Genomic DNA, 117,218 nt, shown 5'->3' with positions numbered 1-117,218 from the left:
TCCAGTGGCCTGTTTGATCAGCAGCATACCCACCATTTTGTCTTCTTTCTTGTTTCCTTTTTTGTTATATGTATGTGAATGTAATCAACCGCTGCTACTTATAGAGATAGGGACATATATTTGATGTAAGACACAAATCACTTCTTAACATGAACAACTGAATCATGTGATAGGGTGGTGTTGAGCACTCCCCGTTACAATGACAGTTTGGGTGGTATTCAAAACTCCTCCCCCTGACACAAGTTACACAACAACTTGAGCATTTATAGTTAATGGCCTCTATAAACAAATCGAGGGGCATAAAAACAATGGTGTTGGGTTGTTTATTACATACACATTTAAATTCAACAGGTCCAAAGAAAACAAAACACTTTCTATGGGTCCTACGTATGAAACAGATAGCCTACAACACCTGATGGCCATGCTGCCTGGACAGTGGTGACACAGCTGTCACTATAAGCAGCAGTCTCCCTGCTATAGACCCTTGGTGTCTGTTTTCTCTCATCAGGCAAAATGGCAGTTGAGTCCTTTGTTGGTGGTTATGTCATAGCTGTGAGCTGCAGCTTGTCTCCTCCCCTGCCATCTTTGCAGATTTCTGACAGGCCAACAGGAGGCGGTGATGTCAGCAAGGAGGAGGTGAAATAGGAAACCACAGCGTCCTGTTTGTGAGGGCCATGAAAGGGAAAGGCTATAGGGGCCCTGGAGCCGTGTGTATACTACTGGCTCCAGCCCTGCGAGTAGCTGAAGAAACCCAGCTGGTGCTTCGCTGCTTCCGAGCCCTGCTAATGTTCTCAGTATGCTTACACTAAGACACACAGTTGAAAGTGACAACCTGAGTTGCTACACATTATACATTTTGAATTTTGAGATGTAGGCTAGTCTGAACCAAGCTCATGCTCGTCACTCTGAACCCTACATACCCTGACCAGTATTTAAAGCACATTTAACAGCAACTGATTTCGTGTAAGAAAGAGCCCATGGCAGGCAAGCGGATAAATTGAGTGTAGAAACTACGTAATATAATGGTAATTTAATCATTTAAATACAGAGCCTCTAAATCTATTTACCAAATAAGCCAAAATGTTCCCAAACGCCTGGAGCATTATCTTTAGAACATAAGTTCTAGTTCCAGAAGGCTATGCAGTGGAAAGAACCACAGCAGACAGATAAGGCCTTGGAGTGATGTTAGCAAACAGTCATGGTGTAAACTAGTCATTCACACAGCCAAAGGGCACCTGGTTGGGTAGTTTATCTAGTACATGCGGACATCAAATAGACAACATTCAAATGCCATACTGTTGACAGAAAGGGCCAGGGAACAAAGCCACTAAAATCCCACAATGCTAAATTTGTCTTGCATCTCAAATTATGCAAAATGATGCTGCAAATACACCAAAACCATCTACAGAAGCTAATTTATTTACACAAACATTGGAAACTGTAACTAGAGAACTAAAAAAGCAGAGCCTTTTCTGACTTTTAATTAGCTTTTTGACTTATGTTTCTATGCTTCTGTTTTTATCATGCTTTGGTCTTGTTTTTTCCTGTAGCACTTTGAGATTTGTTTCGAATGTTAATGTATTATTATTAGAGCAATGTGCGAACAATACAATACAAAGTGACAGTGAAGAGACAAGAAGAAGTAAACAAGACCACGTGAGATTATGATTAAACACTTCAATTCATCTGCCCCCTGGTGGTTGAGACTGAAGACTGCAGTACTCTTTATTGGGACTTGTGTACAAAAACATTGCAATGACAATGCAATGTACTAACTTGATGAAGTGGTAGTATGGATCAAACAAACAAAAAAAGCAAACCAAAAAAGGTCCCTGCACTCGAATCATGAATTGTGATCATAGAAGAATAATATATTACTTCATCATTCAAAAAGAATGGTATTTAACAGAAAATCCTCATCATGTGAATCAGTTCCTTTGAGAGGCTTTAAGTTTTCTTCTAGCATCCTTGTGCTTTTTACGGTACTCCTGTGAAAACAAAGATATACATCAGCGCTTGACATACATTTGAATTTGGCAGTGGCCCCCCCATTACTGGCTCCAATGTTGTATCCACTGGCCTGGCTGGAAGATATACACACGTTTGTTCAACGTTTAAAAGACAAAGATGGCATTTTATAGAAATCAGATTTCAGATCAGCGGATTATCACAGAGTGAAGAGTGCTTTTACAACACACCGTAGGACTATTATTCATCATATGAATAATGTGATACAAGTAAAGTCAATAAGGCGCTAATCTTTGGTTAACTTTAACTGGTGATGGTGAGAACATCTAATTACTAACAGCTTAAAAAATATGAGCCATCTAGATGTTTCACTTAAGATTTCAACATTTTCACTCGCTTGTCTGCATACGCTGGCCTACATCGGCAAAGCTTGCAAAATACTTCTCCCTCCCTATGTGGGCACTGCTTCTCCTCCGTGCTCTCTGCTTGTCTGTGCAACATGACTGCCTATTCTCCCCAAACGATTCGTAGCCTAGTTGAGAATCTCTCAGAAATGTGATATATAAGCAGCTGTAAGATTCGTATGATTTTATACAAAAATATATATATGATATAATAGCCTATAACATTTGCACTGGCCCAAGTGGGCCATTGAAAAGAGTCATTGACTGCCCTGGAGGTGCGGATGACACAAGCGGGCCTGCGCTCATGTCAATCCCTGTACATAATTCAATTAACAAATTTAATTCAACATATTAACGTATTTAATTCACTCAATTAAATGTGTTACACCAAATAAGTAATTAATACATACTTTGTTTCATAACAACAGAACATAAGACATTCATAGATGGTCTGGAATATTTACCCCTATAAGAAACGTCCTCTTCTCCTCCCACTGCTCCCTGTGATCCTCAAGCTTAGAGGATCTGTAGAAGGTTCTGGGCCCCTCTGATAAGAAGGGAGAGAGCAGTAGGACAATCAGCAGTTACACACACTAATGCTACGTTCACACCGGGATCCAATGGGTTGCCGCGCGAATCCGCCACAGAAAGTTAAAAAAAATTTGCGAATGTCGCTGCACGGCGAATCCTGGCCGCCGCGCCCCCGGGTTCACCTGATTTGCGCCGCCGGTGCCGCCCGCCACCCAGTTCGCGCAAATTGTATTGACTTTCTATGTAAACTCACCGCACGGCCGGAAAAAATCGCGCCCGGTGTGAACACAGCATAACACAGACACAGGTCCCATCAGTATAGTGTTTTTTGTACTTCAGTAGCAGATGGGAAAGTAGGGGGATAGAGTTGAGATGGAGGCATAACAGGGCATTTGTTAAGTGTGAGAACTTCATCTCTGCCATGGAGTCAGTACGGTATATGCAGTATATATACAAGTCATCTTAGACCAGAATCAGCCTAGACCGGAGTCACCTTGGACCAGAATCAGCCTAGACTGGAGTCACCTTGGACCAGAATCAGCCTAGACCGAAGTCATCTTAAACCGGAGTCAACTTAAACCAGAATCTATCACACACTTAAACTGAGTCTATCACAACTACTGTACCTTTTAATCGCTCATCATCTTGGTGGAAGAAGAAAAATGCTTTCTTTGTCGGTACTGGTTGCCTACAGAGTAAAACCAAAGAAGTTCTAAGAGTCACAAATATAAATGCAGCACAGCTTCTTAGTAAAGTGTGTCAAATCTCCAGGCATTATTCTGCTTTAACTGCAGTTGCTGAAGATGACTGTTCTGTAATTCTGCAGAACACTGTTCTCTACTGTACTCTTCTTACTCCGTGGCCGTGGCAGCAGTGGTTTGGTCCTCGTCTTCTTCCTCGTCTTCGACCTCGTCCTCGGAGCTGCTGTCCTGGAAACGAGGGTCCGCCTGCCACGACGCCTTGGGCCCCTTCAGAGTCTCCAACTTGTACTCGCCTGTCAAGATACAGTACAATCATGTTAGGACCAACGCTAGCACAAAATTAACTAGCAACACCAGTCATGTGCTAAAGGTTTGAACGGAATAAATGAACCCTTTTCACATTATTATATTATTATTACCAATCAAACTGGTGTCATCTGCCTCTGCTTTGTCGTCAAAGAAGGAGAACTTGAACCCAGAGGATTCTTCTGTCTCGGCACTAAAGCTAGATGGAAGGAAAGGTGACGGGAGGTGCGTTTCTGCGTCTGCCGCCTGACTCTGCTTTTCTTCCTCCTCCTCTTCTTCCTTCTTCTCCTCTTTGTCCCAAGCAATTGCCTTCTCCTCGTCCACATTTTCCTTTGTGGTGCCAAACACAGCTTTCAGGTCTACCGCAACGTCATAGTAGATCTCCTTAGACACCTCGGGAAGCTTCTCCGCCTCCTCCCGCTTCTTACGTCTCGCCCTCTTACTGTAACAACCACAGGTAGAAGGATTAACCTCACTCACTCACTCACACACACAAAAAGTACACCAACACGAAATGTGACTTCGTTCCTTGCGTCTCTCCATGACTTACCTTTCCTTCTTGGGCTCCTCCTTTGTTTCGAAGGCTGCATGTTCCTCTCGAGTGGGATCATACTGCAAAGCTGAGATATCTCTGCAATACGAAACAAAAGCTTCATGAATTTAGTTTCAGATTTAGTTTCAGTGAAATCGCATTTCTGCGGCGACCTCACTTTTGACTTCAGAAGTTGTGCAAGGTGAATAGACAGGTGACATGACGGGTAATTTGTCGACCTGAACGTTTTGCCTTTGGTAGGTGCTTTGATGTTGTCGCTGGTCTGGGTGTTCACTTTGAGCAAGTTTTCTAAGATATCCAGACTCTTCTTCTTTTCCTCTTCTAGTTCACACTCCACTTCATTCTGCACGGGTTTATTAGCTGTGAACAAATTACATCAGATGTCAGAGGAACATTCATGAATATCACTGAAGTTCAGGATTGTTTCTCCATCTTTCTCAGGACTTACCTGGAACTTCTGATTCATCCTCACTCTCAAGGAATCTAGAATCCATGTGAAAGCGATCATCTGCTCCGAATCTTGACTGGAGTCGCATGAGCTGAATTAGACAGAACGTGGATTGTTTTTGTTAGAGAACATCACACCAGTGGTCACTTCTACCATTCTTATGACACAGGGTTTCAGATCTACTCACTTTCTGTCCGGATTTCCCTTCAAACTGGGGCTTGAGCTGGAATCTCTCACCGTCCTCTGCATCTTCATCCTCATCCTCGTCGTCCTCGCTGCTATCAAACAGTTTGCTGGCGTCTTGCTCTAAAGTATTCTAGCATCAGCGAAAGAACCCCACAATTTTATAGAAACCCTTGCTGTAACCCCACTGTGTTGACAAAAGGTCGGTATTATACTTATCAAATCAAACTTGAATTATATAGCTCCTTTCATGCAAAATTGCAATACCAAGGTGCAAAAAATACACAAACAATACAGTGAAAATAAGGCAATGATAATATAGGAAATAAGAGTCATGGTAGGACAGAAAGACCAGTGTAGCACAGTTGAAGAGTATATAAAAATAAAATGGATTAAGGGAATGCTAAGAAAAAACTTAGGTCTTAAGATTTCCTTATAAGGTGTTTACAGATTGTGATACCCTCAGCTCCTCTGACAGGCTGTTCCAGAGGCAAGGACTACAGACACTCAATTCTGCCTCCCTGCCTGTAGTTCTGGTGTCCTCACTCAGGGAACAGCTAACAGGCCAGTGCCAGAGGACCTGAGTGGTCTGGAGGGGGTATAAGATAAGATAAGATGAACTTTAATAATCCCCGGGAAGCATGTCTGACAAGTATTCAGGCGCTAGTCCCCTGACTGATTTAAACACCCATTAGAGGATCTTAAAAGGACAGGTGAGATGTGTGCCCTCGTTCTGGTCTTGGGTCAGTACGCATGCTGCATTCTGAATGATCTGTTGCTTATTCACAGCTTTCTGAAGTAGACCAGAAAGGAGAGCATTGCTGTAATCAAGCCTGCTCATCTGCCTTGGAGACAAACGCTTGCACTTCAGCCATATTTCTCAAGTGATAATTCACAGATTTAGTGAGATTCAAACTACTAATGAGAACACAGTTCTATAGACTGTACCTCTTCTTTGAAGGATGCTTTCCTGCCGGCAGATGGCTTCCTCTCATCATTACCGTCCTCGTCACAACACTGGCTGTCCTGAAACAGGCTCTTCTTGGGCGTTGAAACTTCGGAGACGCTCTGTCCTTCTCCATCATCACTCTCATCGTCAGAGCCAAAAACAATGTGGTTGCTCTTATTTGCCGTTGTTGGCGTACTCTTCAAGACAGAAAATAACACAAAGTGTAAGAAACAAGATTACAGTAAGGTAACATGGTTTTGTAACAAAATAAGGTGGTATTAATAACGGCAGTAATGTTGTAATTAAAGGGGCACTTCCCCAATTAGCATTACACTATCATTCCAAAATGTGCAGTGTGTTACAATTAATATGGTTTTCTTTCGCTCAGGTGTTTCCTGGGGCAATTTTTCTCACTTTCAAAAAAACAAAAAACTCTCAAAATGATGTCAAAAGACGTGTTTGACGTCAATTTGAGAGATTTGTTCCTTCCTGCTCAGAACTACAATTTCTAGTTTCACATTTTTCAATGCACGTCCACACCTAAAAAGTAACCACAGAAACAGAATCATACCAGAGCTAGAGCTCCTTGAATGAGTTTCTTCTGCTGCTCTGCCTCCTTCTGCCTCTGCTCCATAGCAGCCAGGCGTCTTTGGTTGTCCTGCAGCTGTGTCCCCGGGACACTGACCCTCTGTGGCCTCTTAGGCAGGTCAATTACCGCCAAGTCCTCTGGAGACACGTCCTCTTCTTCCTCACTGCTCTCTGACTCCTCATTGGTCGAGATACTGCCACTGCTGGAAGAGTCGGATTTTGGTAGCGATTCCTCTGTCTTTGACAGCTGCTTGGTCTTAACCCCATCAGAGTCCTTAGGAACAACTTTCTTATTGACATCGTTCTGTTCTCCACTACTTCCCAATACTAGCAAAGGGGAATTTACTGTTTTAGCATTTGCATCTAAAGCACTGTGGTTTAGCGCTACTCGGGTTTCGGGTTTCTTTTTTTTGGATACCACTTCAGTCTTGGCATCATCATCAAGTTGTCGCTTTAGACGGCCATCTTCTTCAGTATTTTGTAAAGTCCCAATTAGAGCCTTTGTTCCCTGAAAAGCAGGAAGAGGCACCGATGGCTTCTTCTTTTTCTTCTTCTTCTTCTTCCCAGTCTCCTCATCACCACTGTCCTCTTCCAATATGGCCGCTAGAATCTCTTCAGGTGTCGTCCCTTTTTTAGGTAGACTTGACTTGCACACATTAGTTTGCTGTAGTGGTATTGCTTCTAAGACTTGACTTGGTCCAGCTTGCGAGTCGGACCCATTGTCATCTTCCTCATGCGGGCTGTTCGAGGATTCTTTAGCAAGCTGCTCCAAATCTGCCAATGAAATCTCTAATCTGTGACAGTTGGTAAACATAGCTTCATAATCTGAATCTTCACTTTCCTCCTCCTCCTCCTCATTGTCGTTGTCACAATCAGACTCAGAGAGATGTGGCTTAAATTCGGAGGGAATTTTCTTACAAGGCTTTTTTACTTCAGTAGTGTCTTTTTCAGAACTTTTCACGACTATCTGAGAACTTTGCTTGCAGGCCTCTGGTTTTGGCTGCTCTGCACCCTTTGGTGTTTTACTGGAGGTGAGAATTTCATCAGTGTCTGCCGAGTCATACGCCGTTTCATCATCCTCTGAAGGTCTTACTGAATGGCGATGGTCAGACTTTGTTTTCGTCACCATGAAATCGTCTCCTACCACCTCCAGATTATCATTGTCGTCATCATCCACTGCTGCGGGATCCTTCGGACGCTGCTGTCGGACTAACATCCTTATTTCTTCATCAGAGTCAACCCCAGCGTCAAAAACACACACACCTGGGACCTGAGGCTTCGTAGGAGCCGGTGCCTGTTTTAGCCTAGTCGGTTTGTTTTCCCCACCATAGTTCTGACCCTTATCTAAGGACCCATTTGACTTCTTACATCCATCATTGATTGAAACATTGGACTGGGACTTTGCTGTCAATTTGCTTGATGAGTCCTTTCTAATCTTAGAGGAGTGCGTTTTCAGTGGCGGGAACTCCCCTCGTCTCTTCTTGCTGATGTCATCGTTTGCCTCCACTATCTCCCAGGTTAGCTGGGAAACCGGCGTGAGGCTCTGAACATCCGCTGAGTTCTCCAGCTTCTTGATGTTGTGGCTGTGCTTTGATGGATCATATTTCAGAATGTAGAATGGAGTCAAGGGTAAAATCAGAACTAACTCGAAGGTCTCATTCTACAATAAGCTAATAATTGTAAAACAAAAAAATACATATTTTAAAGACCTTAGTTCAGAGGGCTGTAAAAGGATATCTTGCTTTTGCCTTGACACTTAAGATGTAGGACTGGCAGAACCCGTCCAAATTTACTGACGACCCAATCCTACAGTACATTAAAGACAAAAGAACAGAGAAAACAGGGGAGTGAGACACCTCACCAGGCATGTACTACCACGTATTATGAAATTTAAAGACGATAAATACATCTTCTAAATAGCATGTCATCACAGTCATACTGTACTATACAGAATTGCAATATTGCTCTAGTACAGTGCATGTGATGCATGCACCAGAGATGAACAGACCTTGTGGCCAGGAACCTCAGTCCCAGGAACCGCTGCCTTCATATGGAAGTCCTGTACTCCCACACTCTTCAAGGATTCCACAAACTTCTCTTTCTCATCTTCTGGCAGAGGCTGCGTCTTCTCTGCAGCTTGTTGGCGCTCTTGGGCTAGCCTATGATATATATAAGATATATATCATTGTTCAGTTCTCACACACCATGACCAACACTTGCTCACAAGGTGGCAAGAGAAGTATTATAAAATAATGCATGCATTATTTGTTTATCACATGGCCAGTTACCATCATCAGCATAATAATCAGGTTTGTGTTTGGCTCATTATTTAAGTACCTGTGTAAAAAGCTTTCTTTGGCCACCTCAATCTGCAGCATCCCTCCTTTCCATTTTGACTTATTCAACACACTCATACCTGTCAATATAAAAGGCATCCACACAATCCGCGTTTCAATAAGGTTATAATGATATAGTTTTCTGTCTGATAACCTAACGTTTTTAACGTTATAGTCCCTTACATCTCTTATAATCAGCATCTGAGATGTTGATGTTGATATATCCAAATGTCTTGTATGGAACTCCTGAAGAAAAAGAGCAGAGGTGTAAGGATCAATTAAACAATTACAACTGAAGCCCCAAACATAACCTTTATGAACTGGTGAATAATCAAATCAATGACCTACCATCCTCGTCTTTTCTGGTCAAGAGTTCCACATCTTGCACATCACCAAATTTTCCAAATCTGTCTTTCAGGTCCTTCTCAGATATAGTGTGACTCAGACCACCGATGTACAAACGTTTCGTTGCCATCTTTCAGTTTGTTTGTTCCGTGAAAAGCATTTCACATCTGTAGGAGAGAAGACTACATAATTATATAGCCAGCACATGTCAGATAATGGCTAGGATCGGTGAGGAATACAAAGTGTATGTGAGATGACACACCAATTTATCAGAAAAAGTAATCGTTGTTGATCGTGGCACATATTTAACTCACATGTACCCAACTGGTGTAACGCGTTATAATGTCCTCTAAAGTATGTGACGCATACATGGTTCCGCGGATTATGTGTTCCGTTTTCGGGTTTGTATCTAAAAGCATACACTGTATCACATTTCAGTCAAAAAATGGATTGCACCATACCCAAGTGAAGTGGGTAGGCTATTGAGTCAACGAAAACAAATATTTTTACTCAATAAACGTTTCTGATTAAAAAAAAGCCTGCAGATATTGGGCAGAACCATTCAATGTCTTCGTGTAACAAAACATCTAGGCTACAATTTAAGCATTTAACAATAGTCCAGTGATTATAAAATATTAAGATAAAGTTTAGGTGTTTAACCTGTGCCAACGTTAATAAAATCAGTCGACTATATTCTTTCTAACAATTCTCAATGTATATTCTACTAGATATCATCATCCTTGGTAGAGTCTGAGGATCAGTGCGTTAGTTATGCAAAAGGCAAAATGTCCCCTCTAATCAATCTCAGTATTTTTTTTTATCTCAATCGAATTAAGATTGATACAGTCTGATATTTTGATTTCAGGTGAAAAAGAAAATAGGCGTAAACCACTCACAAATAAAAATGCCAACACCACTTGACATCCTACCACTATCGGTCATTCCAATACTAGCCTTTATGATTACAGGGAATCATAGGGAGTCAGTTCCCTGACATGCCAATACCCCCTAGTGGAGATCTTTGACAGACTGTTGAAGTTGAAGCACTGACAATGTCAATAGTTTTAGAAAAATTAATTACTGTTAAGTCATCTATCCTTGGTAGAGTCGGTAGGTGGCGGTATTGCACCTTAAATTGGTTCGCGACCCGTTATTAAATTGAGAGAAGAAGAAGAATCTGAAGAGCGCGAACAACTGTTTTGGATTCACATTTGTACGGAGGCGTGGAGTGGCCAGGTGAGAATTAATAACAGGAAGAAGTCATAGTCAGCTAATTTAATGAGAAACAATGATTATACTCTGTGCAATATGTCAGAAACGTTAAGAACTTTGATTAGGTAGCTGGTTTTTAACGTTACCGACCACAGCTTCAGATCTCAGCTCGTTTATTACAGTCCATTAACGTTGGCTGCCTAGTAGTAGTCAATAACTTTTACTAGTTAAAGTGTGTAACTATGGAAGCTTCATTATATTTTTCAGAATGAAGAAATCTATAGCACACGTGTTGGAGGCACAAATTAAGTCACTTAAGGAGGAGATATCCGTTCTGCAAGAGCAACACGAAAGGAATGAGCAGGAGATGTCTGTGCAGGCTGGAGGAGGTATTCAGAATGCCCTGTAAGTCCAGACCTATGGAGGTCATTGTCGAAAAGTTGATCTATGGTCACAGTAAGCTGCCAAAGAACACCCTACCCCTTGCTTTTTGTTTTAATGCTTTTAATTTGTCCTGCCTTTTGTTTTAAATGTCAATAATGTCTTGCTTTTTGTTTTAATGCTTTTAATGTCTCATGTAAAGCACCTTGAATTGCCCTGTGGCTGAAATGTGCTATATAAATAAACTTGCCTTGCCTTGCCTACACTAGCACTCTGTTTTTACGTGAACATCCACTGACATGACTGTTAGTACCTGGGCAATCATCTGTACATCTTCTGTACGGATTACTTACGTCATCACATCAGTCTCATTTGACCCCAAGTCATCAGTCTCATTGACCCCAAGTCAAATGAGACTGATGTGATGACGTAAGTTATCCGTCCCGAAGAATTTCTATAGGAGGCATCTTCTATCACCATCTCCTTAGGACAAACTTAATTCCCACCGTCCCGACCGCCTGGGTGCGGTGCTTACACAAGTCTGAAATGTAGGCTACTGTGCCTTTTGATTATTGAATTTATATACAATTATTTACAATGTGCAGGTTGGCCATGACTGGTCAGACGAAAGGGGGACAAGGTAAACACACAGCTGCCATTCTGAAGAGTGAAATAAAGGAGATGGAGGAGGACCTCAACAGACAAACCAAAATGAATGGCATTGCTCTGACAAATTGTTGTGTGAAGACGATGGAAAAAAGTAAGGGCACTTCCACTCTCTCAATGCATTGAAATATGCCTATATGTTCACCATGACATTTGGAAGATTTGTAATACATTATAGTTTTTGATTTGTCTAAAACAAAATGTTAATTACAGTGGTCCACTGTGATGAACACTATTTTGTTAAATTGTATTGACTTTTAAGGTGATACCAAAATAGTTCAACATCACAGCCTCACAGGCCAGTGCTCCATGCTGGCCTTCCAGATTGAGTTTGAGCTTACTGATGTTAAGGTGAGAACCTTGCTAATACCAGTCCTAATGTTATGACGCTAGTTACAAAACAGTTTATTACAGTCCTATTTTGACAGTATTGCATACAGTCATACATATAATAATACATATTAAACAATCATACTTTGGCTATTTAAATGTTTTTCTTAAGCTAAGAGTTTTGTACTCAGTAGTGTATTCATTTGTCTTCAACACAAGGGGGTGGTAGATAACTATATATTGCAGACAATATATGGGCATATTAGCAAACCCACAATAACAAAACAATCTTGATGTTGAGTCATGTTTCATATTGTTTGTGGTTTGTATAAGGTCAAGTGCACGAAGTAAAATGCAACAACAGAAACATTCTACATTGTTTTGATTTACAGATGTTTAAGGTCATGTCATATCCAGACTATTTCAAGATCAATACTAAACTAATATTGCTGTATTCCTTGATTCTAAATTGCAAATCTGTGATACAATGCATTTTGCAATACAATGCATGAGTGACAACAATACTGTTTATGTTGCTGACTCAAAAAAAAAAAAAAAACTCCTGCATCTTTTCTAGGAGGAAGGAACCTTTGTGAGGAGTGTCACCGACCTCAACATTGTGATGGATGACAGTGAGATCAAACAGTTAAGCACATTTGTCTCTAGGTAAGTCAAATGAAAGTTTAACAAACACAATTCCAGTCAAGCATTCCAGTTGATTCTAAATTCATCTGACATACCTAAATAAGTATAAAGGTAGGTAGGTTGGTAATACTTTATTGATCCCTGAGGGGAAGTTACTGAAGTGGATTATTATATTTATTATTGATTTGAGACACCTTAATATGCATTTAGGATTAGGATAAATTGATGGAATAAAACTGAATAATAAATAATGATTACTATTTGATAATATACTATGAGTGTGTCCGATAAATAGTAAATCTGCACTGCTAAAAGTGTCACAGTTTAAGTTGAGTTAAAGGACATGGCCAAGATTTTGGGAAATACGCTTGTTTTCCATCCTTCCTGGGGTAGACGAGCAGTATGAAGCATTTCCAACTCTGTGCGTGCAATATGGAGTGGCGAGACCTGGACCGATTAGCCTAGCTTAGCGGCATTCACTGGTACCAGGTTAGGCCGATTAGCCTACTTTCCAAATGTCACGAAATAACCCCCCAATACAACTCCAACACTATTCTGTTTAGAGGTTTTAATGTGTGTATTTACCACGTTGAGTGATCACAATTTTTAATTAAACATTTTTGTTTTCTAAGCAGAAATACAAATTTTTTTTTTAGAACCAGGCGTAGGGATTACACGCACCACTCTAAATGCGTAGCATTGTGACTAGCTAGGTATCGAGGTAAACAAACGTGCGTTCCAACGAGCGAGGTGGATATCATCAGCTCGCACATAGTTAGATGCTACAATAGACTAGCTCGTATCTAGATACACTGTCCATAACTTTAGAAATATGGTTCAGGTGGGGGGTTATTTCGTGACATTTGGAAAGTAGGCTAATCGGCCTAACCTGGTACCAGTGAATGCCGCTAAGCTAGGCTAATCGGTCCAGGTCTCGCCACTCCATATTGCACGCACAGAGTTGAAAATGCTTCATACTGCTTGTCTAACCCCAGGTATTTCGTATTTCCCAAAATCTTGGCCATGTCCTTTAAGAGTGAAATCTAGGGGACACTTAAAGAAGCAACATCCCCCTGCTGGATGAGGCATCTTCATCTTTGGCTGGACCAAATGTTGGCATTGCCTCACAACTCATTTGCCCAGTAGTGGAAAAGTAGCTATAGATTGAAGCCATATTCCTCAATTGATTTTCCTGTTTGAGTATTAAGTTCATGGGCAGATGTTTAGTCTGTGCTTTTCAACCTTTTACTCCAGTGAATATATCAATTTCAATCTGCATATTTCAACAGATCCCTGTCTTCCAACTTGGAGAATTATGAATTAAGTTTTCCTCCTTCAAGGGCCTGGTTTCACTGCTCTTAGGTCTTTTTATTTATCTACACACATGAGCGTATGTTCAACACATTTGAGTTTTATTGAGCCAATGTTTGACTTAACAGTAATTAATTTTTCTAAAACTATTGACATTGTCAGTGCTTCAACTTCAACAGTCTGTCAAAGATCTCCACTAGGGGGTATTGGCATGTCAGGGAACTGACTCCCTATGATTCCCTGGAATCATAAAGGCTTGTATTGGAATGACCGATAGTGGTAGGATGTCAAGTGGTGTTGGCATTTTTTATTTGTGAGTGGTTTATGCCTATTTTCTTTTTCACCTGAAATCAAAATATCAGACTGTATCAATCTTAATTCGATTGAGATAAAAAAAAATACTGAGATTGATTAGAGGGGACATTTTGCCTTGTGCATAACTAACGCACTGATCCTCAGACACACATCTGGATTGTATCGTCTGGTCTGAGATTCGGTTCTGGCACACAGGAGGCGGAAAAATACTGGAGATAATGATTCTCACACAAGTCTAGTAGTCTGTATATTTTTCATGTCTGGAGTTGAGGGCTTTTATAATCATTACATTCAAAGACCTCTTAATGGTGGAACATCTTATGTAAACTGCTTACTTTTGCAGTGTACCAACATAGATATGATGTTGTCAAGGAATGGACTGTGATCAATTGCTGGAGGAATGGTCACGAGCAGGTCAGATACACATTGCAAAGTCGCTACAGTATGTTGAGTTGCTTGGAGCCAAACTGGCTACTATAGGCTCAGATGCTTGATGTTTTAGTTGGTCTTCAACCAATATTGATAAAGCAAAGTCCTTGACCTAATTAGACATAACAGAGACTATCCACTGAAGATGCTTTCTTAGCCTAGGGCTGTAATTATATTGGGGGTTCAAGGCCCCGGTGGGGATGATTTTATGGGACTATACCCCAAACCTTCACATGTTCATCCTTTCACTCAGACCTTTACCCCTTGCCTTATAGGTCAGATCCTGTCCCAACCCCAACCCTTATTCTAACCCCAACCCACACTAGGGACTGGAAGAAGGACACCAAAATCAACCCACCGATCTCCACTGCACAAGTAGAGTAGATTCCCACCCACAAGATCGGAGTTCAAGGCCCCGTTGGGCATGGCTTTATGGGACTATACCCCAAACCTCCACATGTTCATCCTTTCACTTTAACCTTTACCCCTTGCCTTATAGATCAGATCTTGTCCCAACCGCAACCCTTATTGGTTCTCACCACTGCACAAGTAGAGTAGTGGTGAGAGCATTGGACTCCTACCCGGGAGACCTGGTGGGGATGACTTAATGGGACTTTACCCCAAACCTCCACATGTTCATCCTTTCGCTCTAATCTTTTTATCCCTTACCTTTGTCCAGAAACAGAAGTTGAACCAATTGTAGCAAAATAGCTAACGTTACAGAAATCATCAGTGTAACTGCTTTAGCCACTGACCGCTACCATTAATGTTATGGAAGCTACTACTAGTTGTTGTGAGCTCATGAGCTAACTGGCTATCCCGCTCTTCTTGTGCTGGATTAGCATTGGAAGCATTGGAACTGATGTGTCCAGGCGACAAGACCTATCTTAATTTATAAGACAGACAGCTATTTCAGTGGCATGACTAGCTTCTGTTCTACCAGTTGTGAACAGAAACAAGCCAACCACGCACATAAGCCAGGCTGGACCTGGCCTGGTTCTATAATGAGGCCCCAGGCCTATAATGCTTTGCCTCTCTCCTCAGTGTTCCACTACTTTCGAGGGACTTGCCATTTTTCCATCAGGGCTTCATGGCATCTCCTCTCACAGACTGGAGTCTCCACCACATCAGTGGAAAGTTCATATTGGTGCTCTACTGCCCTGGGCCCTTGTGAAAATGTGTGGAAAGTTTTTTTTTTTTTTTTTTTTAATGTCGCAGTCATATTTAACAAATGGCTGTACGTTTGTTGTAAAGAGATGGTGCGTAACAGGCTTTGGTCCTCTTCATTCAGTTCACTTCAGTTACAATCTGTAATGCCAGTATATTGTATTCCTAATAAAAAAAATTCCAGCACTTCATAAAATATGGCCAATTTTAACATTTGTGTTTATGGTGGGGTTTGGATTTATTTGTGACAGTGCACAGTTGAGTGATTTGGTGTTACTGTTGATAATCTGCTGTTGAGTGGCACAGGGGCCTTATCACAGAAAGTTCCTTAGTCTGAAATCATATCTTATCTCTGTTTAGGATGACAGTGGCACTTACAGCTGGTTTTGTGTTTATTGCAGAGCGGAGCACGAGAAGAACTTACTCCTTTTCTTCCGGACCCTCAGGATGTTCTCCGAGAGACTTGAAGACAGACGTAGAACATTCCAGCACTTTCAGGTAGGACCATAGGGGATGCCTAAGTGTCTAGATGGGAATCCATTTGGGACTGCAATGTGATATAGAAAATCCAACAGCAGGAGCAATATGGAAACCATTCTCCTGTTTACTTGGAGTATGTAGTGATGGTGATTGCCAAGCTGGCGTGAGTAAAGGAATAATATTAACCCACATTTTCCATACTTGCATGTGTGCTAAACATTAGATATTTGCTTCACTTGTTGTTTCTGCAATGTCATTTTGCAGAGTGTAATTCCTCTGTCTAACCTGCTCTCTATCTGGTGACCATTTATAGACTTCATATAACTTGTAATAGTAGAGGTACTAAGCAAAAAAGAGATATCAATGATCAGCTTTAATTAAAAAAAAGAAGATTTTATTAAAATATTCTTAAAACAGCCATGTTACATACCCATTTTTACTGTACAGTTGTTTTAGTCACACAAGTAATGACTTTACTAAATATGGTTGAAAGTCAGCCTAAGACTTACAAGAACGACACCTTATTTCTCCACAACAAAGCAAACAAGGCTGGAGGAATAACATTCACATTACTATATTTCATTGATACATTTGTCGTCCTTTGACTTTTACTTGAGTTTATAAGTTAGAACAGTTTAAATGAAGGCAATTCACAAAATGCAGAGGAAACCCAAAAGCTTGGCTTGACATTTTAGGCTGTAATTTCATATGCAGAAGCAACACTCAATGAAAGGGGTATTTACAAACGGTTCAGAATATCATTTTGTATTATGTGCAAGACCAGTCTAAATGGGCGGAATCAACAGTGTAAGGAGAAAGACAACTTCCTTTAAGTCACCAATGCACTGTACCGCCTGCTTACTTGAGACAACTCCATCTATGCCTTTCCTCAGGATACTATGAGAAATGCACTACTAAGAACCTGTTCACGCTGTATATTTTGTTATCCAAAGCGAATGGCTGCTCAATAATATCGTCCGATAGGCAGTGACTTGAGGCAGGTGAAGCTGTTTGGGTAGTTGGCCAGTAGGACTGGGTTGCCATCCATTCTCACTTCATTCAAGTTGGTTCTGAGGTAGTAGGTGTCATTTCCCTTGCAGAAGGTGTCAGTGCTAACTGTGGCAATCTTGTTGTTCTGCATAAGGAGATGGAGAAGTATCAAGGCATTAGGCTTAGTTATCTCATAAAACATTGTATTAAACGAGGCAGCATCACCTCAGAGTAGTCATTTGATATACAGTAACAGTACCCTGGGATTCACAGAGCTTTTGTTCATTTTGAACACTCAAACATGTGAACTGCCTATGTAACTACACTTCATCAAGGCTTTGATTAATACATATTAATAAATCAGAAATATAATATAATTAAATATGAGGTCTAACAGTCTGCCTAGTTGGGTTTTTAGATAGAAGCATGTTTGACTCACCTGCAGATGAAGGATTCGCACACTCTCTGGGATGTTTGGGACGGCCTCCAGGTTATTGTCACCAAGGAATAGATTGACCAGTTTGGTGAGTTTCTGTTTGGAAAAATAGAGTTTGTAACACAAGCGTAGTAATGGCAAAAGCTGATGATGAGAATGCTACTTTGTAGTAGGGATGTGCACAACGCATTTTTCATAGTCGATTAATCAGTGGACGGTATAAACGATTAATCGATTAATCATTTTTTTGGCCGATATTCGAAAGATTTGATTCCAACGTTCTGAATGAAAAAAGTAAAGACCACAATTCCATTCTGACGCTGTAATTTAGCCCCCATTCCAATCAATATAGCGCTACAGAACGGATGATGCACGACATTAGTTCAGTTCAATTTAAATATTTTTAAAGGACGTGTTTATTTAAATGAATGACCACAATTTGACCAAAATCGATTAGTGACCAAAATCGACTTTGACCATCATGAGCGATCAATCGATTAATTGGACCCACCCCTACTTTGTAGTAACGTATTACAGTTTTAGGACTGTGACACATGATAGCAGATGGTTTGGTGAATCCTTGAGGTAAAACATTTTTGCAGTCTCTTCAACCTTACCTTAAATGCATTTGCTTTGACGCCTTTGGTGCTCAGTTCATTCTGATTGGCATTGAAGGAGGTGAGTTTGACAGGGAGCATTGGGAGTTTGACCAGCCTGTTCTCAGCCAATGACAGCTCCTCAAGCATCGTCAGTTTTGAGAAGGCTCCATCTTCAATCTCAGATATCAGGTTTCCAGTTAAGTCGATTCTCCTCAAAGTGACTACAATAAGCACACATTTTCATGTGTTCACTTTTTGACATCAAGCAGACACAAGACATCATCTTTCTTGCACTGGCTTTGTGGTAAATCTTAAATTCAACACAGTGCCGCATAACTTCTGCATTATTTGTTTGCTATTAAGGCTTTTATCATGCATTGCCATAGATTCACAGATCCAATAATGTTTCTGCACCTCAACAAATTTAGCGTACCGCATTTTAATTTAAACGTCTAGAGCGAATATTTGCATAAACAAGCCAACATGAATCCATCTTCTTTTGTTGACTCACCAATGTCTGCAAAGTCTTTAGCGCTGATCTTTTTTATCTGGTTGTAGCGAGCATAGAGGTAGGCTGTCTCCTTGGGCAAGGTGGGCACTACTGTCATATCTGGAACAACCTCTTCACAGTACACTGAGCCAGTCAGACAGACGCACAGCAGGCAGGTGGGCAGCTCTGAAACGATATAAAACTGGTTAGAACTTCCCATGTTGGCTCTAGTTGTAGGCATGTTGCAAAATGTTTAAAATACTAATACGAATTGTAAAAAACTGCCCTACAGAAGTGTTTTGACTGCTGTCACAACCCTTTTTTTTTTTTTCTTTAAAAAAATAAAATAAATTACTAACACCTGGTTCAGGCCCAGGCTGACAGAAAACACACACAAGCACAGCTCAAATGCATGAGCTTCTAATTAGAGGTCTTGTCAGAGCAGCATGTGGCCATTAAAAAGGGGTGTTCTTCTGCCCCACATAGAAACTATAAATCAGCACTGCAGAGCCATATGGAGAGGCAGTGGGAGAGAAGGTAGAAAATTCATAGAAGGGAACCTTTCGCACAAAGGCAATTTTTCCAGTCCAACATGATATTGTGAGACATGATTACTGTTATGGTGATTCAGCAATCATTTGGGTTGAACATTCCAGTTGATTTGGTTGTCAGCAACGCTGTACTGAAGCCAAAAATTCCGGTCACTAAAGATGGCTGCTGTCCCTCCCACCGTAGAATGTTAATCTGAGTTGAAATGTTTGCTCTATTGGTTCAAATCTGGCAATTAGAGCAGAAGCTGTTGTACCACTAGCGTCCCCTTCAGCTGGGCTGAGGGCAGAATCGTCTGGGGCGTCGGCAGGCAGGAAAACCATGCTGGTGTCGTAGTCCCCTCTGGGTGTTATCTCTCTCTGGAAGGGAGTTAGCACTATTGAATGAGATTAAATTACATGACATGCTGACCTGACACAGCTCGGGTATCATTGTTAAACAGACTCGTGACAAACCAATTGACGTCCCTTGTGATTATAAAGTCACGTTTCACTAACAGACGAGTGTATTGTGAGGACGTCATCTACACATTCACCATTTGGGCCTTGTACACATTCTAGGATGGTTTGACAATATATGTTGCCTTTTTATGATGTTCTCCTGCTGTATTTGCTTCCTCCAGTATCACTGAGCTGCTCCCTATATTTGAGTAATCATTAGTACCCGATGTCTAGAATGAAACCAAGTCTTTGCTAATATTATAGAAAGTTGTTGAAAGCACTTGTCTGCTGTGTGGTAGCATACTGCTGTATTCTCTGTTACTGTGTTCTGTCGCCTGGCCTCATTTGAATGCAAAACTGTATGAGTCTATCACATTGGTTTGTTTTGACTTCTTTCAACAGCTTATTTTAACAGCTGCAGTATATAGACCTTGAAGAATGCTCTGGCTGCTCACCTCTGATCTATGTAGGATAGGCATCATCTTGTTTTGCATTGGTCTAGAGAGCCTTCCAGAGGGGTTAGAAGAATGTATATCTACTCTCCAGGTGTCTGGTGAATTATTTTCTCCAGCCCAGAGCCCTAATCTCTGACCCCCTGACGAGCACAGAGCTGCTGTTTGGACGGGAGTTCTCCAGGCTCAGTAACCTCCCTGGAGCTTAGTAGTGGTTCTGCTGACTAATCACTGAGTTTTGTGATGGAGTTTTCAGCCAACTGCTCCCAGTCAACCACCGGTGGAATAGATTTCCCAGGAATAACGGTAGTTTGCCTATGGAACACCAGGAACGGTACTACGTATAGTTGACTGATTCTTGATAAAACAGCAAGGAATATTAAAACTACCAATGAATATTTGAATATTATAACCACCAATCAATATTTTGTTAATGTAAAGTATACACTTAGTTTTTGATTTATATTCTGCACAAATAGCAAACAATTCATAATCCAGGTATCTGAAAAAGTATACATGTCAGGTAGGTTGTGTCTTTATGTAATGGATACATGAGACAAATCAGCTTACCCAAAATAAACCCAAAATATGTTTGTCAAAACACATCTATTTCTAATATAAAATACGAATTTGCTGTGCAAATAGTGAAAATGGCAAAGAGACAGTTTTACCTTAGGTCTTGATTCCAATTTCACTTCTTTGTAGAACCCCTGATTGGCAGTAACTGAGTCCTGACTGAGTAGTGGTTTCTGGTAAACTATTTTTCCCGATGAAGTGACAAGCCATGGTACGAATATAAAGGTGAAAAACAGCCCCCTCAATGTGGTCATCTTGTCAAAGTCACCGTGATGGGTTCACTGTTGTATTAAAGTGTAAGTCGGCAGTGCAGGCTGTAGAAGGACTATTTTCCCAGTGCCTGTGTGTAAAATGGGATCTGTCAAATCAGTATTTAAAGCCTGCTCTAGTTGCTTCCAGGGGATTCTTAAGCAAGAGTTTTTGGAACAGAGTTTAACCCTTTGTTAGCTACCCATTCAGGCAAACCCACCCTGCTACTGCTGCACATAGGGCAATCTCTGTGATGTGGAGGACAATATGCACTGTTAAAATGCTCTAATAGCAGAAAGCAATAAAAAGCTTCATCACTTTTACTCTGGTTACTCTGGAGCACTGGTTGATAACCACATTATGGTGGAATGTCTGTGGTCCAATTTGCCCACTTAGTTTTAACTTATTAGAACTCATTTAGCTTTAAGTAACTTGAAACCTGAATACAGCTGGGAGTCCCCCCCCTCTACAATATTTTGAATTAGCCTCCTTGTGTTAAATAAATACAATAAATGTGTTATTGAACTTGTGTTAAGTGAGCCACTTTCTTTAGCCCTTTGCAGAGTGTGCTCTCCTACTCTCTAAAGATAGTATTTTAGGAGAATAGTGGGACATTTTGGACACGTTAAGGAGATGTGAGCCAGTACAGTGTTTATTTCAGTAATTATGTAAGTAATTATTTCATATCCTTCTTTACCACAGCCTTTCTGTTGTGGAGATGACCATGTGAAAATGACCTTCAGATTTTCACTGATAGAATTCAAATTCAGCAGTGGCAATCACATGGATTACTACACTCAAATGATTGTTGTTCATTATTTTGCCCATTCACAATAAGCTCAATCTTTGAGTAAAACGGGATGAGTCAAATAGATTATACTCTGATTCACATCATAATACTCAATGCGCCAAAAGACCTAATAAACATGACGTCACACCACATACGGTAATGTTTGTCCCTTATTTTGATGCTTCCCCATGAAATTGTGCCCCCCCTACAATTGGAACATGTGCCCCCTCTGCCATGGAACATTTCAGGGTTCCATGTTGAGGATTTTTAAAGAACATGACCTCTCTTAATTGACATTTAAACCTATATATTCAGCATCAGTATCTCACTGTAGTTACACCTATAACTTTAGCTTTTTCTTAAGATTATCTATGACTCTTCAGCTAATGTTTGGTTGGAATATGTCGATAATAGGGTAATAATTTTAAACTGGCCATGAACTATAATGAAATCTATAAATCTTCATGTAGTTTTGACATGTTTGCCCGAGGAATATCTTATAGTAACAAGTGTTCTAGTGAAAGGCTTTTGAAGTGGATGCTGGATTTATTTATTTTGAAGTGTGGATGAAAACTACAGTAGCAAATTAAGTCCGGGCCTTTAGCCAGGCCGCATACGTGGTCATATTTCTTCACTATACAAGGCCTCCCAAATAGATGGTATACTAGAAATGCAATTACTTAAATAGATGTCGTACTAGGCATGTAATTACATAAAGAATAAGCACTGTTGCACTGAAGCAAACAGCTATCATTAAGTATATGTTTTGCACACTTAATGTATACAACCTACAGTATGCAGTGGACAACCCTGAAGGTTTTTCTACCCAGAAAGCAGCCACTGGGCTAGTGCCCCTCTACCCCTCCCAGAGGCATGGACACAAGACTAGTGCCCCTCTACCCCTCCCAGAGACATGGACACTGGGCTAGTGCCCTTCTACCCCTCCCAGAGACATGGACACTGGGCTAGTGCCCCTCTACCCCTCCCAGAGACATGGACACTGGGCTAGTGCCCTTCTACCCCTCCCAGAGACATGGACACTGGGCTAGTGCCCCTCTACCCCTCCCAGAGGCATGGACACAAGACTAGTGCCCTTCTACCCCTCCCAGAGACATGGACACTGGGCTAGTGCCCCTCTACCCCTCCCAGAGACATGGACACTGGGCTAGTGCCCGTCCTTTTTACCCCCCAGAGGAAAGAACACTGGACTTAATTTCTGTATATAGTTTTGTAACGTATGTCTTCTGTTATTGTCTGCAATGGCTGATTGAAAAAAATACACAAGTACACAAGTATGTTCAGTGGTGTTCAAACATGACCACCTCTAATAAAAAACTATCAGTTACACCACCAAAAAGCTTACTCTTCAATGGTGCAAGTGTGCTGTATTTATACTGAGAAGTGAGTTTAACCATTTCAACTCGGTTACACCAACAAAATGCATTAATGGGCGGAGCCTGTGCTCTCTGAGCACCCTTTCTAGTTTTGGTCACTATAATTTTTGATGTGGAATTTTCATACTGTTTCATCTCTATGTCTACGTCTCTAGATATCTGTTCTTTGTAAGAGGAGTTATGTGTTTTTATTTTCCCAAGATATAGTCAAATAAAAGAGAAAGACAAAAGACAGAACACCCTCCGCGTAAACAAAAATTATTTGAAACAGAGTAGAAAGCAAAACATTCTAAATAGAGAACATGTGACTGTCTTCTCCGTTGCACCTCAAGACAAGAGGGAAACGGGCCCCAGAAATAAACATTCAATGAATGGAAACAAGTGGACTGAAACTGGGTAAGTACTATTACAGGTGTGTTAGCAATTATGAGGACCTGTAAAAATTTACAATGCTGGGAAACTTGCCAACAACTGGAAAATGTTTTTACTGTCCTAATATTTTGTTGTACAATTTCTCTGTCAGGGTGGTATTTAACTGCATGACAAAGCTGGGAAAATATAGTGTCTTAAACCAAACCATATTGTCAAGAGAGACCGCATAAGTGAAAGATTGGAGCATAATCATTTACAGATTTGAAATGCACAGGGAGTTTAGGTATATCAAGATTAAGTTGATATGAGCAATTCCGGAAAGGAACTTTCCGAAAGCTCTGGTTGAGATGGTTTTCCAGAGCAGCACTGCCAAGATGCCGAATGAATTCATGTCCTCTCACCCTCCTCCAACACTTATAAGTCCTGTTATTGTCGTCTTATATCTTTATATCCCTGCACAAGGCTTGTCCACCACAGCTTGTGCTACACTGCCTGCATAAGAGCAGGTGAATGCAGGACAAGAGGGAAATATAGCACAGTCATTTTATGTAGCTCTCAAGGCTGGCCTTACAAGCCTCTATTTTTCTTTAGATGTAAACATGATTATTCTCCTTCAAAGGAAAGTAAACATTAAACTGAGGTGGGTTGGTTTATTTTCATTACGGTGCTGTCATTTATTTGCATAGAACTCAGTTTAAGTTGTGAGAACACATAAGAACCTTTTAAGAACCTTATGTGTTTATCCATGACAACAGACTAAACCATTCCAAATGTCAGCATTTTTTTTTCTCCCTTCCAAGTTGTATTTGACTACAGAAGAGGTCCTGGCATGAGAGAACCCACCTGGCCATGTACAGCTGTGGTGTTCGAAAAGCTGGCTTGAGATCGTCTTTGGCTCTTATTCGATATTGGAAAAATAAATGCCAGTGGCTTAGAGATTTATTTAGCATGCAGCTTTGGTTAACAAAAACAGACCGAATCATAACCATTTAACATTCAGCCATTTGTAATTAAATTAATTTGCTATGTTTGTAAAAATTCTTCATAGATAGATAGTGGGTACTTTATTTATCACAAGGTCGATAGGAATAGTAATATGATTGCTGTAATGAATGTATCAAACATAGTTTTAGTGGATGTATTTTTGCACGCTTTTATTTGTGTCAGACAAAACCGTACAGCAGTAGAGGTATTATACAGTAATTTTGTTTTTGTGTAGTGCTTTTACTGAGCATTTTTCCACATGCATAGCTTGGTTCAATTCTGGCTTATAGCCTTGGAATTTGGTCTCCAAGGATTTGAAGAAGATTTGATTGGTAAAACAGAAGAGGTTTAGCTTTCACAAGGATCCATTCCCCATAAACATGGCAGCGTTGAAGAGAAACTGCACGGCGAGTGCAAACCTTTTGAATATACCAGAGCTGATGGTGCAGCAGGGCTTTGTGATTGCCCTCTTATCTGGCCTGGACTGTTTTGATTCATAGTGATCCACACAGAGCAGTGTCACAGACCCCATATTTGAGTTATGCCTTCAGATGTAGGTTGTATTAATATATGCTGTCTGCAATAGGCCTCAGACGTGATGTAAAGACTGGTACCCCATGGACAGCTGCTCCACAGATGCTGGTGTACATCGGAAGGCATGGATTTGAATTTGCTGTTGCTCTCCATGAGGGCTCCTAATGCTATACAGACACGTTTCCACCTTGTGTTTGTTATGTTGCTGTTAAATTAATCTAGAGATGTGACATGTCTCCTCCTGTTGCCTTGATATTCTGTCTGTTGCCTTGATATTCTGCCTACAGGCTTTTTCAAAAATGTATCTAATTGCATGGACTCTGATTTACTCCAAACACATCTCTTCTTTCAGGTGTGTTCCCACAAACCCTGAAAACTGCAGTCGTCAAGCCACTCTTAAAAAAGAATAATCTAGACACCTCACAAATGAACAATTATAGGCCAATATCAAACCTCCCGTTAAGTAAATCATTGAAGAAGCTGTTTTTCAACAGCTGAACAACTTCCTGACACCACAGCACCGAGACTGCTCTTGTTAAGGTCCTCAATGGCATCCGAATGACATCCATTTAAACACAGACAATGGCAGAATTTCAGTCTTAGTATTACTGGATCTCAGCACTGCATTCGACACGGTTGACCACAACATATTACTAGGCTGACTGGAAAACTGGCTGGGAATTTCTGGCACAGTGCTAGACTGGCTTGAATCCTACTTGAAATTCCCCAAGGCTCCATTCTGGGGCCTCTTCTGTTCAACATTTACATGCTCCCACTATCTCAAATTATGGAAAACAACAAAATATGCTACCATAGCTATGCAGACGACACACAAATTTATATCACCATATCACCAGGGGACTATAATCCCATACAAGTGCTGATTAAGTGCATTGAACAAATCAACGATTGGATGTGCCAGAACTTTCTTCAACTAAACAAAAATAAAACTGAAGTAATTGTCTTTGGAGCCAAAGAAGAATGATTAAAAGTCAGCGCTCAGCTCTAATCAGTAATGCTAAAAACCACAAACGAAGCCAGAAATCTTGGTGCAGTCATGGACTCAGGCCTGAATGTCAACAGTCACATTAAGACGATTATAAAGTCGGCCTACTATCACCTGAAGAATATATCAAGGATTAAAGGATTTATGTCTCAGCAGGATCTGGAAAAACTTGTCCATGCGTTTATCTTTAGTAGACTCAGTGTGTTTACAGGTCTCTCTAAAAAAATCGATCAGACATCTGCAGCTGATTCAGAACACTGCTGCTCGAGTCCTCACTAAGACCAAGAAAGTGGATCAAATCACTCCAGTTCTGAGGTCCTTACACTGGCTTCCTGTCTGTCAAAGAATTGACTTTAAAGGGCACCTATATGCCCTTTATATGCTGTTTTTACCTAACTAAATTATATTATTATAAACTATATTTGAAATGAGAGATTAATATATGATTTGTATGCACTTTATTGACAACAAACTTGTTAATCTATATGAAAAGTAGATAAACAGTGATTTGGGAATCTTAATGGGGGAATTTCCCCTATAAACAGGTTATTTTTTCATGCTTAATGTTACCTTTATCATAAGGTGAAAATTTGAAAAATTGAAATGTAAAACTGCAAACTCTTTATTTCTCATGACCTAGTTAGCCCAGGCTTAGGCAAAGCTAAGCCTAGCCATCGCTCTGCTTAGCTATGTATAACATTACTGTATTTTCATCAACTCAGCAATATCGGTTTCCCATCGTGGTTTGTCTTTCCTTTCCCATTTTGTTTTTTAATTCACATGAAGCAATGTTTAGGTTATGCTTGTTGTTGTTGTTGTTTAAAATCAGCTCTTAGACCAAGACAGCATATGGACAGTGTTAATATTTGAATGTATTCCATAGCTCAGTGGTATTGTGGGATGATTCTAACTCAATGTTGGCCCACTGGCTGTTGGCATCTATGTCCAAGCATCTTTGGCATAGCTCTGGGCCCAGTAAAGTGTAGCTATGAAGCTACCAGTAGCAGTGAGCATTGAGAGACAGTTGCTATAAAGTGGGTCAGAAGTGTAAGGATTTGGGAATGTTGGTTATAGAAGGATTTGTCAAGGGATTTGAAGGAGGCATTGAACCAGAACTCTTGTCACATTCGACAAAGGCTGTGCTTGACTGTTCACTTGATCTCAAACTGCAGGAATAGGGACTCTTGAGAATATAATGGAAATATTCATATTAGACTAATGGTGATATGTAGACTATGTGTAGGCTATATCAGAGTTAGCTAAGTCTGAGTAACTTGATCACTAATCTGAGGTTAGTCTACATTATTTTCTACTTTTGCCTAAAACTACAATTTAGGCTATATTCTTGTCTGTGGTCAGTAGATCTAGTTTTCAGCTGTCTGTGAGAATGTTAATATAGTTTATGTATGTTTTAGTATGATAGTGTGGTTGGCCATATTTTCCCTTCTTAAACTGTGATGAGTTGACCATAGTCATCTCTTAATAATCTTAAATAAGGTTTTTATCCAGCTTTTTAACCGCATTTTCATTAGAATGTTCAGTCGAATATTTAGGCAAATCTCTCGATCTATTCGCTGTCTCTTTTTTCTGCATCCGTCCCCTCAACCTGTCTATCCTCCTGTTCGCTGAGTAACTGTCTCACGGTGTCTCTTTCTCTGTCTTTCTGTCCCTGTCTTTCTCTGTCTTTCTCTCTCTCTTGCTGTGGAAGACTCAACAAAGCAGCTATTCAGCAGCACAGCCAGTCCCAGTTTGTAGACAGGGACAGATCCCAGACAGAGGCAATAGGGGATCCCATCAGCCTGACTGATGTACTCATGGGACAGCCAGGAGAAATGCTGCTGCAACGGTTTTCCTCAGGACTGCTATCTAGCTTAGAGGAGTATGTGCCTGTCGGAGTGAAGTGTATGCGTGCGCGTGTGTGTGTGTGTGTGTGTGCGTGCGTGTGTGTGTGTGTGTGGGCAAGTGAGCATGCTTTTTGTTCCATTTGCTCTGGGACGTTTGTGGGTTCTTTTGGTCTCAGCACTTTTTTTTCTACATATACGTTATAGGTGAATTTGAACTTCCCTCAATAGCATAAATGTTTAATTAACTTCCTCATGTGAAAGTCCTGCTATAGGTCCATGGGTTTGGTCTGACCTTTGTCAGAGTGGCAAAAAGTGGTGGCTGCTGCAGTAATTGACTGCATTCAATTCCTGTGAGTATCAGTTACAATTGTTTTTTAAATGGTTTCTTTTAAAGTAATCACTTTTTTTAAAGTGATGATCAAAAACACATAACTTAACAATTTAGTTTGTATAGTTCATTTAGTAAGCATAATAGACAAAGTTAGACTCCCAGCTTTAAATTGGCCATGGCCTCTCTCCAATAGGCTCCATCTCTGTCCATCTTTAGACAAGCCACAAATGGTTTCTCATGAGCCATACCCAGTGTTGTTGTCTAGCGGGTTTGGCCAGACAGAACTCTCAGCATTAATACTGTCAGTAGGCTGATTTATTATAGTACAGTTACACCTCACATGGCTGCTAGTGTGCCCTGGGAGACCCGTTCACGGATGCTTGGCAGTCACATCTGAACCACAAGAGCCATTGACTGAAACGCCTGCACAGATTTGCAACGGCAGCAATATTTCCTGCAGCTTTTGTCACAATGTTGGGAGTCATAAGTGATCATGTGAAGACAATTCAAACAATCAGTTGTGCTTAAGGTACAACGTTTTTAATTAATTACTTTCTGAAATAGTTTAGAAAAAAGAGAGGCTTAGAGTTCTTCAACCTTTTTCAGCCTAAGGACCCCTTGGTCGATGGCAAACAGAGCAGCATTCCAAAAAATAAAGATTTTAAAAGGTGTGTTGCATTTTTATTTATTTACCCATTTCGTATATACTCAGTTATTACGCTTACGGTTGCTAAAACGTTTAGCTTGAGGATGACACAGGCCTACCTCAGTGAGATTTCTGACCCTTGTGAGTGGTACACATCTTGTCTATTCTCGAGAGGATGGAGGTTGTTGGGCAGATTGCAGTCTTCCAAATGTCCAACTATTGCACGTTTCATGCTTTCATTTGAAAGCATCATGGAACTAACAATATACACACAATTCAATCCCTTCGGTTTGCAACGGCGTCCTGTTGGTCACGTACGTTAGGCTTTGCATCATGGAAATCATCTTCTTTTTTTAAATCGTTTTGGTAAAAAGTAGCTTATTATTGCTGACTAAAGCAATACATCGTGATATTTGGATCTTTACAAACATGTCTGGTGCTAATTCTTCAATTAGATTTACTAAAAGTAAGCTGAATCGTCCAAACAGTCTACTCAGAAAGATAATACATTGACATGTATTACCTTTTAAAACTCGCGCCCCCGGGACGCAGCATTCAGGCGAAGTGCGCATGCGCAACGTTGTGCTTAAACAACACAGTAGTAGCTAACTATTCCGGCGTCTATGGATATCATGCTGTTTTTAGCTCAATGATATCATGGCAGAGGTGAGAAACATCACGGAGGAAGCCAGAAAAAGACAATTTGATAACGTTACGACAGTACTACAGTGCACTTACTTGCAGAGCCTGTGGGGGCGCAGTTCAGAGAAAACCCGAGAGAACGCTATGTATTGCTTTAATGCTTGGAATTTACGTAATTATTTTGTCAGAAATACATTTAAAACGTTTGGACAAAGTTTGGACCCCCTAGAGGTTGCGGATCCCCTGTTGAAAACCACTTGCTTGGATGAAATCGATCTCTTAGATGAGCTCCTAGCCACGCCCCTTCATACATATGACCTAGCTCTTCCCCGAAACCACTCCACAGATACATACCTAACTAATCCTGCACTAAATGATATCACTACATTGTCCTAACTAACCTATCTAACTAACCTAAAATAGGATATCGTAGCAGGGCCTGTTCAGTACAATGAAACATGGTGGAATGAGTCTGATAGTTGTGGGATTGGGTAGGTTTAGCAGGAGACTGGAAGACATCATTGGTTCAGGTTGGATCTTCTCTCTGGCATTGAGGCTTCCCATGGGACATCTGCCATTGCCATCATTTTCACTAGCGGCCTGTTCAGCACGATGAAACCTGGTGGAATGAGTCCGATGAGAGGAAATGTGTATATATAGAGAGAGAGGGAGAAAGAGAGAGAGAGATTATTGGTAATATGTGAAGAAACTGATTTTGTGTTTTGATGCCCCCTGCACTCTTTGAGTGCCTCTGAGTTTCATATTCATACGGGTGAAATGGCGGATATTGTAATGTTGGGAAGTTTTATTTCTCGCGTACACCAACACTGCTCATGGTGAACAATATATAGGCTACTGCTTTATTTATACTCGATCATAGAGTATATTTGCAACAATGTGGAGTATAGTTTAAAACAACTTGAAGATACACTAACAGAATAATGGAAATACAGATAACGTTAAAAATAATCAAATTAAACAAGTCTCACAGGTGTCGGCAGTATCGTTTCCCCCGCAACTTACGCACATTATAATCGAACCTGAGTCCTCTGATTCACAAACGCACATGACCACTTCTCATAAACACTGCTGTCAGTTATGCCACTGAGAAGCTAGCTCTTCGATGGAGAGAGTGGGCAGTATTTATACTGAGCCGTGAGTTTAACCAATTCAACTCACTTACACAAGTAGCCTATATAAAACTGTTAATAAAAGATACAAGATACAGAATACAAGTCAATGAAAACAGGTACAAATAGACAGAAAAGTTTGAAATCATGGATGCCAAATCATGTTGTAAGTTGTTTTGTATGAGTTCCAAATGGTCAGAGCAAAGAATCAAATTTCTTCGAAATGGTAGTCTAGCTTGATTATGTAGGCCAAGTTAAGTTAGTTGCATAGTGGTGTCAATATACAACATACAGTTGATTCATTTACTTACTTACTTACTTACTTACTTACTTACTTACTTACTTACATACATCTGGTCCTTTGGAACTTTGGATTGATACACAGTATGTATGGAAAATACATTTTAATGTCTTTTAAAGATAAATCCATGATTTCCTTTCCACCTCTCATGAACGCTGCTTTAGCCACCGAAAATCTATGTAACCTAATGTGGGTTTAAGGAAATCCAAAACAACATTCCAGAGACTTTAGTTCTCTATGAGTGGGCCAACATTTGTTTTGTTTTTTTTACTTCTTTTTTTTTTTACCAAACATTCTTCATTTGTAGAGGAGGTTTTGAAGTATGTCTAAGTGGAGGACACACACATATACACACATTTAACATACAGTACATGGTGTACAATATATAGGAAATAGTTTGACACGTATTCTATTCACCAACTGCAGATTTAATCTGATAACATTTAGCATCTTTAAAGTATGCTAGATTTAGGCACATTTTGTAGCGGTGACATTGGACATTTATGAGTCCCAGTAGATAATCTAAACCCCACTCTCCAACCTTTGACAGTGGCTCATGAGGTGCAGGCAGCTGGGCAGAGAAGCTGGTGATTTTAGTGGAAACTTGAACATCTGTAACAAGCCTTGTAACAAGCATTCACTTTATAATTATGGACTGTTCCATTACATATTATAAGTACACTGTACCTACTGTATGTGATATTACAGTATGTTGCAACACTGTAAAATGTGACTGACTGGTTTTCCAGATGGCTTTCAAAGAAGTAGCCTACACAAGGTTAGCCTATTTCAAAATATTGAACACCGTTTCCAAGAACAGGCGACAGTGTACGGATGGAGAACACGCACGGCAATTAGACAGTGTTTGTTTCTCTACTTTCAGAGTTAAAAGATCCCCCTTCCCCCTTTCGTTTTACCAGGCCCGCTGGCTTTGAAGTGTGTGGGCTGCCGTGGCCTTCACAGGTGCTAGCTGGGGCCGTGGGGACCCAGGGGAGGTAAACGGTCCGAACCTGTAGTCAGTTTTTCAGGAGACGGCGTTGGCGAGCGGTATGTGAGACGTGGCAGAGGCAGCCCCAGCCAACCTGCAGATTTGTTCCATATGTTTCCTGAGTGCAGCTAGCGAGGCTCCCACTGGCTTCACCCGATGCGAGTCCAAGTCCTGATTAAGAGAAGATAACAGTCCGATTGCAAGCATCCACATGCTAAAGTAAGCAGAGGAAAAACGCTTCTTGATTTTCTCTGAACCCCTGTGAATAGAATTAAGATATGAATTTGAGGTTGGAAACCGATATGGTAAGGACTGTTGAGCTGGCCCATAGCTTGACAGGTCGGCATTATTAGTGTGGAGGTGGCATGACTGTTTATGTTTTAGTCCCAAAGAGAGTGTGTGGGGGGAGGAGGTGAGAAAACAGCATTGACGTCAACTCGTGTCAATCACTTTGCACCTGTGGGGTGGGATGTTGGACCCTGCTGTTTGGTGGTGCAAATATGAGTTACAAGGAGGAAAGGAATTTTGTTTGTAGGAAAATAGCCTCAGCTTTTAGAAGGGGTTGGCCTAAATAATAGATGCATTCCCCGTTAGCAAGACAAATATATACACTATTCCAATTAGATGCGTTCTGTATGAGCCAAGTTTTCTCTCCCTCTCTGTTAGCACTAAGAATTCCAGTCTCTGAAAACATACCAGTAGTAATATCCCTGGATCACCAGCTCCTTCTACTGGTAGCATAAGGGTGAGCGGATGTCCTGTCTCTGGCTCCTATCTACATACTAAAAACAGAACGGTGCTATAGAGCCCTTTGTAACAACAGAAGAACCATCTGAAAAAAGGTTCTTTGTTTTCAGGTCCATAAAGTTACATTTAGAACCCGTTTCAGGTCAGAAAGAACCATTTGGGTTTCTGAATAAAGCCTCACAGACCTGAAAATAGTTTTATTTGGAACCTTAGTGTTCTATATATAACCTCTATTGTTACATATGGTATCTATAGCACCCTTTTGTTTTCGGACTATACTGTTGCTGTTATATAAATATACAAACATAATATAAACATAAAAATACATATTTGTGAATGTCATGAAGTTCCATTAGCCTTGAGTATCTTGTTTTCTTCAAAAAGTCAAACAAACAATAAAGGGAAGTTATCAGGTTTATTTCAACATAATAAATACCATAGCACCAAATAGTGAATTCAACACCATTGTAGAAAAACATGTTCAAGTGATGACAAGCTTAACACTCTAGGATTACATTTATATTTAACAATATGTGGTCTGGCCTATAGCTTCCAGTTATATATGTTAAGCATGCAATATGATAATAAAATAATAAAGAAACGTTGAAACATGAGGTTACAGCAATGTTTGTACATGATGAATCTCTTGATCCACGCTGAAATAGACTACACTGAGAGAGAAGCTCGGCTGGGTTGAAGTGATTTATTGAGTGAAAGTTTCTTGTGATAATTCTATCTTTACTACCACAGGGAGGAGCTTGAGGATGATGTGAGGTTCTGATACTTCTTGCTTGAGGTGGATAAGGACCTTGAGATCAGTGGCAGTCCAGGTTTTGTTCTATCTCCTATGAATTAGACTCATGTTTGGCTTTTTAAATTAGTATTGTCATTTATTCTTCCCACAAGGTTTGGGATGCTATAACATGTCTTTAACTTGGACATATGTACACAAACATAACATTTTTACATCCCTGATGACAGTAATACATTATGCATAATCGATTATACTATTCATGCCATAAAATCATGTTGTTACTGTATGTTCATGTTATAGAACATTTGGATTGTTCATTGTCACTTGAATAAACACGGTTACTTAAACTATAGAAACAGATTTAATAGACACCTTCAGCCTTTTAAACAACTTGATTAGATCCCTTGTGATTAGATCCCTTGATTAGATCCCTTGATTAATCCATTGAAAGTTTTACAAACCACCATATTTTAACCACCACAATGTGTATAAATATCTTTAAGCGTCCCCAAATACTAGCAATTGCTGATAAAATAATTGACCCAAGATCGGTGTGTTGAGGCAACATAACCTTTCTCAGTGTAGAGCTATAGAGCAAAGTGCTGTTGTAAGAGTGCCTCCTGGTGTAAGGATATGGGACTGCTACGTGGGACTTAGTGGTAGGTTTGTTGTTGGATGATTTGGGTTGGGCTACTTTCTCCTGAAGTTGCCCAGGTGTACCCCCCTTCGGCCGGACACACAGCGGAATGTGGCAGGCTGGATATTCCAGTATTTGACTGGGTTTGCAAACAGGCTGATGCCTGTGTAGAGGTTCTTCTTGATGCTGGACATTGCAGGGCAGAAGTCATTGACCCCCACAGTGATGATGTTATTGGCATGGAGGTACACCACCTTGTTGAAGGAATAAGACTGTGGGTACACTGAAGAACATATCAACTCCTACAGCAGCTAACACGTTGTATAGAAACTCAAATGATGATGTTTGAATATCGTTTTTCACTAATACATGTTACAAATGCATGAAGCCCCAGACACACCAAAGCAGAGGCACAGCTGGAAGGTCAAAGAACCATTTAAGAACCTAACAATGGACCACAGCTTACCTGGAGATATCTGAGTGAACTTAACCCAGGTGGGACCTTTTTGAGCTTGTTGTTGTCCAGGTGGATTTCACGGATGTTAGGTATGCTGGCCAAGGATCCGTTTTCCACTGATTTGATCTGGTTGAATCCCAGTCCCAATCTGTAAACACGAGTAAAGACACCAGTACAAATTTTGTTTTTTAATGTAAGTTTAGACACTACAGTAGCTTTCTAACAATATTTACCTTTGTAGGTTTTTGTATCTGTAAAAGTCCTCTATTTCCACTTTTGCAATCTTGTTGTAGTCCAGGTGAAGCTCGGTGAGTGAAGAAGGCAGGTCTTAAAACATGACAATCAAACATTACATTAGCATGCTCAACTCAAATGTGCACTGAACTCATCGTTTGAAGGTCTTCGATTGATTTACCTTTTGGCACTGCTGTTAGTTTTGCTTCCGCAATCCTTATGTAAAAGGTTGACATACCATCGAAGGCTCCCAACTCAATCCCATTATTAGCGAGTGGATTGGCACTCATCTCTGCTCAAAAAAAGAGGTTTTGTGATTGAGCATTTCATTGTACATGGTATCTTGTACTTGTATTTGAAAAAAACATCCCTGAATCCATCCTTGAAATAAGCTGTGTGTCATTTTGAACCACAGCAGCGTACTGTGTACCATAGCAGTGTACTGTTGATTTTATTATATTGAGCTCTCATGGCATCATATACTACATTACCAAGAACATGCAGTGACCTCATCCCCTTGAACGCCTCCTTCTGGACTCTGTTGATCTTGTTATCATGGATTCGAAGCTCCAGGATGTTCTTGGGCAGGTTGGCGGGGATCTGGGTCAGCAGGTTGTAGGACAGGTACAGCAGCTGCAGCCTCTCCATACTGCGGAAAGCCTTAGGGTGGATCTTTGTTATCTTGTTGTTGACCAGAAAGAGGGCCTGCAGGAACAGAAACCAAAGGTTTTGGTAATCTAGCGGATGTTCTTATCTAGATTGCACGTTGAATTCACTTTCGCCTTACAATACAAGTTCATCTTGAGAAGGTAGCAACAACCACAGGTGCTCTTAGCCAGCATGTTTGTGCGTTTGCTGTACAAAGATGGTGCTTTTGATGGTTTCCCTGATAAAGTCTTGCTCTCGTATTCTCTCTACTCTGATAAAACGCTTGGCTCTCAGACCTTAGATGTGGTTGATGACCAGCTGGAACAGCATGCACAATCAAAGACCTTGTTTGCTGGAACATATGTTAGTGGGCTGTTTTACTTTCTACACAGTCTTTGCTCATCGGCTGCGTCTGCTGTTCTCATGAAGGGGAAATGTGATGCTTAAGGTAGTGAGATGAGTCTGGCTCATTAAACCATGACAATAACCTCTTAGTAAATTCTGGAAGGATGTCAACTTGTATGACCAACAGAGAAGCCCTCATGATCACATATTTTTATGTTATCTTAAAACGTGTTTTAATATTAGCAAGCTTCAGTTTTGCATACAGATATAATATTTAAGTTGTAGTGTTAACCACTGCTGTATGAGAGACGATTGTCTTACATAAAGCTTATCCAGGCCTTTAAAATCATCCTCCTTGATTTCGGTTATATCGTTGTTTTGAAGATCCATCATCAATGTGTCTGCGGGAATTTTTTCTGGCACTGATATGAGATCTGTAAAAGCAAAAATACACACAAAAAAAAAACTTTTTTCCCTCTTTTTTTTTTTCTTTTTTTTTTTTTACAGAAATCCTCCCAGCAGTGCAACTATCATGTTAACCTATAGTCTACGTGCAATAGTTTGGATTGAGTTGAGCCATAAGATTTCCATTTTGAGTGAATTTCCCTTGAGTGGTCTCACCCATATCAGAGCACTGAACCACTCGGTGAGAACAACGGCAGTCGGAGGGGCAGTCTGACTCGTCATCGTCGTCATCATCATCATCATCATCATCATCATCGTCGTCGTCGTCGTCCGCGTCTTGCATCAGGATGTCATGGTCTCTCAGGAAGTCCATTACGTTGATTGGTTGGTAGGGTTTGGCGTGGCCCAGCGCCAGCAGACACAGCAGGAGGAACGTCCTCATGGTGTAGGATGGAGGTGTATATCCGAGTGAAACAGGAGCCAGTGGAGCCTAGAATCAGAGATGCTGTCTGCACAGCGAAGAAGACAGTCCTGTCAGAAGGATGCCCGCCTTTCTGTTTCCTTTGAAACTTCTTTTGTTACAGTGTACTTGCAGACCTTTTAAAAGGTTTTGGGAATGCCCACCTAACTACTCAACTATTGAGTCTAATCAGTATGTCCATGAGTCTAACCAGCATGTCCGTGAACCATTGTGGAGGAATTTAGACTCAGTACCAGCCAAGATAAATGTTGTTCTGCTTCACACCTAGTCGCTCTTGTGTCCTAAAAAGTATTGTGTTTCAGAGCTTTAGATTAGTTTCTCAAAAAAGTAAATAAACACATTGTCAAATCCAGCACTAGTGGTTGCGTGCATCCTGCAATTATAGTCATTTCAGCACTGCTTCATTCTGCCACCAACCCACAACTATGTAGTTGTGGTTCAGCATACTGCATGATATGGAAATAGTGTTAAGACCTAAACATGAAGCATACTAATGATGCCTGTTTCAAATTGTTTACTAATCAACAAAATCTGAAATTATTGTTACTACTGTACTTTTGTCATTCATATCTGTACATTTGCCTGAATCTCGAAGGAAAGATGTGATGTATATATCATATAGATTTTATTATAAAGATTCCTCATATGTTTCCATCAACAGGCTATTAACTACATAATATACCAACATGATATTGTTTAGACAAGCATAACAGTGGTCATCAGTGTCTTTAATTTATAATTACATACAGTAAATGTCCAGTTAGTTACTTCAGATGTAATGAAGATAACATACCTCAACAATGTGTGGTCGTATTTCCAGAAAGCCCTCGGGGACAAGATGGACTAAAGCAAATTGGATAACTGTTCTGTAGATCCACAAAAAAAACTGGATATACAAATTCAAAGTGAATGGAAAGGGGCATCACAGAAAAAAAAAGAAAGTTCCTCCCTGAATGGAAAGAAGGAAGAAAGCAGTTGGCGTGAGGAGCTTAGTTTGAATAAAGAACTCACTCACACACAGATCACCGCCTCTATAGTTCTTCACTAGTTTTGAAAAGGCATTGTTACCGGTCATGTGCTTCTCATCAGCACTTGAACTGAGGCCAAAATGGTTAGCTTAGAATTCTTGAATGCTTGGTCTTTATATAGAACATACTGGTAGGTCTACCCTCTCCATCCCTCCCTCATTGCTACAGTAGATGGCATCCTGCCATTTTAAATACTGTACATGAGTTTTACGCTGCCTCACAGAGACATCAGAAGAAACTGGTGATGGGTTACGTAGGGATATCCTGCAAGTACATGTCTGATACCCATTTGCCAGAAGCTAGATGGAGTATTTCCCATGATTGAATACACAATTGCCTTCTCATCAAAACTATCACACACCATAATGAAGGCATGACCCGATACTTGTTGGTGTTTTTCCATCTAGCCCATGGAATAACAGCCTTAAGTTTACATATTTAAAGCCAACACAATTATATGTCCTGTCTTTCTCAACTGTGATTTCCTTCCATGAGCACCATGGTCGTTTGGAATACCTGAAGCCCTCCTGCTGCTACTACTTCTGCTGCCTCTTTTTCTTCATGGCTTCTCATCGAGTCGAGTTTAACGACCAGCAATTGTACCCGCTCATTAGAACTGAACACATAGTTCCCAGTGGTACTAGGTACGGTATTGCGTATTCTTTTTCCACTTGGTATGGATATTTGCTTGCCTCAGCACCAAATGCAGTCTGATGCGGTACTTATGGCATACACAGAGTTTCCAAATATGTTAAGGTTTGGCAGAGAGAGGAACCATAATGGAAGAAGAGGGTCTTTATTCATGTTTCTTTGGGGGTGTAATGTTTTCCAAACCATCAGTAACTGGAATATGGTTCTACTATCATAATCATACAATGGAGCTTTTGTTACACCCTCTTAGCCCATCTCACTCAAGGCCCTTGTGTTTGATTTTTGATAACAATCTTTGTCTTTGCAGACTCTTTAGTCTTTGAAAATTCAGCACAATGCATTTGCATGGCCCTATTTATAGGATTAAGTATCTTGATATTAATTTACAACCAGACTGATGCCATTTCAGTTCAACGTGGAAATGAAATCCTCATGATGTTGGTTGAGGTTAGCACAGTCACAGACAGTTACAGCTGTATTTCCTTGGACACAAATCGCTTGCTCTGTGTTTTGACTGGGTTTGCTATGCTACCATGATGTCGCCCAATGAAAAGAGGGGGAAATATGACTGCCTGAAATCCCAAATAAATTTTTTATTGGATTTTCATCCCTCCTACATTTTAAGAAGTCATATGACAGACATTAGATCCACAATTCAGTTCTGATTAGCCGTTCCCTGCTTCACAAACCAACTGCTTTTCATGATGGTAGGAGGAATAAAGTAAGAATAGGAACGTTTAATCTGCCAGTCTGAGTTTAAAAGAGGCATTTTCAGTACTGACCAAGAACTGAGCACAAGTTAAGTGGATAAAATATGATCCAATAAGAGCTCAGAAAATTGCATTTTACATTAGGATTGTTTTTATTTTTTTTCCGGCAACCTGTTCAAATATGAAGTGCTAAACGGATACATTAGGACTCATCTTTGATGGTAATACAAGTTAAGGAAAGGAACAATCAGCCAATTGGCATGAAGAGCTTCAATATTCTTTCATGCACATAGTATTAAAATGTAGACTAATGAACCCAGACAATGCGGGGGTCCCCAGATGATGAATATATATGAATGCTTCAACAATATCAAGTATTTGTACTTATTTATTAAAGTGTGCATAATTTCATTAAAACAGGCACTGTGAATGAACGACACAAATTTTTATTGAGTCTTGCAAATGTAAATCCCCGTCATTATCTCAGCCAGCCAAGTGAATGGGTAAGTAAGGCCCATCCTACAGTATGTAGCATTACTGATACTAGCAAATGGAAATCAAGACTTTTGAGGAAAGTGATTTATCAAACGATCTACCAAATACTCGTGTGAGCATTGTAGCAACCTATCCTTATCTAGATCAGTGGATTTGCTATGCCCATTTTCAGAAAGCGGAACCAGCTTTCCCTCAGAAGCGTCTACACGTGAGCTAACAATCATCACAGTAGCAAGGCATCCATGGACATGATATATCTAGCTCATGCCTACAGCTCAGGAGATATTCAGAACTCTCTCCTACGTGGTCCAACATCAATCAATCAAAGCTTTATTTATATAGCGCATTTCATACCCAGAGGCAACACAATGCGCTTTACAGAGAACAAGGGAGGTGGGCAGACATCCCACCCCTACATATTCCAGAGGGAAGCAAAAAAAACAGTAATCAACATGGATATTTCAATCTCTAGGCCTAGGCTATACAGTATGAAGGCACTGAAAGTAGAGAGGGCCCTTCTGTGGCTCTATGGATCTATGGCTATTTTGTTGTTGAAGAGCACAATGTAAGTGATTACAGCATATAGTTTACATTTTGTGAGCAATGGTAATATTTTCCTTTGTCATAACATGTAACACTACAGTATGTGAAATACAGGTGGAGGTTGGTGAAAGAGGCCATTTTTTTTGTTGTGTTTGGTCTGTTCAAGAGTACATTAGCTGTCATTTTGCTTTCTGAGGTTTCAGAACCACACTGGAATAAGACCGTACACAGGAGAAAGCAGTGGGGGAAATTTTCCGGGGATCGATGTAGTTGTTCTCCAAGCGCAACGCCACAATGTGCGAGTCCCCATCGTTTAGAGGATCACAGATGGCATCGTCTGCAAAAGTCCTGTAGGATGAGTCATAATTAGGTACACATCTAGGGCTGGTCGGCAAAAATGCTATTAACAATCTAAAAGTTGAATTGGCTTGATACGTTTTCTGTTGACCAGACCACGCAACTGGTAAATACAGGTTAGTGCTACAGTCTCGTGTCTGTTGGTCTACATTGGGCATATTGTCCACCATGTTGTACCTGATCTGGTTGTTATTGAGCCTGAGGAAGTGGAGCGACATCATCTCGTTGATCCCTTCAGGGACGGTGATCAGCTGGTTGTGGTCTAGACACAGCTCAATCATGGAGCCATAGGCGCCGTGGAAGGAGTCCGGCTCAAACCCGTCCTCGTCCAGCTTGTTGTGGGACAGGTACAGGTACTCGATTCCAGGCTCCATGTGGCCGAATACGTAACTGGGGATCCTCTCGATCTGGTTGCCAACCAGCATTAGGTGGATCAGGGACCTGGGTAGGTAGGAGGGGACCAGGTACAGCTGGTTGTAGGAAAGGTCAATCGATTCCAGGTGTCTTTGAGAAGAAATTAGAAAGAGAGCAGTTGGTTAGAGAGGAATGATAAGATGAGATGGAAAGATGATTTTGGTGTTGCTAGTACTGATCGGGGAACAAGGAACATTCTTTCATTCTTTCTTACTTGTGGTCGATCCAAGCCAAAGGAGCCATCCTGGACTCGTCAAGTCGGTTGTGTCGCAGGGAAATCACATTGAGGTTGGTCGTTTTGTTCAAAACCGCCTCAGATATTTCTTCAATTAGGTTGTTTTCAATATAAAGTTCCTGAAAAGTAATGATAAAATGAATTGTTTTATACCCACAAATTCTGCAATTGCTTTTCTCAGTATAACTGTGCACATTATGGTTTTAAGCGGAGAAAGAACCCATGGATGTGGTTTGTTTGAGTGTTTTGGGTTAACCCTACTTGTAATGTTGATTCTAATGGTTTGCCGCAGGTGAACTTACTACATGGTTAGAGAGAGCAACATAGTACCCTGCGTTTCTCAATTGGCACCAATATTGAACATTGTAAACTGGCAGTTGAAAATATTGATAAATTGATGACATGGATGTTCTATGTGGCCTTACAAATGATTGGGTACTAGAGATGAGCACAACTCAAATTTTTCATGGTCGATTAATCAGTGGGTGGTACGAACGAATAATCATTCTTTGGCCGACATTCGAAAGATTTGATTCCAACGTTTTAAAATTTGTGTTTATTTCAATGAAAAAAAGTAAAGACCACAATTCCATTGATTTTGACTCTATAATTTAGCCCCCATTCCAATCATATAGCACTACAGAATGGATGATGCATGGCATTAGTTCAGTTCAATTTAAATATTTTGGAAACACATGTTTTTTTGAATGAAAAAAAAATTATGACCACAATTTGCCCAAAATCGATTAGCAACCAAAAATAGACTTTGACCGTCATGAACGATTAATTGATTATTTGGACCCACCCCTATTGGGTACCAGTATCAGTCCCTATCCAAATAAATTAGGTTAAGATCAGGATTATCTGAAGGACAGCATCTGCTTGAAACTAAAGCAGGCCCAGCTCACCAGCAGAGTTGAGGGCAGGCCTTGTGGGATGGAACGGAAGTGGTTTCGACCCAGTCTAAGGTAGGACAGCTGGGCAAGTGGGGTGAAGGCCGAGGTGTCCACGTCCGCCTCGTTCAGCATGTTGTCCTCCAACTCCAACGTTACAAGGTTGCTCAGACCTGACATTCATGATAAATATTTTACGGGTGACAAGGCCTCGATTTGCTTAGCTTGTTTTTTTCTGTTTACCTTGAAAGGTATTTTCTTCAATCCCTTTTATTTGGTTTTCGTTGATCTTAAGCTCCTGTATTGTGGAGGGCAGGCCCGTTGGAATTTGCTGCAGTAGGTTTACGTCCAGGTACAAACGGCTCAAGTATTTAAGGCTCTTTAAAGAAAGGTTAAAAAAAAAACACACAAAAAAACATTTAAAGGCATTAGTTACACTAATGATGGAGCAATGCAGACTGGTGCTCATTACTGTAAAAGGGTAGTATGGGTCGATAAATACTAGAACCTCTATTTACTCATGTGCATTTGGATTTCTGTATATTGTAAATTTGTATAATAATAATAACAATCAATTTCAAAGAAATTTGCAATTTCCCCCTGGGGATCACTAAATTACTACTACTATTACTACTACTACTACTACTACTGCTACTACTACTACTACTGCTGCTGCTGCTTCTACTACTATTACTACTACTACTGCTATTACAACTACTGCTGCTGCTACTACTACTACTACTACTACTACATGGTAAGTCTTCATAGTCTCTCTCCCATGAAGTCACACTACCTCACATGTTGTAAAGCAGCCCAGTGGATTTCATACCAGCCCAGTGGATCTAGCTGGTGAACATGGAGAAGAAAGGCCAAGTGTATAAAGCTCTTATGTTATGCTTGAATATGTGCCATGGAATTTTGTTGTTTTATGTTTGTTTGAAAGGTTCTGCAGGTTCCTGTCTGACTTTGAAATAGGGTGAAGTGACAGTGAAGCAGATCTCCTTGAATCTGTGTAAACGCTTCATGGCCCTCACTCACAATACTGGTAGCTTAGCTTCATATGTGGTCCAATTGTGCTTTCTTGCAAAATAGTTGGCATCAGCAAAATGTTTGATTTAATACGTTTCTACTTTCGGGAAACAAAACGACTGGTTTCGAAATGAAACAGGCTGCGGCTTTTATTTGCCTCTGTCTAAAACCTGTGATGGTTCTATTCAGACCATTCCAACACTGTCTTTGGGTTTCTGGCTGAGTTCTGGACTCTCTTTGAAACAGGCTCCTCACTTACTTTGAATACTTGTGGGGCAATGCCAGCAGATGTCAGCTTATTCTTGCCAAGGTTGATCCACTCCAGGTTAGGAATTCCATTGAAGGCCCCCACTGGAACAGTTGTGATGGCATTACCTGGTGGTTCAAATGAGAAATCTCATTAATGAGAAACGACCTCCCGTCTGCAGGGAAACAAGGATGTTCCTGGAAAATAGCACTAACACTGTGGTCTGTGCTAAAGCTTGACTCTGAAAAACAATTTGTCTGAAAAGTGGTATAGTCTAGAATCTTGGTCTACTGATTCCAGTTTCCTAAACTCTGTGTTTGTTCTCTGTCTAACGTTCACTTATAGGTCTAAACAATGAACCTGCAAATTAAGACAATGTCCAAATTAATGAAATTGCACCTGTATTGAAATGATGCAAGAGATCCGCCAGTGATTTGAGTTAATCTTATACACCAATAAGCATAACAGGATTAAATAATATTGATGTATCTTGAGGATTGTTCCTTAGATTCCCCATTCAGTGGGAGACCAAACTGATTCAAAATAGAAGGGTATTCAATTTGGTAAAGCACTTGCAGTGTGCTTGAATCCTTCCTTACACATTGGGTGGGTAGGGTTTGGGCCAGTTGGAACTATTCCACTAGTTCCGTGGCATTAGCCAAGGTCAGTCAAAAGCACCTCAATAGAATTTGCCAAAAAATAATCAATGCTCTGTTGGTGTTTCTTAGAAAACAAGAAGAAATGCCCCTATGTAATTTGTTCCAGTGGAATGCCTGATAAAGAATGCATTAAATGGTTGAAAGAATGCATTAAATGACAAGGGAGCGTACTGCAATTTGCTGGTGTTTCATTTATCATCGTTGTTCGTTTCTTTGCTCTGTGCCCTGGTAAAGTAATGGATGTGTGTCGTGTGCATACTGGTGTTTGCCCTCTTACCCTCCAGACTGAGAGATTTGAGTTCAGGGATGAACAGAGCGGGGAACCTGGTCAGCTTGGCATTCTCACAGCTCACAATGACATCAGAAATGTCACAGCCGGGTGGAAGGCCACCTCTTGATGGCATCACCACTCTCTCTTCACCTTGGCCCTCCTCTTCCTCCGCTCCAATCGCACCTCCATCCTCTTCTACAGCAGGAGCAGGCATTGGTTGGATGCCCTCCTCCTCAGTAGGCTCCACCGGAGGCATTTCGAAAACATCTCCTCTTAACCACACAAACTCCTCCCTCCTATCTTCCTCCTCAAGTGCCCTCAGCTTTTCTATCAGGTCCAGCTCATGCCTTATTCTCTCCTCCTCCAACTGTCTCTCCTTCTCCCGGGCTGCTGCCTCTGCCGCTTCTCTCAGTCTCCTCTCCTCCTCTGCCTGCCTCCTCTCCTCCTCCATCTTCGCCCGAAGCACCTCTTCCTCTCTTCTTTTCGTCTGCTCGAGCTTCCTCTGTTTCTCCGCCTCTTTCTTCTGCTTCTTCCTCTTCCTCTTGCGCTCGGCGTCCTTCAGCAGGCGCTCCTCCTCCGCCCGGTGCTCCTCCTCTTTCTTCAGGAGGAGTTCGGTCTCGTCCTGGATGAGGGGAGCGGTGGGGTCCGGGCTGGTGTGACTGGGGTCATTGGGCACTGGGGTATCACCAGAGAAGTCGGGCAGATCAGAGGCCGGGCCTGTCGGGGGCAGGCGGGGTCAGATAGAGGATGGAGGTTGTGAGAGGGGTCGAAGGGGAAAGAGAACAGGGAGACCGAAATTAGGACCAGATAAAGAGTGAGAATCGACTGAAACACCCAGGGGAAGTGCTAGGAGGGGAAAAAGGATATATTGTTGGACGGAGGTGAAAATGATTGGGACTTGTTTTCCATTGTGTGTGTGTGAAGATGAGGCTGTCAAGGAAGACATAGATATACCTGAATCCATACAGACAGGGCAGCACTCTCCGGTAGGGATGAAAGGGAAGTGGCAGTGCATTTTGGGACAGGCTACCTCATCACAGACCACCTCCCCGCCAGTGCACAGACAGGTGACGCAGGGCTTGGGAGACCACACGGCCTTGTCAAACATGGCGATGCCCTGGAACATGCAGTGACCATGCTTACCTGCAGGGGCGCAGCATGGCAGAGGGAATGGTTTAGCGTTGTTAGCCGCGGTTCAGTCCGGCTCAATGTTCATAATGTGTCTCTGAATACGTAGAACACATGAGGCTTTCTCTCTTTGTCCATCGGTCTGTGGCCAGTGTCTGCAGCCATACTGTATGGCATGTGCTACAGTCATCATTTCAGACCAGACTGAGACTGTTGACTGACTGATGTTAGCCCTCCAGGTGTTATGTTAGCCATATGTAAGATGGTTGGTAAAAGCTGGGCAGCTTGAGCAGCAGTGTCTGTATCACTGTAATTATGTCTGTCTGGGATCTATTCTATACTTACTGTAAGAAACAGACAAAGCAATGATTTGTAATTCTCTTGCCCTCCTCACTCCATATTAGGCCAACCTTTCCTAGGTTGTGCGACTGTATTTGACTCTTTTTTTCATTTTCTAAAGGCCTATCCATAGGGATTAATACAGCACTAAGCTGTGTATTTTTACACAATAGCATCCAAGGCATGGACTAGAAAATCATATCACAATCCTGGATACAAGTCAGTGATTTCCTGAAGTTTTGATCCCATCCTGTTTTCCCCGTGTAGTACTGCACATGCCTTGCACAAATGGTCTCAATAACAGTGTGACACAAAATATCCAAATCCCACATGGGGAATTGGCATTGGCATTTTCATGTAGGTTCCACAACCAACTATGCAATGCATAAAATCAGTCTATTTTATATTAATCGGTTTTGGTCTTGATGTGAATCACCCATGTAGGCCTATTCTTTGTTCACACAATGTAAATCTACTGTATCTGAATCATACTGGTATATGCTTCACATTGGTATGCAATGTGTTTATAAGATACTATCACCATACAGTGCTATTCACTCATGTAAGTGTGGGCTGAGCTGCTGCTTTCTAAGGCATGAGTTCAAACTAGGTGATAATTGCAGTCCTTGGTTAAGTTCAGATTAAGTTTCCCTGACAGAGAACCCTTTGTGTTCCAGCTGTTGAACTGCACAAACTTGCTTTAGTTACACAAATCAAATAGAAATCGTTTCATTGTTTGTTTGATTATAGGAAATAAGTAACTCTACACGTCTGACTGTGTTACCAAAACAAACAGTCTGAAGGCGGCACGCAATGGCATACCGACCTGGAATGACATTGTAGTTGTACTGCGGCTCGTCAACACTCCTGTACGACTCTATGAAGATCGCCGTGCCGTCGTCCTCTCCGTGGTCGACTGGAACATCGCCCCTGCTGCTCAGGGCCTTGGGGTGGTTTCTGTCCCTGGGTCTCCTTAGCCCAGGTCTCCTCCGCTTCCCCCGGGTCACAGCAGCTCCTCGGTCCTGGGCCAGGCTCAGGTACACCAGCGACAACAGACTGACGATGATAACCCACTGCCGCATAGCTGGAGGTTAGCCTACCTGGAGGCAAAGAGCACAGGGAACACTGAAGGTACAGGCAGACAAAGAGGGCTCTCGTTGATATACCACCGTGTCATAATGTGTAGTTTCCCCAACCCCCTTAATGACAAGTCTTGTCAGCAGTAGAAATAGCAAGGCACAATGCTGCCACCAGGCCTGTAATTGAGAATTGTCTGAAATCTTCATAGATTGACACCACAGGAGAGTTGATGAGGTGGACCTGAGGGGGTGGGGAGGGGTATTGTGGTCGCACTTAAAAAAGGGAAAAAAAGGGAAAAAAAAGTGTGTGCCTGTGCATGCATGTTTCCAAGCCTTTGTCAGCCGTGAGATATATCATCCCAGCATTTGAAAAAATGTGTGTGAGAACAGCCGCATAGGACATTAGCTAATCTCTACAATGTACAGTATAGGGTAGCTCATTAAGTAGTCTGATACTTGTCTGAGACCCATGTCTGATTCTGCACAGATCTCAGATGCTTCATGTGTTCTTTGCTGAAGGCAGTGTACTAAACCCTTAGCCAAAGCCTTGTCGATGAACAGCCAGAAAACAAAACAAAACTTCATCAAATACCAAATAAAAGCAAATAAAAATGTCATGCAGTTAATGGTATTATTTTTGAAACGTGAAGGACCGAGCTTCCAGATTACCTTCTAGTTCGATCAGATAGTTGAAGATCTGAAACGTTTCCTCCACAAGTGTCATTTGTGCCGATGTGGTTATCTGGGTGAGTTACAGGAAGTGAAAACACGCAAGACGTGTGTCTCATCCCCACAGAGCATGCCCAGACCCCAGCACCCCTAGCCGGGAGGCTTGCGGTTAGTAATAAACGGCTTGTGGAACCATTGGGAAAGAAGGAAAACATCCACAGTGGAGAAAAGGGGAGAAAAAAGAAGGGAAGGAATTCTTTTGATTAATGTGGTCCTTAGGATGACTAGGCTCAAATGGAGACACCGAAACAAGCACAGAAGGAAAATAACAAAAAATGTCCCCCAGGAGGAGGAGAGCAGGTCGAGACTTAGTTCATTTTGAGTTTAGAGTAATGTAAACCAGATAGTTTGTTTTTCATCCTCAGATTCTTAAACCGTGCACTGAATAGTTTGATAAAACATAATTCATGGCTGTATGTATTATATCCAAACATAATTAAGTGTTAATTCAAACCATCAAGGTTTGGCTAGTAGCAGGATCAGTGAGCACATTAAAAAGCAGTCAGTACTTGTTTCAGTGCATGGGACTAGAAAGTGATAGCCCTTGCTCGTGACAGAAAATGTAGCATGCAAATACCAGTGTGCATGGACCTACTGTATACTGACAACATCACTACAACCATATCAAACTTAATTAAGTAGCCACTTTTATTGTGTTACACTAAAAAGGAGAATCAGCAAAGAGGACAGTACATTACCAGTGGTTCGCAGGCGGCTTGCAAGGCCAAAAATTTCCACTCTTTATTGAGTTTCCTGGGTCGTGCCAGCAGCTGTAAGACAGTGTGTGTGACTGCTAGGGTGCCGAGCAGCTAGATGTTTTAAACAGACAAGCCTGTTCAACTGGGGCTGTATGGGGACGCCAAAAGCTTCCTTCGGAAAACTTTTGAAGTCAACTAGAGTAGCGTCTGAAAAGCAGTATGATCAGAGGGTCACTTAGGCTGCTCTTCTGTGACAGACAGAAAGAGAGAAAGAAAGGTCAGTGATTGTCCCTGTCTTAATTAGTAGCCGCTGGGAGTGCTTGGTGGTATACCCAGCTGAGCGAGTCGCCTCCTTGGTTTGTCATTAGGAGAATGGCGTCTGAGATCGGAATATGACACGGCCACCTCCACATCTGGGATAGACATCCCAGCCTGACGAGCGCAGGACTGAGACGATTACCCTGACAGTGTTCATCAACAGCAGAACAGGGAGATGTGAGTCAACTTGTCCGATACAGGCGTGAAGTTCATTTTCAGTAGAAGAGTGTTTTTCTATGTTGCAGCCTACTGGACCAGCGACCCGGGTTCTGAAGCTGCATTGTTAGTCTAGTGAGACTTTGTCGCCCAATAGGATTCATGTCCAGCCCCTTCTCGTAATTCTGTGGGAGGACACTTCTGGATACATGAGCCAGAAACTGGTGTTTAACTTACTCCATGAAAGTGATTTTTAGACTGTTCCTCTGACCTAATACAGTATATTAACCTCGCCCTGCACTGTATTAATGAACTGAAGAAAGCTGTTTGTCTAAAGATTTGTTTTGTTGGTAGAATATCAAAGAAAAGAATCAACCAGTTTCATTTGAGATTGTATGATGGTGTTTGTCCAATAGTTTGCACACTTTATCTTATTGAACACGGAGGAGTGTTTGGGGGAAAGAAGTGTATTCTCTGAACAGACCCGTCATTTCAGTAATGAGAGGCTGGTTGCATCGCTGTCAATTAAAGCTATTCTGTTGGAATGTAGAAATGTCCTGAGAATAGAGAAGTACTGACACATTGTCTGACTACTCTTTTTGCAACTGTATCCAAGGAAGTATGATTCCCTATTTGCTACACAGAGTGGCTCAGATGTTTTTACAAAATACAATTTTTACAATACAGTCCATCAGTCAGAGAAGTGATTTACAAGAAAGATTTACGGCACCGGTTTTTATTGACAATACTACTCATGGACATACTGTACCAAAGGCTCAAAACAACCTTACAGACAGACGCACCATTGTTATTCTTCCATTGTATTGTGATAACCTCTCCATGAGGCTCCACTGATCTCATCTTCTGGTTTAGAAAACGGTATTGATTTGGACGGCACTTATATAACACTTTTATCCAAAGTGCTTTGATTTACAATGGCCTCTCATTCACCCATTCACACACATATTCACACACCAATGGCGACAGTTGCCATGCAAGGCTAGCCTGCTCATTGCGAGAAATTTGGGGTTCAGTGTCTTGCCCAAGGATACTTCGACATGTGGACAGGAGGAGGCGGGATTTGAACCGCCGACCCTACGATCATTGGACAACCCGCTCTACCACTGAGCCACAGACTAGTGTGTATCCCTGTGGCCTATTCTTTCGTTCTGCTGTTTCCTTTCCAAGGCACACCACAATGTGGCCTGCCATAAACAAACTGTAGACACCTCAAGCGCCAAGGATCAATATGCGTCTGGAAAAAACGGCCTCAACGTGATTTTAGTATTAATGTTTTGCTTTTTTAAGTGGGACCTCGCGGAGTCTTTAATTCGCCACACGGCAAGTGACACACAATTACACATGTGAGCGGCAACAAATCACACAACCCACACAGGTAATCAGGGGTCGCTGGTGGAAAGTGTTCCCTGCATTTATCCCATCCAAACAGTCCTCCTCCTGGGGCAGCCAGGAGTAGTGGGCAACCATTGTTCATGGCGCCCGGGGACCAAGTTCAAGTTACATTACAGTCATTGACATTACAGTAATTTAGCAGACGCTTTTATCCAAAGCGACTAACAATAATTGCATTTAACGTAGGAAAAGCCAATATACTACTACTTGCCAGAACTCACATGTGCATCTCCTTTCTAAAACAAGTGACTAAGAGCACAATCTAGTGCTGAAGGCAAAGTGCAAGAATAGCAATCTAAAATACAATAGGTGCTTAAGAGGGAGAATCGTTGTAGTACTTCTTGAAGAGATTAGTTTTGAGTCTGCGACCAAAGATGGGCAGCGACTGCTGTCCTGACGTCAGTGGGCAGTTCGTTCCACCACTGCAGGGCCAGGACAGAGAAGAACAGTGACCGTGTCGATCGACCGCAGGCCAGGGGCCTCGGAGTGACAGGGCAACCATTTGCCCCGAGGTAGCCGAGCATAGCGGTTGGGAGGGGGTGTAGGGTTTGACCATGGCCTGGAGGTAGCAGGGAGCTGTTCCTTTCATTGTCCTGTAGGCTAGCGCCAGAGTTTTAAACTGGATGTGACCTGCTACAGGGAGACAGTGTAGGAAACGGAGAAGGGAAGTTGTGTGGGAGAACTTGGGGTGGTTGAACACCAGGCGAGCAGCAGCTTTCTGGACAAGTTCCAGAGGTTTAATGGCTGACGCCGGGGCCCCAGCAAGGAGGGAGTTGCAGTAGACGATAGAAACCGTCACCAACCAATGTCCCATTATAAAAATATTAATAATAAAAAACCGGTCCATCCATTACTAGGATCTGGGACAAATACATTTGAGAAAGGCTGGTTTATGCCCAATGCTTTTTGGTGTCTTTGGAATATGGTTACTGTAACCCCCACAGCTAAGCAAGTACTGTAGGTGTTTGTGCTGTGAAATTGTGAAATGAGCAGGTCTATAGCTAATGAAAACTTGTACGGCCTATCATTGTGGGCACATGCGCCACGCCTGCGCCTGGCAAAAAAGTGTCCCTCATTTGGGAGTGAGAAAGTTGGCAACCCTAATCTCAGCCCTTGTCCCCACCCCCCAAAACAGTGGTCCACAGGTTGCTTCTTAGTCAGGATGGTGGTCCCTGGGACAAAAACAGTTAAAAACCCCTGTTGTAGAGCATCAATCTGCAGGTGCGTGTGATGGATGTGATACGTGTGGAGAATGACAGTTGGTCATCCAGGGTCACACCCAGATTCCTCGCAGTCTGAGTCGGCGTCACCACTGCGTCTTTAATGGTGATGGCCAGGTCCCTGTGCGGGCAGCCCTTCCCCGGGAGGAACAGCAGCTCAGTTTTGTGTAGATTGAGCTTGAGGTGATGTGTCGTCATCCACTCTGAGATGTCAGACAAGCACCCAGCTATGCGTGCCTCCACTTGTGTATCAGAAGGGGGAAATGACAGGACCAGTTGGGTGTCATCGGCATAGCAGTGATAGGAGAAGCCATGCGAGCGAATGACAGAGCCCAGAGATGTAGTGTAGAGGAAAAAAAGGAGAGGACCCAGGACAGACCCTTGTGGAACCCACATAGTCAGACTATGCAGTTCCAACATCGACCCTCTCCATGTCACCTGGTAGGAGCGGCTCGTCAGGTAGGATACAAACAGGGAGCGTGCAGAGCCAGCGACGCCTTTCTCCTTGAGGTTGGAGAGGAGGATCTGGTGGTCTACTGTATCAAACGCTGCTGACAGGTCTAGGAGTATCAGGACAGAAGAGAGTTCTCTCTCGCGGCATGGAGTGACTCCGTCACTGCAAGGAGGACGGTCTCTGACGAGTGGCCAGCCTTGAACCCGGACTGGTGGGGGTCTAGGAGGTCGTTCTGGTGGAGGTACGAAGATAGTTGGTTAAAGATAGCACGTTCAAGTGATTAAGATAGAAACGATAGAAGGGAAACCGGTCTGTAGTTTTTGACATCAGAGGGGTCGAGAGATGGTTTCTTCAGGAGGGGGGTGACTCTGGCAGTCTTGAAAGTGGAGGGAAAGCATCCTGATACAAGAGATGCGTTGATGAGGTAAGTTAGGAAGGGAAGGAGTTCGGGTGCAACGGACTGAAGGAGGGTCAAGGGAACAGAGTCTAGGGAGCAGGTGGTGGGGCAGTTAGATGTTACAAGGTTGAGGACCTCGGGGGAGAGGGGAGAAAAGTGGGATAAGGTAGGGCGTGGGGAGGAGGGGGGTAGCAGAGAGGGTGGGGGTGGGGAGGTGAGGTTGGTGCACAGAACGTTAACCAGGGGATGGGGGAAAGAGGATCTGATATCGATAACTTTTGATAAGTTGGCGAAATCGTCAGGGAGGGTTGAGAGTAGGAGGTGGGGGCTGGAGTAGTGAAGAGAAGGTTTCAAAGAGTTTTTTAGGATTGGAAGCAGAGGTTAGAATCTCAGAGCGTACAGTGGTCAGGGACCCTGACTACAGAGCATCTGTTCTTCAGCATGGGATTGAACCGGGGACATTGCAATCCCCAGCCAGCCATCATACATATGTACCTCCCAAGCTACGTGCCGCCCCATTACAGTACCAAGCCTCTGGGAAATCACCCCTAGCTTTACCGGTCTCTGCCTGGAGATCATTCTCCACTCCCAGCAGGGCCGCTGTCGTGGTGGGTTTATTTGGGTGCGGAGAGTCTCCCCTGCTATGTTGTCACGTGATGGGTGTGACTGTAGCTTGTGCTGCTGGAATGTACAGCTGCAGAGTCTGGTAGAGCTCCCCACTCGCCTCGACGGGACGCGCTGCATGTCATCACGCGCACACACACAACGGATGTTCCAATATATCGACAAGCTTCTTGTGTTCTGATGTTCATGTCCAGCGTATTAGCAAGTACCATGGCTGCACAACTCTTTAGTTTAATTCTGACTTCAGTCAAACAGGCGCAGAACTCAGACGGTGTAACAACCACATGGTCTCCATGGCACCATAATAACTGTGTTGATGGACATTTTCAATCCCAGGGGGTAACTACCTTTCCCAGTGGACTAGACAATGGAAGTATAGAGGTACTAATGGCTAGGTTGCACCGTCTGGAGTAATAGTCTGGGGGGACATGGAATGTAAAACAAACTTGAAAACGTTGCACATCTAATGCTGGGACAGGTGCGTGGAATAAAAGGTCCACCGAGGTGGATCAACTAATAAAGAAAAGTTTCCCGCACACTTTCTACTCGCAATAAGGTTTATTCACAATAGACGTTTCGGTACTATGACCTTCATCAGCGTTACAAGTTTGTAACACTGATGAGGGACGTGGAATATGAAAGACCAGAGCCACAGAATAGAGGCTGGTCACTTTTCTGAATGGAATATTCTGTAGTATACCATCGTGGATCACTTTGGCTTTGCTTTCAAACTTAATGTGTACATAAGCCTTTCAAAATATTGTGTTAAATGTTTAGGAAACAAATTACAGGAATCTAAATTTGGCTCAGATTAACCTATTATCTTGTTTGTTGTTGTTGTTTTGCAGGCTAAATATCCAAACGTGGTCAGTCTTCCTGGGGGCTGCAAGTCAAATATGATGCTCATCCAGAATCCGCAACTTCCTGGGTAACGTCCAACTCAGCTGCAGATTGACTGAAAATCTAGAATTATTTGTCGCTTATCTAAATATTTGAATGAACACATTGTGCAATACTGATTGTTAAGCCTGTAGTAGCCTACATGTTGGCTTGCATGCACCATTCATTCTGATGAAGTTTGGAGCGCAAGCCAACCTTCGTTTTCTGATTTCTAACCAATGTGTCACAATAGTTCCTGACCATGCTGATTCCTACAGGTGTGCCCTGATGATACACTGGGACATCGAGGTGACCGTGGAGGGAGAAATCACACCCAAGATAGAACTGGTGACAAAAATGCCTGAAAATGGTGAGATTTTGCCTTTTCATGGTTTGTCAACATCAGTCATGTTCCAAAGTCTGCTGCGAGTCGCTGGAGTCGAGGCCTCAATCGAAAGCATCATCAAAACTGTGTGATAAACTGGATAGCTATTAAAGTTAGTATGTTATATAAAGGAATTTCCCATCTTTGTCATTATTTTATTCAGTATAAACACCTCTTTACAATCACCCATTTAGAAATATGTTAATGCCATCTGTACACATTCTATAATTACATTTATATGTATACATGTGTGTAAATGTCATTAGTCAAGATCTAAAAAAATAAATAATTTAAATACAAAATGCTAGACAGCAGTGTCCAATTTGTATTCGGAAATAGTCTTCATCTATATACACACACGCGCGCGCACAAGTATTACATCTCTTAGGTATCACAGTGCTTGTGATTTTGTTTGAGTGTTAATGCATTCTTACACAAGTTATTCAGGTAAGTGGTTTGATCTGCCCGCTCCACCACTAAGTTATCAGACAATACTGTATGCCACGGCCCTCCGACTGCAACAGAACTGGTCACCAAGTATGAGGCCTTTCAATTAAAGGCAACCCATGTAACAGGACAAGTATCAATGCCTCATACTGTATATCCTCATTTCAGCAACTCTCGAGCAGGACAGACATTCGGAGCCCACACTATGAGAAAGGCTTTTGGGTTATTTTCCATTCCAGCCCCTCACCCTTCCACGAAGCTACACACCACTTCTGAAATGTCGATGTGCAGGAAAAAAATGTGCTAGCTAAAACACTCCACAAGCCACTTTTGGCACATTGAGTAGCCTACACCCCACCGGTGCTGCCCGACTCTGTAGCAGCAGCACTGGGCTCGGACCGCTACAGCGCCACACCATTCCTCCCCTGGTCTCCCTCCTTTGCCTCACAGACGAAGGCAAACTGTGCTTCGGGAAACCCAGGGGAGGAGAAGAACGCCCGGGCCCAAATCAACCTCTAAGCCCCATCTCGTGTGCACATGCGAGTGTAAACAATAGGGTAGCAATTGCAACCAGGCAATCATAGGGCAAGTTGGAGCTACTACCACATGGCTTACACAAACCAAATCCCCTCAAATTTCCACAAGTGCATAGGGGGTAAAACATGGGTTTTTGTTGATTTGGGACAAGGCCTTATGTGCCACAAGATTCAGCCTCAACCACCCACAAGAACTGCAGTCCCACCTACATTCATTTCAGTTCATAAAATATGGCGTATATCTTTGAAGAGTAAAAAGACAAAAAAAGTTAAGGATATGTTTCTGTTCAATCTTTGCATTTTTTTTTTTAACCCCAACGCATAATAGCAGCGTTCTCATGGAAGGCAGGGGAGTGATCAGAGTTGGGGGGGTGTGTTCCTCTTCAAATCCGTCAATTCAGGAAGTATGTTAATTCCAAAAACTAGAATTGTAGAAGTTGTTCACTTCTGATCACTGTTGGGAGTGAGATCCTAGTTTTTTTCCCCCTTTCGTTCACTTCCTGAGGAGAAGGAATTAAGAGGGACTGGATCCCATGACAGAGTGGTTCATACAGGATGGAACACCAATGTGCAGTCTTCTCTGTCCAGACCCATGTAGAGGCTTTGGGCCGGCAGGTCAGGTTTAGACTGGGTGCTCCTCAGGTAGTAGTTGACTATCTTGGAGTCAAGCTTGTACTGGTGAGGTATGTTCTCATAGGGTTTGGGATCCAGGTCCAGGATGGACACAGAGTATGTGAATCTAGGCTTTGTAGGGTGAATGTCCAGGTTCTGCTCCAACCTGGAATCGGAAGAAATAGGTATCATTACTTCACCATTCAAATGTATGAGTGACATCTTATTACCAAACATAGCATCAGAAACCTCTTTAGAAGTAGACCTCTGTAGATAGCCGCCACCCCATGCTAGGAAACTTGCTAGGGTTTGAGTAAACGTTCTGGGTAATGATGACTAGGCGTAGCGTACACTAGTTGACCAATGAGATCTTCTACACTAGTGTAGAGAAGCTAACGCTGGAGGTCGGCGTAGGTTCATAGGGTCGGCGGTTCGAATCCCGCCTCCTCCTGTCCACATGTCGAAGTGTCCTTGGGCAAGACACTGAACCCCAAATTGCTCCCAATGAGTAGGCTAGTGCCTTGCATGGCAGCTGCTGCCATTGTTGTGTGAATGTGTGTGAGTGGGTGAATTAGAGGCCACTGTAAAGCTCTATATACTGTAAAGCTCTATATACTGTAAGTGCAGTCCATTTACCATTGACCAATGACCAACCACTCACCCGTCGTCATCGTCTTCACTGCAGGGGGCCAGGGCGATCATAATGGAGCAGTCCTTGGCTGTCATGGCAACTCTGTACTGGTGAACCTGGGGGGAGGAAAAACAGTGATTGTTTGTGTGTGTGTGTGTGTGTGTGTGTGTGTGATTTTTTACATGATTCTTAGTCTTAACGAGGCCCCCATGAGAGTTCTTATGGTGATACACTACGTAAGCTATGCTATGTTACTGCATGTTGCAGATCTCTCTATGGGTGTGGGACCCTTCATGTTAAAAAAAGGTTTTCGAATGCTGGCAATTGATTGGTGGTGCCGGAATCCAGGTGACACCAATCAGTCAAGAATTTCTCTTTAGCTGAATCCCAATCTGAGTGCGCAAACCGCACTTGCGGCCCCTCGCACTTGTGGCCTGAGGCCTGAGCACTTAATTGACGTCAGCTGGAAGGGCCAGAGGGTGCAGGGCCGTGAATTAAATGGGACAGCACTCCCAGTTTCGCTCAATGCCCCTCCCACTTCGTTTTCATTGGCTGCCGCGTTCCTCCGACGCAGAGGCTGCTCTGACGCTCCCCTCAGCTCTGCAAATTGACCGATTGACGTCTGTTTTAATTTAATAATAATTAAAATATTAGGTTGGGTGGGATATGTTTGCAGCATGTGGATTTCAAGATAAATGTTGTGTTATCTGCAAATGTCATCATTTATGTGTGATGCACTCGGATCATGACTCGGATGCACTCAAGCACTGTCACGAGACGTGGTGGACTGTGGGTATTTTCTGCTCCTAAGTCCGTGAAATTGCGGACTTTTGGTAAGTGCGGTTACAGTGCGCAAAATGGCGGCGTGGCGCACTTGTGGACCTAGCGATTCCGTTTTGGAACTACCCTGAGCCCTTAGCGGGAACGCGCATGTAAGGCCACAAGGCCGCGAGTGCTCTGCACTTTCGCCTAAGTGCGCGATTTGGGATTCAGCTTTTCTTTGCTCTCGCCCCACCTGGCCCCGCCCATCTAACCTGGGCCAATGTCTCTCTGCCAGACCCAATAAACATCACGAATCACAGCGCTCCACAATAACATTACACACCTGCATTGAAACATTAACATGAGCTTAACGTTACATCATGCAATTGGAAGACTATATTCTGTACCGTGCACTGCTACATGTTTGCGTTCTATCAAGTTACTGAAAGACCTGATTGTGTTTGAAATACTTGGTTCTCATTGCTGCCGCGACCTGCCTCTTTCGATTTTAACCCCTAGACCCGCCCTCTGAAAACCATCTGGGGCAGGAAGTGGCAGTTTCTTATGAAGTATGCGGAGGGCAGCGATTCAACATAATATTCAGAGTCTGGAGAGAGAATACATGATTCCTAATCACACTGGTTTACTATTGCCTGGAATGACATACATTTTCCTAAGTGTTCCTCATCTTGGATGGAAACAGGTATCTCACCTTGCTGACTGCATATTCTATGGAGCCATCGTCCTCTGATGGACAACTCTGCACTTTCTCTAAGAAGCTCTCGTTGTATGGCCCGTCTATTTGTAGTCTGCTTCTAGAGAAAGAACGAAACTCATTAAGATTTGGGCTGAAAAACAAAACGACCATTGCAGCAGGCTTTGGTTTCACTGAGCAGAAACACCATCTAGTGGTACATTAAGGTTATTACACATTTAATGTTATGTACAGTAAATACATTTCAAGTCTGAAATACACACACTCATAAATCACCGTTAGATTCCAGGAAAACAGTTCTATCAGCGAACTATACTGGTTCACAAACCTTTCTTTCGGGAACTCCTGCAGGTGCTGCTCCACACGTTTGAATAACAGATGGATGCCCTCGATGTCTAACCCATCCAGCATCTGAGTCTGGAGGACTTTCGCCAGGACACAGTCTTTGGGTAAACAGTGGTTACCTGACACAAAAATGGGAGGATATGAGAAACACCACATTTCCAAATGAATCCTTTTACACTCCGGGCCAGAGACTAATGGATGCCGGCAATATTGGGAAAGGTATGGAGAAAGTAAGGCTGTGGTGTGACATGAGAGTGCAGCATGACGCCTACTGCCTGTGTCTTAGGCCGGATTCATAGTCGACGCAAACTACATAAGTGCAAACTTCGCAAGCGCAAGGTCTCGTTGCGTCCTTGCGTGTGTCATGCCGAAATTTGTCACTTGACGCAAGCGATGGTGCAATCCCTTGCGTTTCCACAAAACAAAACACAACGCAAGCTATCGAGTCATGTTGGAGCTTGCGTTCACGACGTAGCTTGCGTTGTTTGCGTCGACTGAATCGGGCCTTACCGTTGCGGTGCAGGTCTCTGTGCAGTAGGCTGGCCTCGCATACAGCCCGCCCCTCAGGCAGGTGCAGCTTCCTGGACTCCCCGGAGCAACCGGTCTCCCAGCTGCTGAGTAGGGCGCTGACAATCGCCTGGATTAACTCATTCAGAACCGCCTTGTTGGACTGGTGGCCATTGATCAGGCCACCGCCACAGCTGTGGAGGAAGTAGGGCCGTAGGTGCTGGACGAGCTCGTTGAGGTCTTCAAACACGTCCGCGTCGTCCTTACAGCTGTATATCAACTCTCCTCCCTGTGTGGACGAACAGACGGAAGCAATGTCCTATTCTGTCTCCAGAAAACCACACCCCTGGACAGACGGAAGCAATGTCCTATTCTGTCTCCAGAAAACCACACCCCTGGACAGACGGAAGCAATGTCCTATTCTGTCTCCAGAAAACCACACCCCTGGATCTGTCCGCTACAGGGTATTGACTGAAAAGCAGAGAGAACAAAAAGAGACTTACCTTGAAGATCTTGAAGTTATTCTGTGGCTCTTCTATCAAGTGTTTCATGGCAAGGTACATTCTCTGTTTGTTCCTAAAAACAAACATGGAGGGTTAGTGTCTTTGTCTTGAAAGACAACTTTACTCCACTTCTTGGGGACAAAAACACAAATCCATGGGATTAGCTCCATCCATGTTTCTGCTAGTGCCATGCCCTACTACATCATAAAGGTCAAACTGCTGGTGATGTCTGCCTATAGACCAATTTACAGGTCATGTTTACATTACCAGTGTGCGCACACCTCTTGTGATGACCTTGTAGCTAGCAAGCTAATGTTAGCCGAGTCATAAAAAAATACTGTCATAACTGTCGTAACAGCTGTCGTAATGGTGTCAGTGTTCTTTTCTGCCACCAGAAAGTGCACGCATGAGCATTGCTTGTACACAGTGGAATTGGTCTATAGACTGAACTATGCTTACCCTGAGAACAGATCCAGTGGACAATACCGGCTCTGCCGTTTCCACTTTCCATTGGCCACCTGATGAGAGAGATGGGTAGGTCAGTAATGTTGGTATGCATTTAAAAGCAGAGCAGTTTATTGTGATGTGGAATGCACAGACGGAAACTGGTTATACAGAAGAGCAATCATGCATCTAAATTGTTCAGGGTGTTGCACCTTGGTGAACACACGACCCATTGAGACCACCAGGGGGCACAACGCACTCTTGGACCAAATACTTGGTAGATAATTTCCTTTAATATGCCCCTAATTCGGCTATTCTTCACTCTGATCAAATGATATGTTGAAAGTGGCATTAAAACCAAGAGTTTTTATGTAATGTCTAATAAACATTGAAATTAAGAGACAGCACTGAATACATTTATATTTGCTTAATTTGAAACGTACCTTAAAATGTTGATGCATACAGAATCGGCACACCTTGGTTTTTACGTCTTTTGTAACATGCCTAGAGAATGGTAGAAATCCACATTTGGGCTGCAAAAATAATGAATGACTAATGTTACTGCATGACCACAAAATGTTCCAAATAGCCAGAGGACAAGTTTATCCATTTCAACAAACGACTCTTTTCAAGATTATCAGATCCCCCTACTTATCTCTTAACACTATCATGTGACAAAATTCCAAACTGAGTCACCCAGATGCTTGCTTCTTAGACAGATTGCAAGACTCCTGAAGTAAAATGAATTTTCAATTAAAGCTCTGTCCAATAATGACATAGGTATCAGCAACTAAGTTGCAGTAGTATTTGAGAGGCAGCCCATCAAAATCTACGCTAGACTATTAGAGAACTTCCATTTAGATTATTTACCAGAGGTAATCACTCACTCAATACGTCAAATTCAAGTCCCTAAACACTGGCCACTGACAGGATTGGAAATAGTGTTGTAATAGATAAGCAACTATTTAGGATTTTTACCTATAGTTGGTGCAAAACAAACAACCCTTAAAATGGTAATTACCTTTATCTCTATGCAGAGGGGAGGTCTGTGTTCACTGCAGCAGCGGGATGAGGGTTGGGTGAGGTTAGGGAGGCACAACGCACATCCACTATAGGTGTCCATCACTTTATCACAGCGCGACTCTAGCCAGACAAGAAAACCAAGTGTCAGAGACTTTGTATGCAGGCAATGAATAAGACATTTTATTACCTCCGCCCTAGCGACAGCGCAGGCGAGAGGTAATGTTTTGGTGTCGTGTTTACTGGTTTATTTATTTGTTTATTTATTGTTTTGTTAGCAGGATTACGCAAAAGCGACTAGTCCGATTTTCATGAAACTTTGAGGGGTGTAGCATAGACCAACTCAGAACCCATTACATTTTGGAGCAGATCTGAATCACGGGTCAGATCCGCAAATTAAAAGAAAATGGCTGCACATTCACTTCCATTCATTTTTTGGACACTGGCTTGTCCATTTATTGTCAACGGTGGGACTTGAACCTGCCATATTACGGCGTGGGAAGGTCACAGAGACACAGGGTTTGGACCGGCATAAAGCTCTTGACCTCACAAATGCAGCAATACCAAACATGTCCTGCTCTCATGCACATGCTTGCGCAAAGAGCCACAGACTGCTTTCAGGGGTGGAGGTCTACAGTATGCTCTCTAAGCACCATTTCTAGTTTTTACTAACATGAGCATCTTTTAGTTTTCTTAATAGCAAAACAAATTGAAAAACAGACTATACAATGTGTAGGACCTGGTATTCCATGTTCTTTACCGCTGTTGTGTACTTTAAGTTGTAAACAAACTACATTTCAAAACAGTGCTTAGTCTGTACAATGTTCACATTACTGTAAGAGGATGCATCTCATTCATAAAAACATCACTCAGTCTGATAAAGAAAACATTTACCTGGCCTCTCTTGTTGAACCTTTAAAGACAACTGTCTCACAAAGTCTAGTGGTAACTTGACAACTTCCTGTAAGAGACGATGACATGAATGTAGTAAGTTGCATTCCAATCAAGCAGAACAATACGGAGTGATGACACATCATGACAAGACAACAACCATTGAAGAAAACAATGATAGGGCGATGTCAGATCTGCATTTCAGCACTTGTCTGGTCATAACGCAGTATTTCTACATCACAAAGCATAGGTTGAATATTTCAGATCAATATAGAGGAAAGCCCTCACGTCACTGATAAGAGCGTGTCTTACCCCACCGTGGACAAACTTTTCACCAAGCAGTGGGCTCATGATATTTTTACTGAAGTCAACAATGTTCTGAATTTGTCTGAAGGCCTGCTCGGTTGTCTGAAAGTGAAGGAGAGCAAAAGTTCAAGTCAAAGTAGTACAGCAAAGGGGGGTTGGGGGGGCAAGAGAATCAGAGCAAGACATTTGCTATAATACACTTTACACACAAGGACAGACACACTTTGCAATTCGTACCTGGTGTGAGTTTTCAGAGTCCTCTGCTGAATACTTGAGTAGACGAAGAACTCTGGGGTGCTAGATGAATAGAAGAAATGTCTTAGACATCAGTACAGTCATGCGATTGCACAAGATTGCCAGCCCTAGCTGCCTAGATAGCATTTCAATTAAAAGTTTGCTAGGATATTTCTGGTGACTCCACGTGATAATCCCAGCCAAGTCTCGTTCAGGGTGGGTAACGTGATCTAGCTGGCCACGATTCATATTGTATTTGTGCATAACCGAGCTATCTTTATCAGGCAGATGGATGAGTTAATAATAACTTCAGGCAAGAAAATAAAGGCTGGCCTGGGAACAAACTAAGGTTAGGTGGCTAGGGAGCAGCATGTTGGTCTTCACAAGGTGCATTGGGCTACAAGCAGGTCCAGTCACTCTTAAACCCTCAGTCCTTTTACGATCCCTCCACTTTTAATTCAGATTTACAGTCAAGATCACACACAGTGTTAGTCAATGACGACTTTGGATAAATGGTAGTGCTAGCTAGATAGCTAAGATAGCTAACCTATAGCCAATGATGCCGTGCAACGAAGATTTGACAAGTGACACTCGTTTAACTTTCTTGGGAACGCCCGCGGTGCACCGGGTTGCCGCTTATTTTAACTAACAATATCGTCTATACAGTTTTAGCGCAATGGACTTCTAGCCTACATGGTTTCCCCAGAAAGAGCCATTTGTCAGCTATCTAACTGAGTTAGCCGACTAAAATATTTTGACTTTACTTTGTAATTTAGCGTCGCAGAGATATCAATTGAAAGTAACAGCTGTCCAGCCGCCCTGATAGATATCATGGGAACGTGACGCAAATTCACACCATTCAACCAAAACGAACAGCTTGCTAGGCTATCTAGTTAGCTAGCAAACTCAACTCACCTGAACATGAGAAACCACCAGGCTTTTGTTGCCCTCCCCATGGTATTTCCAATCGTTCTCGTCCATTTTATCTAGTTCCATAACACAAATGTGCTTCTTATATCTCAATATAGACTCCAGAGACTTTACAAGGCCAAGACTACCACACACCCTGGTACAGGACTAATACTAAAACAATAATTTTAGCTGGTAATGTTACTGACACACCGACGGACGAATTGGTGGTACTACCGCTATGAAGGATATCCCTCCTACTAGCTGGGCTCTTATTGGATACGGGCTTAAGAATAGATTTACATTGGATGTACATTAATGACGTTTGGGGGACTCTACTCTAGGGCCACTCCACACAAGGTTCACTCGTTACCTACAAACTTGACATTCTGAAGTTTGCAAGGCAAGTTTATTTATATAGCACATTTCAGCCACAGGGCAATTCAAGGTGCTTTACATGAGACATTAAAAGCATTAAAACAAAAAGCAAGACATTAAAGACATTTAAAACAAAAGGCAGGACAAATTAAAAGCATTAAAACAAAAAAGCAAGTCATTATAGACATTTAAACAAAAAGCAGGACAAATAGAATACAGGAATAAAAGTTACAGTATACTGATAAACATAGCTCCTCTTAGAAAGCAGTGGCAAAAAGATGTTTGTAGATACTTCGACGAGCATGTGGAGTGGTCCTAGTCCCTCAAACATCATTAATGTAGCCCACACCTTAAAAAACTCAATGTATTATTCGATATTTAATACAAAATAATCAGAACATTTCAACCTTACCAATAAATAATAAATATTATATATATATAAGTAAATAAATGTTACTTTTTGGCAACGTATATCATGCAACATTCTGAACTGTCTTATGTTTCTACACAATAAGGAGCATGTGTCTTCTTGCACAACTGTATGCACCGCCTTATAGGTTCTCAGTATATAGCTAGTTCATTAAATGCGTGCCTACTTCACTTTGATGAACTCACTGGCAGTTTTATTCAACAATTTCCTTCATATTGCCACAGAAAGAAACTATTTATTGGCACGCTGATCGATCCACAGAATGCAGAGATATATTTTGTCCCTTTTACCAGGCCGGAAACTAGCTTGAGACCTATTTGCTTTGCAGTTGTGGTTTCCGGTCTATGCGGATACCGTCCAAAAACAGGTCTACCCATAAACCTACGATGCGGTGCGGCAAGAACATATTCTGCAATAGGCTACTTCGTTCGGTATGTCCATGTTTTATTCTTATTCGTAGCGATTAGCGAGACTAGGCAGCTCGATCCGATATTTAATCTTTCCGGATACCAGTGGGCTCTAGACCGGAAACCAACCGAATAGAAAACAGGCTCTCCAGTGACGCCGAGGCCACCGTAGAACTTCTATCTACGTCGTGATTGGCTGATGCTCAACATTGGAACTGAGCGGATGAGCGGATAGAAGTTCATTGCAGGTGAGATTGTTTTGTTAACCTTGTGCTACGAGCACGTTTAACCTGTTTCACAGATTTACGTCATGCAGCCGTGACAAATATCACAGGCTTGATTCGAAAGACGGGTTCCTTTTGTGGTGTGCCTACTTTGCCAACGAACATAACGTTGTTATAATATGGTGGCTATAGCTGGCTAGCAAGTGCTAACTTTAACAGGAGGTTCCTAGGCAAGTAGGCTACTCTATGCTTAGCTATAGTTTATGTGTCTTGTTATTCTGATGTACAGTTGATCTGCTTAAGTTAATCGTGTTGGTCAACTAACTATATGAGCTTGTGTTTGATGTTGCTAGCTATCTAATCATCAGCTAGGACTAGCTCACTATTTAGCTGAGCTATTGAGCATGTTAGATAAAGACTAACTTTATTGTTGCAGGATGATTTTGCCTTGGCCCTGATGTGTGTCTTTGCCACCCGAGTCACTGGCCTGGTGGCTTGTTTTAAAAGACTCCCAAGGAGGTATTAGGGCTATCCTCCCCTTCCACTGTCTAACCAGGAGGTATTAGGGCTATCCTCCCCTTCCACTGTCTAACCAGGAGGTATTAGGGCTATCCTCCCCTTCCACTGTCTAACCAGGAGGTATTAGGGCTATCCTCCCCTTCCACTGTCTAACCAGGAGGTATTAGGGCTATCCTCCCCTTCCACTGTCTAACCAGGAGGTACTAGGGCTAGCCTCCCCTTCCACTGTCTAACCAGGAGGTATTAGGGCTAGCCTCCCCTTCCACTGTCTAACCAGGAGGTATTAGGGCTATCCTCCCCTTCCACTGTCTAACCAGGTATCCCACTGTCTAACCAGGTATCCCACTGTCTAACCAGGTATCCCACTGTCTAACCAGGTATCTCCTCTGACCACAGCAATGGATTACCCACCAAATAAACGACACAGAGGGTCGAACCAGGATGTCGCTTTTAATGACCCCTTTGGAGATGACGACGACTTCACCCAAGATGACTTGAATGAGATAGATATTATTGCTTCTCAGGCTGTAATGGGGGGTGCCGGAAGCTCTAAAGAAACTCTGAGATGCTCTGGACCAGGGGAGCTGAGCAAACCACTATCGGGGAGTAGAAAGACCTCTGACTGGATTAATCAAAACAGAGACAAGCCTGCTGGTCACAGCAGTTACACGGACGCTCCTGGATTTTCATATAAAGATGGCTTTGGTAAGTTTCACCATTCACTTGAAGGTGTAGTAGTTTGGATCTACAGATACAGTTGGGACGTAGGCTTGCAACCTAAATGATACTCAACATTATCCTTTATCATTGATGTAAACAACGGCTTTATTCATCAACCCAAACGAATGAATAAAAATATGTACACCAAACTGAAAATGAAATCAGGAAATTCAACATTTTAAATCGTACACATTAGTGTGTCCATTCACTAGGCTATAGCTTCGGACGTGACAAACTTATCCTCCTGACATATTTCACTTTTTTTGTAGGTAATGGACTGCAGTCAAAGGCGAACAAAGACTACAGCCAATTGGAGGCACAACAAGCAGAACTGAAGAAAAAGGTAGGACTGACCTGAATATGCACAGGTGTAACTGTCTCCTTTAAATTAATTGAGAAACCACATGTAAGCCTACTGTATGTGGGATATTAGGCTTATGTACAAAATTCAGATTGATGTATTTTTGTCTGATTGTGGAGCTGAAAGAGGTAGAGGAGGAGATCCTGATGAAGAACGGAGAGATCAGTGTGTTACGAGACTCCCTGCGAGGGGCCCAGCAGGAGAAGGAGCAGCAGAGACGAGCGCAGCTCCTCCTGGAGCAGGAGAAGGCCCATGTGCAGAGTGAAAAAGAGAAAGAGCTCGCTAAGAAGGTAGCAGTCAATCTCTGCTGTGATAGCCTTTGTGCCAATATCTCACATAACATACGTTTTAATGTTATAACATTGACTCTTCTCAATTTCAGTTTTATTTTGTTCATGTGCCAAACAAATAATGCAAATGTTTCAACCGGATGCCCTTCACCAGAGCTCTAAAACTGGAAAATAATCTTTAATGTCTGACTTATTGGTTTGTCTTTGCACAGGTTCAGTCCTTACAATCAGAGCTGCACTTCAAGGAGGCAGAGATGAACGAAATGAAAACCAAGCTTCAAAACTCCGAGCGGGCACATAAGGCAGTCGCTTCCCCTGTCCCAAAAAACAGGTTAGTATCAAGGCTACCCTCCGCATCAAATGTTTGGAGGCTTAAGGACGCCGGATGGAGGGCATGATCTTTTTCCAAGTCTTTCTGTTCTTGTCACCCTCTTTCAGCCCCCGAATGCTTTGTTCTGCCGCACCAGTGCATCTTGGGAGCGGGAACAGCTCCACCTCTCCTGGAGGCAGTGCCTTCATCACCAAGGAAACGTTTGCGGCCCAGCTGCCCTCAAGATCGACACCAGTTGAAGGCAGTGGAAAGAAGCGCCTTAGAGACGGTGTGCTCATATTCCTTTCATCCACTTTAGTGACTGAATACCAGACCTCTGAAGTGGAAAAGCTCAGCAACGGCAAATGCTTTCAGATGTTAAAGTCCCCCAAGGGGATGACATTTAATTTGGCATCGCTTTAAACATAACCTTTTTTTGTGTTAAGAGGGAAGGAAGCTGTCAAACGGCAGACATGGTGACTGCAAGGCGGCAAGTCACCCAGATGCTTTTGAGCATACAGGTCGACATCATCATCATCATCATCCAGGTGAATTTGACATATACTCTAGGTTTTTTACTTTATCCACGACTGAGGAATGCTGTCCAATAACACTTTAAGCTGCATGTACGATTTCCCTTGCCCTGACCTGGGTTCGTACCCACTGACCCAAACCCCCCACCCCCAACCAACCCCTTACATGACTGTTAATGGCACTATTTCTTATAGATGACTTTACTGACGATGACTGGGATGTACAGTCCGTTCATTTACTCTAGACAAATGTAAGTTACTCTGGATAATAGTGTCTGCTAAGTGGCTTAAATGTAATTTTCATAAGATTTTAAGCATATAAGTATTGCTATATATTGCTCTGATAATTGGGTAATTGGGCTCCTCTGTGAAAACCAGTCTTTTTGAATGCTGTTTGGCTCTGCTACAGCAATTATAATTACTATAATTGGTGTTGGGTGGACACCAGGTTGTAATTTTTTTTGTAAACAATTTTGGAGGTGTGACCATACCTGGTTCAAAACCTGCATGCATGCTGAGTTGATTGGATCAGCAACACGGGGCATCGTTCTATGACCTTATAGGTACCCAAACCCTCGAACCGTGAGATTGAAGCTGGCTGAATTTAACGTGGCAGACAGAATTTTCCATCGTAGCTATATAGAAGTTACATACATTTGGAAAAGCTAGCTTGCATAACCAGTTTGTGTGCAAGTCATTTTGTCAACTGGTCAGTTGATCTTTTGCATAGCAAAAGAGCAGTACCATTCAGTAATTCATGGCTAGCTAGGTTGCAAAGTCAACTTGCCCAGGAAGCTGGCATGATCACTAGGGCTCATTGTTTGTCGCTATGCGACAGTAGTTTGTTATTTATGGGTTGGCTACTTGCTTGAAGCAAAGGAAGCAGGCATTTTACATAACACTAAGTTACACTTACAAACTCATGTAATGATAGTCATCACTGTTCATGTAGGAAATATCCTGAGCATTTAAACACAGAAATTTGGCTCACATTTTTTGCGTTGCAGCTTGATCTGGCCCATCCCTAACACAATACAGTTTTACAAGTATCGTCACTCATTGGTTGATTGTACATGCATCAGTAAACCTTGGTCTAAGACCTACAGTACCCCTACCCTGAGTAAAGTGTAGCTATAGTATGAGTTCTATGGTAGTGAAATGCAGACACTGACCCTTCTCTCCCATGGTGTGAAGGGTCTGTTCTGCTGAGTCTGCTGCTGCAGCACCCCCTGGACCCCAGCACCCTGGGCCTGTGTCATCTCCTCTGCGTCGGCCCTGACGCTCTTCCTACCCTGCTGCAGAACAATTACCTCACTCAGTAAGTACACCTGGTTCATTTATAATCAGTTGCATGTTTGTTAGCCTCTCTCTCTCTCTCTCTCTCTCTCTCTCTCTCTCTCTCTCTCTCTCTCTCTCTCTCTCTCTCTCTCTCTCTCTCTCTCTCTCTCTCTCTCTCTCTCTCTCTCTCTCTCTCTCTCTCTCTCTGTATTCACACACACACACACACACACATACAATACAAACATTTAACTTTGTACCCTCTCTTTGCAGTTGGACTGGTTTGAAATGTTTCAATGACTTTGCTCTGGTTTTGGTTCACTTTTTTGTCTCATTCAACAGAGGACATTCGACCGGTTCCAGCAGCTCTTCCACAGAACCCAAGGTGGCGCTGAAAGAGAAAACCCACAGTCGCTTCAGCCAGCTCCAGAGTCTGGCCATGTCTGGACTCAACATGATGGCCTTGCCCGAGCATGTCTCTCACATCAACGGTTCGAACACAGCGTCCAACAGGAGCTGCCCCGGAGCTGTCCACCTTCTCCCGCTTATGGAATACCACATCAGCCTGTTCTGCCAGAGCCTAGAGTCTATGGAAGGCTCAATTAATAGCCCCCTCAGAGGGAGTTCTGTGTCTGGCTCCTCCTCCGAGGGTAGCATGACATTCAGTGTGGAAGATTCCCTAGGCTGCCAGGAGCAGTTCGCTATGGCAGCAGTAAGAGCACTCTACCACATCCTATCACAGAGCTCCGAGGCTGTCGACACACTCCTGTCATACCAGCCCCGGGAGAGTGGCGGGGGGGAGCCGTGTCCACGGGGGGCCAACAGGCTCCAACCGACCTCGATCCCGTCTGAGACCCAGCCGAAGGAGACCGGGAGGGCCCTCGGGAGCTCCGACAGGCCGAGAGACGGAGCTCAGGGAGAGCGGCGGCAGATCCAGCATCCGCTGCTCCGGGGACTGCTGCAGCTGGCCGACCCCACCTTTACCGGCAAGGCTGTTCAGAGGGAGGAACTGGTGGCAGCCAGCCTTTCAACTCTCAACATGGTGGCTGAGAGGGTGGAGCAGAGGCATTTGTCCAGGCATGTCATGGCCTTTGTTAGTTATGAAAAGGGAGTGTTTTTTTGTATTTACTGTTGAAAAAGTAGTGCTTTTCCAGGTGAACCTGATCTGTTTTCAGGTGTGGCTCAAGTAGGGAAAGTGAACCTTCTGCTAAATGCTCACCAAAACCTACAACTTGGATTTAAGGAACCGAATTGATCTCTTTGATGACATGCTATTCAGAAAATGTGAAGAGATTATTGATGCGTCAATAACGTTTTGCCACTGACTTGTCTACCTTCACGAGCATGTGTGTGTTTGTGGTCCTCTCCTGCAGGTTAGAATGTGTTCTGTCCAGTCAGGCCATGACACGCTGCTTGTCCCTGGACTCGTCCTACCAAAACATGTCTCTCTCTTTGGCGCTGTTGGCCGCCCTAGTTTCCAGTGATGAGTTGGCTACTAAATTGTGCTCACACTCAGGTGAGGATCCTACTGTCACCATTTGGTCCAATTCATATAGTTAATTAAATGCAACTTTTGGAAGTACCATTTTCTCTACTTCTAATTTAGTCTAGACGTTCAAATCCGCCCACTAAAAGTTTGCAGATTCTTGAATTCAATGAGTAACAAGTTGACAATTCTGTCTGATATCAGGCTATTTCTAATCGGTATTTCAGGTGAAATGATACCCTTCCAAGGGCTCATACATCAGAGCTAATATTCTGGTGTTAGATTTCAAGTAGTAGTAGTCATGTAGATGAACATAAGCATAGGCCCAGTCCAACTGACGATGCAAAGATCGATTACATTGTAAATGTTTACTCAGAGAATATCTTTATCTTCATTTGCACTAGACTTGTGCCTGTTCCTGAAGATATTCCAATACATAACCAGCAGACCAGACAAGCTGGTTACAGATGGACATTGGTCTGTGCTGGAGGTGGAGGTAAATTTTGTGTTGAGTATTAAATGAGTTGGAGAACCATTGCTGTTCATATAGATTGTACATCATTGGATATCATACCAACAAATTATCTCTGCCTGAATATTTCCTAAATAATGGCTGGCTGTGCTGTTCTATTTATAGAATGTAACCCTTCTCTGTATCATTTTTCTATTGACAGGTGGTGCGTTTCTTAACCAAGCTGTTCACTCAGACCTTGTCTACATGGGTTACATTTGTGAATTCTAACTGCCAGTGCTATAGTGAGGTAAGAGCTACGCTAGGAGGGACCGGTTTTGTTCCATTGTCTCCACAAAAGCATGATGATAGGATCTCGATCCAAATCAGGTGTCATTCCTACCTACAGGCGTAGTATTTTATCTGGAACTGATCTGAAAATACAACTGGACAGAGTTATACACCTTACCTAAGCAGGTCTGAAGAACTTGGGTGTGCTTTGGCAGGTGGTGCAGACGCTTGTGGTGGTGCTACACAGACAGTGGCTGGACATCAGGGGACGGGAGACGGCCCACGAGAGCCATGTTGCCCAGGCCCCAGCGTGGTGGTCGGCCCCTGGGGTACAGCTGCTGAGGGAGTCCCTCATGCTCCTCCACTGGCTCCTGCTCCACCACTCCAGCTTCTCTGAGCACTGCCGGCCAGTCCTTCACATGTACGACCAGGTCATCCCCGCCGTCAGGGACACCCTCCGAAAGATACCCGACCTCACAGAGAGCGAAGGTGAGCTCGTCTTTTCAGCCCACAGGAAGGTAACATAATTATGCATCTGAGCTCATGGCATTGTTGCAGTAACCTGTCATGCACCACCCCTATCTCCTTTCTGTATTGAAAACAAGACATTATGCTCTCTTCTCTTCCGTGTCAGAACTGGCTCTGGAGGACATCTGTCGTCCCGAGGCGGAAGACACGGAGGACATGGACATGGACCCTGACTCCTGATGGCACGTTCCTACTGATCCACTGAAGCTGAGCTCCTTTGAAAGACATTTCTTAACCGTTGAGTGTGGCGCTTAACTCTTGTCACATGCCTGTCCAATGTGAACGTCAGACTAATGGTGATAATGGATTAAAATATTAAGTAAAAAAGTTTTTTACTATGCGTAATGTGCCCTGTGAGATTTTACCCCAGTCTGTCCATTAAATGTAACATCAGTGCTTCAAACAAGTGATGAACAAGTACTTTATTTAACACAGTACAACACACAAGTGGCAATGTTCAAAAGGAAATAAATGGCTTGTATATAATCCACACAAAAGAACTGAAGACAACACTGGACGCAATATTTGTGCAAATATCACCAAACACTGACAAATCAGACAATTCACAGATGGACAAATCCTAACGTAAAAATCAGTGCAGAATAGTCCATTTTCTCCCCTAGACATCAATGAAGTGCACCAATGCTAAAAGATAGACTAGCACATCTCAAGTTAGGATTACGCAAACACCTAGAAAACACCATTTACTGAAACAGACTTAACAGAGTAGCATCGACAGCAAGGATGAGGTCACTTTTTTAGCAAAGATTCTGAAGGCATTTCAAAAACAGTGGTTACCCCTGGAGGCGTTTAGGCAGATTGAAATGGGCGCGGGAGACGGACCCAGACAGACGAGGGAGATCATAGTAGCAGTTCCCCCGTCTGAAGGGACATGCGTGGAGTGTGACCACCCCAGACTAGACTTGATATGTGGACAGTTTCACAGGTAATGGCAAAACCACAAATCCAAGAAGAGAGGCTGGAGGGTAAGTGGGCCAAAACGAGCTATATTCACTACTGAATATTAAATAAAATCTCTGTTTCCTTCCAACTTCTCTCCTTTTCTTAGATTAACTAATGTAACAACTTCACCCAATGGGTAGGCAAGCTAATGAGGAAAAAACATAAAAAGGCATGTTCAAGGTTTTACATTTTATAGTTTTAAATGGCCAGGCCATGTTCAAATGCTCGACCAAAACCACCGTGGACAGATGGAATCTCAAATTTTACAACTTTTGGATGAAAAAATATCCACATAAAAAAGGCACAAATTGTTTCTTCCAACAACTTTCTAGTTCTACACCTGCTGGTAGCTTTCCTTTAAGTTAGACACATACTGTAATTCACAGACAGTTGGATGTATGAATGAAGTTGGAGTCATTTCAATCATGGATAGCATCTACTAAATTATTAAAACCTGTCCATTTACAGCCAACCTCCTGAGAATGTACTGGCTTGAGACGGTTATGGCTATGCATGAAATAAAAGATTCAGAGCAAATGAACATGAACTGGGACAGGCAGGATGGCAAAAAATGACAAGGAACGTGAACAAACCTACATGTGCATGTTTCAGGCATTAACTGTCATTTTCCATAAACATACAATGCACTGACTGCTTTGGGTTGCATATTAATGCATTGATATTCCCATGCCATTAAGCTTACAAAAAAAAGAGTGGTCCTAAAAATCATGACATCATCCATGGATAAGGCTGTGTGTGGTCAGTTACTTAAAGGACAATGCTCGTTTTTGACAACCTGGACCTTATTTACGACATATTATAAGACGTTTGACTCACTGAGATCACTTTGGTGTAATTCGGAGGCATGTAGAAGAAATGTAAAATCCAGCGCGAGCCAGTATATCCATGTCATGGCGGTGGTGGGGGCACCGAGAATGCAGTTTCTAAAAAATCTATCTACTGGCTCGCGCTGGATTTTACATTTCTTCTACATGCCTCCGAACTACACCAAAGTGATCTCGGTGAGTCAAACGTCTTATAATATGTCGTAAATAAGGTCCAGGTTGTCAAAAACGAGCATTGTCCTTTAAAACGCCTAACAGAGTTTTGCCTTTTTTGAGTCTGCATGAATACACTGGACCCTTTATTGAAATCTTTCATGGGATTATTATCCAAATAGAATACAAGGAACACTCTTTTGTTTGCATCAATGCAATGACATCTATAATCTATATCATAGAGCTCTGTGGTGCATCGCTCATAGAGGATGGCTCCTCTGTGGCGTGTGAAAGGACTGGGGGGGTCTAGACAGTATAAATCTCGCTGTAGGAGGTGGATGCATGGCCTGTTCAGGACGCTGCAACGTTACAGGACACTCAGGTAGAAATGTACTGCGTGGAGCAGGTCTGTATCTTTCATACAGAACGCCAAGGAAATGTGTATGTGTATGTATGTATGTGTGTGTGTGTAATATTTATTATATATATATGTATATATGTGTGTGTTTGTGTGTGTATATATATATATATATATTATATGTCTGTTCCACTCATTGCATTTCTATCTAACATTGTGAACGTTCCAGCACACTCCCTCCACCCCTCTGTGGTTCAGTAGCCTGTCTTCGGAGGCTGAGGCTCCATATAGGCTGGGTTGTAGGCGGGCTGGGCGGAGTGTTGGGCTGTTTGCGGGGGCAGCTGACCGGTCTGGGCAGGAGGCTGGAGGGGGTAGGGTGAATGTCCCGGAGCGAACGCTGCCTGGCTGTAAGCCACTGGGGCCGGGGCATACCCAGCTCCGGCTCCTGCAAGGAGAGGGTACAAAGTTAAATGTGTGCATTGTATGTGTGTGTGAATACAAAGAGAGAGAGAGAGAGAGAGAGAGAGAGAGAGAGAGAGAGAGAGAGAGTGCGAGACAGAGAGAGAGAGAGCGAGAGAGAGAGAGAGCGAGAGAGAGCGAGAGAGAGAGGGAGAGAGCGAGAGAGAGAGAGAGCGCGAGACAGAGAGAGAGCGAGAGAGAGAGAGCGAGAGAGAGGGAGAGAGCGCGAGAGAGAGGGAGAGAGAGAGAGAGCGAGAGAGAGAGAGAGGGAGAGAGGGAGAGAGAGAGAGCGAGAGAGCGAGAGGGAGAGAGGGGCTAACAAACATGCAGCAGCAACCTTGGAGTCAAGTTTATTTTGACTTAGCCGCTCAAATGAGATGCAAATAGAATGTTTTGGTCACATGGTGAGGACCTAGGGAATGGTCACATGGTGAGGACCTAGGGAATGGCAGTGCTTTAGATTTGCTCCAGACCCCACATATGACATGATTTTACAGAAAACTGAAATGAGACTTATTTTGCTTAAAAGGATATTATATATTATAACATATCTGCTAGTGATTCGTGCTATCGTAGCATGTTTCGACAAGGCAGCAGAAGTCCGCTCGATCAACAAGATAGCGACCAATTTCATCAATAACTGTACATGATGACAACATGTAACAGTGGTGGGGGACACATGTTTCACACCCACTTGTTTTGAACTTTGTTTTGGATATACTTGTCAGTCTTGCATTACACTGCCAGGTATTCACCTCAGGTCAGTCTGACGTAATGGGGGTGCGGATGCGGAAGTGCCCATTGACTTCATTGTTAAAAGTTCACTGTAAAAACACCACTTCAAGAACCAAAATAGTCAAAATAACACGCTGAATACACTATCAGGGTTACAAACTCATCATTACCAGACTCTGATTGTTTTTCACTGCCGTTGTTTTCGCATTTGGAAATACATGGGATTGAATGCAGCTGACGGCTAACTATGGCTCATTCACCTCCATGTATTTCCAAACGCGAAAACAACGGCAGTGAAAAACCATCAGAGTCTGGTAATGATGAGTTTGTAACCCCGATAGTGTATTCATCCTGTTATTTTGACTATTTTGGTTCTTGAAGTGGTGTTTTTACAGTGAACTTTTAACATTGAAGTCAACGGGCACTTCCGCATCCGCACCCCCAATTACGTCAGACTGACCAATATGGCAGCTGAGGTGAATAAGGCGAATAGGACTAGATATTCTATGTTACTTTAAAGAACTACCATGTATGTTCTGGGTAGTTGCACTATGAAGTTGGCATTGAAGCTTTGGGACTCATTATAACAATCAGAAGCACCAAGTAAATACCCCCTAGAGTTAATTGCCCCAGGTAATGAAAATGATACCTACCAGCCTCCTGGTAGGGTGGTGGTGGTCCTGGCATGTATTGCTGACCCTGGTAGGGTGCGGTGGGCATGGGCTGGCCCCCATAGCCTGGCTGCATGGGCTGGGCCCCATAGCCTGTCTGAACTGGCACTGGCTGGTAGGCTGGATACTGGGCTGCTGGATACTGGGCTGCTTGGTAGGCTTGGCTGGGTGATGCAGTTGGCTGCTGGGGGTACTGAGTGGTCACCGTAGTGTGGGTGGTCGTTGCTATGACCGCTGTGAACACAGTGAAGTTGTCACTCATCCATCCATAGAAATGGAAAGGACAAAATACCCGTACTCAGTTTCATAAGATACATTTTTTAATTCAACTGGGTAGAGCAAGCAGTTTACGGTTGTGTGTGTGAAAGTAATAGAAACCACTTGAGAAGCTGTTACACTTGTCGGAATAAAGTTCTGCCTGACATCTGTTCTTAACGCTGCTTACAAACATGGAGGGTGTGTTCTGCAAAAATGTTGTCAAACTTGGAAGTCCTCTCCATCTAGCCATTCATGATGAATGTCAATTTTTTTTATGTAAGCCTTCAAAGTGGTCAAAATGAATCATCTTTAAAAAAATCTCTGTTATGAATCAGTGTTATTTGCATTGTTCATCTGTCTCGCAAACTGTTCAGATATTGATGACTAAGGAGACCTTACAGAATGCCTCACTGTGAGGAATTGAATTACATAAGATAAACCCCTCCTGATCCTGGGTCTTTTCTTTGTTTGTGAATTCCTCCACCAGTGAGTTTCCAAAGGGGGAGTGTGTGACCACTTCCTGTATGACGGGGGTGTTTTGGGACAGCTCCTCCCTTCCAGTAGCTGTGGAAACTATTAGTCAGACTGGGTGGGGATCTGCAGTCTAACCTCAACATGCAACATGGGTGTCTAGTCTAAATGTTTTCTCCACACACAGTATCTGTGAGGAAATGAACTGTTCCCTCTCCCGTTGAGACATTTTGCTAGTGAGGAGAGTAAAGTTCTTAGGAGCCTTATTCTCAAACAGAGTCTAAAACAATTTAACCAAGTCAACTTTGATCAAACAATCCAAAGTATACTTCCTTATTTGTGGTTTTGTTAAGGAGCTGAACTTGTTGGAAGAATCAAACCAGTTATCCAAAACGTATCTTGCTTTGAGATATTAACCAGCTGAAATGGAGGATTGGGACTTGAGATGGTTGGTGGTGAGGAGGAGGACGGAGGATAGTAACTAGGGGTAAATGTCATATGGGCTGAAGTATCCTCTGGGAGTCATATTGGGTTGCAAAGGGGTGTAAAGTGTCTTGGAAATTTGGTGTTTCAGCAATGTTAATTACTGCAAGGTTGGAAAAAGAAAAGCACTAGATGTATAGTAAGAAATAAAAAGAGGGAGAGCAGGGCCTATATACATCCATATGTACAGTATAGAATGAAGAATCCACATACATACAGTCTTTATATGTTGTATGTATTAATGCCAATAAATACTGTGTCCTTCTGATATGTTGGATGAGTGAGTGGCTCCTGCTATTGGTGAGGCAGCGTCATGCATGCACTGGTCATGCTTCACACCCATGATCATCAGCAACACATTGAGACAGAGCTTCCTTCCTGCTTCAAACTATTATTTGACCACATGCGATCGTGATTTAGGTAAATTGTTAATAATGCTATAAAAGAGAGATGATGACATTTTACTAAATACTTAGTTAATAATTTGATCTAGTTGCTATGCTACTATGCTTGCTGCTGATATTGTAGCTAAATTCAGCAAGCCTTTATGATTTGCTAACTAGCTAATATTTGCCATTACAACAGAGCCTGATAACATTTAGGCTAATCTGTGGATTCTGTTCAATTTAAAATGTAAAATCCCAATTGAATCCATACTCCCAGCTAGTTGCATATATTTATGTAGTGCATAATTTCAATTGATGTTTTTGGTTATTTGTAATCAAATTGAAACAATTTCCCCTCTCTATACAGAACAAGGTTCAGCTTCAGATGTATGGACGCATTATAGATCAGCCATTGAAAATGTAAAACCTGTGTACATGTGCAAACACTGCAAAACGTCATATGTGAAGGTTAGAAAAGACTGTTTTTACTTTAATGGAATAGTATGTCATATGATTATAATACTTTTCCATACAATTTCCATGAGAAGTGTACTCTTTTGAAAAATTAGTCAACATTCAACAAGTAATTCTAGCCTAATGTCTTAATTTCCGGAGCAGACAGAAAAAGCAGAACTTACCAATACTTCAAGTTCCTTTTCATCAGCTCAAAGCAGAATTGACACAGTATACCAACTAGCTGGGTTACCAGTAGATCAACACTACAGTATACCAATTGGCTGGGATAATACTAAGGTGTGAAACACACATAAATAGTCAAAGATACTCCCACTTAGCATATTGTTATTTACCATGATAGCGACAATGGCACTTACGTGTGGGTCTTCTGCACATTTTGTACAGGCAGCAGCAGGGGCACACACAGCAGCAAATGGTTAAGAGGATGACAAGCACAGCGCCTGCTATGCTGCTAGCAATGGCCACAGTGGGGGGCTCCTGAAAATCAAAGCTGACAGAGACAACACAAAATTATCAGTCATCACCGCAGAAGCTCTATTAATAGCTTCAATGTTGCTAAAACGAAAACTAGTTTCAGGCCATAGCTTTCTTGGCAGTTTGGAATATGTCATTAAATCCACATAATTTAATAAAAGCTTCTATTTAAGTTGCACAGTTCGGGAATATGGTTGAATGCAGCTCTGGAAGATTGTGTTGTGACCTCAGATAGCCTAATGACGCTTACAGAGCTAGCTAGCTAGCTAGATGTAAAATTCATGGATTGTCAAGAACGTTTTGTCAAGGTGTTTTCAAAAAGTGATAATATGAACAAATCTGACCCACTGCCTAATGAGTCTGATGCCTAATGAGACATTAACTTGCAGTGCAGGGCTGTCAAAGTCACATGTCAGTATAATAAACTCTCCCATACTGTAGATTTCTGGCACATAGAGCTAAAACACAGCAAAGCAATATGCCGCCAACCTGCAATTTACAGACGGATTGATCTTTACACTCATTGATACAGTAAATTGTGAGGATGGTCTTTGAAGGAAGAAAATTGTTTTCATGCATGATCAAAAAATGGCGCATGTTCTTGCAGCTATGGTTATGGACGCAGCTATGGTCAGCTTATTAGGGAGGATGTGCAGGACGTGCGGTTTAGAGAGGAAACGGGGGGTTGTGCACAGACTCCTTCTGTTGCAATGTGGGGATTACCATTGTTGCACTACTACTAGCCAAATGAAAGCTGAAATAACAGACTGGTCTGGGAATCGATTTTTGTCAATTTGTTTCAGCATACAATACCTGTTGCACTTGTCTTGTTCCTCTTCAGTAAAGCGTTTATAGGAGGTCATGCAGCAGTATCTGTTTGTGCAGGAGCCACAGCAGTAGAGCCGACAGTCCTGAGAGAAATGGTATTCATATTTGCCATCTCTGTAGTCTTTACAGTCCTCACCGGCTAGATTGCAGAGAGAACAATAGGAAAAGAAATGTGCATTGAGAAAATGATAGCTTTTGAAAACGTATTTTGTCAACATAACGTACAATAAGCACTATAATGTTGACAGGAGGGTTAAATATTATCATGCCATGATCTTTCTTTCTACAATCAACGCTGGAACTAAGTTTTCTAGTGACACGATAAGATATACACGGTCAGAATAAGTGATTACTACTTCATCTCTAAAGGTAATCTAGCTAATGTCAAATAAGGTGTGGAAGTCAGACATCATCAAGGCAAAATGAATGTTCGAATGTCCTAACGTATAACGTGTAGCTAGTAACCCTGTCACAGGCATAATAGCTTGTAGTAGCCTATTAAAGGAGTTGTAAAGGGGGAAATAATGTTTAGCCCTGTTTTAAGTTTACTTATGATCATATACAATGGTTCAGATCAAAAAGTTGCTTCTTGTCTTTGAAATCGAGTGTTTAACATGTTTTTAAATGATTTTTCATGGTGCCCACCCACATCCATTGTATGAAACAGTGGTAGAGCATATATCAACTTTATCAAAAGTGCTAGTTTTGTCAACGTTTTGATCTGAACCATTGTATATAAGTAATTGATCATAAGTAACCTTATAACAGGGCTAAACATGATTTTTCCCTTTACTAGTCCTTAAGCTGATGTTACTGTTATGTCATGTTTGCTTAAGTTACTAGACTACTATTATAAATAGATATACGCTCACGTTAGCTAATATTATATCAAGGAGGTACATCACATAATAAGAGGTGGTAACTTAGCAGCTACACTAATGGTGCGTTCGTTTGTGGTCGGAGGTGGGAAGTCGCAAGTGGGAAAATACCTACCTCCGACCTGTGTGCATTCGAGCTATATACCATTATATCACAGTTACCTAGTTATATCTATATACCATTATATCACAGTTACCTAGTTATATCTATATACCATTATATCACAGTTACCTAGTTATATCTAGTGCATTCGAGCAACTGGGAGCTGAGAAACATATCCGAATTTGCGACGAGGAAGTGCGAGTTCATGAGGTGTTTTATTTAATCATTCCTAGTAGCAAGTCGCAATTTGCCACCTCCCAGTTATAAACGAACGCACCATTAGATTACCATCTACTTTCGTTTCTAGTAACTAGCAAACTTGCTGCCCACCGCGTGTAGCAATACGGTGAACTCACCCGGTAGTTTCTATCTAGCTCTAGCTTTCAGTTATCAAGCAAAGGATATTATGAATGCTACTGTTTCGTGATCGATTCCCAGGGGGGAAACTCACCAGACAGAGGGGGGACCACGGTCACGCACAAAATGAAAACAACAACACACAGAGCCGTCGCCATCGCTGGAGATGTGTTTTCTTCTTCCTGACCCTCCAATGCCGGACCCGACGACTAGATGTTCATGCCAGTCGACACGCCTACTTTCTGGCTCACTTTAATGATAACAAAGAGTATGGAATGTCAAGAGAGGACATGGTCCGCCGCCATTTTGGACTGTCAAGTTGATTGCGCAACCTGTGCTGCACTGCTGTCGGTGTCATGCACTCACTTTTTCATGTTGACACTTGCGTTTACTAAATAGTACATGAAATAATAAATAATCAGGAATTGTTACTCTTTTTATTTTATCTTCATGAAAATATACAAATACATCTGCACAAATACTATACAAGTTACTAATTCAATATAGACTGATACATCCACACAGGTTTACAAAAGGTAAAACTTGACACAAGTTCAAGGGCGTATTTTTGATTTGAGTTTTGGTAGGGACATTTAATGAATTTTTTTTTGGGCATCATATAAAATAAAAAACATACATTTGAGATCAGTCAAATCTGATTATCTTGGTGTTCTTTAACCTCCTGAACTGATGATGCATTTGGCCCACATGTGCACTTGCTGCATACAAATTGATAACTGATAGGGTAAAAAAAAACCTTACCTAAACATTACATCAACCAAACTAAGTTCAACCAGATACTGCAGCCAGCCTTTCATGCGTTAGTTTCTCCCAGGAAGGGCAGGATTTGGGAGGAACCGCCACTGTTCAAATGGGCGGCAAGTCCCTCCCTAGTCCCACATCGTTTTCCCCCCAAAAGGGGTGTGTGTCTGCATGAGGGTCCGCATGCGTGTACTTCCTATTTATCTACAATTTGTGTCCAAATTGTGTGACTATGGATGTGGATTACAGTCAGTTTCAAATTTGTGTCACTAGATAGCGCCATTTAACAGATCTGAAGACTTGCACTCTCTTTTCTCTTTTTCTCTTTGACAGGATTGCCATTCCAACTTTGACTTAGCTCTCCAGTTTCTTAATAGCCTACGTCCCTCTGATCATCCAGCCAGAATGTTATTGTCTTTCAGCCGAAGTCTTAGAACAGTCAAATGGACAACAGGTGCAAGGGACCAATCTTTTTCCAGTAAACGTTATCTATAGGCTACATGTGACATTGAGGTGTTGTGTGTGTGTTATGTGTGATTTAGTTTATTTTCCACACTTGGCCATCTGGGTTGGACTATCACCTCTCCTGCCTTAACATAGGGTCCTAGGCTATAACATAACCATAACCTGTCAACACTAAGTTGACACAAGTACTTGGGCACAATTATTAATAGCAAGCTGAGCTTTGATTGTAACACCAAAGTGCCAGCATCGTCTTTTCTGTCTGAGGAAACTGGCGAAGTTGAGGGCTTGAGGTTGACAGGTCTCTGTTGACTTTGTTCTACAGATTGTACTACTATTGAGTCAATTCTTACTTTTTATTTTATCTGTTGGAATGCTTATTTTAATCTAGAGCAGAAAAATGCATTTACCAAAGTGATCAAGGTCTGCAGCAGTATCACAGGTACAGTAGCCTACCTTTATGTATCAAACATAAAAGTCGGATTTATATAACACACAGCAGAATCCATCCTGTCTGACAGCACTCAACCTTTTGCATCTAGAGTTTCAGATCTTGCCTTCGGCTTCAAATAGGCTACTAGCCAAAACCAACAGATATAAACACTCCCCAACACACTCAGTAATTGCACTGTTAAATTCCAGTAGCAAAAGGTAAAACCAGCTCGTCTACTCAAACACGCAGGCCTATTGTGTTTATTGGTTTCACAGTAGTTGATCGGTTTTAACTGTTACTGTTCGCAGCAGTAAAAGATCAACAACACACAGTATCACAATACACAATCGACACAATTTAAAAAACAGAAGTACATTAAAAATAAAGTTTTGCTACTACTATTTACTACTATAATAATGAATGAATAAAAATAAATAAATAAACAATGTGTCTTGGCTTTTCTTTTACTCTCTTGCTTTTATGTAGGCTATTTAATATTTGCCATACATAAAAAGATTAATCATGAATATTTTTATATGCAGATCTTTACCAAAAACAAGCTAAACATCAATATTTTAAATTTAATCTGGGCTCGTGTGGGTAAAATAATGTTCTAAATCCAAAATATTCCTATTCTAGAATAATTTCCAGTTTGAAATAACATAGCCTACATTAGCGTCGATATATATCTTGACAGTATCTGATTAACTGGATATTAAATAAATAATTTTAAAAGACACTTTTCGGACTTTTTTTTGCCTTACTAGGAGGGGTCATGGGTGTAGGGATAGGGAGGGAGGGGTCATGGGTGTAGGGATAGGGAGGGAGGGGTCATGGGTGTAGGGATAGGGAGGGAGGGGTCATGGGTGTAGGGATAGGGAGGGAGGGGTCATGGGTGTAGGGATAGGGAGGGAGGGGTCATGGGTGTAGGGATAGGGAGGGAGGGAGGGAGGGAGGGACGAGCCTAGTGATTCAGACTGATGTCTGGAAAAGCGTCGCTGACGCACTTAGATATTCTCTCGCGAGACTCAACAGCCCTTTCGGCTTGCACATATAAATCGCTTTCACATCCCTGTCCTTTCGTTCGTCCTCAGTGCAGGATAACGACGTTTGGGTTTCTCATCCTAACAATTTCCGAGGACTGTTGAAGTTGGTCGATATTTATTTGAACCATTGGACGAATAATTATCCTTCAAATCAAGCCATCAGCAGACGTATTATTGACGTGCGAGGGTGTTGTGAAGAATCTCGAGGTGAGTTGTCTCAATAGTAGGCGTTGAATAATACAATAACCAGGAACATGATTTATAATAACAGCAAGACAAGCACAAAGGTGATTACAAAAAGAAACGAAGAAAGAAACGAAATACATATAACATAACTACATTTGTATAATCGAGGTAGTTTGAAATGATAATGAACCAATGACAAGGAAATGGGCAAATAAAGTAAAGACATACCCAGATACACCCAGATAAATCATAGCCTAACTGTTATCATCTATAGGGGGTTTTCAGCAGGTAACGGGTTTCTGAAAGAGACTTGAAAATTGGGAGAGGATTTAAATAATTTTTTGTTTGTAAATAGCATCTAGCCATAAGATTAAGAAAAAAAAATAATTAAATACTTCAATCCAGTACATTACCTTCGCCATTCATACTACATTATAATGTCTTTAAAGTTAGTTAAAGATATAGTTGCTATTCACATAGCCCAAAATATCAGAAGCTAAGGCATGTCCAGAATTGGGTCTGGAACTCATTCACTCGAGATCAGACACGTTCTGGGGTTCCCTTCGTCGTCATCACTGGACATCACGATTCTTGGTTGTGACTGTGTTGAGTGATTACAATTGCTTGGCAGTAACTTAGTTTCCTAATCAATTGCTGCACGATAACATGCGTTTCTATCATAATAAATAATAATAATAATAATAAATAATAAATTCGTTTGTATGAAATGGATTTACATGTGACACAAGGCAGTTAATCGGTTCACGAAATTCAGAGGGGTTCCGAGTAGCCATGGCAAGGTGGCGAGGGGTAGTGATGGGGTGGATTCGTGCAGTTTAGGGTTGAATTCAGTGGGTAGCCTGCTGTGCGGAGATAGAAACCCAGTTAACTATATTAGCTACTTTTCAGTAAGCTCTTTTCATCCCATTGCACACAAATCAGCCATTTGTTCCGGTCGTGCCAAGGCACCTTCCTGATCTAGTCATCCTGGAATAGTTTGTTGCACCGGAATCATACATGTATAGGGAGCTTGCACATTTGACCACAGTAGCCAAGCAAATCATCTTTGCAATCTATTATGTTTACATGACCTTTGCTTTCTCTTTACACGCAGGCTTGGACAATCAAGTATGGATATTGTCGTACGTCGGTGCCCATTCGTGTCCCGTGTCCCCCAGTCCTTCCTGCAGCAGGCCAGGAAGTCCCTGGTGGTCTATGCCCAGAGATGCCCTGTGATGATGCACCTGGCCTCCAAGCCTCTGGCTCGCTCTGTCAGCTCCTCAGCTTCCAGCTTCCAGAAGACGGAGAACACGACAGCCAATGAGGGTGAGCTCTCATTATCCTTTCTATGGGTTTCGTTCATACTGCCACCCACGCCACATCATGTGAAAAGTTTCAAAAGATATGTTTCGCTTGTGGCGATTGTGAAAGGGTTAATGTCTCACCATTCACTAACATGTTGAATGCATGATTTGGGTATGTTTGGATAATGCGTGATGGAGTAAATGTAATGTGAAGTACAATAAATTTGCCTCTCTGCCTACAGGACGTAAACAGGATAACAAGTTACCCCAGGGTCACCCTATGCCCTCCTCTGGGCAGGCTAGTGCGTCCAAGTGTCCTTTTCTGGCAGCAGAGATGGGCCAGAAGAACAGCAGTGTGGTGCGCCAGGCCAGTTTGGAACTCCAAGAGGACGTCCAGGAGGTTCGCACCTTTCAGAAAGGTCAGAAATGGGTCGGAGATCTATTTTTGTTTGAAGAGACCTGTAGTGATTTGATCATGGCTGCTCTATTCACTTTGAATTGGCTTTAACTTCTTGTTGCACAGTTTGATTGTACATTACATTAGTCATTTAGCTGACACTTTTATCCAAAGCGACTTAAAATAATTGTATTGTGATTGTAGATGTTTTCAGTCGCCCACCACTGGCTCATAGTTCTTTCTTGTTTTCATGTGTTTGTACAGATGTGTCCGCAGCCCAGCTGAACCAGCCCATGGTCAGTACCACTAAGGGGAAGGACACCAACCTGATGAGGAGCCTCCTGAAACAGCGCCCCACAAGAGTCTCCCATCTGCTGCATGAGAACATGCCCAGCTGTGAGTAGCTATCCCTTCATTTACCAATGTCCAAGAGTCCGCTATGGTGTACAGGTGCATCCCAAAAATTTTGAATATTGGGAAAAAGCCAATTATTTTCCGTAATTGAATTAAAAAAAAAAAGTTAAACTTTCATGTATTCTAGATCCATTACACAAAGTGAAATATTTCAAGCCTTTCTTGTTTTAATCTTTATGATTGTACAGTATGTTCATTTATACACTCAATACTTGGTGGGGGCTCTTTTTTGCACAAATTACTGCATCAACGTGGAGCGTGGCATGGAGACGATCAGCCTCGAAATATTTCACTACATGTCTAATGAATCTATAATATATGAATGTTTCACATTTTCAATAATTACAGAAAATAATGAACTTTCCACAATATTCAAATTTTCTGAGATGCACCTATAAGTCTGTCTCTGTTGTCATCACGAATGAACTTTCTTTTTCCAACAGTCTCCAACTGTCATTATGTTCACTAATGAATTTACTCTTCCTCCAACAGTCTCCAACTGTCATTATGTTCACTAATGAATTTACTCTTCCTCCAACAGTCTCCAACTTTCATTACGATGAATTCTTTGAGAAGAAGATTGAGGAGAAGAAGAGTGATCACACGTACCGCGTGTTCAAGACGGTGAACCGCAGGGCCACGGAGTTCCCCATGGCGGACGACTACTCTGCATCCCTGGTCACCAAGAGAGATGTGTCTGTATGGTGCAGCAATGACTACCTGGGCATGAGCCGCCACCCGAGGGTGGTGCAGTCCGTCATGTAAGCAGCTGATCTTGCTGTGGAATAACATTGTACTTACGAATAAGTATTGCGGTATTATCTTATCGTTTTTCGTCATAAGACCAAATAGATATTTATTTGAACTTTCATGATGAGTAACCCTGATCTGTAGTCTAGTAAATTTTAACACCTCATGGGGAGTGCAAAGTACAAAGGTGCAGTAAGGGTGTGCATAGGTGTGATGATGTTTGTCTATGCTTGCCTCTTGTGTTTGCGGTGTGGAAATTCTGATTGTGCTAATTGGGTTGTTTCCTCTCAGGGAGACTTTACATAATCATGGATCGGGGGCTGGAGGGACCAGGAACATCTCTGGGACCAGCAAATTCCATGTGGAGTTGGAGCACGAGCTGGCTGACCTGCACGGCAAAGACGCTGCCTTACTCTTCACGTCCTGCTTTGTGGCAAATGACTCCACCCTCTTCACACTAGCTAAGATGTTGCCTGGTAATTTGCACGTTTTAATGAATTTGTCAAACCTATATATTTATTTTGATTTATCACACACTTTTTTTTGTTATTTATTATCCAGTTTGTCTAAAATAGGTTTAGTCTGAATAAAGGAAACTAGCATTAATAAATTGTTCATGTTATCCTCTCCACAGACTGTGAGATCTACTCTGATGCAGGGAACCACGCTTCGATGATTATGGGGATCAGGAACAGTGGAGCGAAAAAGTTCATCTTCCGTCACAATGACGTCAGCCACTTAAGAGAGCTGCTGAAGAAGGCTGACCGCTCCACTCCAAAGATCGTGGCCTTCGAGACCGTGCACTCCATGGACGGTTAGTCAGCGCTGCGTTTCAAAGTGGCTGTCTGGGACAAAGGAAACGGCAAGTGTTCCTCCATGTGTTTTTCAATGTAATGTTAACGGTAGTGTGTTGTCTTCCAGGTGCTGTGTGTCCACTGGAGGAGATGTGTGACGTTGCCCATGAGTTTGGTGCCATCACCTTTGTGGACGAGGTGCACGCAGTGGGCTTGTATGGAGCCAGGGGTGGAGGGATCGGAGACCGGGATGGGGTCATGCACAAGATTGACATCGTCTCTGGAACACTGGGTTAGTACCTTACAGCGAGACTACCACCACTGGAGATACATGGCCTCCTGTTCTAAAAGATTATTATTATTATTATTTTTTTAAAATCTGGCTTGATTCCAGACCATGCAACATATAGTACGCCTACCTCGCTGGAAAATGCATTTACTGTACTCAGGTCTGGGACTGTTTGGGGACACTCACTGGCTGAACAAGATCTGTTCCACTTGTTGCTAGGAGACCCAGGCTCTTGTTTTGGCCTTATTGAATTTCCTCTAAGCTTCTGGCAAAGCCAACAGCCAATTATGCTGGAAGGCTCAGCTCTTTGGCGCTAGCAGAATATCAAGTGACCAAATTCCATTAAAAAATAAATAAATATGAAAAGGGTTTGTAGACGTGAACAAATAAATCTGTGTTCCTAAAAAGTGGAGCAGGAATAACAGGAATCTGTTTTGCCTTCTCTGAGAACACAATGGACATTGATTGCCTTTATGCACAAACGATGTGAATAACCTGGCTGTGAAAATCAGGTTTTCAACTCTATGACAGGATTACCAATCATGCTTTGGATAGATATTCAGTGTAATTTTTTTACTGACAGTGTTAATGATGTCCTGTTTCAGGTAAGGCGTTTGGCTGTGTCGGGGGCTACATAGCCAGCACCAACGCCCTGATCGACACGGTGCGCTCGTACGCAGCGGGCTTCATCTTCACCACGTCCCTGCCCCCCATGCTGCTGGCAGGCGCCAGGGAGTCCATCAAGACTCTCAAAGGGGAGGAGGGACGCGCGCTGAGGCGCAAGCACCAGCGAAACGTCAAGCTGCTGCGCCAGATGCTAATGGACGCCGGCCTGCCTGTGGTACACTGTCCCAGCCACATCATTCCAGTCAGGGTAAGACACGAGAACCTCTCATCTCCCAACGCTCTCTCTACCAAATATGAGGCAGGTCCCCTCCTGGGCAAGGGGAGCCAATATCGTCTCCCGTCGTCGTATGTTTCTAAGATCCTCAGTGGTCGTGTTCTTGTTGATTTTGACAGGTGTCGGATGCGTTGAAGAACACGGAGGTGTGTGACATCATGATGGGCCGGTACAACATCTACGTCCAGGCCATCAACTACCCCACTGTCGCACGAGGCGACGAGCTGCTCCGGATCGCTCCCACGCCACACCACACCCCTCAGATGATGAACTTCTTTCTTGGTAAGGGAGCGATATTTGGTGTAGGAAACAGAAAATGAAATTGAGATTTTTTAAAACATGGCGGTTTAGAAGTCTGCACTATGCAAACAATTAGTCATACCAATTAAAGTTAATTAAAACCTTTCTCTCTCTCTCTCTTGCTCTCGCTTGCTCTCTCTTTCTCTCGCTCTCTGTCAACAGAAAAGCTTGTCCATACCTGGAAGGAGGTTGGTTTGGAGCTGAGGCCCCACACCTCAGCAGAATGCACCTTCTGCCAGCAGCCTCTGCACTTTGACGTGATGAGCGACAGAGAAAAGTCTTATTTCAGTGGACTGAGCCACTCCATATCAGCCCTCGCCTGACACTACACACACTGAAACACATTCCATGAAATATCAGTGTCATCGAATGTATTGTATTTGATAAGTGTCATAACTTATTTAATATTCCATGAGCAGATCATGGTAAAATAAACTATGAAAATATATTTTGTGGTGCATTTGTGGTGTTATTGTTTGTTACAGTGCATCCGGAAAGTACTCGCAAAGTACTCGCAAAAAAAAAACAAAAAAAACATTTTCCACATTTTATGTTACAGCCTTATTCCAAAATGGATTAAATTAATTTCATTAATTCTTCATTAAACTACACATAATACCCCAAAGTGGAAAAACGTTTTTTAGAACATTTTCAGATGTGTGTAAACAAAACAAAACAAAAACTGATATTACAGGTGTATACGTACTCAGACCCTATAATCAGTACTTGTTACGTGTTGAGGCACCATTGGTAGTTATTGGAGTCCATCTGTGTTAAATGCAATTGATTGGACATAAAGGCACACACCTGTCTACTGTATGTAAAGTAGTAATAACCCATTTAGATTTACAGTCATTTAGCTGACACTTTTATCCAAAGTGACTTAGAATAATTGCCCGTACAGTAGGAAAAGCCAATGTACTAATACTTGCCAGAACTCACAAGTGCATCTCCTTTCTAAAACAAGTGACTAAGAGCATAATCTAGTGCTGAAGGCAAAGTGCAAGAAAGCAATACACAGTTGCCAGTGCATGTGAGAGCGAAAACCAAACCAATAGTCAAGGCAATTGTCCATAGACTTTAAAAGACATCTGGGAAAGAGTACAAAAAAATCTGCAGCATAGATGGTCCTGAAGACACGGTGGCCTCCATCATTCTTAAATGGAAGCAGTTTGGGACCACCAGGACCCTTCTAAGAGCTGGCCAGGTCATGGGAGAAATACTCCAAATACACGTGTACCAAGTCTGTACCCAAGAAGACTTGAGGCTGTAATTGCTGCCAAATGTTCCTTAACAAAGGGTAAAGGGTGTAAATACTAATGTACGTGTGATATTTCAGCTTTATTTTTTATTTTTAATATATTAGCAAAAAATAATTGTAAAAAAATCTTTGTGGTGTCACTATGGGGTGTTGTGTGTAGATTTTTACGAGAAAAAAAAAAATCAATTTTGGAATAAGGCTGTAACATGACATAATGTGGAAAAAGTGAAGAGGTGTGAGTACTTTCCGGATGCACTGTAAACCTTTTCTGTGGCTAGTCAAGAGCAGACAAAAGGAAAACTAAGCTCTCACTATAAGACCCATAGCCTCCCAGGTCTGATCTCAATGAAAGGATCCGTTGCACGAGTCTGGGTTTGGTGATTGTCAGAATGTTACCTGCCTGACTGCATTGTGCCAACTGTAAAGTTTGGTGGTGGAGGGTTAATAGTCTGGGTTTGGCCTAGGCCCCTTAGTTTCAGTGAAGGGAAATGTTAATGCTTCAGCTAACCAAAACATTTTGGACAATCTTATGCTTCCAACTTTGTGGGAGCAGTTTGGAGAAGGCCCTTTTTTGTTCCTGCATGACTGTGCCCCAGTGCACAAAGCAAGGTCCATAAAGGCATGGTTGAGTGAGGTTGGTGTGGAAGAACTTGACTGGTCTGCACAGAGCCCCGACCTCAACCCCATCAAAAACCTTTGAGATGAACCAGAACGGAGATTGCGAGCTAGGCCCTCTCGTCCAACATCAGTGTCTGATATCACAAATGCTCTTCTAGATGAATGGGTAAAAAAAGCTATCTATCTATCTATCTATCTATCTATCTATCTATCTATCTATCTATCTATCTATCTATCTATCTATCTATCTATCGATCTATCTGTCTATCTATCTGTCTATCTATCTGTCTGTCTGTCTGTCTGTCTGTCTGTCTGTCTGTCTAATCTTCCTGGCTGACTACATCATACTGCTTTAAGACTATAAATATTAACACTTTGTTATACTGGGGGCAAAATGTTTTGTCGCTGAATGACAACTGACCCTGTCAAGATTGACTATGATGGTCCTAGATAATTGTTGGGCTTAAGGTGACCCACATTCAGACAAAATAGAGATGAAAGGAAAATGAAATAGCATCTACCTACAAAGCAGTTCAGCCACAGCCACCTCAAAATGTAGGGCACCTGCTTCTCAGAATATCAGAATACACATCTTTTGGCGGTGGAGCCCATAACCCGTCTTGCTGACACGCAGAGCGTTGCCTCATTGTGGTGTTGTTGTTATTTATATTGGGTTGTATTGTCTCTGACAATAACAACAATAAGTAGAGTTGTATATGTAAATAGAGATTATTGATCATGTGTGGGCTGGGGAATTCATTTAGCATTTTCATGGGGAGTTGTATTGCAGTTGGTATTCTCGGAATTTAATAAGCTGCTGGCATAGAGAATCGAACCTTTTCTGTGTCTAGTCAAGAGCAGAGAAAGGAGAACGAAGCTCCTACTATGAGGCCGTTAGCCTTCCAGGTCTGATCTAAATGAAAGGACCCATTGTCTCGGAAGACAAGAAGCATAATTCCAGTTTGAATGTATGACCTGTGTATCCGGTCACTGGTCGACCGATGGTCTGACCCTCTTGAGATTGATTATGATGGTCTTAGATAATTGTTAGGCTTTAGGTGACCCACATTCAGACAAAATGGGGATAAAAGGAAAATCCAATAACAGCGTCTACCTACAAAGCTGTTCAGCCACTGTCACCTCAAAATGTAGGGCATCTGCTTCTCAGAATATCAGAATACAGATCTTTTGGTGGTGGAGCCCATAGTAACCTGCCTTGCTGACACACAGACCGTTGCCTCATAACACACATATCCATAACATATAGCTGTCTTTAACTGGGATCTGCAAATAGCTGTAGAAAAGACATACATATGCCATCACTTGTCTTTCACCAAAAAAACAGGGCTAAAGCTTTGGCTGAAATTCAGACGTAAGGTTTAATATTATAATAACTTGTGCTGTGAAGAAATGGATGTACTCTTATAATTTGCAGAAGTCCTTGGAAAAAGAAGTGGGTATTCTCTTTATACCCTCTTGACTACCAATTATAACAGTATCAAACAAAACGTTATGTTGTAAGGTGTGTAGTCTAAGGTTCATGCAGTTCACTGACAAGGAACTTCTTTGGAAATACCCTTGTGAAATATATCACTCTTTAGTTTCATGCAGCTGCCTGTAAGTCTTAGGACACTTCCTCCTCTCGTTGCTTTTTTTGGAAATCACGCTGACATCCAACCTCTTTTTCAGGCTGTAAAAACACCTGATCAATATCAGAATATTTTTTAATAACTGTACTCACTACTGCTACAGTTTAATTGAGTTATCAATCTAACACTATAGCATGTAGAGACAATCTCACCATTTTGTTGCATTTTCTTTCATTTATTATTGCCTTACATTGTAACTAGTTCTGATACCCATTGGAGCACTATGGACACCAACTAAATACTGTACATTTGCTATCACTCTAGCTTAGCCTATCTAATCAACTTATCTAGTCTTGTTACCCGTTGGATCAATCAGCAAATCCATTTAGTCCATTATATGCCTGTCTCCCCCCAAGAACATAAAGTGGACATGTGTTTTGCAAGTCCCATCTGAATGATAGCTTGCATGATTGACTATTGTTTGCAAGCTAGCTAGCTACTACTATTGGGGTCCACCCAATAGAATGCACTAACGTTAGGCATAGCTGAGTAACGGAAAAATAATTCTAGAGTAGGCTGAAGTGAAGTAATATTTCAGTGTTTGTATCAGGCCAGTCTCACTCATTTTGGGCAAAGCTGCAGTTGATGAGCAGGCAAAATAATTCTACAGTTGGCAGTTGGAACGCTGGGGGCGGGGTTCTATTCAGAGCAGTATTTCTACTGGCTGGCAGTATTTTATGTTAAAATTAGGCAAAACATAAATTATTCAAAAATCTGCCCCTGTCAGAATCCTGTCTGCTTGGGACCCCTGCGGATATCCATGCCAAATATGAATGCTGTCAGACTGACTACAATGTGTTTATATAGAATATGCGTGTGTTGTGTTTATGTATGTACAGTGAGATTCTATGTGCAATACAGTCAAAGGTCATGTACAAGTAGTGCTGCAGAGTCAGAGGGGGGAGAGTCAGAGGGGGACACAGGCCTTGTTGATGAGGCTGCTAGCAGTCGGGAATAAACTGCTTTTGTGAAAAGAGGTTTTGGTCTAGATGGGCTGCAGCCTACTGACGGAGGGAAGTGGTTCAAAGAGTTTGTGTCTGGGGTGGGAGGGGTCGGCCACAATCTTTCTTGCCTGCTTCTGGGCCCTGGAGGCGTGCAGGTCCCCAATCACCAATAACCCTCTCAGCAGAATGGATGATACGCCTCAATCTAGCCTTGTCTTTTGGAGTACCAGGTGATGAAGAAGATGGTGAGGATGGACTTGATGATGGAGGTGTAGAAGTGAACCATCACTGACTTTGGCAAGTTGAACCTCTTCAGCTGCCTCAGTAAATCTGTTGTGCCTTCTTGGTGAGAGAGCTGATGGGGGCTAGGTTTTTCCTGAAGTCCACAACCATCTCTACTGTCTTTAGAGCATTCAGCTCAAGGTTGTTGATGGTCAATCTTCCACCTGTAGGTGGACTCGTCCCTCTCCGAGATGAGCTGCCTGGTAAATGGAGGTGCAGCTGTTCGTGTACAGGGCGACGGTGTCTTCCCCAGATGTGACCACGCTGGGAGACTGCTCTCTTGACATGCTCCACCAGAGCAAAGGTGGATACAGTGTTGCAGCCTGTCAAAGCATGGAACATTGGAAGGGCACATGCCATCTCTGGTCCGAAGCATGCAGCTACTGTATTTGGTGGACTGCCAGGCAGCGAAATCTCTTGCCAATTCCGAGTGCTAGTCAGTTCACATCCAGCTGGTAGTTGACTTATGGAAAATACAGCCAAGACCCCAACATCAGTGTCTTCCTTCTTTCTCACAGAACACCTGAAGGAAGACCTTGGACAGGAAGCTGAATAGTTCTTGTTGCTGTTCAATCAATCAATCAATCAATCAAAGCTTTATTTGTATAGTGCATTTCATACCCAGAGGCAACACAATGCGCTTTAAGTTCTGGCAGTTTTCTGGTATGACATGCCTTCCCAACCACAGGTCTCCTTACACCCTTTCCACACTTACTTACTTACTTACTTGGCTCTTGCTGTGCATTTTAGGGAGTCTTGTAGGTCGCCTTGTAAGTATGCCAAATGAGGTCCAAACGTGACATGTTGTGCAGGTGAAAATAGATATATGGAATGAGGAACCTGCTGGGCATGTCCATCAAATGTCTTGGCACCTGCTGCTTCATCATCTGAATGATGGCAAGTTCATCAATAAGGCATGTCAAAAGGTCACAAGTTATAATCTTTCTCCATCGAAGAGTGCGGGTAGACATGCTTGGTTCTCATGATGAAAGAAGTCTTGTAGGTCTCCATCTCTAGTTTGACAGCTAATGTAGATTCGTGAGAAAAGCTCAACATCCCTTTTACTTGATGTCAGCTGCTACTTCTCCTTAATTGCTGTCTTTGTTGTTGAGCCAACAAACAGTTTCAACTGGTTGCGGTGGATTGTGTCATCAATGGGGTTTGTTCTATCCACATAGTTCATCTTTCAACACCATAAACCCGACCATACTCTTCACCAAACTCAGCGACCTGGAAATCAACACCCCATGTGCAGGTGGGTCACCCTCAATGTCTTGACAGACAGACCTCTATTGGTGAGAGTAGGCAGCCACACCTCATCTTTCATCTTCCCTCATCCTAAACATTGGAGCACCCCAGGGCTGGGCCCCACTGCTGTACTAGATAGATACTGTATACTGTACTAGATAGATGGATAGATAGATAGATAGATAGATAGATATTGGCAATCATATCGATCAGATGATTTTATCACAAAGATACACACACATCTCATTGTAACACATGAAGCTTTACAGTTATAACTAAAAAAGAAATTAAGAAACAAAATACTGACGAACAAAGTTAAAATAAAATAAACAAATACATAAAAACAAAAACACAAATGTATATACATATACTGTATACTATATATATACAGTATAAATATGTGCACAAGTCAGATAGATAGTACAGTAGGTCAAGGTCATACATCAATATGGGAAAGGGGCTTTTCATTCAGGAGGTGGCGGGATAATTTGAATACAATCTATATATTCTGAAAAGAGCTGCCAAATCTTATCAAACTTTGGTAGGGTATGCTTGATTTTCTCCAGCTGCATAAAATGCAGCACATCCCTGGTCCAACGAGAATGAGTGGGAACGTAATGTTGTGTAAATTGGTGCCAGATTATTCTTTACAATTATGTTGATAGTGACAGGGAGGGTGAGCACAAGAGAACCGACAATGAGGCAGGAGCACAGGAAGCCCATTAAATACAAAGCCACATAGGTATAGGATCAATAGAATCAACATTCTGCCAATGTAGGATAGAGTGCAGATTAGAGGCCCAAAAATACTGTTGGAAATTCGGTAGGGCCATTCCCCCTGACAGTTTGGGACTCTGCAATACCTGTTTACGAATTCTTTGATTCTTATGCTCCCAAATATATTGCAAAATCATGACATCTAATTTACAAAAGAATGATTTTGCAATAAAGATGAAGATGCACTGAAAAAGGTACAAACATCTGGGGAGCACATTCATTTTGATACCATTTATCCGCCCAACCAGAGATACAGTAGAGGGAGAAGTAACCATCATTAAAAATCATGGGTCAGACGGTCCAGGAGAGGGGTAAGGTTATTCTTAAAACCTGTAAGTTGTCAAATCTATTAGTTACACAGATCCCTAGGTATGTAAGCAATGTATTCAAGGCATTTGTCTTGGCCGCAGATTTAACTGGCATAAGTTCCTTTTCGTTTAAATTTAAAAGTTTGTACCCAGAGATTTTACCAAAACTTCCAAGAATGGTAAGCTCCCGAGGGATGGATTTATCAGGGTCAGAAACATATATAGCAATAAATCATCAGCATAAAGGGAAACCTTTTGCTCCACTCCACCTCTCATAATGCCTCAGCAGGCTGGTGACTTACATGGTATGCAACCCAGGACATGTTGTCTAAACTCTGATTCTCTTCATTATAAGATGCAAGTGCAAGAATCAGCACTCCCTGCCTTTTAAGGAGATATCCTTGTAAGTATCCTAAATAAGCTCCACAAATGACACACTGCGCAGCTGAGACGAGATAGAGGTATGGGATGAATACTTGCTAATTCATCGTCTTGATACCTGCTGGCTTCATCGCCCTAATGATGGCAGCTTCATCAAGAACTACGCAGGTAGCATCAGGGGCTTTTGGAGACAGGTCTTCCAGGCATGTCAGAAGGTGAAAGAAGTCTTCCAGGTTTCCATCTCTCGTTTGACAGCTAATGTAGAGTCGTGAGAACAGCTCAACATCACATTTGTCAGCTGCTACTTCTCCTCACTTTGTTGTTAAGCCAGCAGTTTCAACCGGTTCTGGTGGATTGTGTCATCAATGGGCTTTGTTCTCTCCACAAGACATTCCTTTGTGAATGCTTTGAACCATTTTTGGCCAATCTTCTGTGCCTTTTTAACAGTCTCCTGCACTGCCAATGGATCCTCAACCTCTTTGCTGTAAAGGACAAGCAGGATTTCATTCTCCTCTTTGGATGGGGAAGGCACATAGCCCAGGAGGTAGAGCGTATCTGGGTGCCTTGTTGGTATGTCAAGGAGATGAACAGGGATCCAGCAGGGTGGAGATGAACAGGGATTCAGCAGCTGCTCTGACTTGGTGGGCATGTCTGGTGCGAGAAACGTGCTGCATGCAAGAACGAGTCAGCAGTGTAGCCTGCTGTTGTGACCTCCGCTTGTACCAGTGCTTCATCCCAGCCACTGCCTTACAACCAATCACCCAGGGTCTTCAGAGCCGCCATCTCTATACTGTATGCAGTCCACCAAACATCTTGACCATACATGTCTGGCCGCTTCTTGCGGTTTTCAAACTTTCATCGAGCTCGTTCCAGATCTGCGGTCCCCGGCACACCACACTCATGCTAGTGCATTTTAGCCTTCGTTTTTTCCCCGTGATAAGGTGTTTGTTTCTGGTGTGGTGAGTGTGCTGGGGATAGCAGATTGGAACGAGCTCACACAGTCTGCTATTCAAGCCAGAGACCACCTGATACATAGTACAAGCATTGTGAAAGATGTTATATTCGGTGAGTCTTAGGAGACCATAACTCGCAAAAATAGGATGGGTTGGAACATTGAAGTCAGACCATGATATGGCACGGATGATTTTCTTATGGAGAATTTCCAGCTTTTTGAGATGACTGGGGTAAGTGTTACACCATATGACATTACAGTAATTTAAGTGAGGTTCGAAGAGAGTTTTATAAAGGATAAGAAGTGTTGTGTGAGGAAGCGGGTGTCTCAGCTTAAAGAACAGGCCAACGTATTTTGATAATTGTTTCACAAGGTAGTCTATATGATATTTAGGCGATCGTCTATGAGAACCCCCAAGAATTTTGTTGTCTTCACTCGCTTTAGCTCCTCTCCATTAATTTTGATCTGGAAATTCAAGTTCTCGATTTTATGTTTTTTATTGGGACTAAATATTATGTAGTTTGTTTTACTGATGTTTAAGGATAGTTTGTTTACTTTGAACCAGTGATCCACATTTAGAAGCTCTTTGTTGAGTGATTCTTGAAGTTCAGGTGCATTTTTATGGGATAAGAACAGATTTGTATCATCGGCAAAGATTACTTTGTAGAGGGTCTTTGAGGAATTTTCTAGATCATTTATGTAAATAATAAAGAGGAGTGGCCCCAAGATGGAACCTTGTGGGACCCCGTATTTGATATGTTTGTATTGTGATGTCTGTTCATGGATAGTTACGTATTGTTGCCTCTGGTGCAGATAGCTCTTAAACCAGTTCCATGATTGACCTCTGATTCCATAATGATGTAGTTTGTCCAGTAATATGGTGAAGTCGATAGTGTCAAAAGCCTTAGAAAGGTCTAGGAATATACCGATACCATATTCCCCCTTGTCGATGGCATCATTAACCTTTTCGATAAGATCAAGGATCGCATGCTGGTGGTGTGCTTTTTCCTGAAGCCATACAGGGATGGGCTGAGTATATTCAATTTATTGATAGTTATTGAGTCTATTGTAAACCACTCTTTCCAGTATTTTCCAAAGTGTGGGTAAAATGGATATGGGACGTTAATTTGTCATGTCATTTTTATCACCAGATTTGAAAATTCTGATTATTTTTGCAATTTTTGTCATTTGGGGAACAATCCCGGTGAGTAATGAAAGATTATTTATTAGAATACAGTGGGCAAGTGGTTCAATGATTTCTTTGGCAATATTCTTTAGTATTTTGCTACTAATCTCGTCCTCTCCAGCAGAGTTAGAACTCTTTAGAGCCATTATGATGTTATATAGTTCAGTGCCATCCATGGGCTTCAGGAAGAAGGAGTTTTGATAGTTCCCGTCAGGTATTGTTTATGGAAGACGCTGATGTAAATGCACTTCAGTTCCAGACAGATGGTTTCCAGAAGGCGTCACAGACGCTGGTGTATTAAACAATTAAGCATTCTAAGGTTACAAGACAGCCTTGAGCTTTAAAGACTCTAGGCAGAGTAGCCTACAATACATTACATTGTTGTTGTCGTAACAGAGTGGAAGGAGGAAGCAGTCCGGACCGCAATCTGGAAGATGCAGCTGCTAAGCTCCCATCGGGAGTTTCCCCTTAAATGTGCTTTAACTAGGTCATAAGACAGATCCTGTCTGGGTGAAGAATGCAATCGTGCTCAATATGGTAATTGGGTCACACCACCAGGCCAGAATTAAATCGTATTTAAATTTTAACCTTGTTAAAATGTAAATAATGATACAAACCCTACTTCTATTTGTATTGGACTTGAGTTTTAACTCTGCTTTAGTAAAATGGATTAAAAATGAAACTTAGTCAAAATGAGACTGACTCAAAATAAGACTTACAGTGATGGAGACAGAAGTCTGTTTCCAAATTAACGTTTTGTGCTGCACACGGAGACTTAAACATACAGGTAACAGATTGTACATTGAACGTTTAAGACAACAGATGTAATACAACAGTTTCCTAATTCCATTTCCCATTACTCAATGTATCAACAAATTTTTGCAATTTCTCATATAGTCATAGATTTTCTCTCCAAGTGTGTCTCTCTCATAGTTTCAGGGTGTTGGTAATGAGTGAAAATAGAATAAAATGAGTTTCGAAAAGTTCAAATAAAACCTTCAAAAATACTAATTTACTAGCAAAAATTGAGTTTACAAAAACTATTTTCACTAAATAGAATTATACAAATATTTCTTATAGTCTTATTCCTGTTATTTTAAATCTAAGGAACTAGGCTGAACCTATAACACCTTAAAAATATAAATCTATTCTAACTAACCGCCCTGCTTATTAACACTTCCCTGACTGCCCAAACAAAACAAACAAACACTTGGTGGAACAATATACTTATTGAAAATAGTTTTACAATTATTATGACTAAATAAAACTTTACTAAAAATAAAACACTAATAAATTCTTTCCCTGCAGGGCACTAAGTTTTTCAATGTGTAGCAAAAATGTGATAAATCTTTCTTCCTATTCCTCGCTCTTGCCCTAATGTACACTATAGGTTGAATTACACTCCACACTAATACTGATTAGTTTAATGTATTGATGCTTTTTTGTAATAATATGCATAATGCAAACTAACTCACTCAAAATGGTACGATCAATTCTGTCCTTCCAAACTATGGGAAGGCCATCTAAATGATCTAATATAACTGCACTCCAAAGATAATGCGAACAATGTTGCTTAAAAGTTGGTAGGGACAATTTGGGCCTCCCAAAATGTTGGTAGGGACGTGTCCCGACCGTCCATACGCAAACCTACGCCCTTGGCTCCCACTCCAGGCAGCGATGTTCCCAGCAGGGATGCTCTCTGACATTCAGGTGGAGGTGGTTGTCCTGACACCACCTGGTCAGGCACTCCACCTACTCCAGGTAGGCCTTCTCACCGTTGTTAGAGATCAGGCCAGCCGCAGCAGTATCGTCAGCGAACTTGATGATGGAGTTGGAGTGGCTAGCAGTTGTGAGTGTACAAGGAGTACAGCAGTGGGGCACAGCTGTGTTGTGCACAGCAACCCCCCCGCTGTGTTGAGGATGAGGAAGATGAGGCCTACTCTCACCACCTAAGGTCTACCTGTCAGGAAGTCAAGGGTCCACCTGCACAGGGAGGTGCTGATTTCCAGGTCACTGAGTTTGGTGACGAGTACGGGTGGATTTATGGTGTTGAAAGCTGAACTACGTGGAAAGAACAAACCCCATTGATGATACAATCCACCGCAACCAGTTGAAATGGTTTGTTGGCTCAACAACAAAGAGGGCAAGTAAGGAGAAGCAGTAGCTGACATCAAGTAAAAGTGACGTGTCACGAATCTACATTAGCTGTCAAATGAGAGATGGAAACCTGGAAGACTTCTCACCAGCGCTCTCCGATGGAGGAAGATTATAGCTTGGGAGCAAGAGTGACCTTCAGACATGCCTGGAGAGGACCCGTCTTCACCTCAGACTAAAACCCCTGACACTACATGTGTAGTTATTGATGGAGCTGCCATCGATGAAGCTACAGTAGCTGTTACCAAGACATTTGATGAATATGTCCAGCAAGTATTCATCCCTATATATCTCTTCTCAGCTGTGCAATGTGTCACGTGTGGACCTTGTTTGGTTTGGCTTCCTTGAACAAGGAAGACTCCCTGAAAGGCACAGCAAGAGCCAAGTGTGAAAAGGGTGTAAGGAGACCTACTGTATGATTGGGAAAGCTGCCATACCAGGAAACTGCCAGAACATTCTACAGGCTGACAGCAACAATACAGAACTATTTAGTTTACTTTTCAAGGTCTTGCTTCAGGCATTTTGTGAAGAAGACAAGGACATTGTCCTCACTGATGGGAAGGGGGTGCTCAGCACACAGCTATTGCAGGATCTCCATACCCTGGTCCTTGGAAAAACTAATAGTCATATGCTACTGCATGTATGACATGCTGCACAGTATGGCCACCACCAAATGCTCATTCGCACCATTAACATGGATGTTGGGGTCTTGGCTGTGTTTGCCACAAGCCAGGTACCAGCTGAATGTGAACTGTGGCTAACATTCGGTACTGGCAAGAGCTTTTCTGCCCTACAAAGTCAAAAGACCGTAACTTAATTTTTGTTGAGAATGAGTTTTTGTCATTTTTGGGACATTAAGCATCTTCTTTATCATGTGGACAAGTATCTTGAGTCAATTGTGTTGTTTTTTTGAGAAAATAGTGGGTTGACTTTACCTTAACTTCCAAAAGCGCTACAGAAGCCAATAGGCAGAAGAACGTAACTTCAGTTACGGTTCTTTGCGCTTCTCGGCACTCTTGAACGTTCAATTTGAGATACGGTAGGCTACTCTGCCTTTGTTTTGCTGTGCATCAACGTGGAGTTAGCCTACTGTTTACTACGCTCAAGTTACGGTTCTATATTTGTATAATATCTGTCACCGAAGCATTTCTGACACACACCTTAGCTAATAACTTAACTTGAGAAACAACACTGCTCCCATATGCGATCAGAACAATGCAAACAAAGCATTGACCTGATCAAATCTATTGCAAATGCCGACAAATATATATATCGATAAATATATCGATAAATATATCCACAGCTGTTTTGAGTACGCTGCATTCAAAACGTTAAATCCATTATTCTTTCTTGACCGGCTGACAGATTATCCTACGTACTGGCATTAATCCAATTCAATTCAATACACAATACAGTAAGTACCCTTTCTATAAGTAAAAAAAATTAGCTGGGATTGGATAGATATGGGTCTGGATGTAGTTGTCCTCGAGGTGAGGGAGTGCCCCCCCCCCCCCCGGGAGTGCCCCCCCCCCCCCGGGAGTGCCCCCCCCCCCAAGGTACGTACAGCTGGATCCTGGAGTGCACCCTGAGAGAGCTGCAGTGAGCCAACCATCAGCCAATCAGCCATCAGTGCACCTGGAGTTAACGAGCTCCGTGGGCTGCAAGAGGAGACTCCAGTCGACCAGCCATTGCCAGACTGTGCTCCCTAGTACCCATGGTATTGTTGAAACAAGTTCTCTCTCAAGCCTACGCGTTACTTGGTTTATTCGTGTTTTTGTCTCCTGTCGTGCCAATTTCCTAACCCGCCTCTCTTCTCCTCCGCTCCAGACTCCTATTACCTGGATTCTCGTGCCCCGGCAGGACCCACGCCTGCTTCTGCCTCTCGTCTCCCCTCAGGCTTCCCGACCCTGAACTCTCGCACACACAATTACAACACCCCTCCGCTTATCACACACGCATTCACTCACTGTCTCGCACCTCATTCACACGCCACCAGACACGCATCCATACACTCCCTCTATACTCTGTCTGTTAATAAACACGCCTACGGGGTTTCTTGTTTCCACCATCTCTGTGTTGTCTCGCCCACTGGTTCCATCGTCACCTGTAACACATTAATTAATTGCAATTGGCACCATACAGAGCTACACGGTTTTGTAAACAATTGGTTTTAGAAAATGAATAGATGCCAGGGATAGCCTACAGTGTACTTGCAAATAAGATACATGGCCAGTGCAATCATAGCATTAAACCATCAACACTAATGACCAGCCTAAAGATAGCATACCACGTCAGTCCTCGTAATTTAAAGCAGTCAATTACACAGAGGTAGCCTATGGACAAAGCAAGACTGCGTATTGCAAGTCGCTATATTTTCCCCACGCATATTACCGTTTGAGGGCGGCGACATGCGCTATTGCGCACTCAGGCGCAGGCTTTGTTCATCCAAAGCAAACTGAAGATGCACAGCACGCGCTTTCTGCAGACTGCCCAAGGCACTGTTTACGCAGCGCTCGCAAATGTTAGTACAACTTCCCCTATTGAAGAATCTAGGGAGAAATGTCTATAACATCTACGGAGGCTTACTGCTATGTATTTGATTTAATGTGTTTGTTTGTTTTCACGTGGACACTGTGTAGTCGATAGAGTGAGGGAGACAGCTGATGCTGCTGCTGCTGTGGCCGTTCGGGGTAGTGGGTGTCAAGAGGTCACACTTAGGCCACAGGGGGGGCCTCTCCTCTGGGGTATCAATGACACATCTCTATGGGACACTATAAACAGACACAACCCAGACTGACAACCAATGGTGATTAAGACATTATGTTAGAGTGACAGGCGACACATCTGTATGGTCACTTCTCCACCAATCTAGCTTCACTAGGCCCTAAACAGGCAGGCCTAGGCGTGGGGGGTGGGCCGAGAGAGCACTATTTAACGTCTCAACCAAACCTTGAGACTCCGATTTTGAAACGGTAGGCCGTGTGAGCGGCCACAAGCGTTGAACTTGAGAAACCATGAGATTCGCAGGCAGGTGCAAAGTCTTCCAGCGGTTTACGAACACGTCATGAATCAGACGGGAGCTTTCCTTAGAAACGTTCTTAGGAAGAAATTTAAGAACAGTACTGTTATGAGACCGAGGCCTTGTCATTCAGCACCACGCCGACGCCTTGTCATTCAACACCCAGACAGTCTGGTTTCAACCTCCGCAGCAAGAACGTTTACACCGAAATCACCGTCATCGTCATCATGCAGTCACTATTTATGAATGCATGAATGGGCCGGGTCATGGTCCATTTATCGGCAGTCGTGGGCGTTAATTAGGGTGTGACCAGGAAGCGCGCTCATGCGTGTCAAGTTTAGGGTTGATTGTTATAATGGCCTTGTAGGCCATGTAGACCTTGTAGGCCTTGTAGACCATGTAGGCAACATCTCTGTAACTATTTGTATACTCTACTGATAGTCATGTCTCTCCTATGAAGTATTTCGCCAATGTGTATTGCTCTGTAAATGTTCTTAGCCAATAGACAAACATTTTCCGGGAGCTTGCTCGATCGTCTCGTTGAGAGAGGTCAGGGAAGAATTTCTACAGCTCACCTTTCTGGCCCCCGGGTGAAACAGTTTTTTTGTTGTTGCTTCCCTCTGGAATATGTAGGAGTGGGACCTATGCCAACCCCCCCCCCCCCCCCCAACGCTCTCTGTAAAGCACATTGCGTTGCCTCTGTGTATGAAATGCGCTATACAAATAAAGTTTGAAACTGGTGTTGAACTGACTTAAGTCGATGTCGGGTGTGTGTATTTTTTCAACCTTGCTTTTAAGTAAGCAAGCTTAGTAATGTGGATTCTTTGCACAGTTTCATAAATGAGGCCCCTGGTGCGGCCAAAACAACTCTGAGCAGTGCAGATCGTTGTAGACTTCATAAATGCCCAGCTAACAGGCAAATGTTCAGACTGCTTATCTATTTGAAAGGTCACTTCCCTCTTCTGTTTATTGATGGAGCAAATAAGCAGAGTCCTCTTCTGTACACACGTTATATGGAGTCACATGGACATGCTCGTCAAACATGTGTTTAATCATCATTTACGAATAAATATTTACAAATACAATATCTGACCTCTTTGTACTTGATTTACACTTCAAAGTTCATGCCTACACAAATCGACCAACTGTCACTATACTGTGTACACCTGAATCTAGGGAACAATGTCTCCTTACACTTTTGAAGAATGTTCAGTCACTGATATTAAATCTCCCTGAAATAATCTATCATGTTTTCATATTGCATGAGGTCACTGTAACAGTGAACTCATTCTCGTTCAGCTGTCCTCAACAAGGTCTCGTTATCTACAGTCCTTGAGGCCTCCTGATGGAATGTGGTCATGTGACTATTCACTGCTCCAGCAAGCCTGGAAAGTAAGGTCTAACTTTGCATGTATGCGCACGCAAGCACACACACACACGCACACACACGCAAGCACACACCCACGTACACTCACAGAAATATAAACATAAAGGAGAAACTACGTCACTCAGGCTATAAACATTTTCTTAACTATTTCTTAGTGTGTTCTAAAATGCGTTGTCTGTTTCATTTTATATATATAGCATATACAGAAAGGTAGATTCACCGTACTAGTCAGATACTGTATGTTTCTAAAACTCAATTTACTATCAAGATCGATCCATCATTGCCAAAGCTTGTTTAGTGATGGTAAGAAATGGGAGTTTTGTTATTGCAAAACCATATTTTCCCAAATAATGAGGTAAATTCTCTTTGTGTAAATTGATCACTGGAATTCACCATATTTCAGAATCAACAGCAGGATTTGGTTTATTTGCCAAGTACATTTTCACATACAAGGAATTTAATTTAATGAAAAAGCATAATATACTGTAATAAGCATATAAAAATGCAAATACAAATATGTATCCTCTCTTTCTTAAAATGTGCCACGTTGGTGAGAATAATTCATTTATATTTTACTTCCTGCAACCTTTCTCGTCAAGCTGCATTTCCTTAATAGACCAGGGCATTATCAGCATACCTGGACTTTACAGCCCCTCATGTGCTGGACTCACGTGCAGCCTACTTTCCTCAATGACTGGAGTACAATGTCAACAACACTTAGTGAACTAGTAGGCTTGTACTGCCTCCACATAACACAATATATCATGGGTAGAATGGGGGGAGGGGGTTAGACACATAGAATGGGGGAGGGGGTGATGGTCCACCAAAGATGTCCACCAAATTGAAGTTACTCTTAGTAGAGAGCTTGAAAATTATTGTAGAAGAATTGTAGAGGCTGTATTTTTATCTGTGCTAGATTATGGCGATATTATATATGGCAATGCTGCAGCTACTGATCTGGTACCTCTAAACTCTGTATATCACTCTGCTATTAGATTCATTACTGATGATACATTTTATACACACCATTGTGTCTTATATGACAGAGTTGGTTGGCCGTCTTTAGAAATGAGAAGAAAAAGACATTGGTATCTCTTTATTTTCAAGGCTTTTCACGCTCGGAGAACATTTACGAATGCACCCATAATTTCAACATATGGAGTGTATCTGACTCTCCAAGCTAGTTCCATTGAGAAAAATAAGTATCAGAATCAGATTTTTTTTTTCTCAATTATTTCCTCACAATAACATGTTAATCCCTTTTGCTCTGCCTTTGAGTAATTGAAATATACTGTTATTCCATCTTAGGGAAATGGAGCAGAAGAAGAGTAATGAATGAAACCGTGGGGTCATGAGAGGAGAACACTGCTCTGTCTCTGTGTCACTGGATTCTCCTGTCAGCACGGGGCCGAGCCTCAGAAAGATAGGCTTCTGTCCAGCGGGACCAGCTGGACATTCCTGTCGTCCAGGGCCGGCCTGTCCATTAGGCAATAGCCTAGGGCCCCACAATGGTTATGGGCCCCCACGATACGCGTGCAAAAAAACAACAGCAACAACTATGAAAGTCATGTTTATAATGCATCATAAGCACTTTCAAAACACATTATAATGCACTTATAATGCTTTAGAAAACTCTATACATGTTTATAGTCACGCATTACACCTTATAACAAGATTTGTAAATGGTGGTAGACACAATGTATTATACCTCCATGCTACACAGCACAATATAACTACCAAACTTTAGCCAGTTATAATCAGAATCCGAATCATTTTATTACCATTTATACTTGACATTCATTGGGATTTTTTGCGACATTGTGGAGCCAACAACAACACAACAATGTATCAGTTGTACCAGAACTCGCTTAGGGCCCAACAGACCCACGGGCCACGTCGGGCCAGTCCTGCTGTCGGTGGCTTCTGTAACTTGCTGGATGACCCTCACAGCATATTTGCTGGACACCAGATAACCAGATAACTATGACCTTGAATGCTTTACATTTTCAATATTTTCACAGAATGAAACCTTGATGATAGACACTTGATGACAAAATATATTTTATAATGTAACTGTATTCTTTTATGCACTGTATGGCAACCTTGGGTGTATTGAAAGATATCTCAAATAAAATGTACTATTATTATTATTGTTGTTGTTGTTAAACTTAATGTATACATTTAGCCAATAATAATTGTATGTTTGTGTGTGTTAATGTATTTGTGTAAGTATGTTTGTGTGTGTGTGTGTGTGTGTGTGTGTGTGTGTGTGTGTGTGTGTGTGTGTGTGTGTGTGATTGTAGTAGTAGGCTGTGTTTTTGATCTGTGAGAAGAGAGGAAAGATCTGCACACTGATTTCTCCCGGTCCACTTTATTGAAAATATACGCAATGGTTCTTCTTAGGTCTTCATCAGGCAACTGTGTTTTTGATCTGTACATGGACCAGGCTTTCCAAGATAAATATCTTAATCTACTTGAAACTATTACCAACTTTGGGTTTGTAATGGATACATTTGATGGAACTATCTGAAGAGAATCAAGAGTGAAAAGATTTGCCGAGGTTCGCTCAAAAGGTTCAAACTCAGGCCAAAACTCAGATAACAGTTGCAACCGGCTCCTGTCAAGAATAAATCTCACAGAAGTGTCTCTGTTTTGTTCACACTTTCTATATTTACAGAGTTTTGCTACTTGAGGCCAAATGCAGATAATTACAATGTGAGACAAAAGGAACTAAAGATTAACCATTACCACAACAGGCTGAGCTGGGTAAAGACACAGTGAGGAGCCCTGGTGTGGCTGGGTGCTACATTGTTTCCCCCATCAGCCAGACCTTGTTTTACGATCAGGAACGAGGATGTACAAAATAAACAGGCTACCTGACTTTACTGCATGACTGCTTACCTGAAAACTTTTTTAGTGTATAGTGCTTCCTCCTTAGATTTCTTACTCCGATTAGTGGGTGAGTGTCTAGTAATCTTTGGGAAAATATGAATCACTGCTTACTACACCACTGAGAATAATACTTGTTTGTTAATGATTCACATGGTATGCAGTACTGTAAATCCTGTGGGGGTGTGTTAGTTGTAGCAGTAAAGTTAACCCATTCCCTGGCTGCTCTGGACCAAGACACCACCAAGCATAACATGCCCTTCATAACAGGAAGGACTACAACCAAGTAAACAAAGAATAGTCACGCAAACAGCACAATAACTGATATATATCAAATTTTAACACTGGTTTATTCACAATGGCCAGTATATTGTCATGTAAACATATGTTTTAAAACAAGCGATTGACGTACCAGTTAATATAATATCTATGGTAATGGTACATTCTCCAGGCTGTCGACTAATCAGTAGGTGAATTCCATTACTTCAGTGGTTCAATGTTTGTTCATTGTAACCTTATTGTTTTCTAATCTACAGCCAGTGGTTCTACCTCAGGAAAGAACCACCCTGATTACATAACATCTTATGTTAACGCTTGTAACTCAACACCCATTGCAAGAAAGCAAGAGAGCAATATCCTATTGTATACTGCTACTGTACATCCCAACTATGCTATTAAACCAATGTGCTAGCTACTGTACATCCCAACTATGCTACTATCAAACCTATGTGCTAGCTACATCCCAACTATGCTACTATCAAACCAATGTGCTAGCTACTGTCCATCCCAACTATGCTACTATCAAACCAATGTACTAGCTACTGTACATCCCAACTATGCTACTATCAAACCAATGTGCTAGCTACTGTACATCCCAACTATGCTATCAAACCAATGTGCTAGCTACTGTACATCCCAACTGTGCTACTATCAAACCAATGCGCTAGCTACTGTCCATCCCAACTATGCTACTATCAAACCAATGCGCTAGCTACTGTCCATCCCAACTATGCTACTATCAAACCAATGTGCTAGCTACTGTCCATCCCAACTATGCTATCAAACCAATGCGCTAGCTACTGTCCATCCCAACTATGCTACTATCAAACCAATGCGCTAGCTACTGTCCATCCCAACTATGCTACTATCAAACCAATGCGCTAGCTACTGTCCATCCCAACTATGCTACTATCAAACCAATGTGCTAGCTACTGTACATCCCAACTATGCTACTATCAAACCAATGCGCTAGCTACTGTACATCCCAACTCTGCTATCAAGCCAATGTGCTAGCTACTGTCCATCCCAACTATGATACTATCAAACCAATGTACTAGCTACTGTCCATCCCAACTATGCTACTATCAAACCAATGTGCTAGCTACTGTCCATCCCAACTATGATACTATCAAACCAATGTACTAGCTACTGTCCATCCCAACTATGCTACTATCAAACCAATGCGCTAGCTACTGTCCATCCCAACTATGCTATCAAACCAATGCGCTAGCTACTGTCCATCCCAACTATGCTACTATCAAACCAATGTACTAGCTACTGTACATCCCAGCTATGGCTTCCTCGGAATTAGTGACAGTTGTCTTTAATTCAGCTCAGATAAGCAATAAATCAATGTTATGTATGTTGGATTAACAAAATATGTGAAGGAATTATCTGTTTTTACTCAGCAACTTTAAGAGCTTACTGTATTCAACAAACCGACTAGTATATGTTTGGATTAGCTCATGGCTGCGGCTTGTTGTCCTTAAGCGCCCTTTCTGTGAGATCTAAACAGGAACTGCTATCCTGTCCTGCACCTTGTCCTATCTCGTCTACAACAGCGCATGCCAGAGGCCTACTCTAGACAAATTCCTAGTATGTGTGCACCATATATATGTATATACATGGCCAATAAAACTGATCTTGAATCTTGAAACGTCGTCAATTTGTAAGTTCACTGCTATGTAGTAGCTGCTAGAGGAAGAATGTAAAATAGATGCTGGCAAGCTGACAATAATTAACAACACCTTCACAGCTGTTGTGAGTAATAGTGATGATAAGGTCTGGTTTATGTTTTTAAACGTGCTTTATAAATAAAGTTGACCTTGACCTTGACCTTGACCTATGGATAATGCAGGGCGGAAGTGGTGAAGTTGATTTTCAAGTTTCATTTCCTCCTAACCTTTTACATTTTGCGGAATTTGAGAGGTGAGCCTTTCATCTCACATTGTGTTGGTTTGAAAAGCTTCAAACAATTGAACAATACCACAGACAGAAAACCCCTTATGTCACGCTGTTAGGGACTTAATGAATGAGATTTGTTGGAAAGCGTTTCACAACACTGCACACCAGAACCTCCAGACATAGGAATAGCTTCTTCCCTTACGCCATCACTCTAATGAACAATTGTGACCATGTGACCTGTTGTTACCTGACCTCAGGGCAATGCCTGTCTAACATACTGTATACATAATCGTACACCCACAGACATGTTCATTGTGCAATAATTTATTCATACATTTCATAGTATATTTAGTATATTTCTTTTTATTTCAGTTTTATTTATTAAGTTGATTGTCATTGTTGTTGTTGTTCTGAATCTTATTCTGATAAACCAACAACTTCAAAACAAAGAAACTGTTTGGATTGTTCTCTATGCTCACATAATCCAGCCATTATGTAAAAATCAATAGCACGTTCAAATGCCCATATTTAGACATTGCATGACCTTTTCTTGTAAAATCATGTTTTTGAGGTTCTGGAGGTGTGTATATTGATAGGGGAATGTTATGTGACTGTCTCTGAAGTTTAACTGCCATATCATTATGAAGCATATAAGCACAACCTACTGATGGTCATGTCAGCTCATACACAGTATGTGCCATGACAAATATCTCAATCTGAGTCAAACTAATTTACCTGCCAAGGGCAATTAGACGTAGGCCTACTAAAAGTGTCCCTTTGTAAAGTGAGGGGATCTAGTGTAACAGATGGCTGGTGACATCTGGTGGCGGCGAAGAGTGGGTGCAGTGTGCAACGTCTCTGCTGGGCTGAAACTCAAAACATTCACCCCTGTAGTGAATATTTTGATATTATATAATGTAAAGTAAAGAATTCACATTGTTTCAATATTTTTCCCAATATTTGGTAGGCTATATTTTTCAAACACGGTAGCCATGCCAGAGCAATTTTGCCAATTTACTCGTTGACGCTTAATTTTAGTCGGCCAAATAAAAAAGTAACTCACCTTTAATTTTGAATGGAGAGTCAGCGCCCAACCGAGGCGCGTAAACTGAAACTCCGGTTATTGTTGTCAACAACCGGTGGTTGTGAGCCACCGAGACGAGAAAGTCTGAACTTTCTCGATTATTCCAAGACAGACCACTATAATGAAACCTTCGACTACGTATAACTACATATAACATCATATAAATAGCTAACTACCAGTAGGCGGTTTTGTGTTCAAAAAGAAAGATGACATCTGCATTGGTAAGACAGGACGTTATTGGACGCTCGTTAGCTAGATGGTTAGATATTTAGCTAACTATACAGCTAACTAGCTAGCTAGGCTAGGTAGTTATCTACAGTAGATAATGTGATAACAAGCACTACTGTTGCTAACATTAACTATGCCGAAGATCTAACTAGCTAACTAACTGTAAACAACTGTTCCTTAGCTGCCAAACTGGTTGGAAGCTAGAATGAGGATTCGTCTATCTAGAGAGGGGATGAAAACAAAGCGTTTGAGTTTTATTTCCACTTTCTTTAATTTGTTAGGATGACCCAACCTTGGAGCGACACTTCAAAGGCCACAGAGACACAGTAACAAGTGTTGACTTCAACAGCAACATGAAGCAAATTGGTAAGGGTTGTCAAAACTATACCTGCAGATGTAGACCCACTATGGGACACACACTTCTATTTTGACTTGTCCCAGTATTGATATACTGTTGTGATACAAGTCAGAGTATAAAAAGATATGCGCCCCATTGGGGGGGGGGGGGGGGTTAAGTGTTGATGGTAAGGTTTATGATGAAACTATGATCATAGTAAGAAGGAGACCTGATGCTTTCAAAATGTGTCTGCAAGTGACGTGTGTGTGTGTGTGTGTGTTTGTGTGTGTGTGCGTGTGTGTGTGTGTCTGTGTGTGTGTGTGTGTGTTTGTGTGTGTGTTTGTGTGTGTGTGTGTTTTTGTGTGTGGTGCGTGTGTTTTTGTGTGCGGTGCGTGTGTGTGTGTGTGACCATTCCTCCTCCAGCTACAGGCTCCATGGACTCATGCCTGATGGTCTGGAACATGAAGCACCAGATGAGAGCCTACAGATTTGTTGGACACAAAGATGCTGTGATGTCCGTCCAGTTTTCCCCCTCTGGTCATCTCGTAGCATCCGCGTCCAGAGACAAAACTGTCCGCCTCTGGATCCCCAGTGTGTAAGCTGAACTGTAGGCGCACAACACATGGACCCACATACTGTACACGTTAGTAATGATTACAGTAATAGTCCTGGTTAGTAATGATTACAGTAATAGTCCTGGTTAGTAATGGTTACAGTTATAGCCCTGGTTAGTAATGATGACAGTAATAGTCCTGGTTAGTAATGATTACAGTAATAGTCCTGGTTAGTAATGGTTACAGTTATAGCCCTGGTTAGTAATGATGACAGTAATAGTCCTGGTTAGTAATGGTTACAGTAATAGTCCTGGTTAGTAATGATTACAGTAATAGTCCTGGTTATTAATGGTTACATTAATAGCCCTGGATAGTAATGGTTACATTAATAGCCCTGGATAGTCCTTAGATCCTTTGACATGACAGGGGTGGAAGAGACATTGAGATTGCCACTAGGTGGGAGTGGTGCTGCATTTTAACACCTAGCTTGTATACCCCAGTAGTCTCATAGCCAGACCTATCTCCACACTTCCTTTACGCTGTGCCAGCGCCGGAGACAGGTCTGGCTGGACATATTACCATTCTGCAATAGGGGGGGGGGGGGAACGCAGTAATTTCTTTAAACCAATCACAGTCGTATTGGGCGGAGCCAGCCCCGGACGCCGCGACGGTGCTCTTGCAAAATAGTCTGGATCGAATCTGATTGGTGCCGAAAGAATCTCTCGGCCCGAATCAGATTAATTTGCGTCGCCAGTCTCGCCACTGATTGGGCAGTGTGACAACAATTGACAAGGTTTATTGCCAAAACCTACATCCGTTGAGTCAGACTAATCCCCCAGTAACTCAGTAGGCATAGAAGAGTGATTGGTGTTTGTGTCTCCAATCATTACCTAAGAGATTCCTCAATGGCATAGATAATGGGTATTAACACTTTGATCTGAAGGTAGAGGTACTCGGCAGCAGAAGGTGGAAGGAGATTTGGTTCCTGCCTCAAACCAGACAGACATAAAGCAATGAGATGACTATGGTTGTCACAGAAGATTAGCCAATTCAGAACTAGGTCACTTCCAATCTCTGGAAGGGTTTAATGGAATAGAAAAAACCTCAGTCCATCAGACTGAAGAAGCAGAAATCACAATTCCTCAATTACATTGCTTTGATTTGTTTTGTCTTCATAAAAACATCTTGGGTATAATAGATGGTTGGACAAAAGAGTGTGAATATTTGATATGACTGAATGTCATGGGTCTTTATTTAGAGAATGTACGCTAGTCTGCAGCTTTGACAAGGCTAAAGCGTTGACCACTATGTCGGTGTTCTTGTTCTTAAAGGTACCCAATGTAGTTTTTGACCCCTAGTATGCGCTCTAGAGCAAATTTGAGAAGGTGGTCCCTGAAAATCGCGTACTACGTCATTGCGTCAATACGCGGAGCACATAATAGTGACGTTTCACACATCTTTGTTGTTTTCAAAACATTAGCTAAATATCATTTTGCGAAGAAATTAAAAGGTAGGAAAGACATTCAAGTGATTCAACATGTTTATTAGACTACAAGGAACCATATAATCGAGGAATTTCGAAAATAAACAAAGAACGGATCGTTTTGATTCACGTTTCGTTGGGTACCTTTAAGCATTCCTAATAGACTAACTGCATTTAGAAAGAGAAGCTGAAAGGAAAATGACCATCATGGATGTTTTCATGCACCTCTTAACGATTCCATTCTATTCTTGTCCTGTGTGTCTGTGGTAGGAAGGGTGAGTCCACAGTGTTCAAGGCCCACACAGGGACCGTTCGCAGCGTCAGCTTCTCCAGCGACGGCCAGAACCTGGTCACAGCCTCCGACGACAAAACCGTAAAAGTCTGGACCGTCCACCGTCAGAAGTTCCTCTTCTCCCTCAACCAGCACATCAACTGGGTGCGATGCGCCAAGTAGGTGATATATGTGCACTGAACATGAGATGTTTATTTTAAGGAGGTGTGGGGAAAGTTGTTTATACGTCAATACGGCGTGGCTTCTGCTAGTGGTTTAGGAAATACTAGTCGGCTAAACTAAATATATACTTTGAAGAAGAAAAAAAGATTTAAATAATTAAAGTTGCCTCACCCACGGTACTCAGGCATAGGGTAGGGTTATTGTCACACTATATTGGTTGCACCTGGCGGGTATATAACCCAAAGCCGGCGCGTGGATAGGCTCGCTCTTGGACTTTAGTCATATGCATGTTCCCATTGTCGCAGTCTTTCACAAACTGATGGCTATACAGTATTTGCACAAATGTTAATGCACTTTACTGCCAATGGCACCACTGACCTAGTTACCATTATGCTAAATTAGCCTACTATTAAGACTGCGGATGTCGGTTTGAAGCTAAATGTTATTCAAACATTGGTCCACCAAAAACACATATAGAATAATGTAAAACAGTGCAAATAAAAATAAATCGAAATAAATAATAGGCATACTGTGCTAAAAAACAAAAAAAATAGCCAAAAGAATTTAGTTGATAGCCTACTGCAAAATGGTTTCATTTCAGCTGACCACTACACAACTAATTTAATAATTATTAAATAAATAAATATCAGGTGATTACTTTGCTTTTTTGTGCACCATTGTTGAATAAATTAAGTTTCAAAACGTAATTTAATTTATGTTATTAGTATTCAATGATCAGGGATGCACATTGCCACTAAAGTGTGCAGACACTAACATAAATTCTGTGTAAATCTAGCCTAATCATTTGGTTTGTGTAAGACTCGTTGGAAATTTACCCAGTTGGAAAGAACTTGGAGGCAGACAATTAAATTAGGAAAATAGTTTATACATTCCAACAAATGGTTAATGACCTCGTGCTGTTAAGTGAGCAACTGTCACAGTACCCCCCATTTTAAATTGGCAAACAAGACGAAGAGCGAGTTAATTGAGTAGCCTAGCCTGCGAGTGCAAATGGGTTGCTGCTGAGTGGTTGGTTAAAAAGATAGAACTTTATTGCAGACACACAGGTCCATATAAAAAATAAAATACAATATCAGACTAGTCGTATAGTCAGTTTCAAAACCACCGTATAATCGTCAGTGAAAATAGTCACTACGCACATCCCTGTTCATGTAGGCTTATCAGATTACAATACCATTTCTATCCTGTGTTTGCTATACTGCTCATTGGCACGCTGAATAAGTCGGTATCGTGACGCTGTCTTTCGGTCACTTCACACTGAAATGGAAGTCATTTGTGTCATTGACGATCTTTTCTTCAGATTTTCTCCAGATGGCCGATTAATAGTGTCGGCCAGTGATGACAAAACCGTCAAGATCTGGGACAAAAACAGTCGGGAATGCATCCACTCTTTCTATGAACATGGAGGGTATGTATCTTTCCTGGTGCAATGGAATCATTAATTATGAGTGCAGTTAAAGAAAGCTTACTCAAATTGTTCCTTAAATGTATGTGCAGATATCAGTGTATTGTTGAAGGTAGTGGTGTCCATGCTGTTTCCCTCCTGCTGTGTCTCAGGTATGTGAACTACACGGACTTCCACCCCAGTGGGACCTGCGTTGCTGCAGCCAGCACCGACAACACCGTCAAAGTGTGGGACATCCGCACCAACAAGCTGCTACAGCACTACCAAGGTAAGGTCTGAAGCAGTCATCACAGTGTGTGAATGCCCAGGGGCTTGTAACTGGGCAATCTGTCAATGCTACCCTGACAGCTACAGCTTTTTAAAAATACATAAAACATTAATGAGGACTTGATGAGGCAGAATCAGGTTGTATTTCTAATTAACAGTGTCTTTGGGTTGAACCTCCCTAGGGCTCTGCAAGTCTGAATACAGAGAATTCCCTTTGTGAGAAGTGATTGGAGCAATCGGTGTCAGACTCACGCTTAGATTTAACTGTGTGTAATTACACCCCTCCCTCGGAGCAGAGCTGGAGATGAAAGATGGTAGATAATGTCTCCTCGAGCCAATCTGCAGCTTTGTGAATCATGCTGGGCCAGAGCTGAGCTGATTGTCAGCTGTTACAATGCAGCAGCTGGACTGTTAGCACTGATGGGTATAGCTGTGGCAGATTTCAAGCACTGGTATCAACCTGGTTATGCCTGGTCTACGCAATTAGAGATTGAATGGGCTTTTGCTGCGTTCCATTGCCCGTCGGAGGTCGGTAGTTCCGCGTCACTGCCGCGTCAGCAGTTCCGACCTCCAATCTAAATCTGTTCTATTGCATCTGCTCAGGAACACACGGACACCCACAGCAAACTCATGTTCGCGTTTCAAGTATTTGAACAGCTAAAACATCACCAACGATCTCATTTGAGTCATCACACTGCCGTGAAAGCTACAGAGTCGTTCGAAAACACAAAGCGTGGCAAGATAAAGTAAAAATTGATGAAAATGACAATTCTGCTTGCCGTTCACAACATGTTGTGTGCGCGCCGCCATTGTGCTACTGATGTCAGGTGTGTTTATGGGACCTGGTGGATGTCACCCGAGTTCCCGACCTGGAAGTCTGACTCCGTTCTATTGCACTTTTCCGCGGTCAGATCTTTCCGAGTCCCGAGTACAATAGAACGCAGCATTTATCTCTTAACCCTTTCGATACGACCACGTCACCGGCAACATTTTAAAAATATCTAACAAATATTTAATCATATTTAAAAAATATCTAACAAATCTAAAAAATTCCTCACTCCAACACTTGCTGAGAAACTGCGCTTCCTAGTATTATAGGGAAAATCCAATTAATATTCAAAATGTTGTCACTCTACTTTCAGGGTTAAAAGGGTTAAATTCAATGGTTTCCCTATAAGTGATTGCATTTAAAAGGTTTGTTAAACAGTCAGTGGTTTCTGTAGAATCTAACTGAATTTCAGCGAAAGCGTTAACAGTGTAATCATAATGCAGGGAGAAATTTGATAATGAAGGGGGAAATTAGATGAGACTGTGGGAATATTAAGCCTACATATATGTCCCATGGATTTGTCCGCCTTGCCCATGTGGATGTAATGCATTTTACCTCATGGTATCACTAGTTGTAATACTAGCAGTTCACCATTAGAGGGAGTTGTATACCTGTTGAATCTGAGTGAATAGAATGGGGATCTCAACACTTGCTTTCAGAGACTCAAATTGTAACCATAAGGTATTCAACTAGCCTGTCTGATATGATGCTAATATAATTACCATATAGTTCTGATACCCGATGGAGCACGCAATCACCAATTGTCCATTTAGTCAGGCCTAATTACCTCATTTAATAACCAATTTAAACAATTTAACCTGACACTGTCTCCTCGGGACTTCTGCCGGTATCCCCGCCTAGAAGTGAGCTCATTTATGTGTTAATAGTCCCGATACCTGTTGGAGCGCCTCCAGTAACAGAGATCTTCTTTTTGCTGAAAATACCACCAAGGCTTTGTTTACACATAAACGGGTGTTTACATAAACGTATATTTCCCCCTCTCCGTTTTAAACCAGGCCAGGTCCAGCCTGGCTTATGTGTGTTGGCTGGCTTGTTTCTGTGCGGGACTGGTAGGACGGTAATGTTGGATAAATAAAGATAGGTCTTGTCACCTGGACACATCAGTTCCAATGCTTCCAATGCTAATCCAGCACAATAAGAGCAGGATAGCCAGTTAGCTCATGGGCTCACAACAACTAGCAGCAGCTTCCATAACATTAATGGTAGCGGTCAGTGGCTAAAGCAGTTACACTGATGATAAC

At 42.2% G+C, this 117,218-nt stretch overlaps 10 protein-coding genes across 11 annotated transcripts in view; 4 read left to right on the top strand and 6 right to left on the bottom strand.

The window, feature by feature from the left end:
* Positions 1 to 988: 988 nt before the first annotated feature.
* On the bottom strand, positions 989 to 9,475 carry nol8 (nucleolar protein 8). Its single transcript, XM_084460810.1, has 16 exons — positions 9,316 to 9,475; positions 9,151 to 9,213; positions 8,969 to 9,047; positions 8,640 to 8,790; positions 8,369 to 8,437; positions 6,615 to 8,243; positions 6,043 to 6,240; positions 5,099 to 5,227; positions 4,912 to 5,002; positions 4,682 to 4,823; positions 4,461 to 4,541; positions 4,024 to 4,352; positions 3,759 to 3,897; positions 3,530 to 3,591; positions 2,837 to 2,919; positions 989 to 1,988 (listed from the first exon to the last, which is right to left on the bottom strand). Exons 1-16 carry the CDS (start codon positions 9,440 to 9,442, stop codon positions 1,929 to 1,931), a joined length of 3,432 nt encoding a protein of 1,143 aa, XP_084316936.1. The 5' UTR covers positions 9,443 to 9,475; the 3' UTR covers positions 989 to 1,928.
* A 2,042-nt stretch (positions 9,476 to 11,517) lies between these two features.
* cenpp (centromere protein P) lies at positions 11,518 to 55,016 on the top strand (the record flags this gene model as incomplete). Its single annotated transcript, XM_084460716.1, has 7 exons — positions 11,518 to 11,665; positions 11,834 to 11,922; positions 12,479 to 12,567; positions 16,170 to 16,266; positions 53,635 to 53,714; positions 53,944 to 54,083; positions 54,877 to 55,016. The coding sequence occupies 7 exons, from the start codon at positions 11,518 to 11,520 to the stop codon at positions 55,014 to 55,016; spliced, it is 783 nt and encodes a 260-aa protein (XP_084316842.1).
* ogna (osteoglycin, paralog a) lies at positions 16,670 to 21,077 on the bottom strand. The gene is made up of 6 exons (XM_084460807.1): positions 20,876 to 21,077; positions 19,569 to 19,671; positions 18,785 to 18,949; positions 18,292 to 18,494; positions 17,678 to 17,770; positions 16,670 to 17,383 (listed from the first exon to the last, which is right to left on the bottom strand). The coding sequence occupies exons 1-6, from the start codon at positions 21,032 to 21,034 to the stop codon at positions 17,213 to 17,215; spliced, it is 894 nt and encodes a 297-aa protein (XP_084316933.1). The 5' UTR covers positions 21,035 to 21,077; the 3' UTR covers positions 16,670 to 17,212.
* Positions 34,183 to 36,660, bottom strand: aspn (asporin (LRR class 1); the record flags this gene model as incomplete). Its single annotated transcript, XM_084460806.1, has 7 exons — positions 34,183 to 34,383; positions 34,596 to 34,734; positions 34,820 to 34,913; positions 35,002 to 35,112; positions 35,312 to 35,525; positions 36,135 to 36,247; positions 36,435 to 36,660. The coding sequence occupies 7 exons, from the start codon at positions 36,658 to 36,660 to the stop codon at positions 34,183 to 34,185; spliced, it is 1,098 nt and encodes a 365-aa protein (XP_084316932.1).
* On the bottom strand, positions 40,198 to 46,780 carry ecm2 (extracellular matrix protein 2, female organ and adipocyte specific; the record flags this gene model as incomplete). The annotated part of the gene is made up of 9 exons (XM_084460678.1): positions 40,198 to 40,474; positions 40,661 to 40,987; positions 41,112 to 41,251; positions 42,041 to 42,198; positions 42,269 to 42,404; positions 43,314 to 43,429; positions 44,238 to 44,948; positions 45,186 to 45,374; positions 46,525 to 46,780. The coding sequence occupies 9 exons, from the start codon at positions 46,778 to 46,780 to the stop codon at positions 40,306 to 40,308; spliced, it is 2,202 nt and encodes a 733-aa protein (XP_084316804.1). The 3' UTR covers positions 40,198 to 40,305.
* Positions 54,219 to 63,095, bottom strand: ippk (inositol 1,3,4,5,6-pentakisphosphate 2-kinase). 2 transcript variants are annotated; one of them, XM_084460611.1, is made up of 13 exons: positions 62,919 to 63,095; positions 62,007 to 62,066; positions 61,776 to 61,871; positions 61,467 to 61,533; positions 60,574 to 60,695; positions 59,996 to 60,085; positions 59,568 to 59,626; positions 59,109 to 59,181; positions 58,609 to 58,894; positions 58,082 to 58,217; positions 57,751 to 57,853; positions 56,307 to 56,392; positions 54,219 to 55,811 (listed from the first exon to the last, which is right to left on the bottom strand). In XM_084460611.1, the coding sequence occupies exons 1-13, from the start codon at positions 62,997 to 62,999 to the stop codon at positions 55,580 to 55,582; spliced, it is 1,491 nt and encodes a 496-aa protein (XP_084316737.1). In that variant the 5' UTR covers positions 63,000 to 63,095; the 3' UTR covers positions 54,219 to 55,579. The 2 variants fall into 2 exon arrangements, with proteins under 2 accessions (XP_084316737.1, XP_084316738.1); XM_084460612.1 differs by having other exon boundaries at positions 55,681 to 55,811; positions 56,282 to 56,392.
* A 2,173-nt stretch (positions 63,096 to 65,268) lies between these two features.
* Positions 65,269 to 71,298, top strand: atrip (ATR interacting protein; the record flags this gene model as incomplete). Its single annotated transcript, XM_084460714.1, has 14 exons — positions 65,269 to 65,575; positions 65,860 to 65,933; positions 66,071 to 66,241; positions 66,454 to 66,572; positions 66,680 to 66,840; positions 66,998 to 67,099; positions 68,279 to 68,402; positions 68,705 to 69,455; positions 69,538 to 69,548; positions 69,736 to 69,878; positions 70,253 to 70,344; positions 70,523 to 70,609; positions 70,806 to 71,079; positions 71,225 to 71,298. The coding sequence occupies 14 exons, from the start codon at positions 65,269 to 65,271 to the stop codon at positions 71,296 to 71,298; spliced, it is 2,490 nt and encodes an 829-aa protein (XP_084316840.1).
* Positions 71,299 to 71,570: 272 nt separating this feature from the next.
* shisa10.1 (shisa family member 10, tandem duplicate 1) lies at positions 71,571 to 80,211 on the bottom strand. The gene is made up of 5 exons (XM_084460667.1): positions 80,112 to 80,211; positions 78,665 to 78,818; positions 77,734 to 77,867; positions 75,285 to 75,536; positions 71,571 to 73,882 (listed from the first exon to the last, which is right to left on the bottom strand). The coding sequence occupies exons 1-5, from the start codon at positions 80,173 to 80,175 to the stop codon at positions 73,692 to 73,694; spliced, it is 795 nt and encodes a 264-aa protein (XP_084316793.1). The 5' UTR covers positions 80,176 to 80,211; the 3' UTR covers positions 71,571 to 73,691.
* Positions 80,212 to 82,765: 2,554 nt separating this feature from the next.
* Positions 82,766 to 88,434, top strand: alas1 (aminolevulinate, delta-, synthase 1). Its single transcript, XM_084460675.1, has 11 exons — positions 82,766 to 82,927; positions 84,021 to 84,232; positions 84,453 to 84,629; positions 84,872 to 85,003; positions 85,563 to 85,782; positions 86,063 to 86,247; positions 86,406 to 86,585; positions 86,693 to 86,857; positions 87,460 to 87,728; positions 87,875 to 88,037; positions 88,218 to 88,434. Exons 2-11 carry the CDS (start codon positions 84,037 to 84,039, stop codon positions 88,376 to 88,378), a joined length of 1,848 nt encoding a protein of 615 aa, XP_084316801.1. The 5' UTR covers positions 82,766 to 82,927; positions 84,021 to 84,036; the 3' UTR covers positions 88,379 to 88,434.
* A 22,150-nt stretch (positions 88,435 to 110,584) lies between these two features.
* poc1a (POC1 centriolar protein A) overlaps positions 110,585 to 117,218 on the top strand; it is a gene marked incomplete at both ends in the record, with an annotated part of 32,547 nt that continues 25,913 nt past the window's right edge. Inside the window, 6 exons of the mRNA XM_084460713.1 lie at positions 110,585 to 110,599; positions 110,888 to 110,972; positions 111,367 to 111,538; positions 113,251 to 113,430; positions 114,756 to 114,863; positions 115,013 to 115,128. Of these exons, the coding sequence (XP_084316839.1) occupies positions 110,585 to 110,599; positions 110,888 to 110,972; positions 111,367 to 111,538; positions 113,251 to 113,430; positions 114,756 to 114,863; positions 115,013 to 115,128 (676 nt within the window). The remainder of the gene's footprint in view (positions 110,600 to 110,887; positions 110,973 to 111,366; positions 111,539 to 113,250; positions 113,431 to 114,755; positions 114,864 to 115,012; positions 115,129 to 117,218) is intronic.

This window comes from Borostomias antarcticus (assembly GCF_949987555.1).
Source record: "Borostomias antarcticus genome assembly, chromosome: 33".
Lineage (NCBI taxonomy): Eukaryota > Metazoa > Chordata > Actinopteri > Stomiiformes > Stomiidae > Borostomias > Borostomias antarcticus.
The sequence above is the reverse complement of the archived record's forward strand: the minus strand, read 5'-3'. Positions and strand labels throughout refer to the sequence as shown.

Bases quoted from the DNA above. Each gene is read 5' to 3' on its own strand.
- ogna (XM_084460807.1), bottom strand. From the start codon at position 21,034: ATGACCACATTGAGGGGGCTGTTTTTCACCTTTATATTCGTACCATGG. The intron at 18,950-19,568 runs GTACAACAGCTT...ATATCGTTTCAG, and splicing joins AGCTGAAGGGGACGCTAGTG to AGCTGCCCACCTGCCTGCTG. The intron at 17,771-18,291 runs GTAAGGTTGAAG...TTTTCCAAACAG, and splicing joins TCAAAGCAAATGCATTTAAG to AAACTCACCAAACTGGTCAA.
- alas1 (XM_084460675.1), top strand. From the start codon at position 84,037: ATGGATATTGTCGTACGTCGGTGCCCATTCGTGTCCCGTGTCCCCCAG. The intron at 86,586-86,692 runs GTTAGTCAGCGC...GTTGTCTTCCAG, and splicing joins GACCGTGCACTCCATGGACG to GTGCTGTGTGTCCACTGGAG. The intron at 88,038-88,217 runs GTAAGGGAGCGA...CTCTGTCAACAG, and splicing joins GATGATGAACTTCTTTCTTG to AAAAGCTTGTCCATACCTGG.
- ippk (XM_084460611.1), bottom strand. From the start codon at position 62,999: ATGGAACTAGATAAAATGGACGAGAACGATTGGAAATACCATGGGGAG. The intron at 60,696-61,466 runs GTAAATGTTTTC...TTGTCTGGCTAG, and splicing joins GGTTCAACAAGAGAGGCCAG to AGTCGCGCTGTGATAAAGTG. The intron at 55,812-56,306 runs GTGAGTGGTTGG...TTCCGATTCCAG, and splicing joins AGTGAAGACGATGACGACGG to GTTGGAGCAGAACCTGGACA.
- shisa10.1 (XM_084460667.1), bottom strand. From the start codon at position 80,175: ATGGCGACGGCTCTGTGTGTTGTTGTTTTCATTTTGTGCGTGACCGTG. The intron at 75,537-77,733 runs GTAAGTGCCATT...CTGTGTTCACAG, and splicing joins AATGTGCAGAAGACCCACAC to CGGTCATAGCAACGACCACC. The intron at 73,883-75,284 runs GTAGGTATCATT...CTCTCCTTGCAG, and splicing joins ACCACCCTACCAGGAGGCTG to GAGCCGGAGCTGGGTATGCC.
- nol8 (XM_084460810.1), bottom strand. From the start codon at position 9,442: ATGGCAACGAAACGTTTGTACATCGGTGGTCTGAGTCACACTATATCT. The intron at 9,214-9,315 runs GTAGGTCATTGA...CTTTTTCTTCAG, and splicing joins GACCAGAAAAGACGAGGATG to GAGTTCCATACAAGACATTT. The intron at 4,353-4,460 runs GTAAGTCATGGA...TGGTTGTTACAG, and splicing joins GAGGAGCCCAAGAAGGAAAG to TAAGAGGGCGAGACGTAAGA.